We start from the raw sequence: 114,969 nt of genomic DNA on the forward strand, positions 1-114,969 counted from the left end.
GAATTCCTAGACATTTGACACATACGGTGCATGTACCACACACAAGATATACAGCCATAATATTAAAGGGAACCTGTCACCCCCAAAATCGAAGGTGAGCTAAGCCCACCGGCATCAGGGGCTTATCTACAGCATTCTGGAATGCTGTAGATAAGCCCCCGATGTATCCTGAAAGATGAGAATATCGTAGTTACTTACCGATAACGGTATTTCTCTGATCCCATGACTGCACCACGGAGAGAGAGGGATCCGCCCTCAGGGACAGGAAACCTACAGGTGAAAAAGGCGGTACCTCTCTCCCACATTAGTTGGTTTACAGAGCCTTAACAGAACTTCAGCTGTAACTTAAATGTTATCAAACAAAACTTTAATTTTAACTTATCAGAGGCACCGCGTGACTAAGTATCAAGACTAACACTAGTGTTCACACTCACACGTGAAGGGAGGGAATGTACGGGTGCCGTCAAGGGATCAGAGAAATACAGTTATCGGTAAGTAACTACGATATTCTCACCCCCATGACGGCACCACGGAGATAATGTCATAGATGTATATTAGGGAGGGACCACTGCCTCTAGAACCCTTCTGCCAAAGGTGAGGTCTGAAGAGGAAGTCAGGTCTAGTTGGTAGTGTTTAAAGAATGTGGACGGAGACGACCAAGTGGCTGCCCTACATATCTGTTCAATTGATGCTCCTGCTCTCTCTGCCCAGGAGGTCGCCACCGATCTGGTTGAATGAGCTCTGACTTCCTCTGGAATGGCTTCATTACTTGACGGATACGAGAGGATGATGGCGTCCCTTATCCATCTTGCAAGTGTGGCTTTCGATGCTTTATGCCCTTTGTTTGGACCCTGAAAACACACAGAGACCTATCCTTCCTATAGTCCCTTATGGCCGCAAGATATTGGACTAAACATCTTTTAACATCTAGTGTGTGTAGATGCTCCTCTTTCCTATTTCTGGGATTTGGACAGAAAGAGGGTAACGAGAGCTCCTGCGATCTATGGAAACGTGATGCCACTTTAGGAAGGTAGGATGGATCAGTTTTAACCCCTTCAAGTCGCGGCCCTTTTTCGTTTTTGCGTTATCATTTTTCACTTCCCAGAGCCATAACTTTTTTATTTTTCCGTCAATATGGTCATGTGAGGGCTTATTTTTTGCGGGACGAGTTGAACTTTTGAACGACACCATTGGTTTTACCATGTCTTTTACTAGAAAACGGGAAAAAAATTCCAAGTGCGGTGAAATTGCAAAAAAAAGTGCAATCCCACACTTGTTTTTTGTCTGGCTTTTTTGCTAGGTTCATTAAATGCTAAAACTAACCTGCCACTCTGATTCTCTAGGTCATTACGAGTTCATAGACATCTAACATGTCTAGGTTATTTTTTATCCAAGTGTTGAAAAAAAATTCAAAACTTTGCTTAAAAAAAAAAAAAAAAAAAGTGCCATTTTCCGAAACCCGAAGCGTCTCCATTTTTCATGATCTGGGGTCGGGTGAGGGCTTATTTTTTGCGTGCCGAGCTGACGTTTTTAATGATACCATTTCGGTGCAGATACGTTCTTTTGATCGCCCGTTATTGCATTTTAATGCAATGTCACGGCGACCAAAAAAACGTAATTCTGGCGTTTCGGATTTTTTTTCTCGCTACGCTGTTTAGCGATCAGGTTAATGCTTTTTTTTTATTGATAGATCGGGCGATTCTGAACGCGGCGATACCAAATACGTGTAGGCTTTTTTTTTTTATTTAGGATGGGGCGAAACTTTTATATTTTTTTTCATATTTTTAAAAACATTTTTTTTTTTTTACTTGTGCCATGCTTCAATAGCCTTGATGGGAGGCTAGAAGCTGGCATTGCCTGATCGGCTCTGCTACATAGCAGCGATCATCAGATCGCTGCTATGTAGCTGAAATGCAGGTGTGCTGTGAGCGCCGACCACAGGGGGCGCTCACAGCAGGCCGGCATTAGTAACCATAGAGGTCTCAAGGACCTCTATGGTTACCTTCCTGATGTATTGCTGACCCCCGATCATGTGACGGGGGTCAGCGATGACATCATTTCCGGCCGCAAGCGCCGGTTAAATGTCGCTGTCTGAGTTTGACAGCGGCATTTAACAGGTTAATAGCGGCGGGTGGATAGCGATTTCACCCGCCGCTATTGCGCGCACATGTCAGCTGTACAAAACAGCTGCCATGTCGCGACTTTGATGTGGGCTCACCGCCGGAGCCCACATCAAAGGGGGTGACACGGCATGCGCAGTAATAGTACGGCGCATGTTGTGAAAGGGTTAAGGATTACTCTGTCATCTAGTATGCGTGTCAGCGGTGGATATGCTGATAGGGCCTGCATGTCACTAATACTCCGTGCTGACGTTAGTGCCGCAAGAAGGGAGGTTTTGAGCAATATTATTTTTTTAAGAGGCTTGGGACAGTGGCTCAAAAGGTGGTTTGGTTAGTGCGGAGAGAACTAGATTTAGGTCCCAGGGAGGTGTAGTATGGTGTACCACTGGTCTAGATCTGGTCAAGGCCTTAATGAATCTCTTTACCCAGCGGTTCCCCGCCAAGTCACAGTTGTAAAGGGCCCCCAGCGCTGCTGGACTTTAAGCGTGCTCGTTGCTAAGCCTTTTTCTAGTACCTTCTGAATTGGGATTTCCTCAGATAAACTGGCACCTGATACTGATAAAAATCTCTGCCAAACCTTTCCATACGCCCTAGTAGTCACTGGTTTTCTACTTAGCAGAAGAGTGGAGACTAGATTTGAAGAGAACCCTCTCTTGATTAGAAGCTTCCTTTCAAATTCCAAGCCGTCATATGCAAGTTCTTTACTTGCGGGTGATTTACCGGCCCCTGATATAGCAGGTTCGGAATCTCTGGAAGGACCCAAGGGTATGTTAAAGACGTTATCCTTAGCCATGGAAACCATGCTCTCTTTTGCCAAAAAGGAGCTATCATGATGACTCTCGCTCCATCCTCCCTGATCTTTCTCAACACTAAAGGAATTGGAGGAAACACATAGGCTAGGTGAAATTCCATGGAATTGAAAAGGCATCTAGGGTCACTGGGTTCCCGCACGGGTATGTTGAACAAAAGGCCTGAGTCTTTCGGTTTTGGTTGTTCACAAATAAATCTATTTCTGGGAGACCCCACAATTGTACTATGTTGTTGAAGACTGCCTGATTCAATTCCCACTCTCCCTGTTTGAGTTGTGTTCGGCTTAGAACATTTGCAGTATGATTTTCCGACCCCTTGATGTGAAGGGCTGATAGTGACGACAGATTGGTCTCTGCTAATAATAGAATGGATTTTGTCACTTCCATCAGTGTACGAGATCTCGTGCCCCCCTGGTGATTTAAATAGGCTACCACCACCCTGTTGTCCGATAATATCCTCACGTGATGGGAGTGTAGGAAGTGGATGAGTGCATATTTTACTGCTAGGAGTTCTTTCATGTTTGAGGAACCCAGTTTTTCTTCCTCCGACCATGGCCCTTGAGCAATTTGTCTACATGAGCCCCCAAGGACTCGCGTCCGCAGTTAGGGTACCGTCACACAGTAGCATTTTGATCGCTACGACGGCACGATCCGTGACGCTCCAGCATCGTAACAATATCGCTCCAGCGTCGTAGACTGCTGTCACACTTTGCAATGTACGACGCTGGAGCGATAATTTCATGACGTATGTGCGATGTAGAAGCCGTTGGTTACTATGCGCACATCGTATACAATATCGTGCACACCTTTGTTACACCATGCCACCACAGCGGGACACTAGACGACGAAAGAAAGTTTCAAACGATCTGCTACGACGTACGATTCTCAGCGGGATCCCTGATCGCAGGAGCGTGTCAGACACAGCGAGATCGCTGGAACGTCACGGATATATCGCTGGAACGTCACGGATCGTGCCGTCGTAGCGATCAAAATGCCACTGTGTGACGGTACCATTAGGGTTATAGATGTTGGCCATACCCATGGAACACCCCAGGTTAGATTGTGTGCATCCACCCACCAAGCTAGGGAATGTATTGTTTGCAAGGAGATTAAGTGCTTTTCTAAATCCCCTTTTAGCATAGAATCTGCTTCTAAGATCTCCCACTGGAGGTCGCTGGTGTGACTCTGGGCCCATTGGACCACTGGAAGACAGGCTGTCATCGATCCCAGTATGGACATCGCTTTTCGTAGAGTAGCCTTTTCCCTTAAATTTTTTATCGTCCCATCCTTTCTGATTTTTTGGGGGGCCTTCTACGCATGAATTTTCTGTTCCGAAAGGACAGTTTATATAATTGGGAACCCCAGAAAGGCTTTTTTCTTGTCCCCCGCTTTCTCCAGGATATCATGTAAGGTAGGGCTAAATAGAAACTCCCCGTTGCAGGGTATGGAACATAATTTGGCTTTCGTTTGTAGGTCCCCGGCTAGCATTTGAGCCATAAAGCCTGCCTTGCTGCATTTGAAAAGGAAGCAGCTCTTGCCGCCAGTCTCACAGAGTCTATAGATGCGTCTGCTAGGAACCCAGGTGCTCCTTTCATTATTAAGATTGAATCTAATACCGATTCTCTCAGAGATCTATCTTTTAGTTGTGATCGTAAATGATCTAACTACACCATTAATGCTCTGGCGGTACATGTGGCGGCCATAGCTGCCTTTAGTTCCCACACCCCCCCCCCCCCCCCCTCAGCAGCATCCCAACAACCTTTTAGAAATACTTCAGCCTTCTTATTCATAGGGTCCTTTAGGGTCCCCATATCTTCAAAAGGTAAAGAAACACCGGATTACGTACCGGTAATGCTCTTTTATAGAGCCAGGACAGCACCCACTTGAGAGAGGGGATCCGCCCCTAGGAACAGGAAATCCTATGGAGAGAATAAAAGGGGCGGTCCCCCTCGCTCCCACAGTTGGGTTACAGAGATTGCGAGGAACCGCCCACCAGATTTTAGTAGGTCATTCAATATTATCATTTATTAGTTAACTTAAGTATGGCTAACTACAAGAACCAAACACCCTTAACCGTGCTCCTAAATAAAAAACCTATAAGGGTGGGAAGTGAAGGTGCTGTCGTGGCTCTATAAAAGAGCATTACCGGTACGTAATCCGGTGTTTTCTCTTCGCCACGACAGCACCCACTTGAGAGACTTTCAGAGATAGTCATTTGGGAGGGATCACCGTGTTAAGAACTGATCTACCGAAGGACAAGTCAGATGAGGAAGACAAGTCAAATCTATAGTGATTATAGAAGGTAGTAGGAGAAGACCAGGTTGCGGCCTTACATATCAGTTCTTTTGGAACCTCCGCTCGTTCAGCCCAGGATGATGCTATCGCCCGGGTGGAATGTGCTTTTACGGTCTCAGGCGGATTCTCCCTTTTGGACGAATAGGCCAGACATATTGCATCTCGAATCCACCGAGATAAAGTACCCTTCGTGATTCCAGCTCCTTTTCTATGACCCTGGAAGGAAACAAAGAGAGCCCTGCTCTTCCTCCAGGCACTAGTCCTATCTAAATAGGCTATTATGGCTCTCCTCACATCTAATGTGTGGTATTTTTGTTCTTCCTGATTTGTAGGGTTATCATAGAAGGAAGGAAAATTTCTTGCGATCTGTGAAATTTAGTGCATGCTTTGGGTAAGTATGAAGGGTCTGTCTTTAGGACAACTATCTGGGAATATTGACATAAAGGGAGGATCTATCGATAGGTCCTGTATGTCACTTACTCTTTTCGCTGATACTAAGGCGACAAGAAGAGCTGTCTTGAGGGAGACATGTTTTATGTGAGCTGAATGTAGTGGCTCAAAAGGATGGTCTGTTAGAGCTTCAAGTACTAAATTAACATCCCAAGGTGGTACGTGGGGAATTTGAACTGTCTCTGACCTCTGGCATGCTGCAACAAACCTGGCTACCCATTTGTTACCTGCAATATCGTGACCATATAAAGCACCAAGCGCAGAAATGTGTACTTTTAAGGTACTGACCGCCAGACCTAAATCGCGCCCTTTTTGAAGAAATTCTAAAACCATAGGAATATGAATTTCATTTGACAGGGCCGTCGGGTAGAGGTTTAGAAATTTTTTCCACACTCTTACATAGATGGAGGTAGTGGATTTCTTTCTACTTAACAGCAGAGTGTCAATCACTTTGTTTGAAAAACCTCTCATCTTTAGCAGCTGCCTCTCAAATTCCAGGCTGTTAACCGTAGACCCTTCACATGAGGGTGGTTGAAGGGGCCCTGGAAAAGAAGATCCTGATCCTCCGGGAGGATCCATGGGTCCGAGATTGACATGGCTCTGAGCCAGAAAAACCATGGCCTCTTGGGCCAGAACGGAGCTATTAAGATCACGTTTGCTCTGTCCTCCCTTATCTTCCTGATAACTGTTGGAAGTAGTATCAACGGGGGAAAGGCATAAGCTTTCTGGAATACCCATGGCACTTGTAGGACGTCGAAGATATCTGGATTGTCGGATCGGAACAATGAAGCGAACGTTTTGACTTGCCTGTTGTGTCTTGTTGCAAAAAGGTCTATCTCGGGAGTGCCCCATTTTTTTACTATCATGAAAAAGATACGACGACTTACAACCCATTCTCCTTGGTGGAGGGTGTGGCGACTGAGGAAATCTGCCTTCGAATTGTCGATTCCTCTCACATGCAGTGCTGATAGGGATAGAAGGTGCTCCTCTGCTATGGCTAGAATGTTGTCGGCTATAGACATGAGAGCTTCTGATCTTGTTCCCCCTTGGTGGTTTATATATGCAACTGCTGTCATGTTGTCTGAAAGGATTCTTGTATGCGTTCCGTGTAGCTGCAGAAGGAATTTAGATAAGGCATGATAGATAGCTTTCAGCTCTTTTTTATTAGAAGAATCATCCGATTCCCTAAGAGACCTCAGACCTTGCACTATTTGATCTCCTAAGTGTGCTCCCCAACCACTAGGACTGGCATCAGTGAAAATAGTTTTTGAAGGTTTAACCACCCAGGGAACCCCACTGGTAAAATTATTCGGATCTAACCACCAGGTGAGAGATTGTAACACGTCTGTTGGTAAAGAAACAAGACTATCTAACCAGCCCTGTAATCTTTCTTCCTCCTGAAGTATTGTATACTGTAATTTTCTACTATAGAATTGGGCCCACGGAACAGCTGGAATACATGATGTGAAGGAACCAAGAGGAGACATACCTTCTCTTAGGGAAATTAGGGGGTTGTTAATCATCGATTGTACCTTGTTTATAATTGCTATTTGTTTAGACTTGGGAAGAATGCACCTTTGATTTATAGAATCAAGAATAAGTCCTAGAAATTTTTGATGGGTTGTGGGGGACAATCTAGATTTTTCCCAGTTTACTAACCACCCTAATTCCTGTAGGGACGAAATTGAATCAAATGAACGTTGATGACATTGAGAAAGGGAGTTCCCCACTATCAAAAAGTCATCTAAATATGGTATTATGAGGGTGTCTTAACCTCAAATATAACATTACCTCTGACATTAGTTTTGTGAAGACTCTAGGGGCTATTGATAGTCCAAAGGGCATTGCTGTATATTGATAATGCCGTATTTGACCTTTCATCATAACTGCCACCCGTAGATATTGTTGATGCTCAATGAAGATTGGAAGATGGTAATATGCATCTTTAAGGTCAAGAACTGCCATGAAGCAATGGGGAAACAGAAGCTTAGTAGTTGACCGAATAGATTCCATTTTAAAAGTTTGGTTCTCTAAGAAGACGTTTAGTCTCCTAAGGTTAATTATTGTTCTAAATGATCCGTCTGGTTTCGAAATCAAAAATAAAGGGGAATAAAAACCCCTTCCTTTTTTACGAAAAGGGACTTCCACTAATACTCCTTTGGACAGGAGAGTTATTATTTCCTGCTGTAAGGCCTCTTGTTGTGATTGAGACCTTAAGTAAGTCAATAAAAATGAGTCTGGAGGGACTTGGGTAAATTTTAATTTCAGACCCGTAGTTATAAGGCTAGTTGCCCATGGATTAGAAGTTGACAGCCATTGTGTAGAGAAGGACAACCTACCACTAACGGGTAGATCTGTCCTAACGGGGTTTATCCTCAGGTTTGAAAGGGCGTTTTCCGAAAAAAGCTCCTTTTTGTTTAAAGTCTTTATTAGCCCAACGGTCCTGGTTTTTATAGTCTCGTCTTCTGTTAAACATGGGCTTTCGGAACGCTCTCCTATAGGATGGAAGATAAGTGTTATTGGGGAACCCCTTCTTCCTCTCACCCGCTTTGGTAACAATTTCATCCAACTTAGTACCAAATAGGTACTCACCCTGGCATGGCAGACCACATAACTTAGACTTCGTTTGGGGATCTCCTTTCCACCCCTTTAGCCACAGGGCGCGGCGAGCCGCATTGGTCAGACCTGCTGATTTGGCTGCTAATCGTATAGAATCAGCTGAAGAATCCGCTAAAAAGGCAGTAGCTCCTCTAATCAATGGTATGGAAGACATGAGTTTATTCCGGGAAAGGCCACCTTTCAATCCTTCTTCTAAATCATTCAACCAGACTAGCATGGACCTAGCAGTGCATGTAGCCGAAATAGCCGGTCTGAAAGCTCCTGTACAGGACTCCCATGCTCTTTTTAGAAGGGAATCAGCTTTCCGGTCAAGCGGGTCTTGCAAAGATCCCGACTTCTACAGGCAGTAAAGATTTCCTAGAAGTGGATGCCACTGCCGCATCTACCTTCGGGGCTTTTGACCATTTGGAGAAATCCTAGTCATCAAAGGGATAGTGTCTTTTTGACGAAGACTGCAACCCTCTTTGTCCCTGGCTTTCCCACTCTTTTTTGACTAAATCCTTTATTGCTGGAATAACAGGAAAAAGTGTAGTTACTCACCGATAACGGTGTTTCTCAGAGCCCATGACCGCACTACCAGAGAGAGGGGATCCGCCCTTCAGGGACAGGAAACCTACAGGATAAAAGGGCGGTACCTCTCCCCTGCATCAGTTTTGTTTACAGAGCATCGGAGGTCCTCCAGGTTAGTCACAACAACACAAAAAATGTGCAATTTATTCATAATGCTTAACAGTGAACACCGTGTCTATATGTAAAAACCACTTCACACAATAATGTGCTCACCGCACACGTGATGAGGGGGGGAATAAGCAGGTGCTGTCATGGGCTCTGAGAAACACCGTTATCGGTGAGTAACTACACTTTTCTCAGTCGCCCATGACAGCACTACCAGAGAGAATTACAGAGATCATTGCTTAGGGAGGGACCACAGCCTGCAGAACCCTTCTCCCGAAGGTTAGGTCAGACGAAGAGGCTAGGTCTAAGCGGTAGTGTCTGAAGAAGGTTGAAGGTGATGACCAGGTGGCCGCCTTACAGATCTGATCTAATGGTACCTCTGACCTTTCGGCCCAGGAGGTCGCCATAGCCCTTGTAGAATGTGTCTTCAGTCCTTGCGGAATGGCGTTCCCGGAGGATGAGTACGCCAAAGCTATTGCGTCTGTGACCCATCGAGCTATAGTGCCCTTAGAGGCTTTGAGTCCTTTCCTGGGTCCCTGGAAGCAGATAAAAAGAGACCCTTCCTTCCTATACTGCTGGGTGATTTTTATGTATTGGACCAGGCACCTTTTAACGTCTAGTGTATTGAATTTCTCTTCCTTCTTATTTTTAGGGTTTTGACAGAAAGAAGGAAGGATTATCTCTTGGGATCTATGGAATGTTGACGCAACTTTCGGTAGATAGGAAGGGTCTGTTTTTAATATAACTTTATCATCCAGAATTTGTGTAAATGGAGGGTTAACGGACAGGGCTTGGAGGTCACTTATCCTACGGGCCGAAGTCAGGGCTATTAGGAGGGCCGTTTTAAGAGAAAGAATTTTAAGGGGTACCGATTCTATGGACTCAAACGGGGAGTCTGTTAAGGCTGACAGAACTAAGTTCAGATCCCAGGTTGGTAATCTACTTATAGTTAGCGGTTTAGACCTTGCGGCTGCTCTGATAAACCGTATAACCCAAGGGTTGGCTGCTATGTTCTCACAGTATAAAGCTCCTAGAGCTGCTATCTGTACCTTTAAGGTACTTACCGAAAGGCCTAAGTCCTTCTGTAGAAATTCTAGTATTTCAGATACTGGAACACCATCTTGCAATTTTACCCCAGAGGAGGACAAAATTTTTTTCCATGTTTTGCCGTATATTTTTGTGGTCACAGGTTTTCTACTTTTCATTAGTGTAGACACTAGCTTGTCAGAAAACCCTCTTTCCCTCAATAGTGACCTCTCAAAAGCCACGCTGTCAGATGGAGATTTTCTGATTGAGGGTGGAACACCGGTCCCTGAGACAAGAGGTCCGGAAGATCCGGAAGCACCCAAGGATCGGTGATTGATAACATCCTCAGCCATGAAAACCAGGCTCTCTTGGGCCAGAAGGGGGCTATCAAGATGAGTCTGGATTTGTCCTGTCTGATCTTTCTCAGAACTGCTGGAATGAGAATAGTAGGGGGAAATGCATACATTAGGGTCTGTGTCCAGGGTATTGTGAATGCATCCACAGCCTGAGGATTCCCCCTGGGATCTAGGGAACAGAAAGTTTCCACTTTCTTGTTGTGCATATTGGCAAAGAGGTCTATTACAGGGATCCCCCATAGATCTGTGATTTTGTTGAATATGCCCTGATTTAGAGACCACTCCCCCTGCTTTAGTAGGGTACGACTCAGAAAGTCCGCTTTTTGGTTTTCCACCCCCTTTATATGTAGGGCTGATAGGGACAGGAAGTTGTTTTGTACCAGGCTGAAAATTTCGGAGGTAGTTTCCATTAGTGATTGAGACCTGGTTCCCCCCTGGTGGTTTAAGTAAGCTACTACTACTTTGTTGTCCGAGAATACTCGGACATGATGGCCTTGTAGTTGGTCTAGGAAGTACAGTAGTGCATGATTCACGGCTCTCAACTCTTTTTGATTTGAGGAAGATCTGAGCTCCTGATTTGTCCATATCCCCTGAGTGACTCTGTCGTCTAGGTGAGCCCCCCACCCTGTGGGACTTGCGTCTGTGGTAACTATCTGAGACCCCTCTATTACCCAGGGAATCCCTTTTGATAAGTTGTTGGGATTCAGCCACCAGCCTAGGGAATGAATAGTGGGTAAACTTAGAGTCATTCGACTTTCTAACCGTCCTCCCAGTATTTTTTGGTTGCTTAAAATATCCCACTGAAGTGTCCTTGTGTGGAGCTGTGCCCACTGAACGGCTGGGAGACAGGCAGAGAGGGACCCCAGTAATGACATTGCCTTTCTTAGAGTCATGGTAGGGTTTGCACGCGCTTGTGACACTAGGCGGATTATGTTTTGTTTTTTCTTGTCTGGTAGGTAACAAACCTGAGAACTTGAGTCCAAGGTGAGACCCAAGAATTCTTGAACCTTGGTTGGTTCCAGTTTTGATTTTTTGAGGTTCACCAGCCATCCCAATTTTGTTAGGGTGTCTATGACTCTGTCGCATTGTTGACGGCAGAGTTCGGCCGAGTTGCTCACAATCAGAAAATCGTCTAGATATGGAATAATCAAGACGTCTTCCTCTCTCAGATGTGCCATCATCTCCGCTATCAACTTTGTGAAGATGCGGGGAGCAATTGATATGCCAAAGGGAAGAGCCCTGTATTGGTATTCCCTGGTCTGTCCTTTTATGACTACTGCCAGTCTGAGGAATTTCTGAGAGGTCTTGTGGATGGGGACGTGATAATATGCGTCGCTGAGATCTAGAACTATCATAAAACAGTTGGGAAACAGATTTTTTATCGTTGATTTTATTGACTCCATTTTGAATCTGTAGTTTTTTACATAGGTATTCAACTTCCGTAAGTTTATTATAGTTCGGAAGGTTCCGTCCGGTTTGGGAACCAGGAACAATGGAGAGTAGAATCCCTTCCCTCTTTCCAGAGGGGGGACTTCTTGGATGACAGACTTGTTTACTAGTTTTACAATTTCTAGTTCCAGAGCTTCTTGTTGATGAGGAGATGATCTCAGCGGTGTTATCACATAATTCCGTGGGGGTAGGGATAGAAATTCTATGCGAAGCCCTTCTCCTATTAATTTCAATATCCAAGGGCTGGTCGAAATTTTCTCCCAGGCCGGGAGGAATTGAGTCAATCTCCCTCCCACCCTGGGGAAGACGTCACTTGGGGGGGGGGGGGGGGGGTTCTATCTCGAGGGGAGTTACCAAAAAGGAAACCTCTGTCTTTCCTTCTCCCGTCATCCCATCGGTTTTGCTCCCTCGGTGGTCTCCTTCTAAAAAATTTTCTGTTCCGAAAGGGCCGTTTATTATATGTTGGGGCCAGGATGGGAAAACCTTTCTTTTTATCACCTGCTTTTTGCAGGATATCGTCCAAAGTCTCTCCAAAGAGGAATTTACCTTCACAGGGGATAGAACACAGTTTGTGTTTAGTTTGTAAATCCCCCGGCCAGCTTTTTAACCATAGGGTTCTACGTGCCGCATTTGAGAGAGCTGCCGATTTAGATGTTAATTTAATGGAGTCGGCCGAAGAGTCTGCCAAGAATGCTGCGGCTCCTCTAATCATAGGGATGGAGTCTAAAATTTTATTCCTAGGGACCCCATCTCTAATCTGTTTCTCTAAGTTGTCGACCCAAATCATTAAGGAACGCGACGTACATGCCGCTGCTATAGTTGGCCTTAAGCATCCTCCGGCTGACTCCCAGGCCCCTTTAAGAAAGGTATCTGCTCTTTTGTCAAGGGGGTCTTTCAAGGTTCCCATATCCTCGAATGGTAATGCGAACTTTTTCGAGGCCTTAGCTACCGCAACATCGAGTTTGGGGGCTTTATCCCACGAAACCGAAGCTTCTTCTTCAAAGGGGTATTTCCTTTTAATAGAGGGAACCGATGCATTTTTTCTCTCAGGTTTCTCCCACTCCTTCTTAATTAACGTTTGAATATTTTCATTAAGAGGAAATACCTTACGCTTTTTTTGGGAAAGACCACCAAACATAATGTCTTGTACCGTTTTATCAGGACGAGGATCTAACACCCCCATCGTCGATCTTACAGCCTTTACAAGGCCGTCAACCTCATCTAGGGGGAAGCAATGACGACCCCCACTTTCACTGTCTGAAGAGGAGGGGGATGAATCTTGCGTATCCGAATTTTTACTCTCGGAGCTAGAAGAGTCGGAATTTCTATCAGGAGCTGATTTCTTAGTAGATCTCCTGTCGCTTTTAAGGGAGTTAAACACCGTCTCAACCTCCGCTTTAATTACAGAGCGTAACTCAGAGGCGAAGTTCGGGGTCTCCTCACAGAGGACTCGCTCAATACAGGAGTCGCATAATTTCTTCTCCCAGGACTGTGGTAATGCTTTCTCACATAAGGGGCATGTTCTATTTTTCATCTTCCCCGTTCTCTTCCTTGCCTAAGATAAGGGAGAAGGGGAACCCCAATTACAAAAAATGAGCTTTCACGAAGATCACTCACCAATCTGACGCAGCCACAGGTACCGGTTCTGGAGGAGGGGTAGGATCCTGAGGCGTATGATCCGTGGCCGGCCGCAGGTTTACCGCACTGGAACTACATGGTGTGGAATGGCTACTGGATCGGGAACTTCGGTTGCTTGCAGAAGTTCTCTTCCCCTGGGCATCCGGTTTCTGGCGCTGACGATGGCGCTGCTGCTGCTGCGGTGGCGGCTGGAGCTGCTGATCGCTGTCTTCCATCTTGGAACAGCATGCAGCAAGGGTCTGTCAAGTGCACCTTCTTTTTAAAGGGTGGCGCTTGGTCCCCTCCCCCTGTGGCTGCACTGTTTGGGGGAAGCGTTTTTTTTTTTTCCTTCCCTAGCCACTGCGCATGCGCGCGCAGCCAGACAACCCGGAAATGAAGGATTCCGGTTCCGGGGCAGCGCCATCTTGGTGTAGCCATTTACCTCACTGCCCCCGAACCGGAAGTTCCTCCACTACTTCCGATGCGGCGCCATCTTGGATCCTGGCGTCCTGCGGCAGTGTGCTGGAGCGCTCCAACTCCTATCGGAGTGGCGGCGGCGCTTCCCCCCGCTCACGCTTCCGGACCCCTCGGTCGAAGTTGTGGCGGCCTCGGATACCGGACCAGCCGTGGCAGGGGCCTCCCCGCCGCCAGAACTCGGACTGGCCGGTTCCGGATCTTCGCCAGGTTAGTCTTCTGGTCGTCCATGCCAGGTACCGTCCGAGAAGGTTCCCCGTCAGGGACAGGAAACCAAACTGATGCAGGGGAGAGGTACCGCCCTATTATCCTGTAGGTTTCCTGTCCCTGAAGGGCGGATCCCCTCTCTCTGGTAGTGCTGTCATGGGCGACTGAGAAAGAAGGTCTTTTTCTTTCAGACAGGCCAGCAAACATAACGTCCTGTGGCGTTTTAAGGGTTTTTGCATCTTCAATACCCATGGTGTTACATACTGATTTGACTAAATTGTCAATACTGTCTGTAGGAAAGCATGTATCCTGCTCACCCTCTGAGGATATAAACTCTTGGGAACCGTCCGAATCTTTATCCTCAACATCCGAAGATTGTTCAGACCTAGGAGAATTATATCTTTTCCTACTCTCTGGAATTTTATCCGAGCTTCGAAAGGCTCGTAATTCTTCCCTAATCATACTTCTTATATCTTCCGACCTTACTGAAGACTCCTCACGTAAGGTGGATTCGATGTATGACTGGCACAGCTTCTTTAAATAAGTATCCGGGAGCGGCTGAGAGCATAAAGCACATTGCTTATGTTTGGATTTCCCTGTTCTTTTTTCCTAGGGAATTAGATAAAGAGGGAAGTATAATCAGCCTAATAGGGTAGACAGACACTCACCCCAGTGAAGCTGTTGTCACAGTACCGGCTGAAGAGGAGGAGACGGAGGCACAGATGGAGGAGCCGACCGGTCCGACCTCTTTTCCCTGGCACTCTTAGAAGAAGACCTGCGGCTGCTGCTTTTCCGGCTACCAGGCGTTATAGCGGTGACTTCAGATGAAGGCAACACTGTGTCCTGGGGAGATGCCATGATGGACGCCTGGTATCAGCGCCGGCGTCCTTTTGTAATGGGGGCCGCCATCTTCTTCCTGCCGCACCCGGAAGTGACCACTACATCCGGGTTGCGGCTCTGCTGTACGCGCCTGCGCCTCCATCCAGCGTTCACGCAGGCGCCGTCCTCCTCCTGTATCACCCTGGAAGTTGTGGTAATACTTCCGGGGGACAAATACCGGGCCACACGCTGCCTGTACGCCACCGAAGATGGCATCACAGGTTCTCTTACCCCAGTGATCTGGTCCCTGCAGGTCGGCTGGATGGACATCCGTGAGCCAGGCGACTCCCCGACCCTGGCCTCACGGTACCTGCCAGCAGAGGGGGGAAAGCTGTCACAGGACCCCCGACGCTGCTTCCAGCTCTGGAGCCCTTGCCGTCCCTATACAGGTAAACTGCGCAAGCGGCATCCAGGCTGGGCATCCTCTTCTCTCCAGGTGTCTCCCGTAGGAACAGGAAACCAACTGTGGGAGCGAGGGGGACCGCCCCTTTTATTCTCTCCATAGGGTTTCCTGTTCCTAGGGGCGGATCCCCTCTCTCAAGTGGGTGCTGTCGTGGTGAAGAGAAAAATTTTTTTGACGCTTTTGCAGTGGCGACATCCAGTATTGGTGCCTTACTCCAGGAAGAACAGGATGGTCGTCAAAAGGATATTTCCTTTTCGGGGTTAAGAAGACTTTTTTGTCTGGTCTCTTCCATTCTTTTTTTTTTTTTTATTAGGGCATGTATTTTATCATTTACTGGAAATGCTCTTCGTTTCCTTTGTACTAGACCGCTAAACAAAGTCTTGCGCGTTTATTTGGATTTGGTCTCTACTAGTCCCATGGTTGTTCTTACCGCTTTTACTAAAGTGTCTGTCTCATGAATGGGAAAGCAATTGCAGGCCCCCCTCCGTGGAAGAAGAGGACGATAGAGAGGAGAGCGAACTGTCTGAATTAGAGGTATCGCTATCTTCTTCGCTGGAACTTGGCACCGGGGATCTATGTTTGGACCTATGTTTCCTTTTTAAACCTTTGGCACTTTTTAACGCATCTTCTACCTGGGATTTAATTAACTGTTTTAAGTCAGATGCGAATCTTGGGGACTCTTCAGAAATGGTATTTTCTATGCATATGGCACAGAGTTTTTTTTACCCATGTAGCGGGCAGTTCTACGGAGCAGATCGGACATACTCTGTGCCTGGTTTTCGTTGTACATTTCTTCCCCCAAGAAAAACACAATAAAACCCCTTTTTAGGAAATGAGCATTCACGATCACTTAGCCTCCTATTTTAAGGGGGATACCGGTTCTGGCGTAGGAGTAGCTTCCTCGACTTGAACCGTTACTGGTCTTCCGGATCCACCCGAGCCTCTGCTACATTGAGATCCTGAACTGCGATGCTGGGAAGGAGTATCATGCTGTCGTCGCTGCGGTTGGCGCTTTTTCGGCGGGGACTGCAGAATTTCTTCTGCCGGTTGCTCCTTCTCGGGCCGGGATCACACGCGAGATACGGCCGAGTCTCGCAGGTGAAAACCCAGCTCTGGCACCGGCACTTGGGAGCAGAGCGTGCAGCCGCACAGCAATACATGGAGCCGCACACTCCACTCTGGAGTGCAGGCACCAGAGCTTGGTTTTCACCTGCAAGACTCTGCCGTATCTCGCGTATGTGTGATCCCAGCCTCACTCATGGTGAGCCTTTTCCCAGAGCACCAGCCACTCTGTTTTCTGCTTTCTTTTATGCATAAGCGGGACGGCACACCGCTGGATCCATTACCCAGAGATGCCGTGCGCCGCCCCTGAAGTGACCCCTGCGACAAGCATTCTGGGACTACCAGAATGCTTTGCAGTCGGTACGCGTGTGCGCTCATTCTCCGGCGTCCTCGCTTCCTGAAGGGAGCATGGCCATCACCCGCCTCCAGACCACGCCGAAGGAGACCACCACCGCACCCGACCAGCCTCAGCCCTGGGTTTACAGGCGCACAGCGGAGGAAGCGCCGCTCCATGACGCCCAGCAGGAGAACCGACGATAAGACACCAGGTGACCGCCATCACCTATTACCGGCTACTAGCTTTTTTTTATAGGGAGAAGCAGACTGGATCTTTCTTCTCTGCTTCTCCCCCGCTCACACACAAGGCCCACGACCCTGGGATCGTGGCCTTTGGGGAGGGATATCCACCGTGTCCAAAGCAGGGCCCCCCACTGCCAGTAATCGCACCGATGGACCCCCGGCATCCCACGACGAATATGCTGCAGGTTCCCAGTCAGGGACAGGAAACCGAACTGATGTGGGAGAGAGGTACCGCCTTTTTCACCTGTAGGTGTCTTGTCCCTGAGGGAGGATCACTCTCTCTCTCCATGGTGCCGTCATGGGGGTAAGAGAAAAAGAGGTTAGATTATACTCACCTAGGGGCGGTCCCGTTCGATGGGCGTCCTCTTCTTGCCTTCATGCTCCGGCAGAGCAAAGTACTGAAGTGCACAGGCGCCGGAAAAGGTCAGAGGCCTGACGCCTGCACACTGCAGTACTTTGCTCTGCCCTCAACAGGGCACACAAAGTACGCCTGCGCAGGAGCCGTGGCAGGAAGACAAGAATAGCACATCATCCTATGAATATGGGAGGCCCTGACTGCGACGCCCATTGGACTGCACCGCCCTCCCATGTGAGTATAATCTAACCTCTTTTTCTCATCTTTCAGGATACATCGGGGGCTTATCTACAGCATTACAGAATGCTGTAGATAAGCCCCTGATGCCGGTGGGCTTAGCTCGCCTTCGATTTTGGGGATGACAGGTTCCCTATATAAACTTCGGTCCGGTGCACACCTGGTCACCAGAGCTTGTGTATAATTGGCAACAAGAGAATGGTCAGTTCTGGAAAATGATGCAACTAAACAAGGGCCAACTACCATGTATACTTCCTTATATTCACAACATTACTCAAGATTAGGGGTTGTGTTCCTACTCTGTGCCCCCCAACTCCACTTCTAAGTTTTGTAGTTATGTTTCCTTTGTCTTGAGAGATAATAGGGGCAACCGCTGGCAGCATCACTTATAGAGGAAGAGCGGACACTGTCACGCAAAGTGTATGAGAATACTAAATGTAATGGGGACAGGGATAAATGGCTTGCAGCATGTGCCCACCTGGGTTATCACTCTGCATGGGGGGGGCTGCTGTAGATATTTTACCTAGTAAACCATACGACTGACTCACAAACTTGGGTGGTATAACAGAGACAGCTTGGTCTTCTGGTTGTGTCTGTATGCAAATCGCAGGTAAATGTAATGGAGGGCTGCCTTTACTTTCCTGCTCCAATCCCATTATTGGAGGAAAAAAGAAAACTTGTCCATGTATGCCTCACCCTGGCCATAATACACTCGGACTGCACTTACATGCGGGAATTAACTTGCCCTCTATACCACAGCACCATTATGTCCATGGCTCTAGTAGCATTTGCATACGAGAAAACAGTTCACAAAACGCCATGAAGCACATATTTTGTCACACAAGGTAAAATTCATTTTTGTAAGTTTTATTTGCACTTTTTCTTTTCACAGAAAGTTTAGCTGCATATTTTTTTTGCATTCACGCAAATTTTTATTTCTGCCAACTGATGATCTCATCTGACGGCTTGCTTCTTTTTTTTTTTGTTTTTTTCTTATCCATTACAATTTTTTTAAAGTATTTTCTTGTATTTTATTTTTTTTAAAACAAGTCCATCAAGGAAAGCTCTACACCCTCCTAACCCCACCGTCTTCTCCCCTCCCCAATCTCTCCCATAATGCATATGTAGCACTTGGGCACACAGCATTGCCTGGAGAACCCCTTCACCCCCGAATATTAGGACAATGTGGCACTGTGGGGGATTGGGATATCAGTACACTTCTGGCACGGTTTGATCACCGAGGTTCTTACTACTGTGGAAACCACAGCTCTACAGGGAACATTTTCCTCTGACCAGAAGTGAAGGGGTTTAACTTTTATGATTTTTCCCAGTTCTTTACATTATCTTCAGCACACGTTACATGGGGACGCCATCCACAAAGCTTTCTGGTCTGTGTTTGCCCTTGCTTTGCGTCCCCCATTTGGCATCACACACTATGGGGTATAGAAGCCAATCCACAATGGTTCTCTGTTCGGAAGGTGCCGTCTTAGTGGCCTGGGTAACCTGACTTCACTGAGAGGAACAAGAAAAGAAAATCATTATACATATGGAGACTGCTTACATGTACCAGAATCAAAATTCTGCCTAAAAAAATGCAAGATATTTTACAACAGTTACAGGAATGGAGGGGTGATGGAACCGTTTTTGAAATGGTCAATGGAAAAAAAAACAAGGTGACGCTTGGTCCTGGGCTTCAATACTCTACGATTGTAAATTTACAGAGCAGGATTAAAGATCCTGCAATCTATTAAGACAGCCCAAGACACCAGCAAGAAAACAAAAGCAGTTTATCGCTTTTGTCATGGAAACAGGTTCCCTTCAAAGGGTAAGGGCTGTCACTATGAACCAGAGCTTGGCAGCAGGGCGTATATTTTCCTGAAACACACCAGCGTTTCAAAGAAAGCATACTTTAACCCCCTTCACACATGATGTACATTTATGTTACAGGTCATGTCCCTGCCTTTGATGTGGCTCGCATGCTGAGCCCGCACCTTTCTCCACACATGATGGCTGGTTTAATCAGCCATCATGTGCCTTTATCAGGTTATAGGCAGAGCTCCACCCGCGGCTATTAACCTGTTAAATTCTGCTGTCAATCTCTTAACAGCAGCATTTAATACCACCGGCAGGGGGGAGGGCGCCAGGGGTATGCTGATGAATTCAAATAAAAGTTTTATTGAAACTTCTCTCATAAAACTGTCTTATCGCTCCTGCTCTACAACATCCTGCCTGCAGTTCAGATTTCATTTAAGAGACCAAAGCACTTTTTTTTAGGCTAGAGTCCTCACTAAAAAAATGAACTCTGCTATGCACAAATTAAGTGGCAAATATAACGGCACACTTACAATGGTGCCGCCATGTGCATAGATGGAATGAAAAAGCCTGGTATGGCTTCTGTTCTCAGGAGAAGCTCCTGAGATGCACATTGTAATAAGTCTTGAAAATACATTCTGCAAAATGATGGCAATTAAGGAAATCCATGTACAGTGTGTAGCTTCAGATGGGTATGTGTCAAATAGGAGCTACAGTTTCGAGCAGGCGGTTGTACCAGGTATGAATCACCTGTTCCCACCAGCAGTAAAAACCAACCTGGGATCCAAAGCAAACAACTCACCGTGGCAGACAGGCTGGTGACGTAGGAGCACTGCTATCGGAATAACCTGGTGAAATCTCTCAGAGCCCAACACACCTGTTTACATTCCTCCGCACTGGAACACACAAAGGAAAGTCAGTAGTTACCAGGCACAAGGGTGTGGGTCACAGAATCACCCAAACACAGGCCAGAAAGGTAGAAGATTCTAAAAGTGTGATGTGGAAATAACATGACAACGCACACGTATCTCAGGTGATGGCCCCTTGGTCTATCGGGTCGTCCGATTGACATCAGACCTGATCTTTGTGCGATACTGTTGCACATCTTGTCTAATGCGTGGTCACCCAGTAATCTGTCTCACCTTGTGACTTGCTTATGGAAATCTGTTAATTGTTTATGTGTCACTGTTATAGCACCCCCTGATATCTCCTTTGGTAAACTCTTCAACGATGTTTCCAGCCACCTACAAAATGTCTGAAAGGAGAAATTAAAAAGGGTTCACTCGCATAAACTCGGATTCTGAATATGCAAGTTACAAACCAAGAATTTCGGGAAGAAACTTGCCCAGTTAGGGTATGTTTACACGTCGCATTTTTGCACCAAAGGAATGCAGCATTTTAATGTCCCACCTAAGTGAATGTGATTTCTGAAATCTCATACACATGTTGCTTATTTTTCCCATACAGATTTAAAGCCGTTTCAAATCTGCATTATGTCAATTCTTTCAGTGTTTTTCACCCATAGGGGAAGACACACAAAAAAAGCGAAGCATCAATAAACACATACAAAAAATACATGGCACAAACATGCGTTTTTGCATGTATGCATTTTTCCAGCATATGAGAGTCCACCAAAATTGACTTCCAATGAATTACTGCACTAGCAAAAGTCATTCATTTCAAGGCTATCAGCCAATATGAGCAAAGAGATCCACAGAGAACGTTTTCCTTACCGGCCTGTCGCACATCATGATCTCCCAGATGACTTCAGCCACATCAGGCAAGGTATAAGGTGGGAGGCAGAAACAGCACGAATGTAGAAGCTGATTAATCAGTTGTTGCCCAAACTGGCCCAGCACCTGTTGGATCAGGTCTTTCCGTACCTCAAAGTTTTCTTCATGCTTGAAATTCAGACAGAGGAAACAAGACGTGAAAAGCTTCTCTGACGGGATCAAATACCAATCCTTGTTACAAAACATCTCATTTTCACACGAAAGAAGATTTCCTATCTTAAGTCATTATATATAGAAAAATAGTATTTACAGTCCCTAAAAGATTATTCCCAAAATGTTCGCTTTTATCCACAAGATGGTAACTAGTGATCGGTGGGGGTTTGTTATCCCCACTGATCCCGCGAACAGGGCTCTGAGATGCCCCATTGGAATAAAGCAGTAGCCACACATGTGAACCTCCACATTATTAAATCTCTCTGGGACTACAGGACATTATTCAGTACAGCACTCAGTTTTCACCAGTGTCACAAAGAATGAATGGAGCACTGGCTCGAAAAAGCAGTGAACAGAATTTTCTTGTTTAGGATACCTTTCTTAGGCAGGTTTCAGACATGACAGTCATGTTCCGAGAACGGACCGTGATATCCAGAGAAACAAGGAGCCTTCTGATCCAAACTTGGCCGTAATCACATATTTCAAGCTGCAACCTTTCCTAGTCATGTGTAAGGATGGCTGGCTGCCTATGAAAACACTGCTCGAGACATGTTTCAACAGTCAGAGAAGCGTAAAACAAAACTTCTTGACTGATTGCAATGTTTTGCTTTTTTTTTAAATTTTCTATAGCTTCATCCTCCTCCATTCAGTCTTTGTGTCCAGCTCTAAAACTGTCACTGATTCAGCAAAACAGGTTTACAAATGGACTCGGAGCAGTATGAGGCTGGAGGAAAAAAAAAAAAAATTTTGAGCTCAGTGAGCCGAGAAGCTTTTATTTCTCCAATCACAGCCCTACTCCAAGGCTGACTGAAGAGATCAGTCATGCTTGCTCATGATGCGGATCCTCTGATACTCTTAAGCAGAGTTTCTTCAGGCTGCAACCCATCCAGACAAGATCGTGCTGCAGTTTCATATATGTGATGGCGGCCATTTTTTATCATATTCCTGGAGAATCTCTTTAACAGCCTCATACAAGCCTATGACACTGTTGAGTTCAGGTCGTGAGACCTGCAGCCGATCAAACAGCAATCATGTGAAACCATCCTTAGACTTGAACTACATTATATTTATATTATCTCATGTGTACTAGGTACACTTCTTGTTGTCTAATTACTTAAAAATTAGTTACAAATTATTTTTCTTTTCAAAATGTCATCACCTCAACTACAGGAGACCTAAATTATCTTCATGAGCAATGAATTGACTCCCAAGCTCCTCCACCTACAGCAACCATTCAGCACAGAGTAAGACTTACATCATTGGACACCCCAGTGTGGATAAGATCACGGAGAAACTTCATGACACTACAGTTGGCATCTCGATGGTCTAGTGTTGTAGCAGCGATGGCCCACTGCAGAACATGCCCCAGGACCTGGCTGCGCAGCAGGACAACAGGACAACGCTGGATGAACCTATGGGAGCACATACACAAGGTGACATGATGAATGCAAAGAACTGGAAAGAGGATATTGCGAATACAAAATTAAATAAGCCTAATACCCAGAAGTGATGGACATTACACACTAATTTACAATCAGGAAGCAATTGATAACTGGCAAAACAGAACAGAATGGTCCTCATTCCTCCTGTACCAGTTATGACTTGTATTGTTTAAGATTATTGTACTTGTATTTATTATGTATACCCCTCCTCACATGTAAAGCGCCATGGAATAAATGGCGCTATAACAATAAATAATAATAATGGGGTAAAATGATAAAAATGGTTGGACAGTATGTGGCATAAGTGCACTCAATCAGTTCATAATAAGAGGATTCCTACATACATTACCTTGTTAAGAGCCGGAACATGTCATCTACTGTATCTGGGTGATTACGGAGCCCATTTGGATGCTCAAGTAGTTGAAAGGTGGGAACACACAGAGCCTGGTATTAAACATAAGGAAAATGTCAGGTAATTTCACATTACAAGGCGACAATGCTTACATGGAAATAGGCTGCTGCAGAAGGAAAGCAGAGCTTTCTATCCTCTGGGAAGAAACGTACCTGCAGCATATCAAGCAAACCTTGCTGACAACCTTCCTCCATTCCATACTCATCCACCAGAATGCTGCCTAGGTAGAGGAAGCATGAGTGTTGGTGCATCTGGTACACGTCTACCATCTAGTGAGGAAACACAGAGTTAATGCATGGAGGGATAAATGGAATTGTAGACACAATAACACATGTACAGTTTACAATGCTGAAGTTCAGTAGATTTGAGAAAAATAAAATAAGTATTGGAACATTATAGCGACACATACGAGCACCATTGTATGGATACAGGGTCTCCAGAAACCCAAAATGTGTGCACTGGTGATCAGTGCTGTAATCTTCTAGTTAGAACCTTCTTTTCATTGGTCATATGGACAGAATCAGTAGAAGATCAATAGTGTAGACCATCCACTGGCCTCCAAAGGCCAGATACCCCCCTGTGCTCTTCTGAACACGGTCAGCTTTGAGCTAATGTTGGAGAAGCTGGCACGCAAGAAAAAAAGCACTTTAATCCACAGTCCTAGCGTTTTCTTGGCGATATAGGAGAAGCACATAACAAAAGCACCTGAGGCCTTTCATTGCACAGATCGGTGGGGGGGGGTCTACTCTTGCATATAAATCAGTGGATATAATCCACTATTCCAATATGGCTGCTGTATATTGTGAAATACCTGAGTTACAAGAGGCTGTAAGAGAGCAGCCGATCCCTTCCCGACACACCGAACAGCAAAGCGGAGACATCGACAACACCGCTCCACAATACGATTGTCCGCCCGGTGCTTATTTAAGGTTTCTGACATCACAGGCCATATCTGAGAATAGAGGACATTAACTGTGTAGTAGGCACCACCCGAATAAAGAGATGCAGTGCCACACACCCAAAATACAAACACGATGGAAAAAACTGGGACTAGCCCCCATAATACTGTATGTCAAACAGCCAAAATGTACAAAAAAAAAAGACGCCTTTTCTATTAAATAGCGTAATGTCCTTCTCCTTGTATACACCATGCTTCTTTGGTCTTATTTGGAATGGGTATTAATTGATCCTAGTTCATTCGCTGATCTGTGGGTAATTATTTCTGATCTATGGCTTATGTATATGTGATTTATAGGTTTTGGATCTATCCGGGGAGAAGGTTTCGGTCTTCACATGTATTATTATGTGGAGACGAAGAGGGTGATTTTACACTTTGAGAAGCAATTAAAATCTGCAACAATGAATGATGCTCATTTTGGATAATTAGTAGGGTTGAGCGAATAGCTTCAGATAAGTGCTTATCCGAATAGCTGCCTCGGTAACCCGGATACCTGGAGCGCTCCTGATAATCAGCTGCCTGTGTCATGGCTGTGTGACAGTCACAACACATGCATGGAGAGCCTGTGTGTTGGGCTCTCAGCCGCGACACATGCAGATACGGCGCCGAACACCTGATTATCAGGAGCGCTCCAGGTTACCGAGGCAGCTATTCGGGAAGCACTGTAGCACTTATCCAAAGCTATTCACGCATCCCTAATAATTTGTAAAGAAATTACGGTATATATTTTCGTACATTTTAGCTGCTTAACTTGCTATAGTAGAGTGGCTAGTGCCTTTTTTTTTTTTTTTACTTACACACTGCTGTGTCCCAGTTACAACATGAACATGCTGTGTCACCAGAAAAATTCTTTAGATGGGTTGACAACAGCCCCACTTTTGGTACTTACTTCTTGAATGACTCTTTGACATGGATGTGTCTGCCCATTTTCCACAGTGGGCGCAGTATGCCTTAAAAAAAACAAAACAGGTTTTAGCATCAGTTTCAGTATAATCCTCTACTTTATTTTTTATATTCTCTAACATCAAAATATTACCATGAGATAACTAAATGTCTTATGACAAACTTACCTAAAGATGACCGCCAGTCTATCCAGAAACAGTGTAGGGTCAGACGATATACCATTATTAGGATCCTGTGAGAGAAGCTGAGTAAAATGAGCAGAAAATCAGAAAATGCACTCTATATTCACACACCCAACAGACGCTCCCCCAAACAGACTCTCCCACAATTTTCCAACAGGCGCTCCCCCAAACAGACGCTCCCACAATTTTCCAACAGACGCTCCCCCAAACAGACTCTCCCACAATTTTCCAACAGACGCTCCCCCAAACAGACGCTCCCACAATTTTCCAACAGACGCTCCCCCAAACAGACGCTCCCACAATTTTCCAACAGACGCTCCCAGCAGACGCTCCCCCCAAATCTCCAACAGACGCTCCCCCCAACTCTCCAACAGACGCTCCCCCCAACTCTCCAACAGACGCTCCCCCCAACTCTCCAACAGATGCTCCCCCAACTCTCCAACAAACGCTCCCCCCAACTCTCCAACAGACGCTCCCCCAACTCTCCAACAGACGCTCCCCCCAACTCTCCAACAGACGCTCCCCCAACTCTCCAACAGACGCTCCCCCCAACTCTCCAACAGACGCTCCCCCAATTCTCCAAGACGCTCCCCCAACTCTCCAACAGACGCTCCCCACAACAGACGCTCCCCACAACAGACGCTCCCCACAACAGACGCTCCCCACAACAGACGCTCCCCACAACAGACGCTCCCCACAACTCTCCAACAGACGCTCCCCCCAACAGACGCTCCCACTTTCCTTAAAACCATAAGCAAACAATCACAATATAGCCAATGATCAGAACTGACAGCGGATTTTGTGTCAGGGGTCTTGAATGTTTTGTACTGGTGAGACAGGATGCCAATACCCCTTTAAGACTACACCCAAAATATTTCTGTGCAGATGCTCTTGACCATGAAAATTACTTTTTTCCTTTGATATCACACTTTTGACCTCTACATAGAACACTCTGAATATTAGTAAAAAGTTTGCTAGTTGCATACAAATCATTCAATCATTTCATCTGAATTACATATGAGAAAGCAAGCCAATCATAAATATATAGGACAGAATTTCTCACCTTTTTAAGTGATTCAACCTGGACAGAACACAGCTCGCTCAAGCACTCCGAGATCTTATCCAGAGGCAGACGTGTCAGGACTAATGCTGTGCCTACAGTGGGGTAGTGAGATGGAAATGGGTGTGAGAGTGGAAATACTTTTATGCCCTGCCATAAATAACGTGAAATACATAGCATCCATAATTTCATTGAGGTCTTGCATTGTTTCTACTATATATTACAATACAGTCTATTAATATCAGACCTGTGAGCGTCAGACTCCTGGCACTGATCAACTGACTAAGGGTGCGTGTCCTCGGTCCTTAACATCCGGAATTTCTGCACCCCATACATAGGGCCCTGTGATTTACCTTGCGGCGATGGAGTGTTGCCGCAAGGTAAATAGACATGCTGCGTTCTAAAAAGACGCGCCGCATGTCCGTAACCGCAGGGTGCGTGCTCGCATGCATACTGGAGACGGGAAAAAAATTCCCTCCACTATGCGGTAACATCTGGACACTGCGGGTTGAACGCTGCGGCTCTACGCAGCGTCCAATCCACAGCTAAGGCTACTCTCACACTAGCGTCGTTTTCAATACGTCGCAATGCGTCATTTAGGGGAAAAAACGCATCCTGCAAAGTTGTTTGCAGGATGCGTTTTTGCCCCAAAGAGTAACATTACCGACGAATTGACACACGTCGCAACAGTTGTGCGACGGTTGCGCCGGACCACCGGGAACAAAAAACGTTAAATGTAACGTTTTTTGCTGCCGACGGACCGCTTTTTCCGACCGCGCATGCGCGGCCGGATCTCCGCCCCCACCTCCCCGCACCTCACAATGGGGCAGCGGATGCGCCGGAGAAATGCATCCGCTGCACCCGTTGTGCGGCGCAACAAACGCTAGCGTCGGAATCTCGGCCCGACGCAATGCGACGGGCCGAATCCGACGCTAGTGTGAAAGTAGCCTAATCCGGATGTAATCTTGAACGTGAACACATACTCTAATGGTCCTATGGCACTGCAGCGGCATCTACGATTTCTTCACTTTTTACCAAGCACTGCTCTGTAGATTTTGAGCTGTAATATCAGGCACAGACACCACAAAATTAAGTGTTGTGCTTGGTGAAAGGGGAAAAACTCAGACCTCGCTGAAGTGACAACCTGACGCAGAACTCCAGTGGCCGATCAATCAGCCGAATAGTGGGGTTGCCAGAAGTAGGATCCCAGAGATCCAATGTCAATGGCATCCATAGAACAGGACATCAATATCAAGTCCAAGAAATAGGGATTTTTGTGTGTACTCACCGTAAAATCCTTTTCTCCGAGCCACTCATTGGGGGACACAGGACCATGGGTTATGCTGCTGTCACTAGGAGGCTGACACTAAGCTGAGACAAAAAAGGGTTAGCTCCTCCCCTGCAGTATACACCCTCATGCTGGCATGCAGAGACCCAGTTAAGTGCAAAAGCAGTAGGATAATGAGAACAATATATCAAAAAACATTGGAACATAACATGTCAAACAACAGTCAAAGACTAAAAAAGATAACTAGCCGTAAGGCTACCAGGGTGGGTGCTGTGTCCCCCAATGAGTGGCTCGGAGAAAAGGATTTTACGGTGAGTACACACAAAAATCCCTATTTCTCCTTCGCCTCATTGGGGGACACAGGACCATGGGACGTCCCAAAGCAGTCCCTGGGAGGGAAACAATACAACCACGTAACTTCATGTACCATCTGACTACCAATGCGCAACGGCCGCCTGCAGGATACGCCTGCCAAGGGCCGCGTCCGCAGAGGATTGGATATGCACATTGTAATGCTTTGTGAAGGTATGCAGGCTGGACCACGTTGCGGCCTTGCAAACCTGCTCCGCTGATGCCTGGTGCCGGATGGCCCAGGAAGCACCCATCGACCGAGTGGAGTGAGCTCTAATCCCCGCCGGGATAGGACTGCCCCTGACCCGATAGGATTCCTGGATAGCAGATCGGATCCATCTAGCTATCGTGGATTTAGACGCCGCCAAACCCTTTCTGTGACCCTCCAGGAGCACGAAAAGGGCGTCCGATTTTCTGAAGTGTGCCGTCCTGGAAATGTACCTCCTGAGAGCCCGTACCACGTCCAGAGTATGGAGAGCCTTCTCGACCCTATGTTTAGGCTGCGGACAAAAGGAGGGAAGGATGATGTCCTCGTTAAGGTGGAAAGAGGAGACCACCTTTGGAAGAAACGCGGGAGAAGGACGTAGGACTACCTTGTCCTGATGAAAGGCAAGGAAAGGTGCCCGACAGGATAGAGCGGCGAGCTCTGAAACCCTTCTGATGGACGTCACCGCTACCAGGAAGGCAACCTTCCAAGAGAGAACAGAGAGCGGAACGTCTTGAAGGGGTTCGAACGGCGGTTCCTGGAGAGCCCCCAGGACCAAATTGAGATCCCAGGTCTCCAAAGGCATCCTGTAAGGAGGAACAACATGGGAGACTCCCTGAATGAAAGTCTTGACCTGAAGGTTGGTGGCGATCCTACGCTGGAACAGCACGGATAAGGCTGAGATCTGACCTTTAAGAGAGCTCAGGGCCAAACCGGAATCCAGACCGGACTGAAGGAAATTCAGGATACAAGGGATGGAGAAGCTGAGCGGAGGGAGCCCTCGGAGCCTGCACCAAGAAAAGAAGGTCTTCCAGACGCGGTGGTAGATAGAGGCAGAGGACGCCTTGCGAGCACTTAGCATGGTAGGAATGACCTGCTGAGAGAAACCAGCACGAGCTAGAATCCAGGTTTCAACAGCCACGCCGTCAAACGTAGGGCCCCTGAGCTCTGATGGTAGATCGGTCCTTGGCGAAGTAGGTCTGGGCGGTCTGGCAACCGCAAGGGGACGTCGGCTACGAGCTGAACGAGCTCCGCGTACCAAGCGCGACGAGGCCAGTCTGGGGCGACCAGAATGACCGGTCCTCCCTCCGTCCTGATCTTTCGGATGACCTTCGGCAGTAAGGGAAGAGGAGGAAACACGTATGGGAGTTGAAAATGATGCCACGGAGAAATTAGCGCGTCCACTCCAATGGCCTGGGGATCCCGAGATCGAGCGATGAAGTTGTGGACCTTGGCGTTCCATCTGGATGCCATCAGATCCACGTCCGGGGTCCCCCAGCGAAGACAGATCTGGTGAAAAACTTCTGGGTGAAGTTCCCATTCCCCCGAGGCAAGGCCCTGGCGGCTCAGGGAGTCCGCTGCCCAGTTCTCGACTCCCGGAATGTGCACCGCCGAGATGATGGAGTGGTTGGTCTCGGCCCAACGAAGGATGAGAGAGACTTCCCTCATCGCCGCCCTGCTGCGGGTACCCCCCTGGTGGTTGATGTAAGCCACCGCCGTGACGTTGTCCGATTGGACTCTTATTGGGTGACCCGCAAGCAGAGCGTGGAAGTGAATCAGAGCAAGTCTGATAGCACGAATCTCCAGAATGTTGATGGGGAGGCTGGATTCCCGAGCAGTCCAACGACCCTGGGCCGAGTGGTGAAGAAACACCGCCCCCCAGCCAAGAAGACTGGCGTCGGTGGTTACCACTAACCAGCGGAACGGGAGGAAGGACTTCCCCTGGAGAAGAGATGGTCCCAGGGTCCACCAAATGAGAGAATGTCTGACCCGAGGAGACAGGGGACAAGGGAGGTCGAGAGAAAAGAGACTCCTGTCCCAGTTGTCCAGCAGAGCCTGTTGTAAGGGGCGGAGATGGAGTTGAGCGAAGGGAACAGCTTCGATTGCCGCAACCATCTTTCCCAGGATCTTCATGGCGAACCGAATGGTTCGCGGGCGAGGATGGCAGAGTGTACGGACTCCCTGCTGGAGCGCTTGGACCTTGGACCGAGGAAGCAAAACCAGCCCCCTTGAAGTGTCCAGGATCATTCCCAGAAAGGAGATCCGACGGGAAGGAACGGGAGATGACTTGTCTAAGTTGATCAGCCAGCCCAGGCGAGAAAGCGAATCCAGGGAAATGTGGACGCTTGACTCGCAGGCCTGAAACGACGGGCCCTTTATGAGGAGATCGTCTAAGTAAGGTAATACGACGACTCCTCGAGAGTGAAGAATGGCCATGACAGCCGCCATGACCTTGGTGAACACCCTGGGCGCCGTGGCGAGACCGAAGGGCAAGGCTGTGAACTGAAAATGGTCCTCTCGAATGGCAAAGCGAAGGAACCTCTGATGAGGCGGGAAGATCGGGATGTGAAGATAGGCATCCTTGATGTCTATCGAGGCCAAAAATTCCCCTCTTTCCATGGAGGAGATGACTGATCTGAGCGATTCCATCCTGAAGTGCCGGACTCTCACGCACCTGTTCAGAAGCTTCAGATCCAAAATGGGACGAACGGTCCCGTCCTTCTTTGGCACGACGAAGAGGTTTGAGTAGAAGCCTCTGAACCTCTCGTGTTCCGGGACCGGCACGATGACCCCGCTCTGGCGGAGGGAGTGGATGGCGCAAAGAAGGGCGCGAGACTGAGCTCCCGAACTGGGAAGACGAGAGGGGAAGAACCGAGTGGGAGGGGGAGAGGAGAACTCTATCTTGTAGCCAGACGATACCAGATCTCTGACCCATTCGTCGTGAACGACGGAGAGCCAGGCTTGTTGAAAAAGGAGTAGACGACCGCCTACTCTTCTGGGATCGACTGGCGCTGTTCCCGAGTCATTGAGAAGGGAATCTGGGAGGTCTGGAACCTCTGGTTCGGGGCTGCCTCGGTTTCCCGCGCCAGGAGGGATTAGGTCTGAAGGATGGACGAACGTCTCTGTCTGCGCGGGCGGAGCGGTCCGATCTGGGAAGGCCAGAGGGATTGGACCAGGCAGAGTTGGTACGAAAAGGCCGAAAACGAAAGTAAGGCTGGCGCTGGAAAGCCGCCTTGGGCCTCTGTTGGGGAAGAAACTTGCTCTTTCCCCCTGTGGCGTCGGAAATAAGCTGGTCAAGCTTTTCGCCGAAAAGACGCCCGCTTTGAAAAGGGAGAGAAATCAGGGATTTTTTAGAGGAAGAGTCTGCGCGCCAATCTCTGAGCCAAAGGGCCCTTCTAATAGCGATGGCGTTGGAAGCCGCCGAAGCAGCGCAATTTGCCGCGTCGAGAGATGCGAACATAACATAATCGCTGGCCATGGCTAGCTGCTTAGCCAGGTCCGCCATCTCCGAGGGGAGGTCCTGCTCATTAATGGATTTCGCTAGGGCATCCGCCCAGGAAACCATAGCCTTGGACACCCAGGCCGCGGCGAAGGAGGGAGACAGGGACGAGCCAGAGGCTTCGTACACCGAGCGAGCTAGAGAGTCTATCTGGCGTTCGGTGGGACTCTTAATTGAAGCGCCCTCCGGGACTGAAAGAAGAGTCTTAGAAGCCAGGCGCGAGACCGGCGGATCTACCGTGGGGGGATCCGTCCAGTCTTTCACGAGATCAGCTGAGAAGGGATACTTGGAAACCAAGACCTTCTTACCCGTGAAGCGCTTGTCTGGGTGTTCCCTGTGACGCCTGACTATGTCCAGGAAGGCTGGATGAGAGGCAAAAGCTTTGTGAGAACGCTTGGTTCTGGAAAAGGAGACCGCATGTTCCGGAGCGGAATTAGAATCGTCATCCACCTTTAGTGCGTGATTGACTGCTACGATGAGGGAGTCAACCGTGGCTCTGAACTCCGGAGCCTCCGGATCCAAAGAAATTTCAGACTCATGTTCAGAGTCCTGAACGCTTCGAGCCCCCAAAGAGGGTGAGCGAGAGGTGGAGCTGCCAGAGTCTGAGTGACGAGGAGAACGCTCCGGAGAGGTAGTACGGGTCCGTTTTCTGGACGACCGTGCCTCTTTAAGAGGCGAGCGGCCCCTGCTGGCCGACGATTCCCCTGCTATGGAGGGATCCCTTAGCACCTGTAGCGGATTGCCCCGTTCCCCGGGAGGATTTTGAATGGACTTGATGGCGTTAGCTAAAAAATCCACGGACTGAGAAAGCGAGGCGACCCACGGGGGGGGGCTAGGTACTCCAGGGTCGGCGGCGGTGGAGGGCTCCTGGGCACACGGGGCATCGCAGGCAGAGCAGAGGGGAGAGCTTTGAGGCCTGGGAAGAGGGGCCTGGCAGGTGGTACACGCAGAAAAGAAGGTTGTATGCACCTTAGAAGATTTTTTAGACCTTGACTGCGACATGATGCTAATGCAGACAAAATTACAGGGTCTATATAGAGGTGACCAGTGACTGAGAGGGCGCTGCAGAGGGGAGCTAACGATGTCTCCTTACCCCGGTCCTGTGTCCCGCTATCCAGGAGAGACGAACTGCTGGGGTGTTCACTCTGAGAGGAGGAAGCCGGCTGCACGTGGGCCACTGACGCGCCAGAGATGCGACAGGCAGGAGCTGCGGCGCTGAGGAGAGGGACCAAGATGGCCGCCGAGATCAGGAAGAGAAATCTCGGCGGCTGTGAGAAGCGCCAGGAGCGGGGGGCGGCGCCACAGACACTGGCTGGAGTGGGCGGAGCTTAGCGGCGGCGACCAGCGGCTAGGCCGAAGCCGGGGACTAAATTTGCGGCCTCGGCCCGGCGCGCGGTCGCGAGCGCCGGAAAGGGACAGGGACCGCCCAAAAAGCCTGCAGATGGAGCCCAGGGATGAGGAGCCCTCCTGACCGCCGGCGACACCCCCCCCCCAGTCCCCCCACCGGGCACTTACCCTGAAGATGGAGGTGAGAGGGAACCATGGTGCCATATATAGGAACGGTGCAGGGGTTGGGAAGCCTTCTATCCACCTACCCCACATGGGGGGTGGAGAGGAACCGTCCACCACCTGAGTCACAAGTCACATTGGTGATGCAGTGTGGTCTGCACGGACGCCACTGGGATAAAGCCACTGTACAGCCGAGGGTAGAACCTGGTGGACAGGGCAGATGTCCGGCAATAAAAAGGCCTGGCTGCAGAGGAGGATACTGGAGGTAGGAACACCAGTGCTCGTCTGTATAAGGGGAGATCGGGGCCCATTAGGGGAGAAACCGTCGCCCAAAAAAAGGACAGCTCAGGCAGTGGCTCCCACGTCGCAGGAGAGGATACGGTGAGGTGAAACTCCCGTGCTCGCCTGTTGTTGGTTCGGGGGAGATCGGACCTTAGAAGAATCCGTCGCCCCCTTCGACCGGAATAGATGAAAAAAGAGAGAAAAAATCAGTGTGCCTCCTACGGACACTAAGCTTAAACTGGGTCTCTGCATGCCAGCATGAGGGTGTATACTGCAGGGGAGGAGCTAACCCTTTTTTGTCTCAGCTTAGTGTCAGCCTCCTAGTGACAGCAGCATAACCCATGGTCCTGTGTCCCCCAATGAGGCGAAGGAGAAAGTCCCTTTAAAGGATTTAACTACTTTGGGATCTCACACTTTGACTTATAAGTGGACCCACTGGCCTACGAAAAGCCAGGCCAAACGTTTGTTTTGTGGGATCCTGGCATGCAAAGTGGGATCCTATTAAATGTTGCTTTATGCACTAAGTCAGCGGTTAAATAAATGGTCAGCCCCAGTCTAGTGATAGGTACTGTTTAAATCTCTAAAATAAATGTTAAAAAAATAATTGGCGAACAACTGGACTTAAATGGAGTCACATGAAAAAAAAGTTATGTTAAATCTAACCGTTACAATTTGCTCAGCATAATGTGTTGTTTAGTGGTGCTTATTAGTCGTCAGGATGCAAAATGGATAGTACACGGACCATTGGTCAGTGTATTTAAAAAATTAAAAATACTAGCCGTATTAGTTTTTGGAATTAGACTTTTTAATAAAATTCAACAAGTGTGTTACCAAAATAACTATATTATGCAGATATTATCTGTGTGGCAACCATTGTTTTTACAGGCACATTGCTATTATTAACATACATAACTACATTTTGGACTTTTATTATATTTTGAATCCTTGATATATAAAGCAGATGACAAACAGACGACATACAGATGGCAAGATGGATGAAAAATGGACGATTTTTTTTTTTTTATACACTCGTGAACTTATATCACCTCACCTTTTAGAAGTCCTACAGAAGCCTCAGGTGGTAGAGTGAAGGAGTCCAAAGATTTCGCAATCCCTAGTAGTCCGCTAAAGTGCTGTGCCATGTGGTCTCTACACACAGAACAAATATTCTGGATGGCTTTGGCAGAGGGGGAAGCCAAGGAAGGCTGACATAAGCCTTTCATTAGGTAAGTTAGCACAGGATCTAGAACAAGAAAGGTTTCAGACACGGTTACTATTAGTATGTTGAAAACTGATGCTACAATAAAAGCAGGGAGAAGATAAAGGGGTATTCCCATCTCCAAGATCCTATCCAATATGTAGTAGGTTTAATAATAATAAAAATATTAGCAATCATCAGAAATGTAGTATTTGCTATGTCTATTTCCTGTGCAGTCATTGCAGGACCTTATGTATCCATGGTTACAACCACTAGCTATCTGTCACTATATCAGTGGTCGTCACCATGGATACCTGAGGTCCTGCAATGCCTGCACATGGGGAAAGAGACACATAGAATCAGAAGAACTAAACAACATTTCTAATTGGGAAAAAAAAACGAAAAAGAGAAACAGGTACAAATGCTCACCAAGAAACTGAGGGTTTCTATCCACGACTTCGCTCATTTCCCCTACCAGCTCAATGCTTGTGTACCGCACAGCAACATGCACGGACTCAGGGAGCCGGACCACTCCTTCTAACACCTCCATTAAAGTTGGATTGTTCTCCCTGAAATAAAAAGAAATTAAGCGGTGGGGCACAAAGTAGGCCAATACACTGAAGGCCTGGGGGAAAGCTGAAAATGTTTTAATAGCCAGCGTGGCAACGATTCATTCCTGAGAACGGCTATGGGTCCCAGTTATTCCCATGTTGCTCCACACAGCATTAATATACTTTAGCCAGTTTGTTTCTGTATTTTTGGCCAGTCGTCTTGGGATACTTACGGGTCTATACTTTTGGCAATGGAAGCCATGATGAACAACACGGCCTCCGTGACTTCCCATGGCGGATTACTGTCTTTCAAGGTAGAATACAGCTAGAGATAGAAAAAAAATATGGAAAAAAATCTATTAAATTAACAGCACGTTCATCCAGAAAGCACAAACCCATAGGCCTCCAACAACGCATGACAGGAGGTACCACATGTAAACATGGCTACTAACAATAGCCTGGCTTTTCTAATCCTAGGGGCACTTCGTGGTTCTCTCAAGGTGAATAGATCCATAAACAAGAGACAGGTAAAACCAGTCATCTCCTCTAACCCTCAGATAAAGCCTGGTCACTGGGTAGACAAAATTTAGATCTAATGAAGTCTGCCAGTCGTAAAAGCATCCATCTGCTCCATGATAGACTTAACCCCTTAATGACCGCTAATATGCCTTTTTACAGAAGTCATTAGAAGTCTGAGATATAAGGATGTTGTGCTCAATCTGCAGAATTGCAGTGGGTGTCAGATGTATATGCGTGCTGCATTGGCCACAATTTGTGCTAACCCCCTAGATACTGCGGTCAACAGAAATAGCAGCAAGTAAGGATTTACAGCGGAAGGCAGCTCCATCTTACTGGCCTCTTAGACCCTGCTAGAAGCAATATCCCAAGTGTCAGGGTAACAATGATGGGTGTGATGAACTGCAGTAAAAAAGTATTATAATGCATCAGATCAGTGCATGAAATGTTCAAGTCTTATGGGGGGACTAAGTAGAAGAAGAACAGAGAAATAAACCCTGGTTCAATAAAAGTTGAAGAAATATTTGTTAATTCTGCCTCCCAAAACACAGTGCAAGATTTGGTTTTCATGTATCCTGTACCCTACACTAAGCACTTACATCGGAGTTTCCGTCAGAATCCCCAAATAACAGGATTTAGATGAAACCCGCGATGGAACCATTCATGATGAGGCATATGGAGTCACAGGAGGTGTTCGTCTTTATGCACACCTTGGGACAACGCCAAACTGAGTCCAAAGAAACTACCCTTGCCTCATTATAGTGAATGGTTCCATCAGGGGTTTTGTCTATAGCATCCAATTTATAGTTACAAATCTCCGGAAGCACGAGCCTCGCCCAAGGCAATGGCACTAAAGTAGCATATTTGCAGCTTGCACTTTGCCACATCCACTCCATGCCTTGGTCTAGAAAAAAAAAAAAGTTTGAGGCCAAAATAATTGCACTCAAAGATTCACTGACAAGTGTAGTTTCCAAAATGGCATCACTGGATGGCTTTTCTGCTGTCCTGACATCTTATGGCTCTGGAAAACAGGATTGGGGACGAGGGGTGTAAAAGTTTTCCCCACAAACAAAAGTTGATTTAAATCAAAGGATCTTGGAATAATAATTTCCACCATTGGATGTGTTTTAGAAAAATGTTCCTGTGCCGAGATAATCCTATAAATGTGCCCCTACTGTGCGCTGTGTAATGGCTGTGTCTGACGGTACAGGAACATGGTCTGATCATACCACATTTCCTGGGCAGGGGAGGAAGCAAAAGAGTATACAGACAGGACAGCACGAGATCACAGCTGATGCTTTTTTGCGAATAAAACATTTCCCTGCCTTTTTTTCTAAACAAGGTTTCACCTTGAAGAAAGAATCGGCTGTGATCCAATGCTGCCCTGTCTCCCCGGCCCAGCTGAAATCTATCAGTAATTAAAAAGCAATCCTGACACCTAAAGGTACCGTCACACTAGACGATATCGCTAGCGATCCGTGACATTGCAGCGTCCTCGCTAGCGATATCGTCCAGTGTGACAGGCAGCAGTGATCAGGCCCCTGCTGTGCTGTCGCTGGTCGGGGAAGAAAGTCCAGAACTTTATTTGGTCGCTGGACTCCCCGCAGACATCGCTGAATCGGCGTGTGTGACACCGATTCAGCGATGTCTTCACTGGTAACCAGGGTAAACATCGGGTAACTAAGCGCAGGGCCGCGCTTAGTAACCCGATGTTTACCCTGGTTACCATCCTAAAAGTAAAAAAAAACAAACACTACATACTTACCTACCGCTGTCTGTCCTCCAGCGCTGTGCTCTGCACTCCTCCTGCTCTGGCTGTGAGCGTCGGTCAGCCGGAAAGCAGAGCGGTGACGTCACTGCTCTGCTTTCCGGCCGCTGTGCTCACAGCCAGAGCAGGAGGAGTGCAGAGCACAGCGCTGGAGGACAGACGGCTGTAGGTAAGTATGTAGTGTTTGTTTTTTTTTACTTTTAGGATGGTAACCAGGGTAAACATCGGGTTACTAAGCGCGGCCCTGCGCTTAGTTACCCGATGTTTACCCTGGTTACCAGCATCATTGGTCGCTGGAGAGCTGTCTGTGTGACAGCTCTCCAGCGACCAAACAGCGACGCTGCAGCGATCCGGATCGTTGTCGGTATCGCTGCAGCGTCGCTAAGTGTGACGGTACCTTAAGAGAAAAATATCAGTTCAACTGATAGCCTATAAAAAGAGGTCTGTACAGGCCCTACCTGAGGAGTCTCAACCTAATGCCCCCAGAGGGGGATTAGGGAGGGTGCTGCTATGACCTTCAGGGGGCTTCATCCTCGCTTCGACCTCAAACCAGAAACCAAAAGGAATTGGGGAAGGAGGGGGGTTCTCGACTTCGAACCAGCACCCGAGGGACTGGGGAAGGAGCGACATAGGGAATAGCCATCTCTACTTCAACTGGGCACCCCATAATAGGGGCCGAGGAAGGAGCCATGCCGGGAGTCTCACAGGAGACCCACTTTTCTTCATCTATAATCCGTCGGGAAAAAACGGAGTAAAAAATCTTTGGTGTGCCTCCTATGCGACACTAAGCAAAAACTGGAGAAGGCTGACGCCGTCCAGGGGTGTATACTGCAGAGGAGGAGCCACAGTTAATCTTTTTCAGATTATGCATAGTGTCGCCTCCTAGTGGACAGCAGCATAACACCCATGGTCCTGTGTCCCCCAATGAGGCGACAGAGTAAGCACAATATTGGTGAGTGGATGAGACATAGGCGCTAAATATTCAAAAACCAGGTCAAAATATATAATGATTTATGGAAAGAATCTAGAGGAACAGATAGCTAATACTCCGTTTCCCTACCTGGCAGCAGAGGTTGGCATCCTAGGGGGATGACCCCAAAAAAGGAAATCCCTCACCAAGCCGTCACCAACACCCATAAAGTGCTTTATGATAATGAACCTGACAACTAGATGTATTATGTAGGTGACAATGCTGGACATAAACAGGATTTGTATTGTATTATGCTCACTATTTCAGAGTATGATGGATGGTAAACAGAATGTGTCTGTATTGATTGGCTGTAGTATCTTGATAGACGGCTGTATATTTTATACATGCAATAGATTTCCAATACATCAAAAACCTCCAATCCAAAACCTCTGAAGAGAATACAAATGACACCCCAGATCAGGTATTAAACCATAGATGTCTCCAAGGCAGATATACAGATATATGTGTAACATCAAATAATTGGCTAAGATTCTCCAATAGAGGATACCCAGCACGAGTCATCAATGCTGGCTACAAGCATGCACTAGGTAGTAACCGCACAGGCCTGCTTACCCCAGTCACCAGAAATACATTGGGTGATATTACGCGCTTGATTGGGACTTTTGATGATCGTAACAAAAAAAAATCTTGTCAACCTTGCAAAGACACTGGGACATTTTGCTGGCAGACCCAGATATTTCGGATCAGATTACATTAAGACCATCAAATCACCAATAGGAGAGGCAGGTCCGTGTGGGACTACGTGGCCCATAGCCACGTACAGGACATAAATGCGGTGCAGCTGTAGCTGCACTCTTGAAAACAGAGATATATATATGTAAGAGAATTAGAGCACAAAGAAAGAGTCCGGGTGCAGAGGCCCCCCAGGCAAATACCAAACCTCAATATATATATATGCTGAGCACAGTGGCGATCAGGTGCAGGTATCAGCTCTATGTGAGACAGCAATGCAAACGATCGGTGCTAGTACTGATGGCATCTGCCATGTATAGTGAGGGCTCGGTTTCTTAGCCCACACCATACATCTGCCGAGCCCATATGACTTAATTTTACATTGGGTGGTCACAGAAGGGTTAAGCCATATTTCTAATATGCCATAAACCATCAGTCAACAAACCCCCAGCCAGTCCAGCACAGCTGATGAAAATAATGATGTCTTCAATTTCTCAAGTGTGCTTGAGACAACACCCGATTTGTAAATGTGTGTTCTTATAAGGGATTGTGTCCGGAAGGATTGAATAAGGTCGGATCCAGACGGCCGTATTTCAGTCCATATATGTATCGCAATGCATGAACTGACCTCGGGTCTCCCAACTTGAACTTACGGCCTCATAAATAGATATTAATGCGGCTGTAATTTTGTGTCAGGAGACCCGAAGTCAGTCCGCACGTTGCGATCCAGATATGGACGGTGACATACCACCTGAAGATTGTTTAATTCATACACAGCAGAAGTCCAAAAAAGTGGAAGTTTTTGCAAAATTTGTTGAAACTCTTTGTTATATTTACTGTACTGTCCTATTTTCACTCTTTCAGTTGAATTATTGCTTATTTGCAAATAGAGATGGGCGAATCCACATAGCAAAGTTCGGCGTCCGTACCAAACACCATACACAGCCTTCACCAGAAAGTCTGTGTTAGGCTATGTGCACACGGTCATCATTTTTAGCGTTTTTTTCGGCCGTTTTCCGCCAAAAAAAATAAAAAAGGCTTACATAAGCATCCCATCATTTTAATGCATTCCGCATTTTTTGTGCACATGCTGCATTTTTTTTCCGCGGCGGAATCGCACTCCGGAAAAAAACACAGCATGTTCATTCTTTGTGCGGAATCGCGGCGATTCTGTACACCTAGGAATGCATTGATCCGTTTACTTTTCAGATGGGGCTATGCCCACCATGCGGGAAGTAAGTGGATCATGTGCGGTTGGTACCCAGAATGGAGGAGAGGAGACTCTCCTCCAGGCCCTGGGAACCATACACTTGTATAAGAAAAAAAAAAAAAAAAGAATTAAAATAAAAAATCGTGATATTCTCACCTTCCGACGGCCCCCGCAGCCTTCTCGCTCCTCGCTATGCTCTCGTTCCCAGTAATGCCTCGCGACAATGACCTGTGATGAAGTAGTGGTCTCGCGAGACCGATACGTCATCTGGGGTCATTGCCTCAAGGGAGCTGCCGGGAGCATCGCAAGGAGCGGGAAGGCTGCGGGGGCCGCCGGAAGGTGAGAATATCACGATATTTTAAATTATTTTTCACATTATATCTTTTTACTATTGATGCTGCATAGGCTGATGGGACTACGCCTCCGATCACAGCTGTTTGATAGCGTGGGAACCGCACTGTATGACCGGCGGTGATTATTTTACCGCAGATCAGAAATGGTGCTTGTCGCGCTGTCATACACATGACAGCATGGCAAACACTGGATGGTCGGGCGCCCATTCAAGTTAATGGGGTGCGAGTTTGGGTACTGTTCTGGTACCCAAACGTTTTGTAACTGTCCTGCAAAACCCGCCCTACCCGAACATCCTGGTGTTCACTCATCTCTATTTGTAAATTTTCCTAATAAACCTAATTTGGTGGCTGAATAATTTTGACTGTAGCGTTAGCTAACACTAGCACAGAGTAAGATAATATGGACATACAAGTACATAAATATCACTGGGTGAAGCATATAAACACACCTGAGCGAAACACTCCACAGAGCCCACCAAAAAGATCAGATCCTTCACAAGGTCAGACACTCTCATACGAAATTCTCCAAAATCATCCGTATCTTCTGGTACTCCCTCCTGGAAATGTAAAAAAAAAGTAAGGTGTTTCACAAAACGTAACACTAAAAGCTAGCACTTGCCTTGAACTTAGATCAAGTGTTCTATTACCTGTGCCTTTAAGGCAACAAAAGGCTGAACTCTTGCTACCCATTAGAATACTTTTTTACAGTATTGTTAAGGTCACTTATTTATCTTGTGTCACAGTGGAAACAAGCAATTCCTAAAATAAAATGGGCTGTCAGCATCAAGTGTAGCACATTTCTCCTCCAGTCACCACCTAGTAAGGTATATGGACAGGGAGGAAACCTCAAGCCAATTGTAGAGTACAGAGGGGCCAAAATCTGACATAGGGGCCTTCCTCTGCAGTCACCTTCCTCTGCAGTCACCTAATGCAGATATAGAAGAATAGAGCCTAAAGCCTTTTCCGTATTTTCGACCCTACAACGTATTTGCAGTTTTTCCATTTCTACTCTGTTGCCAAATTCACATGCAGTTCTCTAGAAAACCTGTAGGGAACAGCAAGCATAAATATGCCCAAAAGGTTTCTACCCGTGGGTACGAATTGTCTACTAGTGATGAGTGAGTATTTGTTAGTTCTCGGAGATTTCGTTTTTGTCAACGCAGCTGCATGATTTACAGACACTAGACAGCCTGAATACATGTGAGGATTCCCTAGCAACCAGGCAACCCCCACATGTACTCAGGCTGGCTAGCAGCTGTAATTCATGCAGCTGCGTCAACAAAAAATAAATCTCCGAGCAGTTACAAATACTTGGAGACCACCCGAACATGCTCAGGAAAACCCGAGCAAAAAGTACACTCGCTTATCACTAATGTCTACACATTCCTACAAGTATTAGATGCCTTCCACAATGGCAATCCATCTTCTGATAATTACATTACCTAACAATGTTACTTACATGATCTGGATCGAGCTGACAGTGTCGGGCTAAAGCATGCAGGAGCCTCTGGATGTAAGGCTTAAAGATGCTGTGCAGAACAGCGTCATTTATTTTGTAAAGATGTTCTCCAAGTCTATACCAAAAGTTAAATGAGATTTCGACTACCTGCAGGAGAAAAAATAGCAATATCAAAACAGAGTTTCTGCGCTTTTATATATAGATGGATTGTAATTATAAAAAAAAGATATATAATTTCGATTTATGTTCTTGAAAATAACTAAGGACACCCTCTTTGAATTTTGTTGCTTTACATAACAGGACATAATAAAAAAAAAACAACATCTGGTCCTAAGAAAGGATTGAGATTGGGTAAATACAACCTCAGAAGACAAACAACACTTGACAAATTACAGTGTCATTTCCAGAAAGTAGGTCAACTTGCAGAAGCAATGCGTGAATAACTAAGTACGTCCCATGATTCAGTAGCTTGTAGAACCAATTACAGCTGCAATAACTGAAGTAATCAATTTCTGTATGACTTATCAGCCTAGTACATCATTCCAGAGGAATTTAGGCCCACTCTTCTTTACAAGGGTTGTCAGGACAAAAAAAAAATCTCTGGTGACTGGGTATGTTAAAAAACAAGTAATGCTCACTCATGTGGAATAGGCTGCCACGAGAGGTGGTGAGTTCTCCTTCAATGGAAGTCTTCAGACAGAGGCTGGTCAGACATCTGTCTTAATGCTGAGTTCACACTGCGTTGCAGGCGTCCGTTAGACGGACTACGTTACACCGCGGCATAACGCGGTGTAACGCAGTCTGTTAACGCCGCCATTGAGTCTAATGTCGGACGCATCGCTAGCGCACGCCCACAATGGGCGTGCGCTAGCGATGTGCCGTCATTGAGTGATGGAGCCTGGGACGCGGGCTGCAGCGTTTCCGGGTCCATCACTGCTAGCGCAGATAGAGCTAGCAGATGCTCTATCTGCGCTAGCATGTCGGCACTAGTGTTAACAGCAGCCCGTTAACGCATGTGTTGAACGGGCTGCTGTTAACACAATGTGAACCTAGCCTAAGATGGTTTAGCGAATCCTGCTTTAAGCAGGGGGTTGGACATGATGACCCTGGAGGTCCCTTCCAACTCTTAACCTTCTATGATTCATTTCCGGGCATTTATCAGGATCCAGGGAAGTCGCTCTGTGGTCTTCGTTCACTGCAGCAGAAAGTCGTCAATGTTCAAGTCTAGACAGGAGCGTTGGCACCTATGATTGGCTACCATGGTCAGGCGACTTCCACAGCCCGTCATTCACCATTGACGCAATGCAGAAGTCATCTGACTGCGACAGTCAATCACAGGTTCTGCTGCGAATTTAAATAGTCACAAACTCCTTCCTGGCAAACCATGGTGCAACCTACACGGAATCCTGGGAAGTACTGGTATGTGACTACAGTTTCCTTTGTTGTTTGTCATCATATCAAGCCACTGGGGAAACTTCATTTTGTATGAACAACCCCATTAAACTCATTTGTGGGCTTTTGTTTATGCCGAGCTTACCTAAGGTCCCGTCACAGCATATGGCGTGAGGTCTGGACTGTGACTGGGCCATTGCAACAACTCGATTCTTTCTTTTTCAGCCATTCTTACATAGATTTGCAGTTGTGTATGGGATCATTGTCCTGTTGCAGGATTCCGTTTCGGCCAAGCTTTCACTTGTGGATTGATGGCCTCACATTTTACTCTACAAAATGTTGGCACACTGAGGAGTTCATGGCCTAATAAATCACTGCAAAGTACCTAGGGCTTGTGGCTACAAAATAAGCCCAAATCAACCCTATCCACCATACAGTTGGTACGAGGTGTTTGTGCTGATATGGTGTGATTGGTTCTTCCCAAATTTGCACCAGGCATTATGGCCAAATATCTCCATTCTGGTCTCATCTGTCCAAGAGACATAGCAGGAGATTCAGCAACTTGAAAGAAATCTGGTGTAAAACACTTTGAAGAGTTGCAAATTGCTTACACAAACATTTTGCGACTTTTGGCGTTTTCCACAATGGTCTCAAGCAGCAACACCAAAATGGGTGGAGAAGCGGAAGAGACAGTGTGTTACCACATCCGTCTGTCAAATTGAAAATGGCGAAATACATTACCAGTTCATGACTGGAGTAACATTTTTTTGCGAGGTACAAGTCACCAATAAGATACGCCAAATTCATTAAGTGGCATGCACCTGTTAATAAATTTGGCACAACTTATTCTTGCATGCCCCTCATTAGCATTAAATGCCAGTCATAATGAATTGGGGTCATTGTTCCAGAAGCCTTATGGTTTGTTCACATACAACATCACAAACTTTAGATGTACTGCCATATAATTATCAGAAAGAAGAGACTTTCTCTTTGCAATCCACCCAGGGAAGCCATACTTGTGCACTCGTTTTATAATTGAACTGTGACCAGCTTGAACATTTAACATGTTGAGGTTGAGCTGGGTTCTGAGATTTTTACAATTTCTCTGAGCATTGCAAAGTTTCATCTTGGGTTTAATTTTCAGGGACTTCCACTCTTGGGAAGATTGTCCACCATCTTGAATGTTTTTGAGAGATTGATAGACAGCAACAATTGCTTCTTTCAGATCATTACTGATGTTTCTCCTTGGCATTGTGTTGAACACATGTCTGAATGTTCCAGGCCAGCAAACTGCCACAGCTTATGCTTTTATAGAGGCGGCCACACTTGCTGATGAACAATTAATCAAGGGCATTTCATTAGCAGCATGTGACTGCTACTTACAGGAGGTGAAATAAGTATCGCACACATAACCAATTTTCTAAGTAAATGTATTTCTAAATATGCTATTGACATGAAATTCTTATCAGATGTCGGTAACATCCCATCCAATACACACAGGCAAAGAAATCAAACCATAGATGTCCATAAATTAAGTAGTGTAATAATGAGCACTGACAAGGAAAAGGTATTGAACACAAGAAAGAAAGGTGCAAAAAGTCATAACACCAGCTGAAATCGATCAGTAATTAAAAAGCAATCCTGACACCTAAGAGAAAAATATCGGTTCAACTTATAGCCTATAAAAAGATGTCTCATTACCAAGGTGCCACACAAGAAACATCTCATGATAAGTAAAACTAGTGAGCTGTCTCAAGACCTTCGCAATCTTATAGTTGCAAAATGTAATTTTCATGCAATTCCTACATTTTAGCCTAGCTTTTATTGCATAAGTAATGACGTGTAATATCATCTGTTGTTGTTCATAAGACCTTGTATTTACTCAATCTGGACTAGACATATTTTACTAGCTTACATAGAGCCGTTAATTTAAACAGCACCTAATAGACAGACATTTTAATATAAATATTTTAATACATACTAACATTATTGGTTCCTCACTGGTAACAGTCATAGGGATATTGTAAAATTGCTTTACTCTGTCACAGAACTGCATAACTTTAAGATACATGTTGCAAGAACCAAAAGTCAACAGAACCTATAATAGATACTGTACCAGTACAGTAACAATAAAGGGGTATTCCCATCTTCAAGATCATATCCCAGTATATGTATCTGCTGTAATAATATTAGCAAATACCTCCAATTAGAAATGTAGTATAGTTTTTCTGATTAGCTATATCTCTTTCCTCATGTGCAGGACCTTAGGTATCCATGATTACGACCACTGATATAGTGACAGTTAGTTAGCTAGTTACTAGTGGTCATAACCATGGATAGCTAAGGTCCTGCAATGCCGGCAAATGAGGAAAGAGACAGTGAACCAGAAGAACTATACTACATTTCTAATTGGAGGTGTTTGCTAATATTATTACATCTGCTAAACATTGAGCTAGGATCTTGGAGATGTGAATACCCCTTTAAGTATTAAGGCCTCTTTCACACTTGCGTCGGTACGGGTCCGTCACTATGCGTCGGGCCGACACAGGTTGTGAAATTTGTGCACGACGTGGGCAGCAGATGCAGTTTTTCAACGCGTCAACTGCCTATTCTGAAGTCCGGGGAGGAGGGTGCGGAGTTTCGGCCGCACATGCGCAGTAGAAAATGGCGGACGCGACGGACAAAAAAACGTTACATTGAACTTTTTTTGTGATGACGGTCTGCCAAAACACGACGGATCCGTCACACGACGGACGCGACGTGTAGCCATCCGTTGCTAATACAAGTCTATGGGGAAAAAAACGCATCCTGCGGACACATTTACAGGATCGGATACGGATTGCGATGGATGCCAAACGACGCAAGTGTAAAACAGGATTTTTGGTTGCTTACCGTAAACTCGGTTTCTCGGAGCCTTCATTGGGGGACACAGAAACCATGGGTGTATGCTGCTGCCACTAGGAGGCTGACACTATGCAAATAAAAAAGTTAGCTCCTCCTCTGCAGTGTACACCCTACCGACAGGAAGTAGGATATTCAGTTAGTGAGAAAGCAGTAGGAGAAGCAACATGTAAAAGAGAAAGAATAATAATAACATAATAAACTTTATCCACATAGCGCCAACAAATTCCACGGCGCTCCATAGATTAACAGTTTCAAGCACTCAAAGAGTATTCAAAGAACTCAAACGTATACAGTAAGCTGAGCTGTTCAACTTGGGAGGGAGCTGTGTCCCCCAATGAAGGCTCCGAGAAACAGATTTTACGGTAAGCAACCAAAAATCCTGTTTTCTCTATCGCCTTTCATTGGGGGACACAGAAACCATGGGACGTCCCAAAGCAGTCCCTGGGGTGGGAAAAACAGACTTCCATCAAGTACGAGAACTCCCCACTGCCGCCTGCAGGATCCTTCTGCCCAGGCTGGAGTCCGCCGTAGTCCGGCGAAACGTGTGGATGGAAGACCAGGTTGCCGCTTTGCAAAGCCGTCGGCGAAAGCCCCTGTGACGTACCGCACTGGAGGCGCCGACTGCCCGGGTAGAGTGAGCCTTTATCTCAGGAGGGGGCACTCTGTTCTTGACCCGGTAAGCTTCCAAAATTGCCGTTCTGATCGAGCGAGCAATAGTCGCCTTGGAAGCCGGCAGGTCTCTACGCACGCCATCAGGGATGACGAAAAGAGAATCCATCTTTCGGAAAGCGGCCGAGCTAGCCAGGGAGATCCTCACTGCCCTGACGGGGTCCAGCCTGTACAACGATCGCTCCAGAGGAGGAGTCGGAGCTGGACAAAAGGAAGGTAGAACGATGACCTCGTTGAGGTGGAAAGATGAAAACCACCTAGTGGAAGGAAGGAAGGCGGAGGCCTGGGACCGCCTTGTCCTGGTGGAAAAACAAGAAAGGAGGTCGGCAAGAAATGGCCGCCAACTCAAAAACGCGGCGGATCGAAGAGATGGACTTGAGAAAAGCCACCTTCCGAGATAGAACTGACAGGGAAAAACTCCCTCAGAGGCTCAAAAGGGGGGAACCCCTAAGAACAACCAGCACAACCTTTAAATCCCATGAATCCACAGAGGCCCAGAACAGAGGGACAGCGTGGGCTACTCCTTGAAGGAAGGTCTTAACCTGTGACTGAGAAGATAACGTCTTCTTAAAGGGAAGAAGAGCGCAGGAACCAGGCCCTTTATGGAATTGAGAGCGAAGCCCGAATCCAGTCCTGCCTGAAGGAAAACCAAATGGAAGGCAGGGAAAGGACATAGGTGAAAAGCGGTTGGACTCGCATTAACGAAAGTAAGCCTTCCAGGTACGATAATAGATCCTGGAAGAAGACGAAGGCTTCCTAGCCTGGATTATAGCGTGACCCGTCCGGGCCGAAAGACCGGACGCTCTTAGAACTGTGGAGTCCACAGCCACGCCGTTAAACTGAGCGACCGATAATTCGGGTGGCAGATCGGACCCTGAGACAGCAGATCGGGTCTGTTTGGAAGGCCCCAGGGGTGTCCGCGAGAAGATTGATGATGTCCGCAAACCAAGACCTCCTGGGCCAATCCGGGACGATCAGAATGACCGACACCCATCCCGCCTTGATCTTCTCGACAGCTTAGAAAGCAAGGGAAAGGGGTGGGAACCGATAGGGGAGCGCGAACTGCAACCAAGGAATGGCCAGAGTGTCAACACCACTGTGAGAGGATCGCGGGACCTTGGGCCGACCCAAGGGACCTTCCTATTCAATCGGGACGCCATGAGGTCCACATCTGGAGTCCCCCAGTCGAAGAGCAATCCGATAGGAAACCTCCAGAAGTACCAGTCCCCTGCCACAAGGCCCTCGCGGCCGAGGAAGTCGGCGGCCTAAATGTCCACGCTGGGGACAAGCACTGCGGAGCTCACCAGGACCGTTGCCTCTGTCCAAAGGAGGATCCTGGAATCTCGGCCGAGGCCAGAGACCGCCGAGTCCACCCCTGGTGGTAGACATATGCCACTGCTGTGTCATTGTCTGTCTAGGCTGCTGAGAATCCTTACCCAGTGAAGGAAAGACAGAAAGATGATCCGGAACTCGAGGACATTGATCGGCAAGGAGGACTCCTGCATCGACCAACAACCCTGAAAAGAACAGGTGACAAAGCCCCGCGCCTCCGCCGAGCGGGCAGACGTCCGTCGTCACCACCTGCCAGGGAACTGAAAGTAAGGATATGCTGTGAAGGATCTACTCTGGGATAAGAGAAGTGACCTCGGCCACCAGTCGAGGAACCGTTTGACCCGGGAGAAAGCCGGATCGGACGATGCCGGGAGCAGACCTGTCCCCCTGTGATAGAATAGCCTGCTGAAGAAGTCTTGAATGAAACGGGCGAAGGGAAAATTGCTCCCGATGTTGCAACCAACCTCCTTAGGACCTTTAAGGCCCATCGGAAAGGAGGGGAGCCGAAAACCCTGGAGCAAGCAAACTTCCTGACAAAGGAGGGATATCCTGTCTTCGGGAAGGAAGACTCTGGTCCGACAAGCGTCGAAGAACATGCCCGGAGATACGAGGCGCTGAACAAGACGGAACTTCTTCCTGTTGACGAGCCACCCGCAACGGCTAGAGTGTCGGGAAGATGGATAGACTTTCGGGAGCCTGAAACCGAAATTCCTGAGCCTCCATGGAAGCGATTACTGAACGAGGGGATATCATCCTGAAGTGTCTCCGACGAAACCTCCTGTTCAGCAAATTGAGATCCGGACTGGGACGAACCTTGTCGTCCTCTGATTTGAAGAGAAGCCTGTGAACCGTTAAACCATTCCTGTTCTGGGACGGGAACGATTACCCCGGATCTAAGGAGGGAAACAATGGCTGTAAAGAAACCCGGGACTAGAGCGGGGTCTCTTGGAGGTTGGGATTCGAAGAAAACGATCCCAGGGCCGTGAAATGAAGATTTTGTATCTAGAAGATACAAGTGCCCTGGCCCATGCGTCCTCTACTGAGGAAACCCAGACGTCCCTGAGGAACAGGAGAAACGGGCTAGAGTCTAGTCGTGGGTCATGCCTAGGTGGAACTTCCAGTCCTGGACCTGGAGAATCCACCTTAGGAGTAGCGGGAACGCCAGGAAGGAGTGAATCGAAGAATACCTTCTCTTCTTAACGTGCCTGTGGCCTCTGTTGCGAAAAGGAATCTGATGCCGCGAAACGACGCAAAAAAAGGCAGAAAAGGACCGAAGTTGCCGCCTAAGAGAACTGGTGCCGCCAGTGGTGTCCTTAATAATTTGGTCCAGCTTGGAACCGAAAAGCCGTGATCCTTGAAAAAGCCAGGCTCGTAAGGGACTTCTTTGATGACTCTTGAGCCAAACAGAACGACGGCTGGCAACAACATTACCGGGTGTCTGAGCGGCAGAAGACGCGACGTCCAGAGAACAAATTATTCCCCGGCATGAGTAATCTGGGTGGTAACTTCCGCCAGCCAGTCTGGTGGAGCTCCGGCTTGAATGCCCCAACGGAGTTGTTTTAGCCCCTTCAGATACCGACTTCGAAACCCAAGTGCAAGCGGGCATAGGGATGATGCGGCAGGTTCGAGAGCCGAATTCACAAAGGATTCCATGATCCTATCGATGGAACCTGTCAGAGTCGCCCCACCGGACAGCGTGAGGACTGTGTTGGTGGCAAGTCTAGCAGCCGGCGGATCCACAGGGGGAGAGGTCGTTCTCCATCGCCTCTCATTCCGGTTGGCGATGAGATCCGGAGGAAAGAGATATGCGACTCCAAGACGCTTTCCTCTTTGAGAACGTCAGGTCGAATTCGCTCTTTCTCTGGCCAGAAGCTCCTCGATTCAGGATGAGGAGCGAATCCATTGGGAGGAAGTTTAGACCGTCTAAACGAAACCGCCTGATCTGCGGGTTTCGTAGAGGAATCTTTGTTGCCACAGGTCAGACTGGACGCTCCAATGAGGCTTTGAACCATATCCCTCATGTTAAGGTATGGTTCGACTCCGGCCCCAAATTATCCTCCGAAGGCACATCAGAGAAAGCCTCGCCTGACTCCGGGGGGGGGAGGATAAGGGGGAACTCGACCACAGAGACGGACCGTGGGGCGAGATGGACCGAGAAGAGAACTCAGACTGGCGTTCCCATCGGAGTCTTTCGCGGCCTGTATTGGAAGACTCGGACAGAGCTTCCTGCGACCCGCTGGCTACTACGGAAGGCTGCAGGGGCAACCGATCGAGCACGGACACAAGGGTCTGGGACACCCGTGTGAGATCCACTACTGATAGAGACAGAGGGGAGGCCCAGCCTGGGGTGGGGACTTCGCTCTGAGGCGGAGCAGCGGGAACAAAACACCGGATTACGTACCGGTAATGCTCTTTTATAGATCCACGACAGCACCCACTTGAGAGAGGGGATCCGCCCCTAGGAACAGGAAACCCTATGGAGAGAATAAAAGGGGCGGTCCCCCTCGCTCCCACAGTTGGGTTTACAGAGATTGCGAGGAACCGCCCACCAGACTTTAGTAGGTCATTCAATATCATCATTATAATTAGTTAACTTAAACATGGCTAACTATAAGAACCAAACACCCTTAACCGTGCTTCTAAATAAAAACCTATAAGGGTGGGAAGTGAAGGGGTGCTGTCGTGGCTCTATAAAAGAGCATTACCGGTACGTAATCCGGTGTTTTCTCTTCGCCACGACAGCACCCACTTGAGAGACTTTCAGAGATAGTCATTTGGGAGGGATCACCGTGTTAAGGACTGATCTACCGAAGGACAAGTCAGATGAGGCAGATAGATCTAATCTATAGTGATTATAGAAGGTAGTAGGTGAAGACCAGGTTGCGGCCTTACATATCTGTTCTAACGGAACCTCCGCTCGTTCAGCCCAGGATGATGCAATCGCCCGGGTGGAATGTGCTCTTACGGTCTCAGGCGGATTCTCCCCTTTGGATGAATAGGCCAGACATATTGCATCTCGAATCCACCGAGATAAAGTACCCTTCGTAATTCCAGCTCCTTTTCTATGACCCTGGAACAAAACAAAGAGAGCCCTGCTCTTCCTCTAGGCGCTAGTCCTATCCAAATAGGCTAATATGGCTCTCCTCACATCTAATGTGTGGTATCTTTGTTCTTCCTGACTTGTAGGGTTATCATAGAAGGAGGGAAGGTAAATTTCTTGTGTTCTGTGAAATTTAGTGCATACTTTGGGTAAGTATGAAGGGTCTGTTTTAAGGACAACTCTGTCTGGGAAGACTGACATAAAGGGAGGATCTATTGATAGTGCCTGTATGTCACTTACTCTTCTTGCTGACACTAAGGCGACGAGAAGAGCTGTCTTGAGGGAGACATGTTTTATGTGAGCTGAATGTAGAGGCTCAAAAGGGTGATCTGTAAGAGCTTCGAGAACTAAATTAACATCCCAAGGTGGTACATGTTGAATTCGAACTGTCTCTGACCTCTGGCATGCTGCAACAAATCTGGCTACCCATTTATTACCTGCGATATTGTGACCATATAAAGCCCCTAGCGCAGAAATGTGCACTTTTAAGGTACTGACCGCCAGACCTAGATCGCGCCCTTTTTGAAGAAATTCTAGAATCATGGGAATATGAATTTCATTTGATAGGGCCGTTGGGTAGAGGTTTAAATATTTTTTCCACACTCTTGCGTAGATGGAGGTAGTGGATTTTTTCCTACTTAATAGCAGAGTGTCAATCACTTTGTTTGAGAATCCTCATGTTTAGCAGCTGCCTCTCAAATTCCAGGCTGTTAATCGAAGACCCTTCACCTGAGGGTGGTTGAAGGGGCCCTGGAAGAGAAGATCCCGATCCTCCGGGAGGATCCATGGGTCTGAGATTGACATGGCTCTCAGCCAGGAAAACCATGGCCTCTTGGGCCAAAATGGAGCTATTAAGATCACGTTTGCTCTGTCCTCTCTTATCTTCCTGATCACTGTCGGAAGTAATATCAGCGGGGGAAAGGCATATGCCTTCTTGAATACCCATGGCACTTGAAGGGCGTCGAAGATATCTGGATTGTCGGATCGGAACAATGATGCAAACTTTTTGACTTGCCTGTTTTGTCTTGTCGCAAAAAGGTCTATCTCGGGAGTGCCCCATTTTTTTTACTATCATGCAAAAGATACGACGACTTAGAACCCATTCTCCTTGGTGGAGAGTGTGGCGACTGAGGAAATCTGCTCTCGAATTGTCGATTCCCCTCACATGCAGTGCTGACAGGGACAGAAGGTGCTCCTCTGCTATGGCTAGAATGTCGTTGGCTATAGACATGAGTGCTTCTGATCTTGTTCCTCCTTGGTGGTTTATGTATGGTACCGCTGTCATGTTGTCTGAAAAGACTCTTGTATGCGGTCCGTGTAGCTGCGGAAGAAATTCAGATACGGCATGATAGATAGCTTTTAGTTCTTTCTTATTAGAAGAATCATCCGATTCCCTAAGAGACCACAGACCTTGCACTATTTGATCTCCTAAGTGTGCTCCCCAACCACTAGGACTGGCATCAGTGAAGATAGTTTTTGATGGTTTAACCACCCAGGGAACCCCACTGGTAAAATGATCCGGATTCAACCACCAAGTGAGAGATTGTATTACATCTGTTGGTAAGGGAATACGACTATCCAGTCGGCCATGTAATCTTTCTTCCTCACGAAGAATTGTATATTGTAATTTCCTGCTATGGAATTGGGCCCACGGAACAGCTGGAATACAGGAAGTGAATGAACCGAGAAGGGACATACCTTCTCTTAGGGAAATTAGAGGGTGGTTAATCACTGATTGTACTTTGTTTATGATTGTTATTTGTTTTGACTCAGGAAGAAAGCACATTTGATTTGCAGAATCTAGAATAATTCCTAAAAATTTTTGCCTAGTTGTGGGGGACAATCTTGATTTTTCCCAATTTACTAACCACCCTAACCCCTGTAGGGACGAAATTGAATCAGCTAAACGTTGATGACATTGAGAAAGAGAGTTCCCGACTATCAATAGGTCGTCTAAATATGGTATTATGAGGGTGTCTTTTAACCTCAAATATGACATTACCTCTGACATTAGTTTTGTGAAAACTCTAGGGGCTATTGATAGACCAAAGGGCATTGCTGTGTATTGATAGTGCCGAACCTGACCTTTGACCATAACTGCCACCCGTAGATATTTTTGATGTTCACTGAAGATTGGAAGATGATAATATGCATCTTTAAGGTCAAGAACAACCATGAAGCAATGGGGAAATAGAAGCTTAATAGTTGACCGAATAGATTCCATTTTAAAAGTTTGATTCTCTAAGAAGACGTTTAGCCTCTTAAGGTTAATTATTGTTCTATATGACCCGTCAGGTTTTGAAATCAAAAATAAAGGGGAATAAAATCCCCTTCCCTTTTGATGACAGGGGACTTTCACCAAAACTCCTTTGGACAGGAGAATTATTATTTCCTGTTCCAAGGCTTCTTGTTGTGATGGTGACTTTAAGGAAGTCAGACAAAATGAGTCCGGGGGGACTTGGGAAAAACTTAATTTTAGGCCCGTGGTAATGAGGCTAGTTGCCCATGGATTAGAGGTTATTGTCAACCACTGTATGGAGAAGTAGGACAACCTACCACCAACGGGTAGATCTGTCCTAACGGGGTTTATCCTCAGGTTTGAAAGGGCATTTTCCGAAGAAGGCTCCTTTTTGTTTAAAGTCTTTATTTGCCCAACGGTCCTGGTTTTTATAGTCCCATCTTCTATTGAACATGGGCTTTCGGAACGCTCTCCTATAGGATGGAAGGTAAGTGTTATTGGGGAACCCTTTCTTCCTCTCACCCGCTTTGGTAAGGATTTCATCTAACTGAGTACCAAATAGGTACTCACCTTGGCATGGTAGACCACATAACTTCGATTTCGTTTGTGGATCTCCTTTCCACCCTTTTAACCACAAGGCGCGGCGAGCCGCGTTGGTCAGACCTGCTGATTTGGCTGCCGACCGGATGGAATCAGCTGAAGCATCAGCTAGAAAGGCCGTAGCTCCTTTAATCAACGGAATAGATGATATGATTTTATTGCGGGAAAGGCCACCTTTCAAGCCTTCTTCAAGGTCATTCAACCAGACCAACATGGACCTTGCCGTACATGTGGCTGAGATAGCCGGTTTTAAAGCTCCTGTACAAGATTCCCAAGTTCTTTTTAAAAGGGAATCCGCTTTACGATCAAGTGGGTCTTGCAAGGATCCAGAATCTTCTACAGGTAGTAGAGATTTCCTAGAAGTGGATGCCACCGCCGCATCTACTTTTGGGGCTTTCGACCATTTGGAGAAATCATCATCGTTAAAGGGATAGCGACGTTTTGAGGAAGACGGCAACCCTTTTTGCCCCTGGCTTTCCCACTCCTTTTTGACCAAGTCCTTTATCGCTGGGATAACAGGAAAGGAAGGTCTCTTTTTCTCAGACAGGCCGGCAAACATCACGTCCTGTGGTGTCTTGGGGGTTATAGTATCTTCCATACCCATAGTATTACGTATTGATCTAACTAGATTGTCAATACTGTCTGTAGGGAAACATGTATCCTGTTCACCTTCCGAGGATATAACCTCTTGGGAATCGTCCGAATCCTTATCCTCCACCTCAGATGACTGTTCAGATCTAGGAGAACTATATTTTTTCCTACTCTCAGGAACTTTATCCGAGCTTCGAAAGGCTCGTAATTCCTCCCTAATCATGCTACGTATATCTTCCGACCTTACAGAAGACTCCTCACGTAAGGTGGATTCGATGCATGAATGGCACAACTTTTTTAAATAGGTGTCCGGGAGCGGCTGAGAGCATAAGGCACATTGCTTATGTTTAGATTTCCCTGTTCTTTTAACCTAGGAAATTAGATAAAAGAGGGGACTGTAATCAGCTTAAATAGGGTAGACAACACTCACCCCTGAAGCTGTAGTCATAATACCGGCTGGAGAGGAGGAGACGGAGGCACAGATGGAGGTGCTGACCGGTCCGATCTTTTTTCCCTGGTGCTCTTGGAGGATGATCTGCGGCTGCTGCTTGTCCGGCTTCCAGGAGTAATAGCGGTGACTTCAGCTGAAGGCAACGCTGTGTCCTGGGGAGATGCCATGATGGACGCCGGGTATCAGCGCCGGCGTCCTTTTGTAGCTGGGGGCCGCCATCTTCTTCCTGCCGCACCCGGAAGTGACCACTACATCCGGGTTGCGGCTCTGCTGTGCGCGCCTGCGCCTCCACCCAGCAATCGCGCAGGCGCCGTCCTCCTCCTACGTCACCCCGGAAGTTGTAGCAATACTTCCGGGGGAGAAACCATGGGCCACACGCTGCCTGTGCGCCTCCCGAAGATGGCGACACAGGGTCTTACCCAGCGGTCCGGTCCCTGCAGGTGCGCTGGATGATTCTTCCGTGAGCCAGGCGACTCCCCGATCCTGGCCTCACGGTACCTGCCGGCAGAGGGGGGAAGCTGCCATAGAACCCCCGACGCCGCTTCCAGCTCTGGAGCCCTTGCCGTCCCTATAAGGTAAACTGCGCAAGCGGCATCCAGGCTGGGAATCCTCTTCTCTCCAGGTGTCTCCCGTAGGAACAGGAAACCAACTGTGGGAGCGAGGGGGACCGCCCCTTTTATTCTCTCCATGGGGTTTCCTGTTCCTAGGGGCGGATCCCCTCTCTCAAGTGGGTGCTGTCGTGGCGAAGAGAAAATGTGGGTTGCTGCAGGCCTGCCTGAAGGGAGCTTGTGGTTACAAGGCGAACCCTGAAAGTGTTTCATTAAGACACAGGAAAATGTAGGAGGACGGGAGCGACCTCCCTTAAAATTATACCGAACGGGCCCCTGAGGGAAATGTCTGAAGATTAGGGGTTTGAGTCAAACTGCGGTGCAGATGTACTCATGGCAGGCGCTGCGGTGTCCAGATGGAAGGCTGCACAGCTTGGAAGATGCTCCTCAGGAACGATAGCCCCTAGGAGAACAGGTAGACACATCTGGGGCACTCTTGTCCGGAACTTACTGCAGGCCTGAAGAACAGCAGTGGAACAGAAAGATGGAGCTGCTGCCCTGCAGCCTCTGGTGTAATCCGCGCAGATGATGTGCTGTGCCCCCAGGAGAAAATGCGGGCACGTTGGAATCTCCTGCCCTGTGCTCAGCAGCGACGTGGAGGAAGGGGCGGAGACAACCCAGATGGCGCCGGTGGGCGGAGATTGCAGGGCACAGTTTGTCGGGCGGGAGAAAGCCCGCCCGAAGAAAGCGGAAGTGAAGGAGCGCGGTACCGGAAGTAGGCCCCGGCGGGAGCCGTGACCTAAATTAGAGGCCGGTGCCGCTGGAAAAGAGACCGCGGCCCCGGAACAGTGCACCGCAGAGCAGCGCGGCAGCCTGCCAGGACCGCAGGGAGAACGGTATAGTCGGGACGCGGCGCCGAAGTAGGCCCCGGCTGAACCCAGTATCAGCACGGGTTTACTAGGGACCGTTCATGTCAGACTAATTTGATCAGTTTCTATGAAGAGGTAAGTTCCAGATTGGACCAAGGGAACCCAGTGGATGTAGTGTATATGGACTTTTCAAAAGCTTTTGATACGGTGCCACACAAAAGGTTGATACATAAAATGAGAATAATGGGGATAGGGGAAAATATGTGCAAGTGGGTTGAGAGCTGGCTCAGGGATAGGAAACAAAGGGTGGTTATTAATGGAGCACACTCGGACTGGGTAGCGGTTAGCAGTGGGGTACCACAGGGGTCAGTATTGGGCCCTCTTCTTTTTAACATATTTATTAATGACCTTGTAGGGGGCATTCAGAGTAGAATTTCAATATTTGCAGATGACACTAAACTCTGCAGGGTAATCAATACAGAGGAGGACAATTTTATATTACAGGATGATTTATGTAAACTAGAAGCTTGGGCTGATAAATGGCAAATGAGCTTTAATGGGGATAAATGTAAGGTCATGCACTTGGGTAGAAGTAATAAGATGTATAATTATGTGCTTAATTCTAAAACTCTGGGCAAAACCGTCAATGAAAAAGACCTGGGTGTATGGGTGGATGACAAACTTAAATTCAGTGGCCAGTGTCAGGCAGCTGCTACAAAGGCAAATAAAATAATGGGATGCATTAAAAGAGGCATAGATGCTCATGAGGAGAACATAATTTTACCTCTATACAAGTCACTAGTTCGACCACACTTCGAATACTGTGCACAGTTCTGGTCTCCGGTGTTTAAGAAAGACATAGCTGAACTGGAGCGGGTGCAGAGAAGAGCGACCAAGGTTATTAGAGGACTGGGGGGTCTGCAATACCAAGATAGGTTATTACACTTGGGGCTATTTAGTTTGGAAAAACGAAGACTAAGGGGTGATCTTATTTTAATGTATAAATATATGAGGGGACAGTACAAAGACCTTTCTGATGATCTTTTTAATCATAGACCTGAAACAGGGACAAGGGGGCATCCTCTGCGGTTGGAGGAAAAAAGGTTTAAGCATAATAACAGACGCGGATTCTTTACTGTAAGAGCAGTGAGACTATGGAACTCTCTGCCGTATGATGTTGTAATGAGTGATTCATTACTTAAATTTAAGAGGGGACTGGATACCTTTCTGGAAAAGTATAATGTTACAGGGTATATACACTAGATTCCTTGATAGGGCGTTGATCCAGGGAACTAGTCTGATTGCCGTATGTGGAGTCGGGAAGGAATTTTTTTCCCCAATGTGGAGCTTACTCTTTGCACATGGGGTTTTTTTGCCTTCCTCTGGATCAACATGTTAGGTTAGGCTATGGGTTGAACTAGATGGACATATAGTCTTCCTTCAACCTTAATAACTATATGTAACTATATATATGTAAAGTAGAGGCCGTCGCTGCTGGAAAAGAAACCGCGGCCCCGGAACAGTGCGCCGCAGAGCAGCGCGGCAGCCTGCCAGAGAACGGGACGCGGCGCCGAAGTAGGTCCCGGCAGAAGCCGGGACCTAAATTAGAGGCCGGTGCCGCCGGAAAGGGGACATGGGTGGCCGCAGGGGGGAGCGGTGCCGGCGTTGCCAGAAAGGTGACATTGCGGCCGCTGCGCAGTGCGGCCGCAGGGAGGGCACTGCGGCCCCGATGAAGGGGATAGCCCGTAGTGCAGAGCCACTGCTCGTCTTGGTGCCCCTAGGATCCCTTTTAAAATAAAATCAGCGCCGCCATAGAAGATTGCAGCGTATTTAGGGACAACTACTCCCCCACACCGTGAGAGAGTAAGGGGAAGATCTGGAAACTTAGGGGAAATACTCACCTAAACATCCCACGCAGTTACTAACCTGAAGGTATCAGACGTCCACGGAGCTGTGATGGACGTCCTTGTCTCCTCCAACCGACAGGCTCTGGTGGGCGAGTGGGTGGGGGACGGAGCCAGGACCGGACTTCTGAGCACGCTGGTGTGCTAGGATCTTGGTCCTGGAGAGGGATCTATGAGGATACGGGGTGGCAGTACACGCCGTACTCATAGTCCGCATAGTGGGACTACAGGTGTGACTGTTCACCCTGTATCCCTCCGGAAAAATTTGAAAAGAAACGACGCACATTGAGGTAGATAAGGGTCTAATGAAAGACCCGTGTCCACCTCCTACTGAGACTAAGCTAAACTGAATATCCTACTTCCTGTCGGTAGGGTGTACACTGCAGAGGAGGAGCTAACTTTTTTATTTGCATAGTGTCAGCCTCCTAGTGGCAGCAGCATACACCCATGGTTTCTGTGTCCCCCAATGAAAGGCGATAGAGAAAAGAGGCCTAAGCTATGTTTATGCTGAGTTTCGCTCCCCACAGTTGAAGCCGACAACCAGTAGGCCTAAGGCCTCTTTCACACTTGCGTCGGTGTGACGTACGTCGCAATCTGTCGTTTTGGGGGAAAAAAAACGGATCCTGCAAATGTGCCCGCAGGATGCATTTTTTCCCCATAGACTTGTATTGCCGACGGATCGCGGCGTATGGCCATACGTCGCGCCCGTCGTGCACTGGATCCGTCGTGTTTAGGCGGACTGTCGGCACGAAAAAAACGCTCAGTGTAACGTTTTTTCATACGTCGCATCATCCGCCATTTTCTACCACGCATGCACAGCTAGAACTCCGCCCCCTCCTCCTCAGACTTTAGAATGGAGCAGCGGATGCGTCGAAAAAAACTGCATCCGCTGCCCACGTCGTGCATAATTTTCACAATGTGCGTCGGTACGTCGCGCCGACGCTTAGCGACGGACCCGTACCGACGCAAGTGTGAAAGTAGCCTAACTTGCATACGGGATATGGCACTCCTATGCTTAAAGGTGCCCAGGTAGGATGCTACTCCATCCAGACAATTATAAAACAGAGCCTGGACACTTGTGACGCAACTGCTTGTGGTTTATATATGTCGCATCCCAAAAACACAATCATTGTAATGTTTCTGTTCCAATAGCACCTTCGCTACACGATCAGATTATCACAGAAACACAAGAATTAGGTAGCGCTGAGGAAAACCAGGAGCTGTACCTACCCCATTATGTGATTTTGTGGTAATCTGATTGTCAGACAAAGAAGCGATTGGAACAGAAACATGTAACAATTGTATTTTGGGGATTGAAGCGTGACAAGAACTGTGTAGGCCTAAAGAGCCATTAGCTGCATAGTGTGTAGGACAGGAAAATGCAGTAATTCTATACAACAAATAAGTTATTCCACCACGTAGCAGAATGCCACACGTCAGGCTGCTGTTATTTTGGTGTCACCAGGTGAATGGAGACCTAACAGTATGGTCAGGGAATGTGATGAATGTAGTAACCCATGCCATGTGAACATAGCCTTGACATTGTATTTTGGGCACCTGAAAGCAAATAATCTGATAACCATGTACTGCTCAGTGTAACAGGACAACCTTTTATGTCCCTGGTGGGACTCACACTACCTCATATTGTGGGTGACCAGCACAAATCAAGAGAAGGTCCAGCGTTCGGAGGTCTCCCAGCTCGTGACCTGGAGTAGAAACGATCTTCTCTAGAAAGGTTTCACACAGTTCTGTAAACATCCTGCAATAGTTTAACACCCTGAAATGTACAAAAAAAAAAAGAGAAAATTAACTTGTGGAAATTTACACAAGCAATGTATCGCTTAAAAGGAGAAGCAAAGCTTCCTAAACCACTGGCCGCAGAGATTACACATATCGAGCCGCAGTCATGCTGCCTCACTATTATATCCTGCAGATGTGAACCCAAGTTGTCCTCCGTTCCTGGTTCCAGTAACACAAGCTAGTCTGAACAGAAGCTACATTCCTGAATGATTGATGTGCTGCCTGCGCCCTGGAAGGATCATGTGGCCGATGTCCTCTGTGCTGAGCACAGCTAAGGTTCCTTCTGGATAGCAGACACTCGAGGCAGCGCAAGTTTTGCCACAAAAGGGCAAGGAAGGTGGTAGGGAAAGTGGGTAACGTACACACGCCATGCACTCCACAAGCAACAGACTGCACAAGCGAGTTATCTGAAGAAGCAAGTTTTTCTCATGGCTGACCAGAGAAATCATACTTCTAGATCACAATTTAGAGGAAACGGTCATCTCTTAGAAGCTCTTCAGATTATTAAAATTCATCAGTTAGAAAGTTATTCTCATCTGAGCAAGTAATCAATTATCCACAGATTATCCCCGAGAACACATGCCCGCCACCGTGTCCTTCACTATCTATAGAATTAGCAGACATATCCCACCTGTGGGACCTGTGGAGAGGTGAAAACTTGCTCATATGAGATTACCCCTTTAAAGAAACCTGTCACCAGTTCAAAACTGGCAAGTGCTAGCTACGCCCCGAGTATTGTGCTTTTTGTGCGTTTTTTTTTTTTTATATAAGAAATCCGCCATACAGTTCCAGAGATTTTCGACATTTTATTTAGGTTGAATTTTTATAGTCTTTCCAAGGGGGCGTGGCTCACAACTTTATCTGGGGGCATTATTGGTAACAATAATAGAATTTAGGACATTGGGCACACTACACTGTGTGCATAATTATTAGGCAAGTTGTATTTTAGAGGATTATTTTTATTATTGATCAACAACTATGTTCTCAATCAATCCAAAAGACTCAAATATCAAAGCGTAATATTTTTGGAAGTTGGGAGTGGGTTTTTTTTAGATTTGCCTATGTTAGGAGGATACGGTATCTGTTTGTGCCGGTAACTTACTGTGCAGAATTATTAGGCAACTTAATAAAAACCAAATCTATTCCCATCTCACTTGTTTTTCACCAGGTAAACCAATATAACTGCACAAAATTTAGAAATAAACATTTCTGACACGCAAAAACAAAACCCCTAAAAATTAGTGACCAATATAGCCACCTTTCTTTATGATGACACTCAACAGCCTTCCATCCATAGATTCTATCAGTTGCTTGATCTGTTTACGATCAACATTGCGTGCAGCAGCCACCACAGCCTTCCAGACACTGTTCCGAGAGTTGTACTGTTTTCCCTCCCTGTAGATCTCACATTTTATGAGGGACCACAGGTTCTCTATGGGGTTCAGATCAGGTGAACAAGGGGGACATGTCATTATTTTTTCTTCTGAGACCTTTACTGGCCAGTCACGCTGTGGAGTAGTAGGGAAAATGTGATGGAGCATTGTCCTATATGAAAATCATGTTTTTCTTGAACGATACCGACTTCTTCCTGTACCACTGCTTGAAGAAGTTGTCTTCCAGAAACTGGCAGTAGGTCTGGGAGTTGAGCTTCACTCCATCCTCACCAGAAAAGGTCCCACAAGTTCATCATTGATGATACCAGCCCATACCAGTACCCCACCTCCATCTTGCTGGCATCTGAGTCGGAGTGGAGCTCTCTGCCCTTTACTGACCCAGCCTCTGGCCTATCCATCTGGCCCATCCAGAGTGACTCATTTCATCAGCCCATAAAACCTTTGAAAAGTCAGTCTTAAGATATTTCTTGGCCCAGTCTTGACATTTTATCTTATGTTTCTTGTTCAAAGGTGGTCGTTTTTCAGCCTGCCTTCCTCACCTTGGCCATGTCCCTGAGTATCGCACACCTTGTGCTTTTTGTTACTCCAGTAACATTGCAGCTCTGAAACATGGCACAACTTGTGGCAAATAGCATCTTGGCAGCTTCACGCTTGATTTTCCTCAATTCATGGGCAGTTATTTTGCACCTTTTTTGCCCTACACACTTCTTGCGACCCTGTTGGCTATTTGCCATGAAACAGTTGATTGTTCGGTGCTCACGCTTCAAAGGTTTGGCAATTTCAAGACTGCTGCATCCTTCTGCAAGACATCTCACAATTTTGGACTTTTCAGAGCCCGTCAAATCTCTCTTCTGATCCATTTTGCCAAAGGAAAGGAAGTTGCCTAATAATTAAGCACACCTTATATAGGGTTTTAATGTCATTAGACAACACCCCTCCTCATTAGAGATGCACATCACCTGATTTACTTAATTGGTAGTTGGCTCTCAAGCCTGAACAGCTTGGAGTAGGACAACATGTATAAGAAGTATCATGTGATCAAAATACAGCTTGCCTAATAATTCTGCACACAGTGTAGATAATAGGACCCACTCCTCTGCAAAAAATACATACAAATTCTCAGGCAGAAGGGGTAGCCGGAATAAGATAAGTGCCAAAGTTGGCCACTTTTGACCTGGTAACAGGTCCTCTTTAAGATGCCCATACACTTTGCAACAAGCGTTTTTCCAGATAGCTATTCTTCCTAACTCCCCTATACACATACACAGTCAGCTACTCCGCGCATACATGCGTACCATTGTGTAACATAAAATAAACTGCTGCCAAAAACCTCTGGTAGCGGCCTACCTCCCAGAAAACAAAAGGATCAAGCATGATGAAACCCAACATGCATGACCCTTCTTACCCTCGGATATCTGCTGAGTATGGGTGAGAGAAAGTCATCACAGCCTCATACACAGAAGACACTTGGCCAATATAACCAAAATTGGCTGGTTTGGCCAAGTTGACACTTTACTTTAGTGACCTAAAATGTGTGGTGTGGAATTATGATATAAACAGAAAGCTGAGAAATGAACAAACTCCACAACTCATAGTAAGTGATGAGTACAAATGTTGGTTACACAAGTTTGCCTAGGGTGCTGGGTATGCACCGAGTATCGCGGGTGCTCGAGTGACATGCTCGTGTCCCTGCGGCCACGTGTTTCATAGACGGTCACAAAACAGGTGGGGACTGCCTGACAGACACGGGCGTGCATGTGCGCTCGTCACTAATCATTGTATCATAGTAATGATGTACGAGACAACATGATGGCTAACAGCATCCGATTCCAAATAACAGAATCCATTTAGTAAAGAAAGCAGAAGTTAAACCTTTAAAGGAATTGTCCCCTACCAGAAAACGTTTCCGGATATTTATAGTTAAAGAAAAACTAAACACAGTCTGCTTCACTTACACTCCGAAGGTCCAACACAGTGATTCCGCTGCTGACCCAGTTTCTGCTATTTGGCTGCAGGGGTGGCATCATGTCCCCATCGCTTCATCCGTGTAAACAGTGCGGACCGCCTAGAGCCGCTGAGCACACCAATTGGCTGCAGCACTTTAGACTTCAAGTCACTGCAGCAGTGGCAAAGAACTTGTGTTGTACCACAGGAGGGGAAGTAAAGCACAATTTCTATTTTCACAACCAGGAAAAGCTTTCTGAATGGGGACAATCCCTTTAAGCTTACAACTGGGTGACCGCATTTATGTTTCCATAGAGAAATGTGAAACCAACCATGTGTGCACTGCACGGCTCAGATTATGCTGTAAATGTCGAGTATGTTGCCAGCACATACCATTGAGGTGTTTTCCATTCAGGAAGTCATATGAAACTAGTTTTATTACAGAAAAGAAAATGCATTGCACATGGATTACCCCTGCTGGATTATGAAAGCTGCCATGCCTTTTACGCCAACCTAGGCGTCCCCTTGTTCCTGTTTTCTCACTGCATGAAATTGCTGATCACCACAAAAGAACAGAAGAGGATTTTTCTCACTCACATTCTCAAATTGGATGACTAAGACCCAATGCCACCACCCAGCATAATATGGAAGTAGACAAATGAATGGGGCTTAAGAAAAGCCTGAGTCAGCTGGCAGACAACCACCAAACCATCTGTCAGATTTTGCGTTATCATTGATGCATTAACTTACATAAAGGACTCAATGAAACTAAAAGACTAAATATCTACAACAATTTTAGATGATATTAATATACCGTCATCACACAGAGAAAATCTTAGAAAAACTGTACTCCCATGAGCAGATGCACGCCATGCAAGGCCAGTCATAACCATAACTAGGGGAGATGTCCTCCAATGTTCACAGTCACTTGACCACGTCTTAGATATGTTGGGTATTATGTCCAATCCTCCAGTCGCAGTAAAGTTAAGCTGCAATGACTATTTGATTAACATGTTTAGAAGGCTGGTTAGGCCCAAGATGTTCATTCTCCACAGCTGTATCTGTAGACTTTCTCAAATATAGCCACTTACTATTCCAATAGATCCAGGTAATAAGACATTGATGGCAATGGCGGCTTATCTCCTGAAAGACCTTGACCGGCCATGCTAGATTGTATTTATTGATCCTCCATCAGAGGTCAAAATACAACACACGCAAGATTGTTTCCTGATGCAACTTACGTCAAAAGTTCTGTTAACTTTAAAGGTGTAATCAGGAATTACAAGAAATTAAACTAATGGAAATATTAAAAATACATTTAATTAGCAAATCACAATCACTTTGTCTAGGGAGCAAATCACTATAAAATTAAAATGGTGCCCGACTTGTTACATTGACCGAAACCGTTCTTCAAGTGAATATTCTGATCTAATACTGAAGAAACCAGCAGTGATGAGGTAAGAAGAGGCTTCTCAAACTGCTGTCCATCTTGTCTTTCTAATCGAATACTGGAGGTACCAGCAGTGCTGAGGTAAGAAGAGACCTCTCATTTCTGTCCACCCTGTCTTTCTGATATAATAATAGAGATTCCAGGGGTGCTGAAGTAAGAGAAAGCTCTTTCCACCATGTCTATCTAATCCTTAAGGTCTCAGGGGTGCTGAGGTAAGAAGAGGCTGCTCTCACTGCTGTCCACCCTACCTTTCTGTTCCAATACTGGATATGTCAGGAGTGCTAATTAGTGATGAGCAAATATACTCGTTACTCGAGATTTCCCGAGCACGCTCGGGTGTCCTCCAAGTATTTTTTAGTGCTCGGAGATTTAGTTTTCATCACCGCAGCTGAATGATTTACATCTGTTAGCCAGCATAAGTACATGTGGGGATTCCCTAGCAACCAGGCAACCCCCACATGTACTTATGCTGGCTATCAGATGTAAATCATTCAGCTGCGGCGATATAAACTAAATCTCCAAGCACAGAAAAAAAAAAATACTCACACCCGAGCGTGCTCGAGAAATCTCGAGTAACGAGTATATTTGCTCATCACTAGTGCTAATGTAAGAAGAGGCTGCTCTCACTGCTGTCCACCCTCCCCTTCTGATTTAATACTGGAAATGCCAGAAATGCTGGTGGTTATAAGAGGCTGCTCAAACTGCGGTCCACCCTGTCTTCCTCATCTAATACCGGAGATACCAGCAGTGCTGAGGCAAGAAGAGGCTGCTCACACTGCTGTCCATTCTGTCTTTCTGATCTAATAATGGAGATACCAGGAGTGCTAAGATAAGAGACCTATTATTTTTTGTCCACCCTGTGCATCTGATTCACAGCGGGGCAAAAAGTATGTAGTCAGGAACCAATTGTGCAAGTTCTCCCACTTAAAGAGATGAGAGAGGCCTGTAATTGACATCATAGGTAGAACACAACTATGAGAGTCAAAATGAGAAAACAAATCCAGAAAATCACCTTGTCTGATTTGGCAAGATTTATTTTGCAAATTATGGAGCAAAATAAGTATTTGGTCACCTAAAAATATGCAAGATTTCTGGCTCTCGTAGACCTGTAACTTCTTTAAGAGGCTCCTCTGTCCTCCACTCATTACCTGTAGTAATGGCACCAGTTTGAACTCATCAGTATAAAAGACACCTGTCCACAACCTCAAACAGTTGGTTTGGGCCAACATACCACCAACAGTGTGTGCCAACTTTTGTTAATGACCAAATACTTAATTTCCACTAAAATTTGCAAAATAAGTATTTGGTCATTAACAAAAGTTCATCTCAATATTTTGCTATATATCCTTTGTTGGCAATGACAGAGTTCAAACGTTTTCTGTAAGTCTTCACAAAGTTGGCACACACTGTTGGTGGTATGTTGGCCCATTCCTCCATGCAGATCTCCTCTAGAGCAGTGAGGTTTTGGGCCTGTCGCTGGGCAACACAGACTTTCAACTCCCTCCAAAAGGTTTTCCATGGGGTTGAGATCTGGAAATTGGCTAGGCCACTCCAGGACCTTCATATGCTTCTTACGAAGCCACTCCTTCGTTGCCCTGGCGGTGTGCTTGGGATCATTATCACGCTGAAAGACCCATCCAAGTTCCATTTTCAATGCCCTTGCTTATGGAAGTAGATTTGCACTCAAAATCTCACGATACATGGCCCCATTCATTCTTTCATGTACATGGATCAGTCGTCCTGGTCCCTTTTCAGAGAAACTGCCCCAAAGCATGATGTTGCCACCCCCATGCTTCACAATGGGTATGTTGTTCTTTGGATGCAACTCAGCATTCTGTCTCCTCCAAACATGACGAGTTTTGTTTCTACCAAACAGTTCTACTTTGGTTTCATCAGACCATATGACATTCTCCCAATACTCTTCTGGATAATTCAAATGCTCTCTAGCAAACTTCAGACAGGCCTGGACATGTACTGGCTTAAGCAGAGGGACACGTTTGGCCCTGCAGGATATGAGTCCCCTGGCAGCGTGTTGTGTTACTGATGGTAGCCTTTGTTACAGTGGTTCCAGCTCTATGCAGGTCATTCACTAGATCCCGCCCCCATGTGGTTCAGGGATTTTTGCTCACCATTCTTGTGATCATTTTGACCCCACGGGGTGAGATCTTGTGTGGAGCCCCAGATCAAGGGAGATTATCAGTGGTCTTGTATGTCTTCCATTTTCCTATTATTGCTCCCACAGTTGATTTCATCACACCAAGCTGCTTGCCTATTGCAGATTCAGTCTTCCCAGCCTGGTGCAGGGCTACAATTTTGTTTCTGGTGTCCATCGACAGCTCTTTGGTCTTCACCATAGTGTAGTGTAGTTTGGAGTGTGACTGTTTGAGGTTGTGGACAGGTGTCTTTTATACTGATAAGTTCAAACAGGTGCCGTTACTACAGGTAATGAGTGGAGGACAGAGGAGCCTCTTAAAGAAGTTACAGATCTACGAGAGCCAGAAATCTTGCATATTTTTAGGTGACCAAATACTTATTTTGCTCCATAATTTGCAAAATAAATCTTGCCAAATCAAACAAGGTGATTTTCTGGATTTGCTTTCTCATTTTGACTCCCATAGTTGTGGTCTACATATGATGTCAGTTACAGGCCTCTCTCTTTTTTAAGTGGGAGAACATGCACAATTGGTGGCTAACTAAATACTTTTTTCCCCACTGTAATACTGGAGATACCAGGAGTGCTGATGTATAAAGAGGCTTCTCACACTGCTGTCCACCCTGTCTTTCTAATCTAATAATGGAGATACCAAGGAGGCGGAGGTAAAAAGTAGGCGCTCACACTGAAGTCCACCCTGTCTTTCTGATGTATTACTGGAGATTCCAGGGGTGCTGAGATCAGTGGAATTGTGTTACATTGCTGTCCACCAGATCTATCTATTACAATTCTTGGATTCTCAAGGGTACTGAGGTAAGAAGTCTACTCACACTGCTGTTCACCCTGTCTTTCTGATTGAACACTGGATATACAAGGAGTGCGGAGGAAAGAAGAGGATGCTCACAATGCTGTCCTCATTACCTTTCTGATCTAATACTGGATATATCAGGGAGTGCCAAGGTAAAAAGAGACTGCTCACACTGCTGTCAGTCCTCTGGAAATACCAGAAATGCTGAGGTAATAAGAGGCTGCTCACACTGCCGTCCACCCTGGTTTTCTGATCTAATACTGAATATAGCAGGGATGCTGAGGTAAGAGGAAGCTGTTCTCACTGCTGTCTACTTTGTCTTGTGAATGACAAGACAAGGAATATGTTATGTCCAAATCACTGCAGTGGAGCTTGTTACGGACATGCTCACAGAAACGTCTTGACATTCTAGGACAGGTTTCTGCTGGTGTAACAAGATGGAGGACAGTTTTATTCTACAGTGTTCACTAGGTACATAGAAAACTATTGTGATTTGCTAATTTTCGTAAATGTATCTAGGAATATAGTATGACATTTCCTTGGTTATTTTTTTTTTCTATTCCTGGAGAACTCCTTTAACTTGTGTTTGGCCAGCTTTAGCATAGATGATATACTTTTTTTGTACTTTCACTTTATTTCTAAATGTCAAAGAAAATTTGCAAACCTTTGGCTTGACTGGGAAAAGACCATGATTGATGAACTTTTCAAATAAAGCTTCCAAGAGCTCAAATAACTGGGGGTCTCAAATTCTGAATATCCACCAGAACTTACCGTACTTTCTTTTCTGACATGATAGAAGCGAGTTAACGTGCACAAAATTCTAACTGAAAAAAATAAATAAAAAGTGTACAACCCCTTTAACATATGTGTTGGGAACACGATTTTGTAGAATTAAGGGCTTACACAGCTGTTTGTATGCAAAACAAGGTACCGACAGTAAATGGACCAATGCAAGGCAGTAGGGTAGTTCACATGAATGGTTTTTACAAATGGACCGGTAAGCTTCCTATTAAAAATCCCAGTAGACACTACTTTGATAATTTTTTTGGATCATGCTTGCTCAAATTAAACTCAATAGGGGCATTAAAACAAATGGATGCCATATGAACATTACCCATGTGACAACTGTTTACCATGCGTGCAATGCAATTAACAAAGGAAACCAAGCTTGGCCATTTTCACATTTTTAGGAAAGGGAATTTTGTTTATACATTTTTACTTATTCCTCATCTTTTATTTTTTCTGTCTACAGACGACATGTCATGGTTGGTATTTAGTGGGACAAGAGTAGTGTAAACTGGCACCTTTCATTTCACCCTATAATGTAAAGCAGAGAAAAAATTCCAAGTGTGATGAAGTGGTGGAAAAAATGCAGTTCCGCCATTGCTTTTAGGGTTTTGTTTTTACGCTGTAATGGAAATGACCTGGAAATATGCTTGTCAATCTTGGTTACGGCAGTACCAAAAATGCATCGATTTTTTTTTTTTGTAAAAAAAACAACACTGATTCACCATTTTCACAGATCCAAAACACTTTTTTTCTGTTGATGGGGCTGAGTGAGTTAAATTTGGCGGTGAGCCAACATTTTTATAGATTCCAATTTTGTGTATATTTTGATGCTGTGATTACTTACTACTCCATTTTTTGACAGAGGAGAGGTGCCCCCCCCCCCCCCCCCAAAAAAAAAAATGCTCTTCTGGAGTTTTGATTTTCTCTTTATGTCTTTTACAGATTGTGTTAATTACATATTTTAAGAAAATGGAATTTTACAAATGCAGCTATAAGAAAAATATTTATATTTTTTCCTTTATTTTTGATGGGGGGGGGAGGTGTAGTGATTTGAACTTATATTTTTAAAAACAAAAATGCTTTTCTTTATTTTTTTTTATATTCTTTTGTAGTCGCCTTAAGGGACTTCAACCTACAGTATTGCACTATACAGTGAAAATCTCAATCTTCTATGGAGTCTAAATGCCAGGACCCCTCCCCAGGGCGTGAACACAATGTCCTGTTGCAGGAAGGGGTTAATTATTTTTTAAACTGATGATGTATAGTATGGATGCCATACAAATGATAATATGGTTAACTAATGGACGATTTTGCAGGTTTTCCTCCTGCACTCGTTAGGACAGCTGTCTTCAGACTGACACTACACATGGGAAAGCTGTTGTAAATGAACGAGGGTGACGGACGGGTCTGGTCACATGCTCCTCCATCCGTAGCCAATGTCTGGGAGGAAAACTACACTAACAATTCTGTGGCACACAAAAAGGCAGAGAAACAGTGACAGTGTCTCTGCTGTTTTATATGCCTTTCATTGTTTGATGTCCACTTTCCTCTAAGTGGGAAAACTCCTTTAAAGCAGTGCATTAAAGGGAATCTGTCAGCAGGATTTCCCCTCCCCAAACTATTTGTGTGCGCATGCAGCTCTTTCAAAAACAAGCCCAGTAATACATTTACATGGCCAGTCCATTCCAGAGTTGGATGTGCAAATGAGGCAGAGTAACTTTTTGTAGATCTGTAGCCATTGTCACTCCAGCTCTATTTCCCGCCCAGTGCCGCCGCCTCCTGCTGACTGACAGCCTCTATGCAGTATAACTTCAGGCAAAGATAGCCGTCAGTCAAGCAAGAAATCATGTCGCTGGGTGGGGAGTAGAGCTGGAGTGACTGAGGCTTCAGAACTATCATAGCCATTTGAGTTCCAATTCAAATGCTTATTTCTCAGTAGTGGAGGAATGGCCTGGCCATGTAAAGGTATTTCTGGAGTTGAAGCACATATAAATAGTTTGAGGGGTGAGATCCTACTGACAGATTCCCCTTAGGTGCAGAAATTCTCTAACTCAGCCTTTCACACTGTGTCTGCTATGTGCGGGAAACCTGGGATGCAGACAGGTGACAGTGTGGAAAAAACCTTACTGATGTGAGCATTTCTGTAATAATGAACAGGAGCGATACTAGTCATCACATTTAGACTGTAGTAAAGTCATCGCATTTCCCTCGACACACTGGCAAAGCGTCATTCCGAGCTACCAAATCAAAGGTGACGCCCAAGAGAAAAGAATTTGATATCCTTTAGTGTTCATTATAGCCAAATGCTGAGATATTGGGGAGGGTTGCCCATAACAACCAAATGCTAGACGTGGAAGAAAAAGAAAACTATAACAGCAATCATGTCTTTGCTGTAATGTTACTTTGAGAAGCTTCTATCCCTCTGAAAGTTAGAGATGGCAACTAGGGTTGAGCGACTTTTGTTTTTATAGGATCGGGTCGGATTTCACAAAACCCGACTTTTTCAAAAGTCGGGTCGAGTGAAATCGGCCGATCCTATAGAAAAGTCGGGGTCGGGCGAAACACGAAACCCAATGCAGTGCATTGGGTTTCTAATGGTTCCCAGGGTCTGAAGGAGAGGAAACTCTCCTTCAGGCCCTGCGATCCATATTAATGTGTAAAATAAAGAATAAAAATAAAAAATATTGCTACCTATGAGGAATACCTATTAGGAACCTATTAGGAATACCTATTAGGAATATACTCACCCTCGTACGCGCCCTGGTTGTAACCCGCAGCCTTCCTTCCTAAGAATCAGCGCTTGAAGGACCTTTCGATGACGTCACGGCTTCCGATTGGTCGCGTGACGCCCATGTGACCGCTCACGCGACCAATCACAAGCCGCGACGTCATCGAAAGGTCCTTCAAGCGCTGATTCTTAGGAAGGAAGGCTCCCGGTTACAACCAGGGCGCATCCGAGGGTGAGTATAGCAATATTTTTTATTTTTATTCTTTATTTTACACTTAAATCTGAATTCCGATACCAATTCCCGATATCTTAAACATATCGGGAATCGGTATCGGAATTCCGATTCCAGTTCAGAAGATCGCTGACTTCATGGCCGACCCCACACAGGGGTCGGGTTTTATGAAACCCGACTTTGCCAAAAGTCGGCGACTTCTGAAAATGGCCGATCCGTTTCGCTCAACCCTAATGGCAACTCCTCATAAGGCATCAACGTGAGACAACCCAGGCAGGATCGGGCAGTAGTGCAGAGATGCCAGGACAGAAGTGAGCTCATAAAATGGTTGGTTGTCACAGTTGTAATGTACACAGATCCTTATTTTATAGATAACATCTGCTAAGTCACCTTTACATTACTCCTTCACCAAGTCAACACCCAGCCTGTTACTGTATTCTGTATCTTACTTGTCCATGTCCTCTCGGGCCACCGCCATGTGATATGCTGGTTCAAGTGTGAGCACTCCCTGGAAGAGCTGCCTTCCCAGGTTCAGGTGGATCTCAACATTTTCAATAGCGTAGAGTGCAGAACAGACACAGTCAGAAGCAGCTTCATGAAGATTGGAAGGGGTCTGGTCCTGTTGCTGCAAACACAAGACACCTCAATGTGATGAAGAGTACAGGCTACAGCGAAAAAGGAAATCGATATTTTTGGGACACTGCCATCACAGTAAGAGCTATGAAGCACACAACTCGCCATGTCAGTGATATACAGGTAAGCTACATCAGGTGCTGGGTAACAAAGTCAGCAGCAGCCAGAGACTGATAAAAGTGATAGTAAGCTTAGATCCTCTTCTCATCATGTCATGGCCATACACTTCTTCCACATGCTGGGAAAAGCATCCAATGTACACACCAAGTGTATCCATAGTGGTTCATTTGCCCAACAGAGGTCAAATAGGGCCAGTAAACCTTAAACTCAACATTTTATTGCTTCAAATAACCCAAGCAATTTTTTACATTTTTAATGCATTAGTTTGTTTCACTATTTTCCCCATATGTACCATGGTTATGTGTGTGTTTCGTACTCAGCGCTGCACTGGCTGAATACGGATATTTGATGAGGGTCAGGTCTCACTCCCTATATACACTGTCTCAGTACATGCTCGTCCTCCGTCAGAGCAGCATGTTGTGTTTCCTGGGGCGATCTCTTCATCCTTGTACCTGTTACTCTATGGTTTACTCGGTAGTGCTGGTCACGAACAGTTTGGCTGTGTCCGGATAGGACTGTAGCCAATGCGCACTCCCGAGCAAGCAGTGCTGCCTGAAGGAAAGTGAGAGCAAACAGCGCGATGCAGAGAGTGCTGGCAAACAGCACAGTAATGAGGTCTCGCCCCAGCAGCTTTGCCACCCAGCGATTCTGAAGAGGATCAACAGCTTTTTACTATGGGGGTGAAAGGTACAACAAAAATTCATTACACCCCTTTGAGTATTCAGCACTGAGTACTGCTTACAATGGAGGCCTAAAGGCAGCAGAACTCACAGTAAGGACATAGGTCAGCCCTCCGTCAGAGCTGTGTGTGTGGTAGATGCATCAAGAGGAAGCTCAAAACATGAGTGTGGAGGGCCGTCACACGTACGCACACAAGCCCCTGCATTAAATGGGTTTCTGCCATTACTTACCAGGACCTGGAAGAGGAGCAGCAAGAGTCGATTGTTTGCCATGAAATTGCTGTCTAGGACCCCCAAATTAAACCAGCTACCCAAACATCTGAAGGTTTTTATCAGCATTTTCTCATTGCCAGCAGATTTTTCTACGCAGTTCATCTAAAGAGTAGAAAAAAAAAAGTTATCATGCACCGATGCGTATAAAAAACAAAGCGAAGCTGTAACAAGCGGTGCAGTCAATAAAAGAGCCCAAGCAATAATTACAGGGAAAGACATGGAAAATTCAGGTCCACATAACATTGATATAAACAGGCTGGTATTTCGTTCTTGTGTGGAACTACCCTGCTCACTACGAGGACCACCAGCAGCAAAAAGCATCCAACACCAAATTAAAGGCACATTTCCTTTAAAAAAAAAAAAAAAAAGTGATGGCATGCTAAAGCTGCTATCACTTTATGGTGGGTCCACCCTCTGGCACACCACCAAACGGGGATGTAGCTACACCACTTGCAATCCCCTCAATCAATAGGATAATAATAATCTTTATTTTTATATAGCGCTAACATATTCCACAGTGCTTTACAGTTTGCACACATTATCATAACCTTGTGACATGCCATAATTTTATGGGATGGGAATAACGTCCATGACCGGCTTGTACTTTAAGGGTATGTGCACACGTTGCGGATTTGGCCCTGCGGATCCGCAGCAGTTTTCCATGTGGTGTACAGTACCATGTTAACCTATGGAAAACCAAATCCGCTGTGCACATGCTGCGGAGAATTCCGAGCAGAAACGCAGTGGTTTATTTTCTGCAGCATGTCAATTCTTTGTGCGGATTCCGCGGCGTTTTACACCTATTTCATTATAGGAATCCGCAGGTGTAAAAACGCAGGTGAAATCCGCACAAAATCTGCAGGGAATCTGCAACGTGTGCACATACCCTAAAAGCCTCACACACACACACACACACACACACACACACACACACTACATGCGTTGCGTTCCCAGTAAAGGGGGCCAAATTCAGTTTCAAGAAATATGTTCACCCCCCTAAAAAGAGAGTTGGTATACCAGAATATAAATACAAAATAACAATTCCAAAAGATTATCGGAAATGCTATTTTTTTTTTTTCAACATAGTGTCAACATCCTACAGGTAAGGACCTTCATCAACACAGCAATGAAAAGAATTCCCATACCAGAAGAGAAACCACAGTGCTCGAGTAAAACGCCAGGTCCTCAATGATCTCAGCACGACGATTAGCACCGATTCGCAGGGATCGGCTATGCACCTCCTCAGGCAGCACAGTAAGGATCTCCAAGAGGAAGGGTAATGACGAGGCATCATTACTATACCTGGCAGAAACATCAGCTCAGTGAGGAACAAGACATCATTGTGCAGGACAGAGAGGAACATAAAGGGCAGGCCAGAGCCAAGTACTTACGTTTCTACAAGTGTTTGCACACAGCCTTTCCAAGAAGCCATCTGCAGGGCCAGATCTGCTATTGCTAAAGCCAGCTAAACGACAAAAGCAAACATAGTTTAATTTCTTACCAATCATAAATAGGTATTAATATGGAGTTGCGCCCCAAATGTGGTCATAATATTGTATGCTTCTTGGCGCAGTTCACAGTCAGTTCTTATAGCACGATGGCATGAGAGTCAGCAGAGCGGGAGCCGAGTGTCATTAACATCTCGCATCCGATGCTATATGCTCGTGTGACCCCAGCCTTATAGAGAGGATACCAACTGCGGAGGCGCTGCCTGGTTTAGATGACAGGAGTTAAGAGACGCTGTGCTATAGTAGCAGGATTTTTCTTCATTGGAGTTAGAGGACATATCTTTAACCAAGTAGAATATTTGACCTTCTCTTAGAAGTAAATGGGTTGCCTGACATGTGCCACACAACTCCAATGGTAAAGGTGGCGATCTTACAAAACCAGTTCAAAAAGAGAAACAGAACATTTGCCCACAGCTCATACGAAGGCCGTTGACAATAAAAAGAACAGGAATCGATAAGAGAACAAATTTGGCATTACCAGGACACCTCCCTGTCGGGCACAGGACAGACACTGGAAAATGTGGTGCTCAATTTGACTAAGTGGCCAAAACTGGAATATGTAAGAAAATATAAGTTGCACTCGCTATCCATGAACTCATAGTTTTATTTTCTCAACATGAGCGCGAAAAAGCAGGGTGCGTTATGGACGACTGGCGTTTTGCGTATTACAGCACTTCCACGGGTCTTTTGGGACCCGTATATTAATGCAGAAAATAAAAGGAACAACTCATTGGTTACAAAGGAAGACTGCTTTAGTTTTCCACTATATCTTCAATAAGGGTGGTCACACAGAAACTGTCTTTTGCACCACTGTTGTAAAAAATACTTTGGCAGTTTTGCTTCAATTACAAAAATTATGGCAAAAATGATACCTGAAAATACACTACAGCCCTGATTCATTACGACTGGAAATATTCTTTCCGGTCTTGATGATGGGATGTGCAGGAATCAGATGCACCCGATTCATTGAGAAGTGCATGTCTCGTCATGAAGCGGGAGCATCTGATGAGTGGCATGCGTACAGAATGACACAGCTCGTCATGAAGCTGACGAGCTGTGGCGTCAAGCCCTTACTTTGCTCCTTTCCAGACATTCTGGCGAAGCTCGGAGAAACTAACGCAAAAATACCAAAAGCCAAAGTGTGCAAGAATTACACAAGATTCACATGAAATTGATTTGATAAATCGGGCCCTACAAGTATTCCACTTACTCTAGTTGATGCCTGGCATTGCGCCATGTAAACACAATCAACGTATCTCCTGACGACAGTTCTTGTACTGATGCATCAGGATGAGACTTGATAATGAATGCCGTGTCCGTGCCGATCTGAACATTTCTACTTTACAACAGGACTCGCAGTTATCTGGGGCAGCGGCAGCAGAAAGTTCATGAGCTAACTATGATGGAATGGTGACATCCTATGCCACCCGGAAGGTCATGGGTGTGGCTGAAACACCAGAACCTACCAATTATAAGGGTGTCCACATACTTCTGGTCATGAAAAATAACCTGGAAGGGAGCGTCCTCAGCTGTGTCCATACACTCATTCATTATCAGGACATTCTCCAACATTTTTTCCTTGCAATCAGTGGAATAGCCTGATTTACTCTCAGAAGATGAAAGACTATACCTAAAACTACTGTAGCACAAGCAAATCTCTGCATGCTAGAAAACATTTCAGACCAGCATTAGGAAACACTATGCTGCTGTATTGAAGGAGTTCGCTACTTTCTAATTATTTGTGTTATATGTTTATATGTGTTGCAAGTATCCAAACTACTGGTATATCCCAACTGCTACAGTAGCTCCAATGTCCTCTTTCCACAAGTGCTGCCCCCTCACCGGATGGCACTAGTCCGCAATATGAAGCACAATCGAAAGGTTTGGCCTCTGGTATGGTACCAACGTAATAAAATCAACTTTTAATTAATTGGCTCTCTTGCGTTTAACTTGGGTACCCTACACAGGACTGTAGTATGTCCCATGCTGAATATCATATAAAAAGAAGAAAACGCACAAGGAAACAAATATATAAATACAATTTTATTACACATACCGAAAAAAAAAGGGGGCGGGAGAGGTACAGGAGTATATATGGTGAGTGGTGGCTAAAAGCCAAGAAATTAGGGCACCATGGAATAGGTGCGTAATACTATAATGCAAGTAACATTGCTTACATATTAATGAGCCATGATAATACAACATGATTACAGGCTGGCATTTTCCTTGGGAATTGAGCCATGATACATAAGATTCCTGGAAGATTGTATATTTCACTGCTGCTAGAATCTGGCTTATATTGTAATTCATTAGTGTTTGCACCTGATCATGAATTATTGCTGCTACAATCCTGGTCTCAGTGATATATTAGCGTCTGATTTTAATAATATAATTTAACTGCTGCCAGATTATTGGTCTTTATATAATTTGCACTTAGCACTTTATTACATACTTCAGGCAATTTTTAGTTTTCAGGAATCTTATGTATCATGGCTTAAAACCCAAGGAAAATGCCAGCCTCTAATATTTTCTGTATTATCATGACTCATTAATATGTAACCAATGCTACTTATAGTACTACGCACCTATTCCATACCAACCCATGGAGTCCTAATTTTATTGGCTTTTAGCCACCACTCACCTTTTATATCCCCCTGTACCTGTCCTGCCCCCCCTTTTTTCGATATATGAAATTAAAATGTACTTATAAATTTAGTTCCGTGTGCACCTCCTTCTTTTCATATGATATTAGACCGGAATATGGCAGCTTTATAGGAAAAATGGGACCAGACGTCCACCAGCGGCCTGCAGTAACACTGTGTATGGCACTGGTAACTAGCACATGAGCAGTGCTGTAGGCAGTGTGATTATATAGGTATATGATGGACAGATGTGAAAAAATGCTTCATTACACAATGATAGAACCCTTTTAGCCCGTGATTCCGGGTACTTGGTGCTGCCACTTGAGACACCGTTACAGCTTCCTGAACCAATCAAGTGTTGAGACAAAAATACAAAATAAAATTTAAGAGACGAGGCGCACGGCCATATAACTGATGAGGATCGCAATGCAATGCTCAGACTGGCTGTCGGCTCTCCTGACCCAAGTGTTGCAGCTGCACAAAAATAGATGCTGTGCTGCTCGGGTGGAGAAAGCCGTCGGCCATTCTCAGCATTGCAATCCACATCCAAGTTATAAGACTGTCTGACTACCCTCTAAGGGCTCCTTTCCACTTGCGAGATAAACGTCCGTGTCTCGCATGTGAAAAAGCTGTGGCGCCGGCACTTGGAAGCGGAGCGTGCTAATCCATGTATTGCTATGCAGCCACACTCTGCGCTCCCAAGTGCCGGCGCCACAGCTTGGTTTTCACATGTGAGACACGGACGTTTATCTCGCAAGTGGAAAGCAGCCCTAAGGCAGAGTTCATGTCAGGTTCATGGCAGAAAACAGTCCGTAATGCAAGTACTATAGAGAAGAAAAAGACGTGCACTCTTGCTTTATGATGGTGCTGACTGGACGTGGAAATATTCCACCAAAATGTAGTCCCAAGAATAAACAGTCGCACTCAAAGTGCCTTTAGGTTTTGCAAAGAATGTGGCTTTTTTATTTTCAAAACACCAAAATAAAAGATTTACCGCAGTGGTATAAGGTAACGTTTGGACCCGCTGGGTCTTTATCAAACCTTACTCATAGTAAAGAAACAGGTAGATGACATGTTCCCATGTGAAGTACTGGAGTCCCGTTAGGGGCTGCTTGTGCGCTGCATCTGAAGTCACAAACACCGCAGACGCCAGATGCAGCGCACAAGCAGCCCCTAACGGGACTCCAGTACTTCACATGGGAACATGTCATCTACCTGTTTCTTTACTATGAGTAGGGTTTGATAAAGACCCAGCGGGTCGAAACGTTACCTTATGCCACTGCGGTGAATCTTTTATTTTGGTGTTTTGAAAATAAAAAAAGCCACATTCTTTGCAAAATCTAAAGGCACTTTGAGTGCGACTGTTTATTCTTGGGACTACGTAACGCAAGTACTGACAGGGGCCTCCCGAGCCACCTCACAGCCTCTTATACACCTGTGAGACTGTAAGCCTGGATCAGGGGGCCCGAAATCAGTACGTGAATTGTGGTCCATATAGACCAGAAATTACCGCCATCTTAACACAGCGTAAGAAACAGTATTTGGGCATCAAGAGGAAAAAAAAAGATTTCCAATTATTTCTGCAGTTTTCGTTGTTTTAAAGTGGGTGAAAAGGAAACCCAATCTAGAAAAGGAAAATGTGCGCTGCAATAGACAGACCTTCTCTGTATTTGTGGAACTAGGGTATAGGAATTTTATCACACGTTTGACAAAGTATTGTGAGAAACGGTGGCACAGACTGGCCAGGGGTCTACAGCTTTCCCTCATGTTTCCAGACTATGGTGCATAGAACTGTACCTGAGTTACAATGACAGGTGACATGTCCTTCAAGTTCTGTATATGGGACAACAAGGAGTCCCGCAGGGAAGCATGGGAGTCTGCGGGCAGTTCATAAAAAGAGGTCTGAATCTTCATTTTCATGGTTTGTGCTGCAAAGTAGCAAGACTCCACATCCTGGTGAATCTGCAGCAGCTGGTCCGAGATCTCCCAAGCAAACACCTATGAACGAGACAGTAAAGAAAGTCAGACAATATTTCCAGCATGCTTTATCAACTGTGCGAGATTTACGGAGCCATGGGATGACTGACATGTCCGCAAACCAGGCTGTAAAACACTGTGAATAAACCCAATGTAAACATGTCCCAAAGGAGAACGACTGGAGGAAAACTATAAAAGGCCAGGGACAGCAAATGGGAAACATGAAAACAGTGCAGAATATCTCCCCCAAGAGAACATTCACCAGGCCCGATCCTGAGGCTGCACTACTGCACACATCTCCCTCCCTGCGCAGTTCTGTCATGGGGAAAGAGGCCATCATTCACATCGAGCTCTACGAGAGTAATGGCAGGTAAATGTCTGATCTATCCTCGGCGTACGAGCCAGGGAGGTGGAAAAATGGATCAACAGGTGCCAGGAGGTTGGCACTAACAGTCTCCTGGATCAAATGGGCCCATTTTAGACACTTCCGAGTCCTACAGGAGGAAGATGGTGGCTGACCCCATTTAACCCCATAGTTGCTGGGGGATGGCTGTGTACAGGACCGATGGTCTGTATGGCGGGCGAGCGGACCTCTGCCAGCCTGATGTGACAACTCATCTGGTCCTGTGCGGACACCGGTCTGTCTGAGGACCAGGACAGACATCTGCCCAGTCCAGGAGGACATCTCCAGGGGCCCCACTCTCTCCAGTGCAGCCATCCCGAGCTCCCCTGCCCCCCAGGAATGGTCCATGAGGCCTCTCACCGATCTCTGCAGCTCTCCCAGCCAGAGCGATGCCCTCTCTTTCCCGCTGGGGTCCGGGTCGTGGTAGAGCGCCTGCACGGCCTGGTAGACGGTCTGCAGGGCCGGCTTCTCCATAGCTCAGCGTGCACGCTAGATCTCGTAGTGTCTTACAGCCGCCGCTCCCCACGACTCATCCTCTTCCTCGGCCGGAACTGAGATTGTGCACCAGCAACGTGTCCGACCAGCAACTCGTTCTCAGCGCGGCGCCGTTCCGCCTGCTCTCCCCGGGGATGGCAGAGAGCAGGAGCCAAACAGGGTCGTACACAGCAGCAGAAGCGGGTGTTCTCACCCGTCACACGCAGCCTCCCCACCTCTCCAGCACCTCAGGAAGGCGGCTGCTTCCCGGGCAGGACGTACGTCAGCAGCCACTTCCTGTCGGTCCGCCGCTCATCAACGCCCCCCAGCTGTACGGAACTAAGAAAGCGGAAGCAAGTGTTACTCATTGTGTAGGGGTGAACCTGGTGAGAGCCGAGCCCGAATCCCTCAGCACAGCTCATATCCGCAGTCTTAGCAGGAGTGACGTCCCCACGGAACTGGCACTGAGCGGAGTGTGTATGTGTATATGAGTGTGTCTCACTGGGTGGACTGTGTGTGCCGTGGGCTCAGGGTGGCACTGGGCGGACTGTGTGTGCCGTGGGCTCAGGGTGGCACTGAGCGGACTGTGTGTGCCGTGGGCTCAGGGTGGCACTGAGCGGACTGTGTGTGCCGTGGGCTCAGGGTGGCACTGGGTGGACTGTGTGTGCCGTGGGCTCAGGGTGGCACTGAGCGGACTGTGTGTGCCGTGGGCTCAGGGTGGCACTGGGTGGACTGTGTGTGCCGTGGGCTCAGGGTGGCACTGGGTGGACTGTGTGTGCCGTGGGCTCAGGGTGGCACTGAGCGGACTGTGTGTGCCGTGGGCTCAGGGTGGCACTGGGTGGACTGTGTGTGCCGTGGGCTCAGGGTGGCACTGGGTGGACTGTGTGTGCCGTGGGCTCAGGGTGGCACTGGGTGGACTGTGTGTGCCGTGGGCTCAGGGTGGCACTGGGTGGACTGTGTGTGCCGTGGGCTCAGGGTGGCACTGGGTGGACTGTGTGTGCCGTGGGCTCAGGGTGGCACTGAGCGGACTGTGTGTGCCGTGGGCTCAGGGTGGCACTGGGTGGACTGTGTGTGCCGTGGGCTCAGGGTGGCACTGGGTGGACTGTGTGTGCCGTGGGCTCAGGGTGGCACTGAGCGGACTGTGTGTGCCGTGGGCTCAGGGTGGCACTGGGTGGACTGTGTGTGCCGTGGGCTCAGGGTGGCACTGGGTGGACTGTGTGTGCCGTGGGCTCAGGGTGGCACTGGGTGGACTGTGTGTGCCGTGGGCTCAGGGTGGCACTGAGCGGACTGTGTGTGCCGTGGGCTCAGGGTGGCACTGGGTGGACTGTGTGTGCCGTGGGCTCAGGGTGGCACTGAGCGGACTGTGTGTGCCGTGGGCTCAGGGTGGCACTGGGTGGACTGTGTGTGCCGTGGGCTCAGGGTGGCACTGGGCGGACTGTGTGTGCCGTGGGCTCAGGGTGGCACTGGGCGGACTGTGTGTGCCGTGGGCTCAGGGTGGCACTGAGCGGACTGTGTGTGCCGTGGGCTCAGGGTGGCACTGGGTGGACTGTGTGTGCCGTGGGCTCAGGGTGGCACTGAGCGGACTGTGTGTGCCGTGGGCTCAGGGTGGCACTGGGTGGACTGTGTGTGCCGTGGGCTCAGGGTGGCACTGAGCGGACTGTGTGTGCCGTTGACTCAGCCTGGCACTGAGCAGACTGTGTGTCTTGTGGGCTCAGGGTGGATCCTTGCAGAGAGGCAGGTGATGGACAGGCATCCCATACTTGAGTGGACAGATGTGCAGCTCCATCTGTGGCATTCCAGTCGTCTGCATGGTCACAGTCATGTTGTGGTCTCGCTGGGAACCGTCCTCATCACTTTTCTTTCATAAATCAATATTCCACATGAAAATAAGAAACTTTGATATATCTGATCAGAGGAATCCGCTTCCTTCTCCGCTAGGGTTGAGCAACTAAGGGTTAAAATCTGCATCTAGTGCAGACAGATTTCCCTATTCCCGAGGCAGGAGATGGCTCACTTTAGTGCAGAGATCACGGTACCTGGGCTGCACCTGTGTGAAAGAAGAATCCTCCGTGGTATAAAATGAAGGTCTTTCTTACACCAACGTGTTTTGGCGACAATTCTAATGCAAAAAAAAAACATTACATTTGCTATTTTCCCTTCAAAAAAAGCCGCCGAAACGCGTTGGTGTAATAAAAATCTTAATTTTACACCATCAAGGATTCTTTATTTCTGCAAGTGCAGCCCAGGTACCCTGATCTCTGCACTGAATTGAATTGCTATCTGGAAGAATTTTTCCTCCAGCCACGGGGTGGTAACCGCGGATGCTAAGGCTCTTATAGGTGTTTTGTCCATACACAACCATCACTCTCTTCTCTCTCATTTCTCTTGCGGTATTGCCCTTTTGTGTGCGTCTGTCCCAACCTCACCTGATGACAGTTAGTGCTTTTAACCCCTTCGCACCGCAACCCTTTTTCGCTTTTGGTTTCTGATTTTCGCTCCCCTTCTTCCCAAGCCATAACTTTTGATTTTTCCGTCAATATGGCCATGTGAGGGCTTGTTTTTTGCGGGACGAGTTGTACTTTTGAGCGACACCATTGGTGTTACCATACCTTGGTACTCAAAAACGTGAAAAAAATATTCCAAGTGCGGTGAAATTGCAAAAAAAAGTGCAATGCTACAACGTTTTTTGGATTCTTTTTTTTACCATGTTCACTAATGGTACAACTGACCTGCCTTTATGATTCGCCAGGTCATTACAAGTTCATAAACACCAAACATGTCTAGGTTCTTTTTTTATTTAAGCGGTGAAAAAAAATCCAAAGTTTGTTAAAAAAAATAAATTTTTTGTGATCTCGGGTTGGTTAAGGGCTTATTTTTTGAGCACCGAGCTGATGTTTTGAATTATACCATTTTGGTGCAGATGCGATCTTTTGATCACTCGTTATTGCATTTTAATGCAATGTTGCGGCGACCAAAAAAACATAATTCTGGCGTTTTGAATTTTTTTCTCGTTATGCCATTTAGTAATCGGGTTAATTCTTTTTTTATATTGATTGAGCGATTCTGAACGTGGAAATACCAAACGTGTACAGTACATACCAAAAGTTTGGACACACCTCATTTAAAGATTTTTCTGTATTTTCATGACTATGACAATTGTACATTCACACTGAAGGCATCAAAACTATGAATTAACACATGTGGAATTATATACTTAAGAAAAAACTGTGAAACAACTGAAATTATGTCTTATATTCTAGGTTCTTCAAAGTAGCCACCTTTTGCTTTGATGACTGCTCTGCACACTCTTGGCATTCTCTTGATGAGCTTCAAGAGGTAGTCACCGGGAATGGTCTTGCACAATCTTGAAGGAGTTTCCAGAGATGCTTAGCACTTGTTGGCCCTTTTTGCCTTCACTCTGCGATCCAGCTCACCCCAAACCATCTCGATTGGGTTCAGGTCTGGTGACTGTGGAGGCCAGGTCATCTGGCGTAGCACCCCATCACTCTCCTTGGTCAGATAGCCCTTACACAGCCTGGAGATGTTTGGGGTCATTGTCCTGTTGAAAAATAAATGATGGTCCAACTAAACGCAAACCGGATGGAATAGCATGCCACTGAAAGATGCTGTGGGAGCCATGCTGGTTCAGTATGCCTTCAGTTTTGAATAAATCCCCAACAGTGTCAGCAGCAAAGCACCCCAACACCATCACACCTCCTCCTCCATGCTTCACAGTGGGAACCAGGCATGTTGAGTCCATCATCCGTTCACCTTTTCTGCGTCGCACAAAGACACGGTGGTTGGAACCAAAGATCTCAAATTTGGACTCATCAGACCAAAGCACAGATTTCCACTGGTCTAATGTCCATTCCTTGTGTTCTTTAGCCCAAACAAGTCTCTCCTGCTTGTTGCCTTGGTGACTCTTGGTCTTCCTTTCCTGGGGTGGTCCTCATGTGAGCCAGTTTCTTTGTAGCACTTGATGGGTTTTTTTGCCACTGCACTTGGGGACACTTTCAAAATTTCCCCAATTTTTCTGACTGACCTTCATTTCTTAAAAGTAATGATGGCCACTCGTTTTTCTTTACTTAGAATTTGTATTATGGCAAGAAAAAAGCTGCTAACAGTCTATTCAGTAGGACTATCAGCTGTGTATCCACCAGACTTCAACTCAACACAACTGATGGTCCCAACCCCATTTATAATGCAAGAAATCCCACTTATTAAACATGACAGGGCACACCTGTGAAGTGAAAACCATTCCCGGTGACTACCTCTTGAAGCTCATCAAGAAAATGCCAAGAGTGTGCAAAGCAGTCATCAAAGCAAAAGGTGGCTACTTTGAAGAACCTAGGATATAATACATATTTTCAGTTGTTTCACACTTTTTTAAGTACGGTATATAATTCTACATGTGTTAATTCATAGTTATGATGCCTTCAGTGTAAATGCACAATTTTCATAGTCATGAAAATACAGAAAAATCTTTAAATGAGGTGTCCAAACTTTTGGTCTGTACTGTATGTTTGATTTTTTTATTGTTATTATTTTGAATGGGGTGAAAGTGGAGTCATTTGAACTTATATATTTTTTTTATTTTTTGGGTGATCTATTTCAAGTGTTTATTTGTGTTGATGATTTAGGCTTACAATGAAAGCCCAAAAGTCATTATATCAGTAAATTAGAATAATTTGACAAAAAACACGTGCAAATGCTTCCTAAGCATTTAAAAAAGGCCCTTAGTTTGTTTCAGTAGGCTCCACAATCGTTAAGCATCAGATTCACATGTTTATCCTGTGCTGAGCACCACAAACTGTTTGCATAGCTGAAAGTATTCAGTTAAATAAAAGGCCATTTCACTTCTATTAGGGACTTACAGTGGGGCAAAAAAGTATTTAGTCAGTCAGCAATAGTGCAAGTTCCACCACTTAAAAAGATGAGAGGCGTCTGTAATTTACATCATAGGTAGACCTCAACTATGGGAGACAAACTGAGAAATAAAAATCCAGAAAATCACATTGTCTGTTTATTTAACAATTTATTTGCATATTATGGTGGAAAATAAGTATTTGGTCAGAAACAAACAATCAAGATTTCTGGCTCTCACAGACCTGTAACTTCTTCTTTAAGAGTCTCCTCTTTCCTCCACTCATTACCAGTAGTAATGGCACCTGTTTAAACTTGTTATCAGTATAAAAAGACACCTGTGCACACCCTAAAACAGTCTGACTCCAAACTCCACTATGGTGAAGACCAAAGAGCTGTCAAAGGACACCAGAAACAAAATTGTAGCCCTACACCAGGCTGGGAAGACTGAATCTGCAATAGCCAACCAGCTTGGAGTGAAGAAATCAACAGTGGGAGCAATAATTAGAAAATGGAAGACATACAAGACCACTGATAATCTCCCTCGATCTGGGGCTCCACGCAAAATCCCACCCTGTGGGGACAGAATGATCACAAGAACGGTGAGCAAAAATCCCAGAACCACGCGGGGGGACCTAGTGAATGAACTGCAGAGAGCTGGGACCAATGTAACAAGGCCTACCATAAGTAACACACTACGCCACCATGGACTCAGATCCTGCAGTGCCAGACGTGTCCCAATGCTTAAGCCAGTACATGTCCGGGCCCATCTGAAGTTTGCTAGAGAGCATTTGGATGATCCAGAGGAGTTTTGGGAGAATGTCCTATGGTCTGATGAAACCAAACTGGAACTGTTTGGTAGAAACACAACTTGTCGTGTTTGGAGGAAAAAGAATACTGAGTTGCATCCATCAAACACCATACCTACTGTAAAGCATGGTGGTGGAAACATCATGCTTTGGGGCTGTTTCTCTGCAAAGGGGCCAGGACGACTGATCCGGGTACATGAAAGAATGAATGGGGCCATGTATCGTGAGATTTTGAGTGCAAACCTCCTTCCATCAGCAAGGGCATTGAAGATGAAACGTGGCTGGGTCTTTCAACATGACAATGATCCAAAGCACACCGCCAGGGCAACGAAGGAGTGGCTTCGTAAGAAGCATTTCAAGGTCCTGGAGTGGCCTAGCCAGTCTCCAGATCTCAACCCTATAGAAAACCTTTGGAGGGAGTTGAAAGTCCGTGTTGCCAAGTGAAAAGCAAAAAACATCACTGCTCTAGAGGAGATCTGCATGGAGGAATGGGCCAACATACCAACAACAGTGTGTGGCAACCTTGTGAAGACTTACAGAAAACGTTTGACCTCTGTCATTGCCAACAAAGGATATATTACAAAGTAGTATCTTTTTAAGTGGTGGAACTTGCACTATTGCTGACTGACTAAATACTTTTTTGCCCCACTGTATACCATCTCTAGTGCAGTTCACTTTTCTCTTGTATGGAACAATCATGGGGAAGACTGCTGACTTGACAGATGTCCAGAAGGCAGCCATTGACACACTCCACAAGGAGGGTAAGCCACAAAAGGTCATTGCTAAAGAAGCTGGCTGTTCACAGTGTGCTGTATCCAAGCATATTAATGGAAAGGTGAGTGGAAGGAAAAAGTGTTGTAGAAAAAGGTGCACAAGCAACTGGGAAAACCGCAGCCTAGAAAGAATTGTTAAGAAAAGGCCATTCAAAAATTGGGGGGAGATTCACAAGGAGTGGATTACTGCTGGAGTCATTCCTTCAAGAGCCACCACACACAGACATATTCGGGACATAGGCTACAAGTGTCTCATTCCTTATGTCAAGCCACTCATGACAACGCCAGAAGCGTCTTACCCGGGCAAAGGAAAAAAACTGGACTGTTGCTCAGTGGTCCAAGGTGTTGTTTTCAGATGAAAAGTAAGTTTTGCATTTTATTTGGAAATCAAGGTCCCAGAGTCTGGAGGAAGAGTGGAGAGGCCACAATCCAAGCTGCTTGAGGTCTATTGTGAAGTTTCCACAATCAGTGATGATTTGGGGAGTCATGTCATCTGCTGGTGTAGGTCCACTGTGTTTTATCAAGACCAAAGTCAGCACAGCCGTCTACCAGGAAATTTTAGAGCACTTCATACTTCCCTCTGCCGACAAGCTTTTGGGAGATGGAAATTTCATTCTCCAGCAAGACTTGGCACCTGTCCACACTGCCAAAAGTACCAATACCTGGTTTAAAAGCAACAGTATCTCTGTACTTGATTGGCCAGCAAACTTGCCTGAGCTTAACCCCATAGAGAATCTATGGAGTATTGTCAAGAGGAAGATGAGAGACACCAGACCCAACAATGCTAACGAGCTGAGGGCACCTATCAAAGCAACCTGGGCTTCCATAACACCTCAGCAGTACTACAGGCTGATCGCCTCCATGACACGCCGCATTGATGCAGTAATTGATTCAAAAGGCGCCCCGATCAAGTATTAAGTGCATTTACTGAACAAATATTTCAGTAGGCCAACATTTTGAATTTTAACCCCTTCATGACCCAGCCTATTTTGACCTTAATGACCTGGCTGAGTTTTTGCAATTCTGACCAGTGTCCCTTTATGAGGTAATAACTCAGGAACGCTTCAACGGATCCTAGCGGTTGTTTTTTCGTGACATATTGGGCTTCATGTTAGTGGTAAATTTAGGTCAATAAAGTCTGCGTTTATTTGTGATAAAAATGGAAATTTGACGAAAATTTTGAGAATTTCACAATTTTCACATTTTGAATTTTTATTCTGTTAAACCAGAGAGTTATGTGACACAAAATAGTTAATAAATAACATTACCCACATGTGTACTTTACATCAGCACAATTTTGGAAACAAAATTTTTTTTTGCTAGGAAGTTATAAGGGTTAAAATTTGACCAGCGATTTTCTCATTTTTACAACGAAATTTACAAAACCATTTTTTTTAGGGACCACCTCACATTTGAAGTCAGTTTGAGGGGTCTATATGGCTGAAAATACCCAAAAGTGAAACCATTCTAAAAACTGCACCCCTCAAGGTGCACAAAACCACATTCAAGAAGTTTATTAACCCTTCAGGTGCTTCACAGCAGCAGAAGCAACATGGAAGGAAAAAATGAACATTTAACTTTTTAGTCACAAAAATGATCTTTTAGCAACAATTTTTTTATTTTCCCAATGGTAAAAGGAGAAACTGAACCACGAAAGTTGTTGTCCAATTTGTCCTGAGTACGCTGATACCTCATGTGGGGGTAAACCACTGTTTGGGCGCACGGCAGGGCTTGGAAGGGAAGGAGCGCCATTTGACTTTTTGAATGAAAAATTGGCTCCACTCTTTAGCGGACACCATGTCGCGTTTGGAGAGCCCCCGTGTGCCTAAAAATTGGAGCTCCCCCACAAGTGACCCCATTTTGGAAACTAGACACCCCAAGGAACTTATCTAGATGCATATTGAGAACTTTAAACCCTCAGGTGCTTCACAAATTGATCCGTAAAAATGAAAAAGTACTTTTTTTTCACAAAAAAAATTCTTTTAGCCTCAATTTTTTCATTTTCACATGGGCAACAGGATAAAATGGATCCTAAAATTTGTTGGGCAATTTCTCCTGAGTACACCGATACCTCACATGTGGGGGTAAACCACTGTTTGGGCACATGATAAGGGGAGGAGCGCCATTTGACTTTTTGAATGAAAAATTATCTCGATCGTTAGCGGACACCATGTCACATTTGGAGAGCCCCTGTGTGCCTAAACATTGGAGCTCCCCCACAAGTGACCCCATTTTGGAAACTGGACCCCCCAAGGAACTTATCTAGATGCCTAGTGAGCACTTTAAACCCTCAGGTGCTTCACAAATTGATCCGTAAAAATGAAAAAGTACTTTTTTTTCACAAAACATTTCTTTTCTCAATTTTTTCATTTTCACATGGGCAATAGGATAAAATGGATCGTAAAATTTGTTGGGCAATTTCTCCTGAGTACGCCGATACCTCACATGTGGAGGTAAACCACTGTTTGGGCACACGGCAGGGCTCGGAAGGGAAGGCATGCCATTTGACTTTTTGAATGGAAAATTAGCTCCAATTGTTTGCGGACACCATGTCGCGTTTGGAGAGCCCGTGTGCCTAAAGATTGGAGCTCCCCCACAAGTGACCCAATTTTGGAAACTAGACCCCCCAAGGAACTTATCTAGATGCATATTGAGCACTTTAAACCCCCAGGTGCTTCACAGAAGTTTATAACGCAGAGCCATGAAAATAAAAAATAATTTTTTCCTCAAAAATTATTTTTTAGCCTGGAATTTCCTATTTTGCCAAGGGTATTAGGAGAAATTGGACCCCAAATGTTGTTGACCAGTTTGTCCTGAGTACGCTGATACCCTATATGTGGGGGTAAACCACTGTTTGGGCGCACGGCAGGGCTCGGAAGGGAAGGCACGCCATTTGGCTTTTTAAATGGAAAATTAGCTCCAATCATTAGCGGACACCATGTCGCGTTTGGAGAGCCTCTGTGTGCCTAAACATTGCAGATCCCCCACAAATGACCCCATTTTGGAAACTAGACCCCCAAAGGACCATGAAAATAAGAAAAAAAATTTCTTTTCTCAAAAATGATATTTTAGCCCGCAATTTTTTATTTTCCCAAGGGTAACAGGAGAAATTTGACCCCAAAAGTTGTTGTCCAGTTTCTCCTGAGAACGCTGATACCCCATATGTGGGGGTAAACCACTGTTTGGGCACACGTCGGGGTTTGGAAGGGAAGTAGTGATGTTTTGAAATGCAGACTTTGATGGAATGCTTTGCGGGTGTCACGTTGCGTTTGCAGAGCCCCTGATGTGCCTAAACAGTAGAAACTCCCCACAAGTGACCCCATTTTGGAAACTAGACCCCCAAAGGAACTTATCTAGATGTGTGGTGAGCACTTTGAACCCCCAAGTGCTTCACAGACGTTTACAACCCAGAGCCGTGAAAATAAAAAATCATTTTTCTTTCCTCAAAAATGATGTTTTAGCAAGCAAGCAATTTTTTATTTTCACAAGGGTAACAGGAGAAATTGGACCCCAATAATTGTTGCGCAGTTTTATCCTGAGTATGCTGGTACCCAATATGTGGGGGGTAAACCACTGTTTGGGCACACGTCGGGGCTCGGAAGTGAGGGAGCACCATTTGACTTTTTGAATACAAGATTGGCTGGAATCAATGGTGGCGCCATGTTGCGTTTGGAGACCCCTGATGTGCCTAAACAGTGGAAACCCCTCAATTCTACCTCCAACACTAACCCCAACACACCCCTAACCCTTATCCCAACTGTAGCCATAACCCTAATCACAACCCTAACCACAACCCTAACCGTAAGGCTATGTGCCCACGTTGCGGATTCGTGTGAGATTTTTCCGCACCATTTTTGAAAAATCCGCGGGTAAAAGGCACTGCGTTTTACCTGTGGATTTAACGCGGATTTCCAGTGTTTTTTGTGCGGATTTCACCTGCGGATTCCTATTGAGGAACAGGTGTAAAACGCTGCGGAATCCGCACAAAGAATTGACATGCTGCGGAAAATACAACGCAGCGTTTCCGCGCTGTATTTTCCGCACCATGGGAACAGCGGATTTGGTTTTCCATAGGTTTACTTGGTACTGTAAACCTGATGGAACTCTGCTGCGAATCTGCAGCCAAATCCGCACCGTGTGCACATAGCCTAATTCTGAAGGTATGTGCACATGCTGCTGAAAACGCTGCGGATCCGCAGCAGTTTCCCATGAGTTTACAGTTCAATGTAAACCTATGGGAAACAAAAATCGCTGTACACACTTTCTGCGGATTCCACAGCGGTTTTACAACTGCTCCAATAGTAAACCGCAGTTGTAAAACCGCAGTGAAATGCGCAGAAAAACCGCGGTAAATCCACGATAAATCCGCAGCGGTTTAGCACTGCGGATTTATCAAATCCGCTGCGGAAAAATCCGCAGAGGACCAGAATACGCGTGCACATACCGAAACCCTAACCCTAGTTCTAATCCCAACCTTAGTGGAAGAAAAAAAAAATTATTTATTTTATTATTGTCCCTACCTATGGGGGTGACAAAGGGGGGGTGGTCATTTAGTATTTTTTGTATTTTGATCACTGTGAGGTTTTATCACAGTGATCAAAATGCACTTGAAACGAATCTGCTGGCCGGCAGATTCGGCTGGCGCACTGCGCATGCGCCCGCCATTTTGGAAGATGGCGGCGCCCAGGAAAGAAGACGGACGGACCCCGGGAGGCTCGGTATGTATGATGGGGTGGGGGGGGAGCACGGGGGATGGATCGGAGCATGGGAAGGTGGATCGGAACACGGGGGGGTGGATTGGAGCCCGGGGGGTGGATTGGAGCAGGGAGGGTGGATCGCAGTGCTGGGGGGTGGATCGCAGTGCGGGGGGTTGGATTGGAGCACGGGGGGAGCAGAGCACAGGACGGAGGGGAGCGGACCACAGATCGGAGGGCTGGGGGGGCGATCGGTGGGGTGGGGGCACATCAGTGTTTCCAGCCATGGCCGATGATATTGCAGCATCGGCCATGGCTGGATTGTAATATTTCACCAGTTTTTTAGGTGAAATATTACAAATCGCTCTGATTGGCAGTTTCACTTTCAACAGCCAATCAGAGCGATCGTAGCCACGGGGGGGTGAAGCCACCCCCTCTGGGCTAAACTACCACTCCCCCTGTCCCTGCAGATCGGGTGAAATGGGAGTTAACCCTTTCACCCGATCTGCAGGGACGCGATCTTTCTGTGACACAGCATATGCGTCACAGGTCGGATTGGCACCGACTTTCATGACGCATACGCTGTGTCACAGGTCGGGAAGAGGTTAAAATAATTTTTCAAGCTGGTGTTATAAAGTAATCTAATTTACTGAGATAATGACTTTTGGGTTTTTATTGGCTGTAAGTCAATAATCATAAACAGAAATAAACACTTGAAATAAATCACTCTGTAATGACTATATAATATGAGTTTCAATTTTTGTATTGAATAACTGAAATAAATTAACTTTTTGATGATATTCTAATTTTGTGAGAAGCACCTGTATGTTTTGCACCGTGGACAAAGGAACATCAAGATCTCTGGTGATGGACTTGAGATTATTGATATTTTTCAACAATTTTAGTTCTCAAGTCCTCATACAGTTCTCTTCTCTTTCTGTTTTCCATGCTTGGCGTGTCACGCTGGGTGAGGAAGGAGTAAGTGCACTGTAGCGCCCACATCTCTGCCTGCAGTCCCTCTCTCCCTGCAGAGTAGTGTTGAGCATTCCGATACCGCAAGTATCGGGTATCGGCCGATACTTGCGGTATCGGAATTCCGATACCGAGATCCGATATTTTTGTGATATCGGGTATCGGAAGTGTAAAATAAAGAATTAAAATAAAAAATATTGTTATATTCACCTCTCCGGCGGCCCCTGGACATCTGCGCGAGGAACCGGCGTCCGGCACGGCTTCTTTCTTCAAAATGCGCGCCTTTAGGACCTGTGGTATGACGTCCCGGCTTCTGATTGGTCGCGTGCCGCCCATGTGACCGCCACGCGACCAATCAGAAGCCGCGACGTCATTCCTCAGCTAAAGTCCTAGAATGAGCGCCTTTTAGGACCTGAGGAATGACGTCGCGGCTTCTGATTGGTTGCGTGGCGGTCACATGGGCGGCACGCGACCAATCAGAAGCCGGGACGTCATTCCACAGGTCCTAAAGGCGCGCATTTTGAAGAAAGAAGCCGTGCCGGACGCCGGATCCTCCCGCTGATGTCCAGGGGCCGCCGGAGAGGTGAATATAACAATATTTTTTATTTTAATTCTTTATTTTACACTTTAATATGGATCCCAGGGCCTGAAGGAGAGTTTCCTCTCCTTCAGACCCTGGGATCCATGAGGATACATTCCGATACTTGATGTCCCATTGACTTGTATTGGTATCGGATATCGGTATCGGCGATATCCGATATTTTTCGGGTATCGGCCGATACTATCCGATACCGATACTTTCAAGTATCGGACGGTATCGCTCAACACTACTGCAGAGACATCAGCGTACTCACCGCCAAAGCTCCCGTCCTGCTCCTTCCAAGTCTACTGCTGCCCGGGGTGCACTCACTCCTAGCAGGTCTCCAGGCACTGTGCGCAGAGTCTGCTCGTGCACCTTTCCTCTTTCTTAAAGGGGCTACGCACGTTCCTCTAAAGTGTCCCCAGCCAATAGCTGGAGGTCTCTATTTAATCCGCCTCCTCCAACATAATTTTGTGAGTTTGTTCCTAACACACTTGTCAGTTTCTTTCTTTACTTGCATCCGAGTCTGCTGTACCTGCCAGTGCTTCCCTCAACGGCAGCAGAGCAAGCTACACCCGCCGGTGCTCACCTCAATGGCAGCAGAGCCAGCTGCACCTGCCAGTGCTCACCTCAATGGCAGCAGAGCCAGCTGCACCCGCCAGTGCTTACCTCCATGGCAGCAGAGCCTAAACGTCCCTAGATAGGTTCTGCCCTTATCTCCAAGCAGGAACCTAATCCCTGCCTGACCCTAGATATTTCCTGGTTAGGGAGAGGACAGGGTTGCGCTAGTCAGTCCCCACTACAACTAAAGACAGAGGGTAGATGAACAAGGATAACACTTAACTTGAGCAGACTCCACAGAGATAACACCAAACGTCCTCCAACAGCACCAGAAAGGAAGTAAGCTGACTGCTATAGCGCCAAGCCTTCACTAGGGGAAATGTGAATATCACTGGCATCTCCCTGAAGCATACTGGGAGTCTATAAACACCCAGGGTCAGGTGTGTCAGAGCCGGAGAGAGGTTTCCACTGGGTCTGAACGTCAGAAGGATTCAGAAGACGTCTGCAATGCCAAACGCAGAGACCTTCAGTCAGATGCATAGGTTCCACATATTTCTTGAGTAGAGACCTGTGAAAGACATTGTGGATCTTAAGCACCTGGGGTAGGTCAAGACAAAACGCTGTTGGGTGAATGACAGCGGTTATTTTATAGGGGCCAATAAATCTTGGACCCAGCTTCCAGGAAGAAACCCTCAACTTGATATTCCTGGTAGACAACCACACAAAGTCATTCACATTCAAGTCCAGACCTTGCAAGCGTTTTCTGTCAGTCATACATTTGTACCTGTCTCCCATGATCTTCAAATTACTCAACCCCCAGCCACACCAAAGAGAGCGACAAAGCAAAACGATTCTCAGAAACTCCAGAAGCCCCTCCCACACTAGAAGTACAATACTGTGGATGGTAACCGTATGCACCAAAGAACAGTGATCTGCCGTTAGATTCTTGTCGATTGATAGCAAATTCTGCCAGCGGTAAGTAGGATGCCCAATCCTCCTGATTGTCGGAGACAAAACACCTGAGGTAAGTCTCCAAATTCTGATTAACTTGCGTAGTCTGTCCATTCGACTGGGGGGTGGAAGGCAGAGGAAAAGGACAACTGCACCCCCAGTCTAGAACAAAATGCCCTTCAGTACTTGGAAACAAATTGGGTCCCCCGATCTGACACCACATCAGACGGAACCCCATGAAGCTTCACAATCTCGTTTATAAATGCCTGAACAAGAGCCTTGGCATTCCAAAGTGCCAGTAATGCAACAAAACGAATCATCTTACTGAACCTATCTACAACCACCAAAACCACAGTCTTGACTGCAGATACCAGTAGATCAATAATAAAATCCATAAACAAGTGTGTCCATGGCCTAATATGCGATAACTTAGAACGCGCAGATACAAAAAGCAGATAAGTGTTCAACCACATCCCAATGCAACCCCGACCACCAAAAATGACGAGAAATGAGGTCCGCAGTTGTCTTACCACCTGGATGGCCAGCAAGCACAGAGTTGTGATGTTACTTTGCGACACAGATTAGATGGTACAAATAACCTTCCTGAAGGGCAGGACACCGGAGCCTCCAACACCTCACCCTCCAGCTCAGGGTACAATGCCGAAGTGACTACCTTTTTTTGCAAAATCAGGACAGGGTTCTCATGGTCACCACCACCAGAGAAGCTCCGGGACAAATTATTAGCCTTGACGTTTTTGACCCCTGGACGGAAAGTGACAACAAAATTGAACCTAGTGAAAACAGGGACCGTCTAGCTTGCCTATGGTTGAGACGTTTATCCGATTGAAGATAAGAGTGGTTCTTACGGTCAGTAATAATAGTATTGGGATGGACAGCCCCTTCCAACAAATGTCACCATTCTTCAAATGCCAATTTACTGTAATCTCCAAAAGTTCCCTATTGCCCACATCACAATTTCTATCGGTCGAAGACAATTTCTTAGAAAAGAAAGCCTATGGATGCCATTTACCTGGGGACGGACCCTGAGACAACATAGCCTCAGCCCCCACCTCCACAATAAAGGGCTGGGAAACTGAGTATAGGGGCTGGTTGACTGAGTATAGGGGCCATGGCAAAACAGCTCTTTAAGGAGGAAAAAGCCTGCAAGGCATCATCCAACCATTTGGAAAAATCAGACCCCTTCTGTGTCATGTCAGTAAGGGGTTTCACAACTACAGAATAATTTTTGATGAATTTCCGTTAAAAAAAAACTAGTAAAGCCCAGAAAACGTTGTAGAGCCTTCAGGTTCTCGGGACAGTCCCAATCACGGACAGCACGGACCTTCTCTGGATCCATCCGAAAACCCGAAGATAAGAGGTACCCCAAAAACTGTACCTCCTGGACGGCGAAAACACATTTTTTTTAGTTTGGCATATACAGTTGTGCTCAAAAGTTTACATACCCTGGCAGAATTTTTGCTTTCTTGGCCTTTTTTCACAGAATATGAATAATAACAATAAAACTTTTTCTCCACTCATGGTTAGTGGTTGGGTGAAGCCATTTATTGTCAAACTATTGTGTTTTCTCTTTTTAAATCATAATGACAACCCAAAACATCCAAGTGACCCTGATCAAAAGTTCACATACCCCATTTCTTAATACCGTGTATTGCCCCCTCTAACATCAATGATAGCTTGAAGTCTTTTGTGGTAGTTGTGGATGAGGTTCTTTATTTTCTCAGAGGGTAAAGCTGCCCACTCTTCTTGGTAAAAAGCCTTCACTTCCTGTAAATTCCTGTGCTGTCTAGCATGAACTGCAAGCTCGAGATCTCCCCAGAGTGGCTCAATTATATTGAGGTCAGGAGACTGAGACAGCCACTCCAAAACCTTCAATTTGTTCTGCTGTAGCCAATAACAGGTCGACTTGGCCTTATGTTTTGGATCGTTGTCATGTTGGAATGTCCAAGTATGTTCCGGGCTGATGAGGGCAAATTTGCCTCCAATATTTGCTGATAATGTGCTGCATTCATCTTTCCATCAACTTTGTCCAAGTTTCCTGTGCCTTTTGTAGCTCACACATCACCAAAACAGCAGTGATCCACCTCCATGCTTTACAGTAGGAATGGTGTTCCTTTCATCATATGCCTTGTTGACCTCTCTTCAAATGTAATGTTTATGGTTGTAGCCAAAAAGTTTAATTTTTGTCTCATCACTCCAAATTACCTTGTTCCAGAGGTTTTCAGGCTTGTCTCTGTGCTATGTTGCATATTATAGGAGAGATACTTTGTGGCATTTGCGCAGTAATGGCTTTCTTCTGGCGACTTGACCATGCAGTCCATTTTTCTTGAAGTGCCTCCTTATTGTGCCTCTTGAAACAGCCACACTGCTAGTTTTCAATGAGTGCTGTATTTCAGCTTTGCATCCTGAACATTTTTTCTGGCAGTTGTGGCTGACATTTTTGTTGGTCTATCTGACCGTGGTTTTGTTTTTACAGAGCCCCTGATTTTCCATTTGTTAATAACAGTTTGAACGCTGCGGACTGGCCTCAATTCCTTGGATATCTTTTTTATATCCCTTTCCTGTTTTATACAGTTCAACTACCTTTTCCCGTAGATCCATTGACAATTCTTTTGCTTTCCCTGTGACTCACAATCCAGAATCGTCACAGGTGAGGATGTTACCTTTAGTAGCTATTCAAACCCATTTGTGTCAACTTCTGTGCATGTTATCAGGCCAAAATCACCAGGGTATGTGGAATTTTGATCAGGATCATTTGGATGTTGTGAGTTGTCATTATGATTTAAAAAGAGAAAACACATTAGTTTGATATTAAATGGCTTCACCCAACCACTAACCATGAGTGGAGAAAAAGTTTTGGTGTTATGTACTATATAATTGACTAAGGGTCACTTCCATCTTTCTGTCTGTCCTTCTGTCTGTCATGGATATTCATTGGTCGAGGCCTCTGTCTGTCATGGAATCCAAGTCGCTGATTGGTCTCGCCAGCTGCCTGTCATGGCTGCCGCGATCAATCAGCGATGGCCACAGTCCGATTAGTCCCTCCCTACTCCGCTGCAGTCAGCGCCCGCTCCATACTCCCCGCAGTCACCGCTCACACAGGGTTAATGCCAGCGGTAACGGACCGCGTTATGCCGCGGGTAACTCACTCTGTTACTGCCACTATTAACCCTGTGTGACCAAGTTTTTACTATTGATGCTGCCTATGCAGCGTCAATAGTAAAAAGATCTAATGTTAAAAATAATTTAAAAAATTAAAAATCATCATATACTCACCCTCCGGCGCCTTTCCCGCTCCTAGCGACGCTCCAGTGCTAAGGATGGTATGCGACAAGGACCTTCTATGACGTCACGGTCATGTGACCGCGACGTCGTCACAGGTCCTGCGCGAGAAGGACCCTCCATAACGTAACAGTCATGTGACCGCGACGTCATCACAGGTCCTGCGCGCCTACGCGAGAAGGACCTGCCATGACGTCACTGTCATGTGACCGCGACATCATCACACCCTTGGACCGGAAGCTGGCGACAGAACTACAAGGGGCCCTCGGATCGGAAAGGTGAGTATATGTTTATTTTTTAACCTGTGACATACGTGGCTGGGCAATATACTACTTGACTGGCCAATATACTACATGGCTCTGTGCTGTATACTACGTCACTGGGCAATATACTACGTAACTTGTCAATAATAGTACGTAGCTGGGCAATATACTACGTGGCTCTGTGCTGTATACTACGTCGCTGTGCAATATACTACGTGGCTCTGCTGTATACTACGTCACTGGAGAATATACTACGTGGCTGGACAATATGCTCTGTGCTGTATACTACGTGGCTGGGCAATATACTACGTGGCCTGTGCAATATACTACGTGACTGGGCAATATACTACGTAGCTGGCCAATATAGTACGTGGGCTGTGCAATATACTACGTGGCTCTGTGCTGTATACTACGTCGCTGGGCAATATACTATGTCGCTGGACAATATACTATGTGGGCTGTGCAATATACTACGTGGCTCTGTGCTGTACACTACGTCGCTGGGCAATATACTACATGGCTGGGCAATATACTACAAGGACATGCATATTCTAGAATACCCGATGCGTTAGAATCGGGCCACCATCTCGTCATTCATATTCTCTAAAAAAAAGGCCAGGAAAGCAAAAACTCTGCCGGGTATGTAAACTTCTGAGCACAACTGTAGTTTGTTATCTCTTAATATTTGCTACACCTATTTACTATGCCCCCGATGTGTCTCAAAATCCGGTGAATCAAAAATATCGTCCAGATAGACCACCACAAACCTGCCCACCAAATGATGGAAAATATCATTAATGAAAAGTTGGAGAACCGCAGGTGCATTGGTCAGACCGAAAGGCATGACCAGACTTTCAAAATGACCCTCAGGGCTATTGAACGCTGTTTTCCATTCAACCCCTTCTCTGATTCTAAACAGGTTGTAGGCCGTCTTAAGTCCAGCTTGGAGAACACCTTAGCTCCTATGACCTGGCTGAACAAACCTGGAATCAGGAAGAGGGTATGGATCTCGGATGGTAAACAGATTTAATTACCAGAAATCGAAACTGGGACGTAGACCGCCATCTTTTTCTTCACAAAGGAGAAAGCTGCCGCCACATCTTGGGTGGGAAGACCGTCCACGACATAGCAAGAAATTATATCACAATGAATCGACGCCACCCTCAGTCTTACATTATGTACAATCTGAGTCAGAGCTTTCTGTGCAAGTGGAACTGAGTCGATGGCGAAGATGTAATTTGGCTTAGGTTAAGTACGTACAACAAGCCAGCTCATGAGTTCTAGCAAATGCAGCATCAATCATGCTGACTCCAGCTCCACTGTCAACAAACACATAAATCTCGGATTTGCTCTCCAGCACCACCTCTGCTGTCAGGACAAACTGGGAACTGCAGCTTGACGTTAAATGCAGCCTTTGCTTATTCAACTCCAGACTACCAAGGGTTAAACAAGTATTTTGCTTACGCATCAAAGGACAGGCCCCAATAAAATGTCCCCTTTTCCACAAAAAACACACTCCCTTCTTTTTGCATATCTCCTGGGAAATGTACGATGCAGAGGCACCCCCTAACTGCATGGTTTCCTCCACCTTCCCCAGAACTGATACACCGCCAGACCGCTCCCCTGGCAAAGGGGCAATACCCCGAAAAAGATGGTCCCGAGAAGGTGGTCGAACCCACCTATCCCGAAGGTGTCTATCAACACATATATCCAATGACATAGCAGCCTCAAATGACTCATTGTTTCATACACTGCCAAATCATCCTTCAACCTTTCAGTAAGGCCCTGAAGAAATTAGCTTCTGAGAGCCGGGTCATTCCATTTTATATCAGCTGCCCATCTGTGGAATTCGGAGCTATACGTCTCCACTGGCCGATTTCCCTGCTGAAGGCGTCCCGACCTGGATTCAGCTAAGGAGACTTGGTCAGGGTCATCATAGGTAAGGACTAGAGCTAAAAAAAATCCTTCCACAGACTGGAGACAAACCGAGTCCTGCGGAGGTTGCGCAGAGCTTGCCTCTGGGTCCAACCTTTCAGAAGGATTAAGAAGGCGTCTGCAATGCCAAATGCAGAGACCATCTGCAGCCTTATGCAGAGTGTCTGTCTGAAGCATCTGACACATCCATGACATAGTGTGACACACATAGACACACAATGCAAAGATTGAGTCAACTCCCATTTTTATCTGGTTTCAGGTGTGATTTTCATATTGGCCACACCTGTTAGTTGCCACAGGTTAGTTTGAACAAGCATCACATGCTTGAAACAAAGTTGTTTACCCACAATTTTGGAAAGATGCCAACAATTTTGTTTGGCCCATTTTGGGGGTTTGGGGTCAAATGACCCCCTTGAGACTCTGCCCAGGCTCCACCCCAGGTCTGCATCGACCCTGCGAACCTTCCACAGTCCCACCACCCACTCTTGGAAAAACTCCACTTCTGTACCATGTCCCCACCAATGACACATTAACAGTTCACATCAAACACCATAACACATACATAGCCATCAGTTTTTCTTTTGGCTAAAATATTTTTTAAAGCTGCCACCACAAAACGGCAGATGTTTTTGACATGGCCCTACTCTAAGCTATTAAGCATTTCTCAAAATATCCAATACTCTTTTTAGTTATATTTTTATTTATTTTTCTTTAAGGGAAGGTGTCACATGCATTTTTTTAAATGACCAATAATATCACATACAAGGAACAAATATCGCCACACCATGGCCAGACTACATATTACCACCACATAACCGAATAATGCCACATACAAGGAACAAATACCACCACACCATGACCAGATCACATATTATTAACACATAGTGACCAAATAATGCCACATACAAGGAACAAATACCACCACACCATGACCAGACCACATATTACCACCAAATAGTGACTGAATACTACAATAGTAATATTACCATAAGTGCCTCATATACAGGAGCTCTGCACATAGTATATAGTGTCAGTGTACAGGTAATAGTGACTCACCAGTGACATTATACACAGGAACTCTGTACATAGTATACAGTGTAAATGTACAAGTAACACACTGATTCACCAGTGATCTCCATAGTTGAAGATATTCATCTTTGTTTTGCTTCTTCATCCAATGAAGATTGCCATCACTTCTTCCAGCCAGGACTCATCTCTGCAGAAAATAACACTTATCTAGAGCACTTTCCCCAATTCTTCTCCAAGTTCTACACTACGCCAGATGAAGAAAACAAGCAACAGTGTTACCCTGCACAGTAACAAGACCTCCCCTCAAAAAAACAGTATCCTCAAAAATAACAATATATCACAGCAGTAATAATATCCCTTAATTAGTCCCTACAGTAATAATGTAATTACATAATGGCACCTTCCAGTAATAACGTCCCAACTCCCCCATCTTGGCCTCCATGTGTCTCCATCCTGCTCTCATATGTTCTCCCATCCTACCACCCCATATGCGCTCCCATCCTGGCCCCATATATATCCTTCCATCCTGCCACCCATATGTCTTCATCTTGCCCCCATATGTTCTCCCATCCTGCCTCACATATGTCTCCATCCTGCCCCCTCATATGTCAACATCCTGCCCCCTCATATGTCTCCATCCTGCCCTTTCCCTGATATGTCTCCATCCTGCTCCCCCATATGTCTCCATCTTGCCCCCTCATATGCCTCCATCCTGCTCAACCATATGTCTCCATCCTGCCCCCTCATGTCTCCATCCTGCCCCCCATATGTCTGCATCCTTCCATCTCATATATCTCCATCCTGCCATCTCATATGTCTCCATCCTGCCCCCTCATATGTCTCCATCCTGCCCCCTCATATGTCTCCATCCTGCCCCCTCATATGTCTCCATCCTGCCCTTTCCCCGATATGTCTCCATCCTGCCCCCTCATTTGTCTCCATCCTGCCCTTTCCCCGATATGTCTCCATCCTGCCCCCTCATATGTCTCCATCCTGCCATCCCATATCTCCATCCTGCCCCCTCATATGTCTCCATCCTGCCCCCTCATATATCTCCATCCTGCCCCCTCATATGTCTCCATCCTGCCCTTTCCCCGATATGTCTCCATCCTGCCCCCACATATGTCTCCATCCTGACCCCTCATATGTCTCCATCCTGCCCCTTCATATGTCTCCATCCTGCTCCCCCATATGTCTCCATCCTGCCCCCTCATATGTCTCCATCCTGCCCCCTCATATGTCTCCATCCTGCCCTTTCCCCGATATGTCTCCATTCTGCCCCCTCATATGTCTCCATCCTGCCCCTTCATATGTCTCCATCCTGCTCCCCCATGTCTCCATCCTGCCCCTCCATATGTCTCCATCCTGCTCCCCCATATGTCTCCATCCTGCCCTTTCATATGTCTCCATCCTGCCCCCATATGTCTCCATCCTGCCCTCTCATATATCTCCATCCTACCCTCTCATATGTCTCCATCCTGCCCCCTCATATGTTTCCATCCTGCCATCTCATATGTCTCCATCCTGCCCCCTCATATGTCTCCATCCTGCCCCTCCATATGTCTCCATCCTGCTCCCCCATATGTCTTCATCCTGCCCTTTCATATGTCTCCATCCTGCCCCATATGTCTCCATCCTGCCCCCTCATATGTCTCCATCCTGCCCCTCCATATGTCTCCATCCTGCTCCCCCATATGTCTCCATCCTGCCCTTTCATATGTCTCCATCCTGCCCCCATATGTCTCCATCCTGCCCTCTCATATATCTCCATCCTACCCTCTCATATGTCTCCATCCTGCCCCCTCATATGTCTCCATCCTGCCCCCTCATATGAATCCATCCTGCCCTTTCCCCGATATGTCTCCATCCTGCCCCCTCATATGTCTCCATCCTGACCCCTCATATGTCTCCATCCTGCCCCTTCATATGTCTCCATCCTGCTACCTCATATGTCTCCATCCTGCCCCCTCATATGTCTCCATCCTGCCCCCTCATATGTCTCCATCCTGCCCTTTCCCCGATATGTCTCCATTCTGCCCCCTCATATGTCTCCATCCTGCCCCTTCATATGTCTCCATCCTGCTCCCCCATATGTCTCCATCCTGCTCCCCCATATGTCTCCATCCTGCTCCCCCATATGTCTCCATCCTGCCCCCTCATATGTCTCCATCCTGCCCCTCCATATGTCTCCATCCTGCCCCCTCAGATGTCTCCATCCTGCCCCTCCATATGTCTCCATCCTGCCCCCTCATATGTCTCCATCCTGCCCCTCCATATGTCTCCATTCTGCCCCCTCATATGTCTCCATCCTGCTCCCCCATATGTCTCCATCCTGCCCCTCCATATGTCTCCATCCTGCTCCCCCATATGTCTCCATCCTGCCCCCTCATATGTCTCCATCCTGCCCCTCCATATGTCTCCATCCTGCTCCCCCATATGTCTCCATCCTGCCCTTTCATATGTCTCCATCCTGCCCCCATATGTCTCCATCCTGCCCTCTCATATATCTCCATCCTGCCCCCTCATATGTTTCCATCCTGCCATCTCATATGTCTCCATCCTGCCCCCCCATATGTCTCCTCATATTGCCATTTTCAGTATATATATATATATATATATATATATATATATATATATACACACACACACACATTCCCCTTACCTGGCTGTGTTCCAATGGCGTCCTCTTCCTGAACCATCTGAGGCGTGTAAGTTTAGTTACTGAAAGATCGGCTGAATGCTGTCCAAGGGGCCCGGCAAGGAGGGGTGCATGGACTGGGTCCCCCTTCCTCGCCAAACCCAAGACATCAGTAAGGCCGGTTTCACACATCAGTGGCTCCGGTACGTGAGGTGACAGTTTCCTCACATACCGGAGACACTGACTCACGTAGACACATTAAAATCAATGTGTCTCTGCACATGTCAGCGTGTTTTCACGGACCGTGTGTCCATTTGGAAAACACGGAGACATGTCAGTGTTCGTGGGAGCGCACGGATCACACGGACCCATTAAAGTCAATGGGTCCGTGTAAAACACGTACCGCACATGGATGTTGTCCGTGTGCAGTCCGTGTGCCGTGCAGGAGACAGCGCTACTGTAAGCGCTGTCCCCCCCGCGTATGGTGCTGAAGCCCCATTAATTTCTTCTCTCCAGCAGCGTTTGCTGGAAAGAAGGAATGAATAATCATTTTTTTATTTATTTTTGTTTTTAAAATAAAGTTGCCAGTAGTCTGTCCCCTCCCACCCCCTGTGCGCCCCCCGCTGGCATTAAAATACTTACCCAGCTCCCTCGGCGCTTACATCCTCTCAGCGTCGCTGCTTGTCCTGTATGAGCGGTCATGTGGTACCGCACATTACAGTGATGAATATGCAGCTCCACCTCCCATAGGGGTGGAGCCGCATATTCATTACTGTAATAAGCGGCACCACGTGACCGCTCATACAGGACAAGCAGCGACGCTGAGAGGATGTAAGCGCCGAGGGAGCTGGGTAAGTATTTTAATGCCAGCGGGGGGCGCACAGGGGGTAGGAGGGGGCAGATTACCGGCAACTTTATTTTAAAAACAAAAATAAAAAAAAAAGATTATTCATTCCTTCTTTCCAGCGAACGCTGCTGAGAAGAAGGGATGAATACCGGCTTCAGCACCGCACACAGGGGACAGCGCTTAACTCTAGCGCTGTCTCCTGCACGGTCCGTGTGGTCCTCAGTCGGCACACGGGCGGCACACGGCTGCCGCACGTGTGCCACACTAATGTTCAACGTAAGCACACGGACACAGATAATTCCGGTACCGATTTTTCCGGTACCGGAATTATCTGGACGTGTGAGACTGGCCTGAGGTCTGCCATCCATGTGCTGTCAGTGATGTTCACAGACTTGCATGGCTGATTTTTATCCGTGACTTGGATCAAAAACAGACATCTCGTCAAGACTTTTTGTGGACATGTGAACAGTCCCATAGACCAGAGGTCCCCAACTCCAGTCCTCAAGGCCCACCAACAGGTCATGTTTTCAGGATTTCCTTTGCATTGCACAGGTGATGCAATTATTACCTGGGCAAGACTAAGGAAATCCTGAAAACATGACATGTTGGTGGGCCTTGAGGACTGGAGTTGGGGACCTCTGCCATAGACTATAGTGGGTTCTCTTCACGAAAAACACAGAACACAAATGTGACTGACGGACATCTGAATAAGGCCTTAACACAGACCCTGGATGAGGCCCTCTCCCTTATGGCAGACCTCCCATTTATCCAGACCATAGCATAGACCAAAAGTACAGATTCTCTGCTGTTCCTACTTTTCTAGGCGTCCAGAAGTCTCCTCGATGTTATGGGAATGTTGGCTTGTGTGCCTTTGCTGTAAAGATCTTTTGTAGAACTCATTGGCAAGTGTCATTTAAGGCACCAACTCTTGACTAATGGCAGATTATTCTGCAGGTCAGACTTTTATTGGACATTCTTCTCTAGTAATAATTGCCATAAATGAGACTTATGTGTGAAAGGGTTTTCTGTAGAGAAGAAGTCATACCGTTTTATGTATGGACTGTGGTAAGAGTAGTGTAAGGAACTGTATATATGTGTGGTGCAAGTTCTTGGTGAGACTGGTCTCCATCATTCTTATGCCCATTACCATCTAGATTTCAGGGGTTAATATGTGGCGAAAGGTCCAGAATGTAATGAAATGAGCATCTTAATTCAAGTCAGGGTGCAGGGGTGCAGGGGTGCATTCGTGCACTGTTATTCGTGTATTTTTTATTCAAAGTACTTTTTTTTCTAAGTACTCGGCAGTTATAACATGGCAGTTAGACAGGGCAGGAGACAGGTAAGAAAAACTAAATCTAATCCATATTCACTTGAAACAGCACAAATACTCACCATATTTATTTGTATAATCTATATTCTGGCTGCTGCATTCACTCACATTCACCGCCCTTGCATTAACTCTCTACACTCCATCCATATCGGCCCCTCTGTCCTTGCCTCTCCTATGTATAGCACTCATGCTCTATTCACATTGCTTAACAGCACAGATCCATTCAGTCCCAACATCCAACACAAGAGACGCTCTCACAAATCACTTAACCATCTGCTCACTCTTTCGATCCTCCTTCTCCTAGTCGCTGGAGACATATCTCCAAACCCCGGCCCCCCATGTTATAGCCAGTCAAACCTCCCAATTGCTACACCCAGAAACCCCTCTAACCTTATTAATATTCCCTGCATGCCTGCTGTCTCTTTCAATTGTGCCCTTTGGAATTCTTGCTCTGTGTGTAATAAACTCTCCTTCATTCATGACTTCTTCCTTTCTAATTCTCTTAATCTCCTGGCTCTTACTGAAACCTGGATCCAGCAGTCAGACACCACCGCTGCTGCTGCTCTTTCATATGGTGGACTGCACTTTTCTCATACCCCAAGATCAGACAACAGAGCAGGTGGAGGCGTTGGTCTGCTCCTTTCACCCAAATGTACTTTCCAAGTTATCCCCCAAGTACCCTCACTTGTCTTCCCTTCCTTTGAGGTCCATGTGGTCAGACTCTACGTCCCCTTCTCCATGCGAGTGGCGGTGGTGTATCGTCCTCCCGGCCCCTCTCATCAGTTCCTGGATCACTTTGCCACCTGGCTTCCACACTTTCTCTCCTGTGACACCCCCACCCTTATCATGGGTGATTTCAACATCCCCATTGCCTCTCCCCTCTCCCCATCTGCTTCTCACCTTTTATCTCTATCCTCCTCTTTTGGCCTCTCGCAGCATACTAACTCTCCAACACATGAAGATGGAAACTCCCTTGACTTGGTCTTCTCCCGACTTTGCTCAGTGGATGACTTCACAAACTCCCCTCTCCCGCTCTCTGACCACAACCTTCTTTCATTCTCTATCAAGAACTGCCATCCCGCTCAGGTCACCCCCACTTTCCACACCTATAGAAACATACAGGCCATTAACACCCAGAAACTTATGATGAACTTGCAGTCCTCATTGGCCCCTATTTCCTCCATCTTATGTCCTGATTCTGCATTGAAGCATTACAATGAAACCCTGCAAAGTGCTCTGGATGAAGCTGCTCCTCCTATACATAAAACAACTCGGCACAGACGGCAACAACCGTGGCACACGCTGCAAACACGTTTCCTGCAGCGGTGCTCCAGGTGCGCAGAACGTCTGTGGAGAAAATCTAATCTACCCGAAGATTTCATACATTATAAGTTCATGCTAAAGACATACAATTCTGCCCTTCACCTCTCCAAACAAACCTACTTCAACACCCTCATCACCTCCCTGTCCAATAACCCTAAACGTCTCTTTGACACGTTCCAGTCCCTACTCAACCCAAGAGAGCAGGCCCCAACCACGGATCTCCGTGCTGACGATCTGGCCAATTACTTCAAAGAAAAAATTGACCACATTCGACAGGAAATCATCTCCCAATCTCTTCATACCATGCACTGTCCTCCCTCCCCCACTGCATCTAGTTCACTCTCTGACTTTGAAGCAGTTACAGAAGAAGAAGTAAGCAGGCTCCTTGCATCTTCGCGCCCGACCACTTGCACCAGTGACCCCATTCCGTCACATCTCCTCCAGTCCCTTTCCCCGGCTATCACCTCTCACCTAACAAAAATATTCAACCTTTCCCTCACTTCCGGTATTTTTCCCTCCTCATTTAAGCATGCCATCATACATCCATTACTTAAAAAACCATCCCTCGATCAAAACTGTGCCGCTAATTATAGACCTGTCTCTAATCTTCCCTTCATCTCTAAACTCCTCGAACGCCTGGTCCACTCCCGTCTTACCCGCTATCTCTCAGATAACTCTCTTCTCGACCCTCTTCAATCTGGCTTCCGCTCTTTACACTCTACTGAAACTGCCCTCATTAAAGTCTCTAATGACCTACTAACAGCTAAATCTAATGGTCACTACTCCATGCTAATTCTCTTGGATCTCTCTGCAGCATTTGACACTGTGGATCATCAGCTCCTCCTCACTATGCTCCGCTCCATCGGCCTCAAGGACACCGTTCTCTCCTGGTTCTCCTCCTATCTCTCTGACCGATCCTTCACTGTATGTTTTGCTGGTTCCTCCTCCTCTCACCTTCCCCTTACTGTTGGGGTTCCTCAAGGATCAGTCCTAGGCCCCCTACTCTTCTCGTTGTATACTGCCCCTATTGGACAAACAATCAGTAGATTTGGTTTCCAGTACCATCTCTATGCTGACGACACCCAATTATACACTTCTGCTCCCGATATCACACCGACCTTTTTAGAAAACACCAGTGATTGTCTTACCGCTGTCTCTAACATCATGTCCTCCCTCTATCTGAAACTAAACCTGTCAAAAACTGAACTCCTCGTGTTCTCTCCCTCTACTAACCTACCTTTGCCTGACATTGCCATCTCCGTGTGCGGTTCCACCATTACTCCAAAGCAACATGCCCGCTGCCTTGGGGTCATCCTTGATTCTGACCTTTCATTCACCCCCTACATCCGATCACTGGCTCGCTCTTCTTACCTGCATCTCAAAAACATTTCTAGAATTCGCCCTTTTCTTAATTTCGACTCTGCAAAAACTCTGACTGTTTCACTTATTCATTCTCGTCTGGACTATTGTAACTCTCTACTAATCGGTCTCCCTCTTGCAAAACTCTCCCCGCTCCAATCTGTCCTGAATGCTGCAGCCAGGATCATATTCCTCACCAACCGTTACACCGATGCCTCTACCCTGTGCCAGTCATTACACTGGCTACCCATCCACTCCAGAATCCAGTACAAAACTACTACCCTCATCCACAAAGCACTCCATGGCTCAGCACCACCCTACATCTCCTCCCTGGTATCAGTCTACCACCCTACCCGTGCCCTCCGCTCCGCTAATGACCTCAGGTTAGCATCCTCAATAATCAGAACCTCCCACTCCCGTCTCCAAGACTTTACACGTGCTGCGCCGATTCTTTGGAATGCACTACCTAGGTTAATACGATTAATCCCCAATCCCCACAGTTTTAAGCGTGCCCTAAAAACTCATTTGTTCAGACTGGCCTACCGCCTCAATGCATTAACCTAACGATCCCTGTGTGGCCTATTTATAATAAAAAAATAAAAAAAAAAAAAAAGGTTCCTCGCATCATGTTCTCATACACTTTATGCAGTATTAGCCCTCTGTGTCTGTACTGCTACATACTTAGGCAGGTAACTGGTTCATGCAGCTTTACATGAACACCTGAGCCTTACACTATAGCTGGTCCGAATAACTAAAGCAATTGTTACCATCCACCTCTCGTGTCTCCCCTTTTCCCCATAGTTTGTAAGCTTGCGAGCAGGGCCCTCACTCCTCCTGGTATCTGTTTTGAACTGTATTTCTGTTATGCTGTAATGTTTATTGTCTGTACAAGTCCCCTCTATAATTTGTAAAGCGCTGCGGAATATGTTGGCGCTATATAAATAAAATTATTATTATTATTATTATTAAGTCACATGGCTTAGATCATTAGGGGGGGTTAGGTGTCAATCAAGAGTTTGGAGGGATGGTCACTGATAACTCACTATACACAAGAAGGAACCCTGAGAAAGCAATTGGTAATTCATTTATTCATTTGCATTCAGTACGAGTGAATAAAAGTTCATTTTATGTAGCTTGGTTTATGATAGCAAAAACTGCTATCTTTGAACTTTCTCCACCACATATTTAACAATGTTACAAGTTGGGAGAGAGGATGTCATAATTGAATTGAAATGCCACTACCTTTTGCACTGTTTTCCTTTTGAATAGATATGTTTTTTCACCTTGGAAACCGTTAAATGTAAAAAATGTATTTGCAGTGTATTGCAGTTTTCACCTTGGCCACTAGATGTCAGCAGGTAGACCATAACAAAATACACCAAAAATTTACTTTTTAAATGTCTTTTTTCGGCCTTACTAACTATGTTACTATCCTGGAGCAGAACAATATTGTATCATACAATTATTAGGTTCTGTAGAAGGACGTAGATCTGGGGATTTATTATGATGGAATATAGGCTGAACTGGATGGACAAATGTCTTTTTTCGGCCTTACTATGTTACTATGTTACTAAAGGGGTTGTCTCAAATTGTTAAATTTGTAAAATTGCAAAATGCTGGTGAAAACAAACAACTTTGCAATTTACTTCTTATTAAAAAAATCTTTTCATTTCTCAATAATGGAGGTATTTTTAATTTTAAAGCATACAGCTTGTTGCCAAGGTTTCCGGCCACCCTGCAGTCTCAGAGTGGCCGACTATCTGGGTCAGGAATGTGTACACAATGTCTGAAAGGATGAACATATGCACTCACATGTCAAAATAAACCGGCCTGCATGTGTTCAGTCTTTTTGAGCTGACCTGACCGCTCTTCAGACGGCTTCTTCAGGCACTCACTATTGTATACATAATGAAAAAAGAAATAAATTATACTGGTGGCAAGGCCATTTCGAAATACAACACAGAAAAAAATATGCTCCAGGAAAACCACTGCCGGCAGTCTCCTAAATTGTTTTCTGCTTGAAAATCTTGATGGACACATTGGTGGAATAAAGAAAGCGCATGTCATTTGTTTGAAGCTGGTCCTGAAGGAAACCTTTCCAAACTAGGCACTTTACTATCAAAAGGTTCCCAAAATATTTCATATGTACCAGTGCTCAATATTAAATAGATGAAACTTCTGATCGTAACGCCCTCATTTTTGGACATTAGGACATAGTCCCATTTTTCAGATCTGGCATGTGTCTCTTTACAAGGTCATACCTTTGGAAAGCCTGTACTGTAAGGTGATTCTGTCATAGTCTTTTCATGACACATTGTACTTTACATTAATAGTAAATTTAGATCAAATTGTTTTTGAGTTTATAAAAAACAAAAAGCTGAAAAATCCTAGAAGAATTAGCAATTTTCAAACATTTAATGTTTCTGCCTTTGATACACAATTATATCACACAAAATAGTTCATAATTGCCATCTTTTATGTCTCTACTGCATGTGTGCAACCTTTTTTTATCCACTCATTTGTTTTTCAGGGATACTAAATGGTTTATAGTTTTAGCAGCAATTTTTCACATTTTCCAAAACTTAGCTAGAGGAAAAAAAAAATTGGCTCCACCCAGATTACGCTGCCCGCGCCTGCGGAGTAGCACCTATCGGATCACCAATAGATGCTTCTGCTCAGGTGCCGCTGGCGCCATCTTGGTGGAGACAATTGTTTTCCTCTAGCAAAATGGTGCCGCCGGCATCAGCGCAGTAGCATCTATCGCCACTTTGAGAATTTTTTTTTTCAGAATCAATGTATATGACTAAATAAAACAATTTAATGAACATTATACATGCGATCATGCTGCATCATAGCATAATTCACCATGACTAATGCAAAACCCAGTCATAGATTGCTGTTTGGGCATATGGGAGGCCTCAGAAAGGAAAGAGCAAACATTTTGTTGGAATGGTTTTTGATCACAGTATTGCATTTGCAGAGCCCCTGATGTATTAGTACTGTAGAAATGTCCCATTGAATCAATTTTGGAAGCTGCACTCCTCATGACTGTAACGCACGTGTTAGTGGAACTACTGTTCTGTGGACCGAGGAAAGCCTGGAGAGGCGACACTAGGCTAACACTTGACTCTTTGCTACAGACCATGATGGTGGGGTTGGACTTGGCTTCAGATGCTACTCCAGGACAGACCTCAGACACATGTCAGCTGACCAGGAAAGGGGTAAGAAGCTGGTAGGGCCCGGAATGGATGGCACAGGCAGGCACTGGGCAGGTACGGGCCGACACAGCTGATATATAGGTGGACACGGCAGCTACTGGCAGGCACGGCTGGTAAACAGGTACGGCAGGTGTTGGCAGATATGGCTGGTATACAGACTGGCATGCAGTGGCGTATCTAGGGGGGGCAGCCGGGGCATGTGCCCCGGGCGCAGCCGGCAGGGGGGCACAGTTGGGCCACCTAATGCGGCGGTCCAAGGTGTCTCCCCCGGCGGCTGCATTCTGCCGCCCCCTGGACTGGGAGTCAGCTGTTCTGTGTGCCGCCTGTCAAGCTGACAGCCGGCACAGAGAAGCTGCAGCGCTCTGGCTCCCGGAAATCAATTGTACTCACATCTAACAGCTGCGAGTACAATTGAGGCTCTGACCGCTGGGTCAGAGCAACGCCAGCAGCGTGATCAAGTCATGCGATCACGCTGCTGACGTTACTATCCGGCGCGCAGGAGAAAGAAGAGACTCGGTGGTAAGTGCTCCTGTGCTGTGGAGCTGAAGACACCGAAGATTCAGTGTGGGGTGGGTTTATGGGGAATATTTATTCAGTGTTTGGGGGGGAGAGTTATTTAGTGTGTGTGTTGGGGAGTCAGGATTTAATCAGTGTGTTGGGGGGGGGGTAGGGATTTATTCAATGTGTGTGAGGGGGATTTATCCTCTGTTGGGGGGATTTATTCAGTGTGTGGGGGGATTTATTCAGTGTGTGGGGGGGATTTAGTCAGAGTGTATGGGGGATTTATTCAGTGTGTGGAGGGGATTTAATCAGAATGTATGGGGGGATTTAGTCAGTGTGTGGGGGGATTTTTTCAGTGTATGTGGGGGGATTTAGTCAGTGTATGTGGGGGGATTTAGTCAGTGTATGTGGGCGGGATTTAGTCAGTGTATGTGGGGGGATTTAGTCAGTGTATGTGGGGGGGATTTAGTCAGAGTGTATGGGGGGGATTTATTCAGTGTGTGGGGGGGATTTAGTCAGAATGTATGGGGGATTTATTCAGTGTGTGGGGGGGAGATTTATTAAGTGTGTTTGGGGGGGGATTTATTCAGTGTGTGGGATTTATTCAGTGTGTATGTGGGGGGGCTGGAATTTATTTAGCATGTGTGGGGCAGGGTGCATTTATTCTGTGTGGAGGGGGATGGATTTATTCTATCGGAAGGGGAGTGGATATATTCTGTGGGGGTGAGTGGGGAGATGGGGTGGACACAGTAGCGAGGGGAAAAATGTGTGCTGACACAGTATTGGGAGCAAGGGTGATTGGATGTGTGAGGACAGTAAGGGGAATCGGGGGGATGTGTGAGGGGGGAATGTATGAGGTGGAAATATGGAGAGCAAAGGGGTATGTTAGCAGGGGGGGGATGACCATGAGGAGGCTATTAGAAATGTGTGCAGACAGTATGGGGGGATGAAAGTGTGAGTGAACACAGAATAGATACTGAGTAGTGTGAGGGTAACAGCCAGGAGGAGACAGTATGCCAAGTAGGACAGTATGCCAAGTAGGCACAGTAGAGAGACTGGGCTCTCTAAGAGGGACACAGTATGAGAAGGCAGTGTGAAGTATGGAAAAGAGAGAGGGTAGTGTGGATGGCATGTACCATAAGAGGGACAGTGAGGGTCATATTATGTGCTGGGAATAAAGTGAGGGGCAATTATTTACTCAGGGGCTCAGCCTAGGGCAGATATTTTTATTCCGGAGCATTATAATAACACTGCTATCTTTAAGGGTGTTGCGTCGGGATGTGCTGCAGAAGACAGGAGAAGATGGAAGTCTGCAGAAACGAGCTCTGCCGGTGGATGAGAAGAGTCATCATGGCATCTGGACAAGATGAAGATGAAAAGAAAGAGGCAACGCCACAAACAACGTCATCTATCAGGTACCTGGATGTTAATGTGTTTTTTAGTGATACTAATTCTCATATTTTTATTTATGTTAGGAACATTAAAGGGGATGTCCAAGGTTGTGATGAGTCTGCAGTCATATTATGTGACTGCAGACTTCTGAATTCTCACAGTGCACACTGCTATCATAATTCTCTGATGTTGATGATTTACATACATGTGGTCATGTGCTGACTAGACATGTGTGGCCTCATTCAATGAAAATGAATTGACTGAGGCCGGACACGTCTAGTTAGAATGTGGCCAGCAGTATCCAAATCACATACTTGTGCTGGCATGACCGTCCACTCTGGCCACCGGCAAGGGAGAATCCTAAAAGTGTGCAGTGCTTGCGCTGTGAGAATTCAGAAGCCTGCAGTCACATAGAATGACTGCAGACTTTCATCTCAAACCTGGACGCACCCTTTAATTATAAAATGAAGCCCTATAGCCAGTCCTAACAACGTGTAATATCCTAACTGTCAGGATTAAGCTCTGCTGTCATGTGACAATGAGGTGTTCTTCCTGCTTCTCTCAGTATTTCACTGAACATTGAGAGAATTAGGGAGAGCAGCTCGTTAGCGTGTGACTAAGTGTACAAATCGCGTATGTGCTGAGGGGGGGAGGTGTTATGGACCTGGTGGTTAGGAGCACCCGGCACGACCTGATAGTTAGACTGACACAGGATAAGCTCTGGGATGTGGGAGCTCTGCTGACCGCAACCCCTAATCCTATCACAACAACTAGAAATAGCCGTGGAGCGTTCCTGACTCTCCCTAGATGCCTCTTCACAGCCTAAGAGCTAGCTAGCCCTAGAGATAGAAAATAAAGCCTACCTTGCCTCAGAGAAATTCCCCAAAGGAAAAGGCAGCCCCCCCACATATATTGACTGTGAGTAAAGATGAAAGTCACAAATGCAGAAATGAAACAGGTTTCAGCAAAGGGAGGCCAGACTTACTAAACAGACAGAGGATAGGAAAGGTATCTTTGCGGTCAGCACAAAAAACTACAAAAGACCACGCAGAGTGTGCAAAAAGA

At 46.3% G+C, this 114,969-nt stretch overlaps 1 protein-coding gene across 2 annotated transcripts; it reads right to left on the minus strand.

The window, feature by feature from the left end:
• Positions 1-18,463: 18,463 nt before the first annotated feature.
• Positions 18,464-80,854, minus strand: TNPO3 (transportin 3). 2 transcript variants are annotated; one of them, XM_069765431.1, is made up of 23 exons: positions 80,453-80,854; positions 79,510-79,710; positions 74,954-75,027; positions 74,708-74,864; positions 73,521-73,664; positions 72,306-72,481; positions 60,198-60,336; positions 41,961-42,107; positions 40,951-41,058; positions 35,225-35,316; positions 34,870-35,009; positions 34,294-34,485; positions 26,331-26,422; positions 25,253-25,317; positions 25,072-25,132; positions 24,036-24,176; positions 23,377-23,493; positions 23,162-23,256; positions 22,626-22,782; positions 21,158-21,325; positions 20,567-20,679; positions 20,227-20,320; positions 18,464-19,124 (listed from the first exon to the last, which is right to left on the minus strand). In XM_069765431.1, exons 1-22 carry the CDS (start codon positions 80,564-80,566, stop codon positions 20,260-20,262), a joined length of 2,754 nt encoding a protein of 917 aa, XP_069621532.1. In that variant the 5' UTR covers positions 80,567-80,854; the 3' UTR covers positions 18,464-19,124; positions 20,227-20,259. The 2 variants fall into 2 exon arrangements, with proteins under 2 accessions (XP_069621532.1, XP_069621531.1); XM_069765430.1 differs by having other exon boundaries at positions 25,253-25,329.
• Between the last annotated feature and the right edge of the window lie 34,115 nt (positions 80,855-114,969).

The sequence above is a fragment of the Ranitomeya imitator genome, chromosome 4 (genome assembly GCF_032444005.1).
Source record: "Ranitomeya imitator isolate aRanImi1 chromosome 4, aRanImi1.pri, whole genome shotgun sequence".
NCBI classification, from domain to species: Eukaryota; Metazoa; Chordata; class Amphibia; order Anura; family Dendrobatidae; genus Ranitomeya; species Ranitomeya imitator.

Bases quoted from the DNA above. Each gene is read 5' to 3' on its own strand.
- TNPO3 (XM_069765430.1), bottom strand. From the start codon at position 80,566: ATGGAGAAGCCGGCCCTGCAGACCGTCTACCAGGCCGTGCAGGCGCTC. The intron at 41,059-41,960 runs GTAAGTAACATT...TTACATTTCCAG, and splicing joins GTCAGCTCGATCCAGATCAT to GAGGGAGTACCAGAAGATAC. The intron at 23,257-23,376 runs GTACGTTTCTTC...GTTTAATACCAG, and splicing joins GTTTGCTTGATATGCTGCAG to GCTCTGTGTGTTCCCACCTT.